At 39.9% G+C, this 141,988-nt stretch overlaps 9 protein-coding genes across 13 annotated transcripts; 4 read left to right on the top strand and 5 right to left on the bottom strand.

Annotated features, from left to right (window-relative positions):
* Positions 1 to 6,253: 6,253 nt before the first annotated feature.
* timeless (timeless circadian clock) lies at positions 6,254 to 18,211 on the bottom strand. The gene is made up of 30 exons (XM_074631992.1): positions 18,022 to 18,211; positions 16,717 to 16,828; positions 16,425 to 16,578; positions 16,158 to 16,272; positions 15,976 to 16,038; positions 15,412 to 15,513; positions 15,151 to 15,306; positions 14,937 to 15,070; positions 14,590 to 14,677; positions 14,317 to 14,493; positions 13,511 to 13,728; positions 13,321 to 13,424; positions 12,581 to 12,750; positions 12,363 to 12,488; positions 12,054 to 12,205; positions 11,867 to 11,964; positions 11,095 to 11,215; positions 10,797 to 10,998; positions 10,536 to 10,675; positions 10,279 to 10,358; positions 10,051 to 10,174; positions 9,875 to 9,957; positions 9,565 to 9,719; positions 9,144 to 9,369; positions 8,856 to 8,924; positions 8,572 to 8,690; positions 8,066 to 8,381; positions 7,463 to 7,514; positions 7,271 to 7,347; positions 6,254 to 6,852 (listed from the first exon to the last, which is right to left on the bottom strand). The coding sequence occupies exons 2-30, from the start codon at positions 16,796 to 16,798 to the stop codon at positions 6,722 to 6,724; spliced, it is 3,834 nt and encodes a 1,277-aa protein (XP_074488093.1). The 5' UTR covers positions 16,799 to 16,828; positions 18,022 to 18,211; the 3' UTR covers positions 6,254 to 6,721.
* A 944-nt stretch (positions 18,212 to 19,155) lies between these two features.
* On the bottom strand, positions 19,156 to 26,353 carry prph (peripherin). The gene is made up of 9 exons (XM_074631980.1): positions 25,716 to 26,353; positions 24,017 to 24,077; positions 23,328 to 23,423; positions 22,473 to 22,637; positions 22,257 to 22,382; positions 21,950 to 22,170; positions 21,455 to 21,507; positions 20,043 to 20,116; positions 19,156 to 19,943 (listed from the first exon to the last, which is right to left on the bottom strand). Exons 1-9 carry the CDS (start codon positions 26,261 to 26,263, stop codon positions 19,863 to 19,865), a joined length of 1,425 nt encoding a protein of 474 aa, XP_074488081.1. The 5' UTR covers positions 26,264 to 26,353; the 3' UTR covers positions 19,156 to 19,862.
* A 6,437-nt stretch (positions 26,354 to 32,790) lies between these two features.
* Positions 32,791 to 40,709, bottom strand: pmela (premelanosome protein a). Of its 4 annotated transcripts, none has more exons than XM_074631934.1 (13): positions 40,573 to 40,709; positions 39,324 to 39,419; positions 39,076 to 39,222; positions 38,497 to 38,631; positions 37,140 to 37,301; positions 36,744 to 37,028; positions 36,355 to 36,645; positions 35,641 to 35,907; positions 35,392 to 35,541; positions 35,166 to 35,268; positions 34,752 to 34,957; positions 34,573 to 34,663; positions 32,791 to 33,356 (listed from the first exon to the last, which is right to left on the bottom strand). In XM_074631934.1, exons 1-13 carry the CDS (start codon positions 40,631 to 40,633, stop codon positions 33,209 to 33,211), a joined length of 2,142 nt encoding a protein of 713 aa, XP_074488035.1. In that variant the 5' UTR covers positions 40,634 to 40,709; the 3' UTR covers positions 32,791 to 33,208. The 4 variants fall into 4 exon arrangements, with proteins under 4 accessions (XP_074488035.1, XP_074488043.1, XP_074488017.1 ...); XM_074631942.1 differs by having other exon boundaries at positions 35,641 to 35,796; XM_074631916.1 differs by having other exon boundaries at positions 35,641 to 36,645.
* Positions 40,710 to 46,686: 5,977 nt separating this feature from the next.
* Positions 46,687 to 54,278, top strand: cdk2 (cyclin dependent kinase 2). Its single transcript, XM_074631957.1, has 7 exons — positions 46,687 to 47,159; positions 49,739 to 49,816; positions 49,922 to 50,042; positions 50,159 to 50,329; positions 51,912 to 52,013; positions 52,143 to 52,346; positions 53,283 to 54,278. Exons 1-7 carry the CDS (start codon positions 47,044 to 47,046, stop codon positions 53,385 to 53,387), a joined length of 897 nt encoding a protein of 298 aa, XP_074488058.1. The 5' UTR covers positions 46,687 to 47,043; the 3' UTR covers positions 53,388 to 54,278.
* A 1,231-nt stretch (positions 54,279 to 55,509) lies between these two features.
* On the bottom strand, positions 55,510 to 61,522 carry olfml3b (olfactomedin-like 3b). Its single transcript, XM_074631969.1, has 3 exons — positions 61,327 to 61,522; positions 60,000 to 60,285; positions 55,510 to 58,787 (listed from the first exon to the last, which is right to left on the bottom strand). The coding sequence occupies exons 1-3, from the start codon at positions 61,423 to 61,425 to the stop codon at positions 58,003 to 58,005; spliced, it is 1,170 nt and encodes a 389-aa protein (XP_074488070.1). The 5' UTR covers positions 61,426 to 61,522; the 3' UTR covers positions 55,510 to 58,002.
* A 3,895-nt stretch (positions 61,523 to 65,417) lies between these two features.
* avil (advillin) lies at positions 65,418 to 76,141 on the top strand. Its single transcript, XM_074631871.1, has 20 exons — positions 65,418 to 65,707; positions 65,867 to 65,974; positions 66,164 to 66,238; positions 66,386 to 66,582; positions 66,662 to 66,770; positions 66,869 to 66,979; positions 68,334 to 68,539; positions 68,630 to 68,708; positions 68,937 to 69,035; positions 69,205 to 69,358; positions 69,478 to 69,578; positions 70,857 to 70,994; positions 71,142 to 71,300; positions 71,387 to 71,566; positions 72,917 to 73,074; positions 73,184 to 73,328; positions 73,470 to 73,658; positions 73,748 to 73,816; positions 74,804 to 74,914; positions 75,773 to 76,141. Exons 2-20 carry the CDS (start codon positions 65,915 to 65,917, stop codon positions 75,884 to 75,886), a joined length of 2,454 nt encoding a protein of 817 aa, XP_074487972.1. The 5' UTR covers positions 65,418 to 65,707; positions 65,867 to 65,914; the 3' UTR covers positions 75,887 to 76,141.
* A 1,021-nt stretch (positions 76,142 to 77,162) lies between these two features.
* LOC141765706 (uncharacterized) lies at positions 77,163 to 84,478 on the bottom strand. Its single transcript, XM_074631904.1, has 6 exons — positions 84,343 to 84,478; positions 83,953 to 84,027; positions 81,797 to 81,832; positions 81,392 to 81,553; positions 81,163 to 81,246; positions 77,163 to 80,116 (listed from the first exon to the last, which is right to left on the bottom strand). The coding sequence occupies exons 1-6, from the start codon at positions 84,439 to 84,441 to the stop codon at positions 79,598 to 79,600; spliced, it is 975 nt and encodes a 324-aa protein (XP_074488005.1). The 5' UTR covers positions 84,442 to 84,478; the 3' UTR covers positions 77,163 to 79,597.
* Positions 83,924 to 122,116, top strand: LOC141765695 (growth/differentiation factor 11-like). Of its 2 annotated transcripts, XM_074631883.1 has the most exons (6): positions 83,924 to 84,058; positions 84,640 to 84,752; positions 86,887 to 87,080; positions 89,991 to 90,522; positions 107,208 to 107,581; positions 118,718 to 122,116. In XM_074631883.1, exons 4-6 carry the CDS (start codon positions 90,108 to 90,110, stop codon positions 119,096 to 119,098), a joined length of 1,170 nt encoding a protein of 389 aa, XP_074487984.1. In that variant the 5' UTR covers positions 83,924 to 84,058; positions 84,640 to 84,752; positions 86,887 to 87,080; positions 89,991 to 90,107; the 3' UTR covers positions 119,099 to 122,116. The 2 variants fall into 2 exon arrangements, with proteins under 2 accessions (XP_074487984.1, XP_074487993.1); XM_074631892.1 differs by lacking the exon at positions 83,924 to 84,058 and having other exon boundaries at positions 118,721 to 122,116.
* A 17,403-nt stretch (positions 122,117 to 139,519) lies between these two features.
* gpr25 (G protein-coupled receptor 25) lies at positions 139,520 to 141,267 on the top strand. Its single transcript, XM_074651241.1, has one exon. The coding sequence runs from the start codon at positions 139,610 to 139,612 to the stop codon at positions 140,726 to 140,728; it is 1,119 nt and encodes a 372-aa protein (XP_074507342.1). The 5' UTR covers positions 139,520 to 139,609; the 3' UTR covers positions 140,729 to 141,267.
* Positions 141,268 to 141,988: the final 721 nt, after the last annotated feature.

Genomic DNA, 141,988 nt, shown 5'->3' with positions numbered 1-141,988 from the left:
AAACTCATTCAATTAAAGGGACTGTTTGTAAGAATCAGAAATGCTTGTTAACAGCGACACCTGTGGCCATGAAATCAACGAAAGTCAGCGTCGGGCTTGCGCTTGCTTGCTCTAAATACACTGTACATTCACTAGATATTCTCAGAGCTAAATTAACTCTTCTGCAGTGTGGAGGGAGCGCACATTCACGTCTAGAGGTGGAGCGAGCTGAGCGAGAACGCGCGCGCTGTCTGAGTGAAGGCGAGCAGGCAGAGGAGGAGAGGCAGCGGCCACACACGAACGCGCATATGCGAGCACGCATGTGTCCCGACCCGGTACATTTATACACTTAAAAAGTTACAAACAGTCCCTTTAACAGCGACACCTGTGGCTGTTAAGTCAACGAAAGTCAGCGGCCTGTTGCTCGCGCTTGTGCTCGCTCTACATAGACATGAACGAGCATTGCTCAAAACAGTGAGGGTACGTGTCCACAGGCTCCGTGCTTACCACGCTCCCCATTCATTGTCTATGCAAGCAACCGCGCAATGCATTCCGGTAGCGTGGCGTCGCGATTCTAGAGACTAGGGGTCACGACGCCCGCTCCTTATTTGTATAAAGTTGAGGTCCTGGCTACTTTATGCAAATCACGGGCGTCCGACGCGACTCGCCGCCTCTCGAAACTCCCGATAATCTTTTAAACTAAACGTTGTCGAGCCAAAATAAAGACAGATTCAGCAACTACATGGGTTATTTCTCGCATGAAATGTTTTCAGAAACACATTTCAGTGAACTATTTACGTGAAATAAGAGAAGAAAGTTTCCAAACGAGCCTCCATACTGGTTCCGGTTTGAAAGCTGGGAGCAGCAGCCAACGGCGGGAAAGCGTTCGTCCAATCAGGAGCCGAGTGCCTTGTTTCTAGGGACAGCACACCAAGCGTCCAATGTTGGGAAGCGTCGCGTCCCCTCGCGATAAAAAACGCCCCTGTGGACACGTACCATGAGGGTACGTGTCCACAGGCTCCGTGCTTTCCACGCTCCCCATTCATTGTCTATGTAAGCAGCCGCGCAATGCATTCTGGCGGCGTGGCTTCGCGATTCGAGAAACGGAGCGTCACGACGCCCGCTCCTCATTTGCATAAAGTTGAGGGCTCGTCTACTTTATGCAAATCACGGACGTCCAACGCGACTCACCGCCTCTCGAAACTCCCGAGAATCTTTTAAAATAAACGTTGTCGATCCAAAATAAAGACAGATTCAGCAACTGCACGGCTTATTTCCCGCCTCAAATGTTTTCAGAAACGCATTTCGGTGAACTATTTTCGTGAAATAAGAGAAGAAAGTTTCCAAACGAGCCTCCATACTGGTTCAGGTTTGAAAGCTGGGAGCAGCAGCCAACGGCGGGAAAGCGTTCGTCCAATCAGGTTGTGTCTAGTGACAGCCCACCAAGCGTCCAATGTTGGGAAGTGTCGCGTCCCCTCGCGATAAAAAACGCCCCTGTGGACACGTACCATGAGGCGACACACGTCAGCTAAAACCACTATATCACTCTATATTTCAGCTGCTTGGCAGTAATGTTAGCTGACCAGACGAAGGTCTCTCCATGAATCAATGCTGATCCTAGTGTTGGCTTTTCCTGCTTCAGCCTCCCGACCGTGGTCGGAGGGAACGGGAGACGCCGACGTTTTGGTCGGAGACGATAACGTTTCTCGCTGCGGAGCCCCGTCACTTCACAAGACACGAAAAACATCTGTTGGTGTGGAGGAGCTGCAGCATTTATTCCTGCACAAACGTCCACTGTATATTTACTAGATATTCTCAGAGCTACAAAGTCTTCTGCAGTGTGTTGTGTGATCACATGCACGTGAGAGTGGAGCGAGCTGAGTGAAGTTAGACAGGCAGAGGAGCCGAGACTCCGGCCCTGGAGACCAACGCTACGGTCTCCCCCGCGTCCTCCGACCACGGCCATCACAGTTTAACAGATGGGCTTCACTAGATATAACTGCGGTTTTGGTGCTTCCGTGTAGTTTGTGTTGGAGTCTGAGTATGAACAGCGTAGCCACATGCGAGCACGCATATGCGAGCACGCATGGGACACCGACCCGGTTGATTTATACGTGTAAGAAGTTACAAACAGTCCCTTTAACTGAGGTTACTTTGATTTTTTTTGTGCTCAGTTTGACATAAAATAAATAATAATGAATTAATAGTATTGTGTATTTGTGTTTTTATAAAAACTTCCATACACAAAACAAATACAAAAATAAGTTTGTGGGTAGTGAAATATTTGCAGATCATGGTACATATTTGTGAATTGTCTGTGGATTACAACTATTATCTACAGATCTGCTGCGGTACCAATCGGACAAAATTCTGTAAACAAACAGGAGGAAAGTTACGAATGTGATGTGGCCCATAAATCCACAGGAAGCGATCTGCAAATGCGGAAATATCATTCCACGTGTAGAAATAGATGCACAAATGTGTAGATATCACTTTACATGTAAACCTTAAAATACGTATTTACAGAGTAAGTTATGTTTATTTGCAAATCGGCCTTGTATTTTTGTGGATGTGACTTTACACAACACAAATACAAAAATACGTTTGTGGGTAGTGAAATATTTGCAGATCATGGTACATATTTGTGAATGTCTTCTGTGGATTACAACTAATAAAGTTCAATAAAAACTTCCATATAATAGCAGTCATAGCACCAAATGTTGTACCTGTTAACCTTGTGTTTGTGTTGTTTGTAAACGGCACTTAAAAAAACACAATGGAGGAAGTTTCCCTCCGAGGCAATCCCCCCCCCCCCTCTCTCTCTATCTCCGCTCCATCTAGTGTCGTCAGTTGGGCTGTTGGAGCCCGGAGGGTGAGGAGGGGCGAGCGCGAGGGGCCATAGCAACAGATGAGGCCCTATAGCTTCAATGACCTATACCTGAGCCCCTGTAATAAACTCATTCAATTAACAAAGATGATTTTTTTGTGCTCAGTTTGACATAGAAGAAATAATAATAACGAACTATAGTATATATAATAGAACTAATTATAAATAATAATTTGCGCATATAGGAAAAGATAACAAATAGTCAATATGATTAAGTTAAATATGTAAGTAATGAATTGGTATTGTGATTAAGTTATATTACAAGTAATGAATTGGTATTCTGGATTGATAACAAATTAATATTTTGATAAGGATAAATATATCAGTAATTAATTTATATTTCTGTATGACACAGATTAAAGGTAATAATTATAGTTAGAATAATTTTTTCAATATTATATTTATTGTTTTTTGTTCATTTTGAAACAACAGAACAAGCATTCACAAACGTCCCCAATAATAACATTCTCGGTACAAAGAAACTTAACAAACCTAATATTAATATAAAATAAGCCAGTATAGATACAGGAAAAACATATTATATACAAAAAATAAATATATAAGTAAAACGAATATACACAAGTAAAATAAAATAAAAATATAAGTAAAATTTTTAACAATAAAATAAAATAAAATCTATTTATATATACATATATACTGTATACATATATACATACATACACATATAAGCACACACAGTATATACACATACAAAGCACATATACATATAATCAATTAAAAAAAATCAGTGTGCAATTCAGTCATCATCCTATTCTACCCTGAATTCTAACCTGCTTTATAATATAAAAGACATGAAAATCTCACTTTTTACAATATGGGACCTTCAAAAAAATCTAGCCAGTGACCTTGGCCAATCACAGGTCATTTCAGAGAGAGAGAGCGTTACTATTGGCTGTGCTCCGGCTGGTGGGCGGTGCTTGGTATTTCCTCAGCTGATCTTAACATGGCTGCCAGGTCACAAACTTTCTCATTTTACAGCTAAACAGTACACTACAAGATGCTTCTGAAAACATTTGAGGCGAGAAATAGGCATTACAGTAACAGAATGTTAATTTATATTTGATCGGCGCTGCCTAGTTTGACTGTTTGATCGGAGTTTGCGAGTGATTGACAGCTGCTCAGAGACGGCACTCCAAAGGATATGACCTCTGACCTGGCAGAGTATCTAAACCAGAATCCATTTATTAACAAGTTATTAAAAATTACAACTAAAGAGTGATTCAATTCAAGTCACTTTATTTCACCAGGATAATCCACTCACTATCAATACTGCTTTCCAGGGAGTCTTGGATATACACATATTAAAAACACAGAATTAAAACTCATTATCAATTTATTGACACTTGTAACTGACCTCTTAACGTTTGCTATTGGCGTATTAGTAAGTGAGAAACCTGTAACCCTTAGGCTATTTGTCATAAAGTCTGCAGTTATAGGTAATTACTCTCATTGTACTCGAATAATGACTAGACTAATGAGAGATGTTCTACAGCCTGACAACCCAGAAGTTGTCCTAATTAATGGCTTATAACTGATTCATAATGCAACAGTAATTTTTATAAATACCATTAATATAAAAAAAAGTCAAAACCCTTTTTAAAGGGTGTAATTTTCAGAAAGTGGTACTGACACGTATTATATATTACAGGCTATTATCTCTTTCTCTTCTCCTTTTTGTCTCCATAGTTACACTGAGGAGGGTTGGAAATCTGCTGTGTTTAGAGAGCAACAACTGGTGACATAGGACCCTGAGGAATGGATTGTGTGGGTACATTCAGAGGGAATGAGCTACAGCTGTGAGTGCTGAGACTCTTGGAGCAATTCATTTGCACCACAGGGTCGACCGGAGGAGGTGGTGGTTGTTGTGTGTGTGTGCCGGGGGGTCTTATTTATTTATTTATAGTCACAACCGTAGACTGCACGGCCACCACACTGACAGTTCTACATCCACACCCACGGGTGTTCATTGTTTACCATGTTCACATTCTACATACTGGGATCATTTTTTGATCTGTTCAGGCAGGTTTGACTCAACGGAGTCATAAACATTACAGATTATTACTTTGACATGTAGGTTCCACGGAGACATTTCCGATATGCCTATTACCTGACACAGATATTAGTAAGGTAAAGGCTACATGCTTGTTGTTGTGTTGAGACATGAAAATCTGTTCAATCTGGTTCTGGGGAAACTAAATGATGCAACAAACAAATCAGGTAGTTTTTCCTCCACACCCACACCTGAAATGACAAGTACATTTCCCTAAACTAGATTTTGTCCCCAGGTGACTTACAGCAGGAGAACCACTACAAAGACCATCTACAACTTTAACAGGATTAATGACCCATTTCTGGATAAGCAGTGACATTAGTTCTGTCTGTGGCTGAGTTTCTGTGAGGTTTAGATATGTTTGAAATACATTTTTCTTATGCATATTTTCAACCCAGGTGAATATATTTGAAGTGGTAAAACCTAAACATTTAATTTCAACTCAACTCACACTCAAGGGTGATTTTTTTAGCTTTTAAAATGAAAAGCCAGGTCTTCTTTTTCACTAACAAAAGCATGGTTTTGATTTACTGAAAGTTTGCATGATTTAATGACTGTATGATGCATCTGTTGCCAACATTTTAGGCAATACAGCCTCCAGGCTTTTATGTTCTAGTTGCAAAACAATGAGTCATCCCTGTATATTCAATATACACACTGCCAGAGCCTGGTTTAGGTTAACACATGGAGACATATTGGGACAAGTCTCAATTCAGAGGAAGCGATGGTTTCATGAACTACACCCACCCACCATTGTGCTCACGTGCTTAACTCACAGCAGTGTCTGTGGATTGTCAGGTCTGCTTGTGCTTCAGTTGGATGGGGGCAGAGCAGATGCTGCGACAGGAAGTTACTAACATGGTCCAGATGTGGGGACGAAAGACCACCTCCGACACAGCTGCAAAACGTGGACGACTACGGGGGCAGCGACAGCACACATATACAATCCCTGTGTTGACGAAAGCTCAGTCAAAAGACATTTTGTTCATGTCATCTTTGAAGAAGTATAAGACAAATATGGACAGACTGAGATTTTAATCTGTCACCATTTTCACTGACCCTGTCCTCACTCTCTACAGAGATACAATACTAATTCAAGTTTAGTTCAAAAACTACATTTTAAAAGGGATTTATAATATATTCAAGGCCTCAAATTAGGAGTTGTGCATTCAGGTATTCAAATAATTCTTTATTCACAAATAGTTCAACATTTAAGTGCCCTCTAGTGTTTAAAATGATGCAGTGCACCAAAGTGACAACAAAAGCTGCCAGTGAGCCACTATTTTGAAAACAGTGATTTTTTTTATTATTATTAATAATAAGTAAGAATGATTTTTACTCTGAAATACAAAAGTTAACATTGGAAATGACCAAAAGGTAGAAATGCAAGATGCAATTTTATCAAAACAATAAGTCAATTAGCTTTCAAATCAAACATAAATGAGTTATAAACAAAATCCTGTGATGCAAATCTGTAAGATGTCCATGCTGACAACGCTAAGACAAAGAGAACAAAATAGAAGACCAGCAGAACTTATTTACCATAACTACATAAAGGCACTAATCAAGCTTCCCAAACAGATGACAAAATGAAATTGCTTAATAGGATCTATGTATCCACAGGGGCCGGTCTAAGGGCCTGTTTCTTTGCTACTCCATTAATAGTGTTTCCGCTCTCTGGACTGCAGACCTCCAGAGGGCTGTATGGTATCCACTTCTGAGCAAAGTGAGAGCCTTTTATGTCTCCCCTGTCAGCAGTTTTTACAGTCCATTAAAGAAAGCCACTAATCCTCATCGTCCTCTTCATCAATTAAGACCAACTTCCGTCTACGCTTCACAGGAGCAGAGATATCCTCCCTGTCTGAATCTGCATCACCGTTGGTTTCCATATCCATTGCAGTGGTGGAGTCGTCTTCTGTAAAGACAGTCATGTGTGAGACAAAATGCTGCATGATTAAACATCCCTATTATCGAAGGCTCGTTACTGGTCCAGGACTGCTGTAGCACAGATGTTAAAGGTGCAGTGTGTGGGATTTGGCGGCATCTAGAAGAGGACCCGCTCCTTATGTAGATATAAACGCCCTATTCTAAGGTAACGAAAACACGCTTCTTATGTTCAGGTGATTATACACTAAAGAAAACATACTTATTAATATCATATTCCATTTCTGCCAATAGATCCCCCTAATTGTTACACACTGTTCCTTTAAGTTTAGCATGGAATGAGGAGTGACAACATACTATTAACCTTTAGTTTTACAAGTTTTCTGGTTGGGTGCCCAGACTTATCACTAACACACAATAACGCATTAAAACACTAAACAGTAAAATACCATTGTCCTCATCATCGTCCAACACTCTGCTTCTTTTAGTTGAGCTCTTCTTCTTCTTCTTCTTCTTCTTCTGGGACCTGGTGTGGACAGGAATAGATTAAGAATTAAGTAGTGTTTAGAAATAAAAATAGACATTTCTCAGCTGTGGTTTGGCTTAAGTGATTAACAAAAAAACACAGGGCGATGCCTCACCTCTCAAGTGTGCTGTCTGTATCCTCAGTAGGAGTGAAATCTGACACCGGAGCTAAAAACAACAACAAAAAAGTTGCATAATTTGAGCAAAGTCATCTCAATCCTTGACTCATTTTTGACTAGAAGTAGATTTAAGCAAACAGATTTCAACTGGTATAAAATGCTGCAGGGTCTCCCCGGTATTAACCGGCCTTGCAGTGGCTTCACATCTCGCTTCAAAGGCATCTAAACTATTTTTTTAAACCAGCATACCAAAGGAATCTTATTGTTGTTGTGATTCTAATTTGCCTTTTTTAACCTTGGTGTGTTGCTGATTTTTTAATGTTTGACATTGTGAGATGCAAAACAAGGGTGAAAGGATCTTTACAATCATATTGATGCTCCTCCAGTTCCAGGCTAAAACAACACTTAATTGTGAGAACTTTGCCATTGCAGAGGATTTCTGTTATATTCTCAAGATATTGAAACATGAAATACTACATTCTTGGCTGGTAGATTAGCCAAAGCAGGCTATTCTAATAGCTGGGTAACTTAACATTTACCCAAGTGACAGAGCTGTAATTAACTGCTGTCACCTGAGACATCTGAAGCTCCCACACATACCTGTACGCTCTGAGGTGTGGTGTTTCTTCTTGCGTGTGAGCAGCAGAGCTCTCAGAGCCTGAGCTCTCTGTTCACCTGAGACCTCCTCCTCCTCCTTCTCCTCCTCCTTCTCCTTCTCCTTCTCCTTCTCCTTCTCCTTCTCCTCCTCCTCCTCCTCCTCCTCCTCCTTCTCCTTCTCCTGGGATTCTCCGGTTGGATTCCTGGAGGCAACTGGCTCCTCGCCAACTTCAGGTTCTTCCTCTCTTGGACTGAGAGCTGCAGCTGCACTTCGGAGCTCAGATACACTGATCTTTTCTGGGATCCTCCAAAAGGTCTCCTGGTTACAGAACAGTAAAAAAAAAACTCAAATTAATGAAGATGTATCAGCTGTATAGTATTTTACCACCAGGTGTTTAAACTCCAACACGGTCTCAAATAAAAAACGACAAAGAGCAGATCAAATGGCTATAAATAGAATGAGGTGAAATGACTGGTTTGGTGGTGAAATATCTCACAAAAAAACACACCTGTTCATTTGCAGGTGCTCGAATTCCCAGTTTACGCAACAGCTTCCGGAAGCTCTTGTTGTCCATGGCGTCTTCATTTGCCTCCGTCAGAGGAACGAGTGGCACAGGCTGGGAGAAACCTTATGAATGGAGCACAACAATTTCATCAACAGACCAAACAGCACTAATTACATCATGTTTTCACATAGACTGTAGCCCAAACCACTTAAAAATTAAAACTTAAAAACACTTAAAAATGAACATGCAAAATGTTTGGATACGTTTTTTTGGACAGTTGCACTTACCATCTTCTTCACGGTCCTCTGCGGTTTTGTTTAGACGCTTCTGTAGCCATAACAAGGGTCCAGACATGCCTGTTATAAAAACAACAGCATGAAACATTTCCTAACAATACATAATGGAAGATTATTTTGTTCTTGTAGTCTTAAAGATATAGCAGATACACACATCTGTGACTCTGATATTACTTAAAAAATCACATTTAATCCATATATTATCCAATATATATTTTGCATTTTACCATCGGCCAATCTCCACCCAGCTAAAGAAAGCACAAAGGGCCTCTGTCTCACCTTCCTGTTGTAGAGCATACACCATGTTGCCTACATCAGGTCTCCTCTCCGCTGTGGAGTGCAGGCTTTGGCTCCTCCTTCCTCCATTTTGTGATGTTTCCCTTTCTTGCTCTTCATCTTCCTCATCGTCTTCAGACTCACCCTCTTCCTCCTCATCTTCATCATCTCTGTCACCAGGATCCTCTGGGGACCCTTGTGTTAGTCCGTCTAGGAACTCATCTTCAGTCTGTGGCAGAGAGTGTAGAAGTGTAGAAACATCATTTCTTAAACTATAACTTATCATACGTGTTTTATGTTTTATGATACACATTTATATTTTTGTATTACACGCATAATTGTCTTCATTTCCCAATTCTTAATCCGGTCCATAGAGTTATTGTCAAAGATAATTGTGTAATGAAGTTATCTATAATAACTTTACCATTCCTTTTCCAGAGCTCTTCCCTGGAGCGCTGCGACTCCTCTTTTTATAAAGTTCTCGCCGCTCAGACACCAGGCCCATACTGAGCAGCTTGTCCACCACACGTGCACGGGACCGCTTGGCTGTGAGCTTCTTCAGGATATTACCCAGCACGTCTGTGAAAATACAGTTTTGTCACCACTCAAAAGCATTAAGTATTCCTGAGACTGCTGTTGTAAAAGTAGTGGAGCTGAGGACAGAGGTACACTGAAAGGCTAATTCATCTTCCTCTAATGCACTACACACACAATGATGACATGGTGTCCAGTACCATCAGAGTCTTTGTACTCCTCGTGGAGCATCTGCAGCTCCTCCTCCTGCTCTTCAGTCCAAAGAACAATCTGGGTACCTTTCCTTTTGGAAGACAAAAACAAAATTGCAGCTTATATTCTGCAAAATATTCCTCACTACATTGACAGTAATACTCATTCAGTCTGGAGTACATACTTCTGTTTCTTCAGTGCTTTAGTATTTTCCACCAGACCCATATGCACCAGCTGCAATACCACGTGGCGCCGAGTGCGGGTGTTGTTACTGAGCAACGGCAGCAGAGTCTCCACTATATCTGGCACTAAACACAAGATCAAACAGTCAATGAATGAATTCTAGATCCAAGTATGAAGTGTGCAAATACATCTTGTAACTTATAATACAACAAACAAAAAGAAAGCAGACCTTCAGAATGACGGTGCTCCTCATAAAGGTTGCGCAACTCCTCTTCCTCCTCTTCAGTCCACGTTGGTTTCGTTCCCTCTCTGAGATATTTAGAGATGCAATATTTCAAATAACAGAACTGTACTATTTTGTAATAAATGCAAATGCCACGTTTTAATAAATGTCTTACACATGTGGATCTTTTACCTGTAACCTAGCAACAATAAAGTCAGCTTAACATGACACACAATGGCAGACAAGCAAAAACAAGCACCAACCCGTCTTGGCTGTAGCCTTCAGTCATCTCACGTACAGCTCCCACGTTTTTCCAGAACAGCAGCTCAACGTATGCCTTGTTGTTTTGTGCCGCCAGCGAAAAGAAACGGTTCAGCACAAACTTGGCAAAGGTCACCAGTTCCTGTGAAGGAGAGAATAAGAGTCAGGTCCTGTGTGTCTAATCTACACTTGACCTTATATCACAAATAGGTTGCTTGACAACGCTGAAGAATGTGTTTTTCTCTCTCATGTCATCACTGTACCTTGTAAGCAGCTGCAGCGGGGTCGCTCAGGATCTTGTTGAAAAGGTTGAAGACTGATAGCTGGAAAATCTGGGCGTCCATTTTGAGGTCGACAGCCAAGCGGTGCAGCATTCGAGCGATGCAGTGGTTTGTGTGAGGTGTGTTTTTTGAGTATGTTTTTAATAAGAGGAGGTACGGACGCACAATACTGGGGTTGGAAAACCTGTGAGGGGTGAGAGAAGGGTCACATGACACATTAGGAAGGTCACAACAGTACTATTTGGTGGCAGGTTACTGTTACTGTAACGGTTTTCCTCACCTCTTGATAAAGTCAAGAAGGTTGAACTCTTTTTCGGAAATCTGGACAGACTCCATCTCTTCCTCTTCCAACTCTGCTGCATCGTCCTCCTCCTCGGCTGCAGGCTCGGGAGGAGATGACCCTGAAATTAAAAGGCAAGGTTTGAATCCTAGACTGTATATAAGAAGTGGACGTAGTCACCGTGATGTCACCTATTGGTTTCAGGACTGCCGTCTTAGATTTTTGCAACCAGTGACACAAGAGGGTGGAGCCAAGTACAACCAAACACAGAATAAGACATTTTTAGGCGACCAAAATGTTAAAATTAACTTTCATGAACTGAAAAAACACTGTGAAAGGGTTAAAGTTGTAAGACAAAACAGACAACTCCCAGACCGAACAACACCGTGGTAGTGACTTGTCAATCACAAGGTAGCCACGCCCTAAAGCATCCCCTGCTTTATGGTCTATTTGACTCTAAATGGGACAATAATTTACTAAATGAACATCATGCTGTATTGAAGAAGACTTGAAACTAGTGATTGAGACCATAAACTCATGTTTACAATGTTTACTGAGGTAATAAATCAAGTGAGAAGTAGGCTCATTTTCTCATAGACTTCTTTTTGCAACCAGAGGAGTCGCCCCCTGCTGGCTGTTAGAAAGAATGCAAGTTTAAGGCACTTCAGCATTGGCTTCACTTTTCAGACCAAGGAGCTGCCCACTGGCTTGAATGCAGCATAGATGCTGTGATACAAAGGGGTCACGTACATATACATTTTTAAAAACTTACTTGGCAGGTTGGCATGCAGGATCTGCTTAAGGAGTTCCAGTTCCTCCTCAGGATCCACATCAGCTGAACCGAACACATCTCCCTCTGGCCACACCTCTCTGAGAATGCCAGGAAGATGATGAACACTTAAATAATTAAACATGTGTGATTAGTTTGAGGGGTCGACGGCGTGTTGCGTCTCACTGACCTTGCAGCGCGCAGCAGTCCCAGCGCTTCTGGTCCCAGTCGAACCAGCAGGGCGTCCTGCACCCGCACCATGGCCTCAGTCCTTTGCTCCTCAAGTGGAGTTTCAGATGTGGCATCAAATGGCACGATGCTTTCAGTTAAAGACTCTGACAACTGCACACAGAAGACAGAAAAGTATTCAGTGTTTGGTCTTTTTCACTGTGGACCAGAAAAAGACTTCAGTTCAATTTTAGCCTTTCAGTTCATTGATGTTGGACTGATGTGTTTTGGGAGCTCTCTGCTTCCCCTAGAGGTTGATTCTCACACTGACCTGAAACCCTGAAGCCTTCAGCTCTTCCTCCACAACCTTCCAGGTCTCTTCCAGAGCCTCTGGACTAGTTTCTGCAGCCGAGGGCTTTTTTCCACCTCGAGACTTTTTCCGCCTCACCTTCTTTTTCTGCAGAGTTAACAGAGCTGGATATTCATGTTCTAAGCAGGTACTAATAGCAAGAATTTACACACACACTACACACAAGCACAAGAACTTACCTGAACCATCAAGCTTCTGCGACCTTTGCAGAAGCGCTCTAACATGCGCAAGAAAAGATGCGTTGACTCCACCAAGTCTTTGAGGTAGGAGCGAGGCTGTCTGGTTTCATCATACTTCCTCAGCAGGGTCAGGAAAATCTCCCTGTACTCCATCAGGTAAAATATGTTGCCTAGAAAGTGATGTCAAATAGATGAGGCAAGTAGGACTACAATTACATGCAAACCCTTTTTCATGTGGAGTATCCATATTAGGGATGGGACAATATAGGATGTTATCCTGGATAAAATTAGATCCTGAATAAGCTGTCCAGCTTGCTATCATAGTGGAGAAGTTAAAAAATAGAGCCTGAATTAAAAAAAAGGAAAAATGTAAAAAAGAACAAACTTGCACAATGTTACTATTTTTTCATTTTTATCTATCCTTTATTTATGCAGGGGGACCTTATGATTTATGATTGCCTCAAGTAAAGATTGTTTGATTGATTGTTTTTCAATATGAAGGATGTTCACTAACAAAAGATGTGTCCTATCTATGATGCAAAAAAAAGTTTCTTATCTAAATGCAAGGTAAAGTGATTCCACTATGTTTAAGTGCCATTTTAAGAGTTTCTAAGCATATTTTTGATAGTGCAAAGTTATGTTCCATTTGAGCTTAATTACCCACAAAAAAGTCAATAATTCAAATCTTATAAGTGAAAAAAGTACTCTATCTGTTTGAACAAGAGCTGTTAGCATCTTACTTTTAATAACGCTGGAACTCTGACGGATGCTTTCATCCTGTGAGCGGTCCATCTCGTTCACAGTCAGCAGCAGCTCCTGATAAGCCTTTAGTGCCAGATGCATCCTTGAAAAGAACAAGTGATGTCAGTCTGGGACCAACACGCAGATTTTACATATTCCTGTTAACCTGCTTCCTAATGATCATCTTACCTGCGTGACCAGGATGTGGCCTCTTTTTTGTCAGTGAGCAACATCTCATAGTAGTTGGTGATGTTGCGCTCAATGTAATGGAAGGCCCGGATGGACATGGTCTCAGAAACTAAGTCTGCACGGAAACCGTTGCCACGGTTGAAGGCCATGAAGAAGCTGAGCGCCCAGAGGTAGTACGTCTCATCATGTTGCTGAGTTTGCTCTCGAATTAAACTTTCCTGTAGAGGAGACAAGGAAATACAAAGTGTTGAGAGTATTGTACTCACAACGTACCAGCCTTGTGAAATGTTTACAAAATTGGTCCACAAATGTACACAGCAACTTAAAGATTTAATTATGAGTCACCTATTGCACAGAAACGCAATATACTTTTATAAAAGGTATTATAATTGTAACTCTTTCAGTCCTATTTTCCATTTGTATTCTATAGAGTTGTCAAAAATATCATAGGAGAAAAATAAATATCGATACTGAATATTTGAAACGGTTTCAATTCTCATTTTCTGCAGTATCGATACACGGGTACCAGCTGAGCTTTCTGCTCTCTTCTCCCCGACAGCGGGTTGACACACACACACACACACACCGCTATTCATCTTTTAATAAAAATCAAAAAATGTATGCCCTCAATGTTGTGTTAATATTTTCCCGTGCAGCATGGGAAATATCGAATAGCAATATTTTTCTATATTTTTCAAAGTTAGAATTCTAGTATCGTGACAACACTAGTATACTACTAAACAAGACAGAAAAAGGGTCTTTGAGTCTATGCTACAAAATAAGTCATTAACGTTACAACAGCTGACCTTGACAAGGTACATGAGGCGATTGTAGCAGTTCTCCAAGAAGTCCACACAAAACTCTCGCAGGAAGAGTCGAACATTTAAGGCTGAGCGGCGTTTGTCCTTACACTCCCGAGCCTGTCGATTCCTCTTGGGAACTCGTCTCACTGCTTTGCCCGTGTCATGAGTATAGTTTTTGAACTAAAAACAGAAAAAACAGAGATTCACATTTAAATGATTTTTGCAAGCGTCACTATGCCAGGATTGTTTGGTATCACAGATGAGTTCACTACTCACATCATGAACATGTCTGTGATAAATCACATTTTTGTCCCCGATCGACTTGAGGCCTTGAACAACATAGGACCCTCCGAAGCGAGAGTGTCTGAAAAAATAACATTGACACACACACATAAAGACAAATTCAATAAAACATACCTTTATTTTTCAAACTCCAGCACTAAACAAGCCATATACTGTACATATTGGGACATAAACAAAAGCTTTATGTAAATAACATGCAGGAGTTCTATGATGTGTTTCAGGCCAATATGTAAAATAAAACACATTTTGGCTCTGGAATAAAGAATGCGGTGTACTGTATATAAATATATATATATGACTGTATATGAGCTTGATTGTACCTGGGTCCTCTTTGTAATGTGCGGGAGCGTTTTGCAGCGTGCTCCTTCTGTCTCAGCGCCTCCAGCTCCTGAGAGTCTCTGTGCTTCTCTTCTGTTGAACGAGCCTGACCGGCGCTCACCAAAGCGTCCGGCGTCTGTGAGGAAAGAAGAAGAGCTCAAACACGGAACAGCTGGAAACCTACATGTGTGCCTCCAAGGGGTTCTACCGTCTAACCTGGTCTCTGAACATGAGGGAGATTATTTCCAACACGTGCAGACTCCACTGCTGCTCACTCTGGGCCGACGCCAGGAACTTGATCAGGTCGTCGAAACCGCTCATGTGAATGGCCCACAGCAGCCGGTCATGGATGCTGGCATCATCGTCCACTTTCTACAGGAGGGACAGAAGATGTACAGGTGAGATGAAGGGTAAAGTCAAGACAAATTTAGCTCTGTCTCTTATATGATCACATCGATATTCATGTTAAATTCAGACCTGCTCTTCACAGGGGTCCGCAGGTACATGAAGCACATTTCTGACCAGCAGCAGGATCCTCTCTATCAGCAGGTTGTCCTCCTCCTGTCTCTGCTCCCAGTCCTGAAAGAGAAGGAGGTGAGTCAGGATCAAGCTTAGAATAGTTTTGAATTTTAGTCTATATTTTATTTTAGTTTTGACTTTTCAGTTTCATTTTAGCTTAGTTTACAGAGTGCATTTGCTTGTTTTAGTTTATTTTCAGTTTTTCAGAAACATTTAGTTTTCATTTTTATTTATTTTGTTTTTTTTAATCTTTTACTAGTTTGTTACCCAGGCAATATTGTTTCAGTTTAGTTTCAGTTTTTCTTAAAGGATATTGTTTTTATTTAGTTTCAGTTTACTAACAATATTTTTCACTGCTAATTTTTGTTTTAGTTTCAGTTTTATTTTACTATAATAACTCTAGTTGGGACGGACCGGAAGAAACACTTGGGTAAACAGACACATTTGACTGATGTAACAGGTGAAGTGAAAATAATGTTTTTTGTTGTCGTGTTTTTTTCTTTCAATCAGTGAAACACTCACCAGTTGTAGAAGCGTGTATAATGTCTCACTTAAAATGCCAAACACCGCTTCACTGGCAAATGCCTGAAAACAAAAGCAGGACACAAAAGTACTCACTATTATACAATACAGTAGATTTGAAAAATAAATTACAGTTATCAGTTATGGCACAACTTATTATTGTTATACTGAGATCACAATACCTCTTTACAGGCTTGTAAATGAGACGTCACTTGCAAAAAGTGATGTCTAAACACTGGGTCATCAGGGACTTTACCAAAGCAGAGCATGGCAGGCTGAGTGAGGTTGACCATGAGCCTGGGAAAAAACAGAGTAGAGTCATATGAGCAACTGTCACTACATCTAATGACAATATCTTTAATAAACAAATTGATTATTTGTCCCCTCATATCATAGTCACAAGCATACATTTCTAGTCCAAGAGAAACGTTTCCTGTTAGGGTTTATACCTGATGCAGGCATCAAATAAGGCCTTGTCTTGTGCATGCTGGATGATAATGGGTAGAAGGTCATTCTGTACAATCTGGCCGGCACCCAGCTGCTGGCGGACGTCACGGGTGTCATCTTCATGGCGTAAATACCTGATCAAGTCTTTCACACTCTCTGCAACACAAAGACAGAACAAATAGAGGAGGACAGGTGTTTTTCCTGTTCTTAATCCAAAACCAATATGCCCCCCTTCCTTCTGATGATGCAGGGAATGTATATGAATATGTATAACATTTAAAAAAAAACTCTCACCTAAGCAATCAGCTTCCCTGTGATAGGTGTCTCCCTCCAGATAGCCGAGAGCACTGCACGTTGCCAAAAGCTCGCAATTCATCTTCAATCAGTCCATACACCATCAGACAACCTAAAAAGGCGAAGGTTCAGTCTAATCAGCCACACAACACATCAAGATCAACAGAGCACCTCAAGTAGCTGTGTTTACTATGAACTTCAGATTGTGTGGGTTATTCTTTCGAACCAGATCTATCCAATCATGCATTGCCTGGTTAACCTGCTTCTGTAACACAATCATTTCCCAACTTGGGATCAATAAAGTACATCTATCTAAATCTATCTATCTATCTATACTTTATTTACACGGCACCTTTCATACTGCATATGGCATGTAGGCTACATTTAGAAGCAGTTAAAGGTCCCATATTATGCTCATTTTCAGGTTCATACTTGTATTTTGTGTTTCTACTTGAACATGTTTACATGCTGTAATGTTAAAAAAAAAACTTTATTTTCCTCATACTGTCAGCCTGAATATACCTGTATTTACCCTCTGTCTGAAACGCTCCATTTTAGCGCATTTGTACGGAATTGCTAAATAATTGCGTTGCTAGGCAACAGTTTGGGTCTATGTGTACTTCCTGTCAGCTGATGTTATTCACATGCACTGCAACCAGGAATAAACTGGGACACATTTAGAATGTTTACATTTAAAACTGTGTAAAGGGTCTAAATATTGTATATTTGTGACATCACGAATGGGCAGAAATCCTGACAGCTTGTTTCAAATGCAGAGTTTCTGAATACGGGCTGTGTGTATTTCCCCGTGGATTGAGTGTTTCGATACTTTCACAGTATTTATATAGAACTTAAGCCTGCTTTATAATAAAGAAACATGAAAATCTCACTTTTTTATAATATGGGACCTTTAAAGCATCTTGACCTGGCTCATCTGACACTTTGTGGAGGGGATATCACACTTGGTTTGCTTTTTGCTTATTAACTGATTTACTTTGTGAAGTTTGATAACTTTTATGTGGGCTTTTGGTGTAATTCTACAGCTTACCAACACTTTTATAAAATGTTCACTGTAATGTTAACTTACACCCACTGAAACCAGACTAACTAGGAGACTAACGTTACCATAAAGTTGTCTGTTATTGTATAGTACACTGTGGGTTTGTGTTAGCCACTGTGTCTAGCTAGCTTGATCCAAACATTGCTAATGTTATGTAGCAGTTCGCTTCAGTTCACAGCAGTCTGACTGAGTAATAACCTCTTAAATCCTGGTTCAGAGATAAAAAACAACACGGGTTCATTTACCAGATTCGTTCAATCGCTGTTCCTCGACAGTATCCGTGTTCAGCAGCTAGTGGTGTATAAAGTGTGTAAAGTTAAGAGCTTTTCCATCAGTTAGTTGTAACGCTGGTTTCAGTCTGCTGCTGTCTCTAGGAGACCGACAAGTCTCCCGCCAAGACAGCGATAGGAAACTCAGGAAGCGGATGTAGAATGTCGTCATCACAGACGCATATTTTGCCCCGAGTTCAGTATTTCAGGCAGCGCCTTTCCAGGTTTACAAAAAACAACAAACTCCAAACTAACCAAAAATCAACGAATTGGTGGTGTCAGCTTGAGCAAAGAAGGTAAGAGTAGGACCCGAGCGATGATTGACGTTTAGGTGTGATAGAATATGAGAATTTTGTGGAATATACTTGCAGTATATTATATATACAGTATATATATATACAATATACTTCACCCTTGGGTTTAAAGTGGCAGTAGGCACAATATTTTTGGCATCTTTGGGCAAAAATTCCATAATAACCTTTCAGCATATTGTAATTCAAGTGTTCTGAGGGATAACTAGACTTCCTCCTCATGGCTCTGTTTTCAGCCTTTAAAAAATCTTGCCACAGGAGACTTTGACCAATCACAGGTCATTTCAGAAAGAGAGCGTTTCTATTGGCTGTGCTCCGGCTGGTGGGCGGTGCTTGGTATTTCCTCAACTGATCTCAACATGACTGCAGGGGCAAACATTTTATGTGAGAAACAGGCATTAGAGTAACAGAATATTGATTCATATTTGATCAGCGCTGCCTAGTTTGACCGTTTGATCAGAGTTTGTGAGTGATTGACAGCTGCTCAGAGACGGCAGGCTCCAGCTCGGCTCTGATTGGTCGTTTTTCTCCGGTCTGTGAAATCTTGCAGATGCCATTAGGAGCACCGGAAGACTCAGAGGCACATGATTTTTTTTCAGATTACCTGTCTCATGCACTACTGTCAGGATATAGTGACCATTTTATAAAAAAAACAACTTTTTAAATCATATTTGCTCCATTTCTACCCACTGCTGCTTTAAAAGTGCTTCCTAATTTTTTTTCTATGGAACAAAACACTGCTTATAGAAAAGAGGAAATTAGTTCATTCATAATGAGTTATGTGGACAGACAAGACAGATTTGCTCCAATTAAGTTTATTTGCACTTACATATTCATTCATCATTAGTGCCAGATACACACAGCGTTGCAAAGCACATTCAGCAAAAGTCTTTTCAGTTGGTGACTTGTCATATTTTCAGCGTCAACATTTCCTGTGTTACATGTTTATTAATAATCCATGTCTTTGGAGATTTTATTGGTTTGCACTATAAGATGATAGCAAAGCTTCTAAAACAAATGCAAATAGGTTAATTTATTCTCAGCCTGTCTTTCAAGGTGGGTTGACAAAAGGGCGGCAGTGTCTGAAGTTTTGTTATTAAGTCATATCTACGACTCAAACTACTACAATCCTCCATTTAATCTTTCTATTTCAGCCTGTACTTTAATACTCTGCTACAAACGTGTGGTCGTCTAAGGATTCCACGGGATTGCACTGTAAATCAAGGCCTCAAGTGGTAGGTTAATAAAGTGGCTTTGCTAAGCCGTACAGATGACACAAGTGTTTAGCAAAAGTTGGGTGGCTTAAATAGCACCAAAGTGACACTGTCGATTCATTCATTCTATACTGAGAGACTCTCTGCTAGACGATTTAACACATACTGTAACTAGCGGGGAATGCGGACTACATAGATCAGAGTTTGAGGTTTCTTTCTATTTTTTCCTTCTTTTTATGCATTTTTTTTCTCTCGTGGCTCTGGACTTCACATTTTCTAATCATTTCTTTTTTTACTCGTCGTTGTCGTCGTCGTCGTCCTTGCCGGTGCGGACTGGCTCTCTCTCCTTCTCCCTCTTGGATTCCTTCACCACCTGATAGAAAAGAAACAGATTCGTTCAAATTCATTTTCATACGGTATGAGTAACTTTATCAATATATCAAGCCTGTTATTTTTGTATAAATCGTTGTACCTCTCCGTCTCTAGTCTCAACGGTCTTGATCACCACAGTCCTCTTGCTCATGCTTGCTGGAGCGTGTTCAAAGTCTGTCAAAAGTCAGATTAAAGTGCTGTTGAGATTTTTACATACAGAAACATTTTCATTCACAAAATAGAAGTTTTGCTTTTCTGAATGCACTTTTTATAAGATTCACTTCAAAGGTGAATTATCAGGAGTTGTTATTGATCCGTGATAAGCTGTATAGAACAGCAAATGGACAGAAGTTGGAGCATTCGGGGCTCGGATCGGCATGAAACTCTCCTGATTGACTCGATAGTACAAAAGATCATAAACTGCCTCAGAAAATATATGAAAAAAATCAAAGGTAAACTACAAGCTTGTCTACCTTAATCTATGACTCCCGAAGTTCATTTCATGAAATAACATCCAATCACAGATATTTAAATTCAGTTACATGAGCTGCTAAAGGGTGGAAGTTCAAGATAATGCTGTTGAGAAAATTGACAATACAATTTGGCAGCTTAAATCAATTTACTTTTGGATTCTGGGTCTGTGTTTTGTCCCAAATTGCATGGACAACACGTTTTGAATTTGCTACACCTTCGCTCCTCTGACTTGCTTCTTCTCCATAGCAACGGCGGCTGCGGCTCATGGGTATTTTAGTATTTAGAGCCAGCCCCCACACTAAACTGACAGAAAAGTTAAAATACTAGAAATTAAAGGAACAGTGTGTAGGATCTGGCGGTATCTAGCAGCGAGGTTGCAGATTACAACTTCTGCCATGTGCCAAGCGTGTAGGATTGCTACGGTGGCTGACGCCAAAACGCGAAAGGCCCTCAGAGCCATGTTGCTGTAAGAGTAGAGTGAGTAGTGTGTGTGTGTGTGTCTGGGGAAGTGATTGGTAAAGCAAGAGAGCGGCGGCAACAGGAGCGAGTAACGTTGACTCCGGCCCAAGCAGGAAAAGTTAACAGAGTTTGGTTTGTCCGTTCTGGGCTACTGTAGAAACATGGCGGTGCAACATGGCGGACTCCGTGGAGAGGGGATCCACTCGATAACGGTTTATTCTAAGCGAACGAAACACAACAATTCTTATTATCATGTGATTATACACTAAAGAAAACATACTTATTAATATTATATTCCATTTCTGCCAATAGATCCCCCTAAATGTTACACACTGGTCCTTTAAGGATTTAACATAAACCTACAGGTTTGTTACGTTATCCAGGAGAGTACTGCATTTCTATGTTAAGTAATATTGAGGATATTGCTTAAAGAACATTTTGAAATGGGAATACAGAATGAGGAAATCCTCCTCCAGAACCAGTGGCTCGTCCCACTTCACAATGCTATAACTGGCAGGTAAAAAGGCATTCCCATTACTTTAATCATGTTATACTTTATTTTGAATAAAGAGAGCTTACCTCGATCGCCATGGTGATTGCTCATGCCCATACTGAGCATGGGAACATTAATCCTAAACAGGGAATATAAATGTTGGTTGTTATAAACTAATCTGTAATGAAAAGTAATTTGCTTTACATGAGGTTAGACTTGCATAAATACTTACTTGCTTACTCTGAGGTTTGTAAAACAGTAACATTTTTGAATGTCAGATGAAAACTTCAACATCCAGAAAGTGATTTATAATACAAGATAATTCACAATAGGTGTACTATTAGCAATGTATATGTACCTGTCTTGCATGTTTTTATTTCATTTGTGAGAAAACTGGGTTATCTGGAGGACTCTAGCATCAGCGCCCCATGAAAAGTGTTTATGATTGAGTTTAGGTCCTTTTAGCTGTGAGGCAACAAACATTCAACATGCCAATCTTGCTTCTAATCAAGAGAGGAATCTACAGCAATTAAAATAAAAAATCATGTAAAAAACCTGAGACACAGTATGTTTGTTCTCACCTGCTCTCCTCCCCCTCCAGCAGTTTACGGTAAGTAGCAATCTCAATGTCCAGAGCCATCTTGACATTGAGGAGGTCTTGGTACTCCCTAAGGTGGCGAGCCATTTCGTCCTTCAGGTGGCGGATTTCATCCTCCAGTCTGCCCACGTTGTCCTGGTAGCTGCCGATCTCAATGCCAAACTGGTCCTCCATTTCACGCATCTGCCTCAGCAGAGCTTCATTCTGAAAAAACACAGCAGAGGGTGTAATGCATATAATGATAGATTATAGATCAATACAGACAAATGATGGATGATGTTTGGCCCCACCGTGTTCTTCATGGCATCAACTTCACAGTTGAGAGACTGAATCTGCCTCCTGGACTCGTTGGCCTCCTGCTTGGCCTGCCTCAGAGAGTCAGTGTTGCGCTTTGCGGACTCAGTCAAATCATTAAACTGCAGGAGCAAAAGATGAAGCACACAATAATCAATAATTATGTTCTTTTGTATGTTCCTGTGTGACTCTCAGTGTGCCTGTCTGCCTACCTTGGACTTGTGCCAGTCCTCAGACTCCTGCATGTTCTTCGAAGCAATGGTCTCATACTGGGCCCTGATGTCCCTCAGAGCACTAGTGAGGTCAGGCCTGGCGGTGCTCTCCACCTCCATCTTCAGCTGCTGGGTCTGGACACTCACTTGTACGTCCTGAATTTCCTGATAATACAAGATATGGACAAAATACTGTCAGAAACACAAAACTGTTATATCAAGAGCTTGTCAACAATTAAAAAACAAACCGTTCTTCCATTGAAGGTGTAAGGAGCCAGTTTAGCCCTGTTTACCTAGCCATCGGTATCCTCCAAGGTTCAGTTCTTTTCTACACAAAGATCTCTTGTTGACTCACTTAACACTGCATTTCATCCAACTTCTATGCAGATGACACTCAAATGATCGTTTATTTTCCTCATTCTGAATCTCAGTGACTGCTGGCCTTGCAGTTATTGCTGCCTGTTTTCGCAGACAAGCTCTCGGAACAAATTTAGATCGGATTTAGCCAGACTTCAACTGCAGTTTAAAGTCCCACATTTTCAAAACGTATCTGAATTGAAACCTTTTTTGTGTTTATGCTCTAAATATAACATGTTGCTTAGTTTTTTTAGTGGCAGTGGTATCCACCCACTCATTTGTTTAACCTAAACAAAAGAGTAGAAGCTTGTTAGTTCAGCGCATACAATTACTCTGCAGCATCTCTGGCGCTTGTGCTGTGCCGTATGTGCATGTAAAAGTTGACGATACCATTATAGGTCTCTAGAAAACATACTATGATAAGTAACTTTGGTAAGAAAGAACCTTTTCATTTGCACAAGCATAATGGAAAAGCACAGACAAGGTAGCATCACTTACTTCATCATGGAGCTTCTTAAGGAATTCAATCTCATCCATCAGAGACTCGATCTTCCTCTCCAGCTCCAGACGGGACAATGTGGCATCATCCACATCCTAATATTTATATGAGACAAACATAACTGCGATGTCATCCATTGAACTGAAACATCTCATCATTATAAACATACTTTTAAAAAAAATTAAATTACAGTACCCATCAGATTACATTTCAATATGCAAAACTTATTAGTGTATGTTATAAATTATATATTTATATAAAACGAGTGATCTATTTTGATGCTTTAAATGTCATCACAAGTTTCCTTTAGTGCGTAGAGATATTTTCAGTTATGATGTGCTACATTTCTATACAGAAATGCTTAAAAATGTAAACTCCAGGTTATAATTCAAGTTTTTTTTAAGAATAAAAAACAATTAAACTAAAGACAAAAAGAGTCATACCAGCAGTATGCATCACTTGGAGCCTTAAGGGGAATAATATTTCAATAAAAAAGTGCCTAGCAAAAAAGTCTCCCCCGTCCTGTGCAGCAGTTCTAGATCAATGATGCTTTAGAAATCTGCCCTGTCATATTACTGTGGAACTATTGTGGAAGTGTTGGAGGTGGAGCAAAGCTGTGACCTGTTATCTGAGCCTGAGGACACTGTAATCAATAAGGTAATCAGGGTCCAGTGAGCTGAGCGTTTACCTTGCGGAAAGCAACCAGGTTACCTTCAGCATCTGCCCTCTTCTGGGCTTCTTCCTCCAACCTAGAGGACAAAAGAGAAGAGAGAAAAAATATTTAATGTACGGATTTCCTTCAGGCTCCAAGAATGAGTCAAATTTGTCCAAGAGCATCCTTTCTGTCTTTGGGGTTGCTCCGGGGCATCAGCTGGCAAAAAGCTTTCTGGATCAATTTGTTAATTCACTGTCCTGTAAAAAGGGGTTGGGGGTGCGCCCAGTGGGACCAGCAGCTGCTCCTTTCTGCTAATGGGGTTTCTCTACAGTTCAATAAGGTCATCTGCGCACACTCAATAAGGTTATGTAATATGTACACTTACTAACCATCTCTTTTGAAGACTTTAAATGGTCATTTTAATATTGTCTAGTGTGCAGTGACTGCGTAGTACAGATAATTTGAGTGACATTTAAAGGGCAGCTATAGAAAATCAGCATAATGTGCGATATGCTTTAGCAAAGTGAGACAAAAATGTCATTTGATGCTCCTTCAAAAGGAACTAAATGAAATGAAAAAATGTCATAATGCAAACTCAATTACAATCCCTGAGTCACCGTGATGATGAGTCATCACAAAGTATATCACGTATTAATACATGCATTTTCTCATTCTCTGACTGATGGGCTCCATCTGTCCTGTACTGGACATAAAGTAGATTAGTGGGGAAAGCATTACATGTAGTGGGCCCTGCTCCCTCATCTTTAATTCATGTGGTGTTACAGGGGTCCTTTTGTCCTAATGGGGTCTCTGGCAGCGTCCCATCAGCACAGAGGGACACTGAAAACACACCTAATGGAGTCATTGAGTCACATTGATTTTTCCAGACGCTATTCTCACCACGCCTGACATCCAACCTCTCTTCCTCTGGTACCATTTCCTCTCTCTCTCTCTCCCCTCCCCACTCCTCAGCTGGCCCCACCCTGAGTCTGGTCCATCCATCCATCCATCCATCCATCCATCCATCCATCCATCCATCCCCCATCCTTCTCTCATCTCAATGTGTGCATACATTATTGTGTGTCCATTATCACCAACCACTTCCTTATCTAATTTGGCATCAAGTACTCTGTCAAAGTTTTCTTTGGGTCACTTTGCTGTCATGTACTGTTGTTGTTTTTTGTTGAATCCTGCCTCAGTAAACATGTTCACTCATACATAGAATCGATCTCATGCGCATGATGCAGTGCAGCGTCCTGCATCATGCTGCCGCTCTGTGCTGTCCGGTCATGTGCCACGCCCTACACCACCATCATTACAAACGCCCAGGGACTCCCCACCTTCTCTGTGCTTAAAGTGGACCGTGGGCAGTAAATTACAACAGTGTCAATGAATGAGGTGATGGTGACACAGTAGCCCACACCCATGGCTCAACGTATATATAAATATATGAAGGAAGAGAGGTTGACCTTTGACTTTGTTGGGATATAATGGTTTGTTAGAACAAGATGCAACTTTCTCTGCAGCCACATGCTCTCTAATGGTTTTGTTATTTGCTCGAGGTAAGGCCAAATCTAATGACCCGTCACCCAAAATGTCTTACATTACCATCCATGCACAAACTATCTATCTTTCTATCGATCTATCAATCTATCTGTCTATCTATATATCGATCTATCTATCTCAATTCTTCATGCATCATACTTTTCTTTCTCATCATGTTGGTACCAACCTCTGCCTGAGCTGGACCACGTCATCACCCAGGTTGTCCCTCTCCAGAAGGTACTGGTCCCTCTCCTTTCCGGTGTCGTCCAGTTGGCGGCGCAGGTCCCTCACCTCCTCCTGGAAGAGGTCGGAGGCGCGGTTGGGCTGACCGTGCTGCTGCTGGCCCTTGAACTGGTTGAGTTCCTGCTGCAGTGCACCATTCTGCGTCTCCAGGTAGCGCACCTTCTCGATGAAGCTGGCGAAGCGGTCGTTGAGCTCCTGCAGCTCGGCCTTCTCGTTGCTGCGGGTGGTTAGGAACTCCTGGTTGATGGCTTCGGACAGGGTGAAGTCCACCTTGTCGTAGGAGAGGCGAGGGGCCTGAGCGCCGGGGCGAGAACGCTGTTGTTGGTAGGTGGTGGAGCGGGATGCAACCGCTGGAGACATTGAACGCATGTAGCGCCCCCCAGAACTGGGCATGCGGGAGGACACGTTGGAGTAAGAGGACATGGGGATGGGGTGAGGGCTCCCAAAGGTGCGCCTGTAGGAAGTTGAGGTATGCATTGAAGAGTGGCTCATGGTTAGTCTTGTTCGGTTCTCTCTGGCGCTGAGGACAGAAGAAGAGCTGGAGGCTTTGAGATGCTCGTGATGCAACAGGACATCAGACTGAAGAGTGCCGGCGTGTTTTATATACACGGGCTGGTCTATCCCATCATCCTTACGCCTCCTCCCTCATTTCTCCTCACCCCACCCACATGAACCCTTCCCTGCTCAATGGCTCATCAGCATACAAGCTTTGGCCACTCCCTACCCTTCAGAGAGAGACCCTGCTTCTCTCTGTCTTACTCTGTCTCGACAGCTCCACCCTTTTAACAGAGCGTTGGCAGGACGCCAGAATGGCTTCCACATTACTGCTCTGATATCTAAAGATGTCTCCTCATGCCCACCCCTCCTCGCCTCTCTGATTCATGCCCTCGTTGACACTTGTTCACTGGTGCTTGCTCAGTCAGTCTTGTTTCATGATATGATTCCACTCTGACTTGTAATGTTTTTAACTTTACTATCAAATGTGTGTGTCAGGGATTCTGTTACCTGCTTCTCAGTAAGAAACTGTGAAATTGAAGCCTAAATTGAATCACGTGGACACATTGATTTAATTCTTTTCCCCCCTCCATCTGTCTCCCTTCCTCTTTCCTCTTTGTCTCTCTCTCCTTTTACAGTAATGGAACACTTTATTGATATTCGGGGCGTCTGGGGCAGCGCCATGACTCCGCAGTTATTTTATCCTTTTCAAATGCACTACATCCAGTAATCACTGTTAGTAGGGCGAGAGTTGTCAAATAACTTTGTTGTCTGTATTTCCGATGAACAATGGATTTTTGGCATATAGAGTCTGAATGACAGGTCAGAGAATAGTGACAGTTGTTATACAACAGTCCCGGTTACCCAGCAAGAAATAGAGTGCTGCAGGAATGACTCCTAAAACCTGGAAATGAGTTTGCATTTTAGCGCTTCCTGTTCTCTCGTCTGGAGGTCAATGGGTTTTTTGAATGTGTTTTAGTTAGATGCCTGAAATAAGGTCTGTAGTAAACACAAGCTGAAGAGATTTTAACGTTTTGTTTCTTTAATAAAATACATCAGTAAATATCCCACTTGTGAATTTTGAAGCTTTTACGTGTCTTAAAAAAGCGGTTGCTGACAAAGTGGTTAAATGAGACTTCTAAACGTCATCACGTCGACTCGTCCGCCTTTACAGCCTCGTTGTGTATACTCGCACTCATGTGACCGTGGTCTATTTTGTTTATAGCCGTATAACGTAAGCTTTTTACTTCTGGCGATTGCATTTACGTTTCAAAAATCATAAAAGTCGTGTCGTTTGTGGAGATTATGTTACGGAACGAATGTGTAAGTATCATAAACGTTTGTTTGCCACAGAGTTTATTTTCTGCAATAATTCAAAACCCAATGGAAAAATCCCCATTGGCTTTTTGTCAAGGGAACCAGGGCGATGCTAACTTTCTGGTTGGTCTACAAAAATACGTCATCTGTTATGAAATGTTTTATTGTTTTGAGTCCGATATAACTTTGAAAGCAATCATTTAATTAGCCAACACTTAATAATGATGCTCTTTTAGCTATTCAGTCACTATTCCCAATATCAAATTTAGGCCTAATAGCACCTTTAACTCAGAAAATAATGTATTTTACTCTTGACATATGATGTTATAATTTATCTTTATCAGTGACAAAAGTGCTATAAAACCATCAATAGTAATTTAGTTAGTTTCTTTCTCTGTAGAGATGTGTGAGTCATATTTGCAAAGCTGACAACAAAGTGCAATGACTAAGCTTTACTATAAAGTTATGATATGTGGTCATACATTTTAACATCAACCACTGAGGCTGACATTAAACCTCATAACTCAGGACGGCATGGCAAAGCATGCAGCAAGATCCATAAACACTATTCCACTTGTTTTTACATTCAGGTATGTACAACAGCTTCAAATATTGGGTAAAGATGTAACAGTGTCGGTGAGGCAGCACCTTCAAATCTTTCTGCAGACCATGTGTGTCTGTAGTCATTTTAATTGAGGACTGCAGACAGGCTACCACTCTCATAGAGTTGACGTAATTCTGAGCATGCTCTGTGGCGACTGGGTGTGGCACCCTTTGTGTCCCCTGTGATGCTTAGTAAACATTTAATCCATTTATGCTCTCTTATATCTAATATAATACACAACCAAATATAACATATTGTGCTGTATTTGTTTCTCTTTCAAACATGCGTACACACACTATTACACATCAACCAGCAGCCTTTATTTTAACACTTTTTCTGATTAAATTTGTGTCTCCTCTTCCCGATGGAGCATCTGGAGCTCACTGTAGTAAACGTATAGCTATCTCTTCTTCAGTCTGTCATTCACAAACACACACTTATGCACTTGATTTTCCTCCCTCTAGTTCTGCAGGGCTGCTACTGCCGAGGTCTGGCTCCCTGTGTAATAAATGGCCCATGCTAGTCTTAGCTGTGTAATCTAATCAACCTGCTTTATGGTCAGTAGCTCTCTCCTCTCGCTCCCTCCCCCACTGTCTCACCCTCTCTGCTCACAGCACATCTCACTTTCTATTCTTTCCCTAGATCCTGCTCCAATCTGTCCATAATGTCAAGGTTTCTTATAATGTACGGCACACATATACACACATGCATAAACATACAGTTGAATGCTTTTGTAGTGGATTATATCAGTAATTCTAACCATCAGCCAGATGTATACCATTGGCGATTGATCCTTCTGCTTCTCGGATTATTCCCGAAGGAATCAACATATTGTGTTGTAATTTCATTTTAGGGGAATGGGATTCATCCTATGTTCGTGATGTCTTGGGTGTGGTCTCTGATAAGAAATCTAATCAAACGTGTGTCCTATACAGCAGTGAGAACAGCACAGAGCACCACTGCACTGAAAACTGAGCTTACAGCAACATTAACAGCTGTCATAAAAAAAATGCTGACTTTGGTGACTCATAGTGTTAATATCCCAACCCTATTGCTCGACAAGAACATCCATATTGAACAAGTTTGCAAAACTGGATTACATTCAAAGACAATGTTTTTTTATTATTATTATTAATTTTCACGTCTAAAGTCAAATTTGCTTTTGACTATCTACGCATGTCAGGTATAGTAAAGGTTACGGAAAGATGGTGTCAGTTACTGCAAATAAACTATGGTTACGGTATGAATGCACTTGGGCTGCATATTCATTTAAGAATATAAACAGATTTCTACCGTGACGACTTGGAGTGCAAGTTGCCAATTGCAGCTTTTGCTATTCCAGAACAATAGAGTGTAAATATTTAATACTGTTTTGCATAAAAAATCCATCAACTAAAATTGAAAACTGCAGAGTTTTATATATAAAATCCAAACAGTCAAGACTGATAATGTTTCACTTGCAAGATGTATTTTATGCTTCAAATCAAATCTGAAAATCTTAAAATTGCGTTGCATTTTCTACCAGCTGAATTGAAAATGAATCACTATTTTAATTGTTTTAATAAAGGTGTTAAATCATGGCGAGAGAACCAACATTGTTCTCACACCTAATACCCCTGTAGAAACACCTCTATTTTGTATCTTGTGGAAGTGTTTTCTTTTCTTTTGCTATTTTAACTTTTTCTTTAAAAAAAAAAAAAAAGCCTCCTGTGGACCGGTGTCGTAAATTAGCGTTTCACTACAAACACTAAACAATGCACCTTGTCCTTGTGCATAAATGTATATGTTACAATTCTAATACTACTGTGTTGTCCATGTTAAATAAAGTAAACTAAACTAAACTAAATTAAACTAAATTGACACTTTTAGTTTAGGATGTTAAAATCAATACGTGTAAATACGTAAAAATATGCGATTAATCGCCGCAATTAATCATGGACAATCATGCGATTAATCATGATTAAATATTTTAATCCATTGACAGCCTTAGTTAATATACTATATATGCTGATTGTGTGCTGCAACAAGATTTATTGCTGTGGCAGGTTTCTGCAGTGTAGAGGACAGATGAAGGAAACTGTGTCCCTTTTAACATCAGTTGCCATGCAGGGAGTGGTGAGCAATAAAGAATCGTTCAAATTAATCAGAGCTGTGTAGCTGCTTGTGTGACTCCATCTCCAGGTTCACTGTCCAGAGAGGGCTCAGGACTTGTAAAAATCTGGCCTGCTCAGCTGGAAAAGAGAAACCAATTCCTGCAGGTTGGTGACAGTTCAGCCAGTTTGACTGGGACGAGTCATGAGGATGCTGTGACCTATTAAAAGCTGCAGGCCTGGTAAGATCCGGGAGAGCTGTCAGGTCCAAGATAGATATCATTATGTGAAAAAATGATGGCCTATTGGCTGCACTGCATGTCCGTAGCCAACGGAGATGGCTGAACAACACTTTGTACATGTGACCAAGAGACATGTTAACGGTGGAGCATGATTAACGGCCGAGTTTGTGTAATTACTGTAATGGAGCACTGCAGTGTTACGCAAGTCTGTTGGAAGGATATTCATTTGGAATATTTATGTATGTAAGTAAAGAGAGAGATGCATTAGTGAAACCACACCAATACAAGTTTCCTCCTGATATCCCAAATAGTTTTGTTGAGAAAGATGAACAATATGAATCTGTTTTATCTCATATATTATGGCCCACATATTCCCACTCCAATAATACAATAAACTAAATCGTAAATTCAGTAACAACAGACATTAAGACATAATGCAACAGCCTTCACTTTCTTCACACCTTTACGTCACGTTATTAAGAGCCATCTTTTCCTTTGCTTCCCTATCACTCCACATCTATGTTTACGCTGAGTAGGCCATGTCACATAGCTTCTTCCATTAAAGATTTTGCTGCATTGACGTCAGCCTTTTTCTCCTGCACTGCAGTGTGTCATATGATGTGCATGCTACGATCAGCAGCTCTTTGTCAACTCGATGCATGAAGGTAGCCTGCAACATATTAAATCACTTTAATTGAGCTGGGAGCGGCATGTGATGGTAGTAGTTTTGAATGCACTCAGCTGCAGTGTTCCTTTAACCACACAAACCACACGGCTCCACCTAAATGGAGACCAAATACATGTGAAACATGTCTATGACATGCATGTACATATTTTATTAAGTGGTTTGCGGCAGTCAAAATAAGGCGTCTTTTGTTGTTTTTCATTATGTATAGGACAGAATTGGTCTAGAATCTGATCTGTGACTGAATGTAAATTATATATTCTATTTTATTTATTTATGATTTTTTTAAATGTTAAGTCGTTGTAATCGATTAGCCCTGATGGGTGTTAAGAGGTAGATGATCTTCAGGGTTTATAATGTAGTTAAACCTGCATTCGTTGATTTTTTTGGCCACTTAAGGGCAACGCAACAATACGTCACCTTATAAAGTGAATATAGCAAATGTGTTAGCAACAGTTGCCTATTTACACATTGAGCAGATAGGGAGTAACATCAGCCATCTGATGAATCCAATAGTAACTCTTCTTTTAGTTCAGCTTTGGTCTCCACCAACGCCTGTGGGAAATATATGGTTCTTTATATCTGTGCAGGTAGTGTACAGTTGGTGTATCAGAGCTGTTTTGTTTGTTTCGTCTGAAAAACAACTCTAATGAGAGAGTTGAGAATGAAACAAAACAGTGAAGTAGCAGCAGTGGGATGATAATAAAATTCAGTGCATGGCCCTTTCTTATTACATATTTGATCCATTGTTAATTTAAAATAATTGATTAGAGCTTTAATAACAAAAAGAAGATTCATAAAATAATAAAATCCACACATCCATCCATTAACTGTAACCGCATATCCTTTTCAGATAATACAAAATACTATATATAATCTTTATTAACAGATTCTGCATTCACATCTAGAATCTGTAGGCAATGGGACAAGATTTTGGTACCGGAGGCGTTCTGGTTTCTGTTTGTAGTCCGAGTAGTATTGACCAATCACGTTCAAGCAGGCTTTGGTTGAATGCAGGTAAACAGTCCGTGTGAGGAGAAAAAGAGGCAGAACTCATTGGCCGAAAATGCAATCTGGGAACCCATCGGCTATCGTCTGACGAAGATTTAGCTTTTTATTGGTTTAAAATTAGCTTGTAAACTTGCTACTTGTGAAACAATCCAGGCATACGTCATCTCTCAACTCCAACTCCAGTCTCGCCTCTCAAGTTGCTAATCGGACTGTAAACAATGAGCACCGCAAGGTAAAGGAAGTCTTAGCCTGGTTATCCGCTGGCTACACCAGAACCCCAGAAATACAGCCCCTCGTCCCCAGAGGCTTATCTGTCATCAGGCCGATAGCCGATGTGTGTCAAGATTGATAAATATAGAAATCAAACGTTTTGTACCACTGACTCGATTAATCATTTTCTTATTGTTCCTGCCGTAGTGTTATCTTGACCGATTTGATAAATTTACTAAATGTTGCCGTACGTGATGATCAGATTGAAAATTACTGTCTTCGGCTCTTACACTGTTCAGGACATAAAACCCCATGAATATCACATGCAAATGAAAACAAAATAAATGGGGAAAGCAATCACAAGGTTGTGATAAAGTTCCACTTTATTCAATCACAACAACGTTCTGTGATGTGATTTAAATTACGTTGTAAAGAAATTTAACTGAAATGTGTTAACATTGATTTTTCCAATTGGTTTACGATAAGTAGGCCACAAATAGGAGAATAAGTTCTGGCTTCTATAAACTATCAGTGGCAATTAATACAAAATACTGTAGGTCAAAATAAATATCACTTTCCTCTACATTCTTATGACATTTCTTTATTCCACAGTCGACTTCTTTCTTCTACACATGTTGTACACCGGGTTGGTTCACTTAACTTGGTTCTGGTTTAACACATTGACCGGGAGTTACAATATCAATATAGTTAGAGTATTATGTGTATAAAGTCAACATTTTAACGGATGTTGTAGATGATAGGTGCATGAGCTGATGATGATATTCACACAATCCTCCCCTGAAGCAGTGGACGACTCTCTCCTGGTGACTGTCGGCTCAACAAGTTCCACAACAACAAAGGCACCGATGTTACCGCCGAGCTGCCATTACTGTCACCGTCTTCTCTTAGTGGCTGATACTGCTTGAACCGCCTGTTTAGAAACATGACACAGGTGAGACAGGTGAGGATGAGAATTCACTAATGACAACTGAATATGTGGTTTCCCACACTGAAACGTATGAGTTTATATGGCATGAAATAAAGACCGAAATGCCAAAAAAGACGGAAGATGGTTCCTTGAGATTTGGTACAGACATTCATGTTCCTCTCAGCTGTAATCACATTGCTGATTCCATCATCAGGACAAAATATGTGTCCAATACTTTGGTTTAAAACCTGCAAAAGTAATACTAGGTATAACTTTTTGTCATGTGCTTATTGTTAACATTATCTCAAAGCACTATTGCACAGACTCGGAAGAGGAAGCTGTCTGTTTGGGCGTTCCACAGGGATCGATCCCTGGACCTCTTACTCTTCTAATACTGTATACATAAATTATAAGTGGCTGATGATTCAGTTTTGCTGATCACTTTGAGATTTTTGGTTTCGACAAGTGAAATTCACACATTAAAATGGGGTCAAAATATGTCAGTTTCGATGGTGAGGATAAGAGTAACGGAAAAAGGTCTCACACAATAAAACCAACATAAACAATGTACCTTAATTACAGTATCTTTGTTTGCAACTTATGTTTCATTAAAGGAAACATGTAACATTTCAGGGGATATATGAATATAATATTCATAACTATGTTTTCATTAGTGGATAATCACCTGAAACTAAGAATTGTGTTTTTGTTAACTTAGAATGAGCCCTTCATATCTACATAGGGAGCGGGTCCTCTTAATGGAGTCCGCCATGTTTCTACAGTAGCCCAGAACGGACAAACCAAACACTAGCTCTAGAGAGAACCTTTCACATTTTTACATTACCTGAAGGCCACCATAGTTCTCGGACACAAATATGCAATAACGTGAGCCGTAGAGCGCAAAAACCGTGGCACCGCCAGCTGCCGTCTGACTTCTGTTGCTCCTAAAGTAGTGTTATTATGGTAAAGATGGCCTCTGAGCAAGAAGAACAGCATTACCACGGTTTTGCACTCGGCGGCTCACGTTACCGCAGTATTAAAAAAGGGAGGAGTGAGCAGAGAGGTACTTAGTTGGTTGCAATCTACAACCACACCACTAGATGCCGCCAAATCCTACACACTGCGTCTTTCAGAAAAACTAGGTGTTATAGTTTTTATTTTTCTGTCAATTTGGCGCCAAATTAAATTCATAAATTAAATTCATAAATTAGGTACTAACCTGTACATCAAACCAATACAACAGACGACACAGGCGAGAACCATAACCCCCAGGACTGTGGCTGCAGTTCCTGCTGGGGAACCACCGGAGGCTGAAATTGAAGCACATCATACAAATGAGAGAATAATCTATAGATCAGAGTACGTTAGTGGTTATTAATTCATTTTCCTTCTACCCACCTACTGTTACACTGACTCTAGCACTTGCAACAGCAAAACTGACATCATTGGTCAAGGAGACATTGATGCAAAATACTCCGGAGTCATTGAAGAACTGGCGAAGGATCATTTGACAGTCGGGAGAGGGTGTAGCTATACCACAGATGGTTTCCATCGGAGTGATACAGTCAGCATCCGAAATGACTGTGCAGACCTCACTGGGCAGACTGAAGGAAGATAGTAAAGATGCAGAGACATAGTTACAACGTCGTTACATAGGTGGATATTTTATTTTCATAAATGTGTCTCTTGTGCTAAACATATCACAATTTCTATGTAGGCTAACTAAAGGATCATTGTTGTATTATTCATAAAGACCATTAGTCCAAATCAATACACAGTCTCTATATTGAGATGATGAAAGTTACTGCTCACCTTCCCTGACAAGTAATGGTGACGTCCACAGCATTCTGATCCAACGCAGTCGTCAATGCTACAACGTTGGACATCTGTACAATCTCTACACTTTCAATACCCTCTGTAGGGTTGAAAGAGGTAAAAGAGAGATTTTAACACTATTAAATCAAACTGTTTCTTTTAAAGCAGAATATCATCTGTTGTAGTTTAAACTGCCACGGTTACAAAAACTGTATTGACTTACGGACGACATCTACAGCGGTGGCGACGGAGCCGTAACGGTAGACCATGCAGTCAGCAGTCAGCTCTGGTGCTTGTCTTTTAGCCAAAACGAGGGCAACCTGTGCTGGTTCTGCTTCCACCTCTGCTTGAACTTCACCTTCGGCTGCAACGGCTGGAAAAATGAGAGACATTTTGTCATAATTAAACTTTTGTTACAAGAGCCATCGTTTTACTTTGTGTGTACTTACTTTAGTTCACAGTAAACACTCACCTGCAGGAGCTGCAGTAGCTGCAACTTCATTCTCAGTTGCCTGTACTTCAGCCTCGGCATCATCAGCTGGTGCTGCCTCTTCTACAGCTGTGGTCTCAGTGGCAGCAGGGGCTACAACGTTATCAGCAGGGGCTTCTGTCTCAGCTTGGACAACCTCTGTGGCAGCATCAACAGCAGCAGCGACATCATCAACAGCAGCAGCAGCATCGACATCTGCAGCAGCAGTATCAGCAGCCACAAGGTCAGCTTCTTGCTCTACAGCTACTTCTGCAGCAGGAGCAACAGTGACAGCACCAACAACTTCAACTGCAGCTTCTTCTCCCTCTGCAACAGGTGCAACTGAAGCAGCAGCATCAATCACAGGCGCATTTTCTTCAGTTGCATCAGTAACCACTGCGGTTTCGTCAGCAGCAGCATCAGCATCTGCAGCCACAGCATCAGCATCTGTAGCATCTGCAGCAGCAGCATCAGCATCTGCAGCAGCAGCATCAGCATCTGTAGCATCAGCATCTGTAACATCAGCATCTGTAGCGTCAGCATCTGCAGCAGCAGCATCTGTAGCATCAGCATCAGCATCAGCATCAGCAGCAGCAGCATCTGTAGTAGCAGCAGCAGCAGCATCAGCATCTGCAGCAGCAGCATCTATAGCAGCAGCATCAGCATCTGCCGGCTCTTCAGCTGCAGGTGCAACAGGGGCAGCAGTGGCCACCTCACCTGCTGCTGCATCTGCATCCTGGGCAGCAACATCTGCTTCTGCAGCAGGGACAGCAGTGTCTGCGGGAACAACAGCTGCGTCGACTACTGCAGGCGCTACTGACGCAACCTCTACTGCCTCTGTGTCTGTATCAACGACTGCCTCTCCATCTTCAGCTTCAGCTGGCTGCACAGAAGCAGGAACGTCCAGAGCAATCGCATCTCCTCCCTCGGCTGGTGCTGCTGGGACAGCTGCAGGGGTGGAGGCCATCACAACTACTGCTGGAGCAACAGAGGCATCAATAGGAACAACTGAAAGAAAAGTTTAAAACAACTGAGCAAAACTTAGTTCAGATTTCTTATAGGAGAATGTCTAAAAGATAAAAAGGAATAATAGTTTAAAATCTCACCAGCAGTGGGGTTTTCACAGCCGTTGGGGATGCTCGCCATCAGGACCACCTGAGGTTTGAAGGACCCGACTGCGAGGTACGTGTGTGTGACGGTGAGCTCTCTGGAGATCAGAGTACCAGTGCTGTCACCGAAGTCCCAGCTGAAGCTGACGTCGGCGCTGTTGAGATACTGGCTGGGATCGTGGACCTTGACGCTGAAAGCAATAGCTCGGTTCTGGATGAAGTTCTGGTCGTCCTGATTTACGTCATTGACTTGGGCGAGTGATATGGCGAAGGGAACCTGGTCTGATGACGGAGTAAAAGATGTAGAGCTGTTATGACGAGGTTTGTTAAAGAAATAACAGTATAGGAGAATAATTTTCCTCAAGTTCGGTTAGAAATGGTTTGATAGGTCACCTGTGATGGTGAAGACCGTGGAGGCGTAGCCAAGAGGGATGAACTTGTCTTTGCCCCGGCAGTGATAGATGACAAGCTCCATGTTGTGGGATCCCAGGGGGACGTTGTCTGTACCGATAGTGAGGGAGGAGGACGGCCCATCTGCCACCTGCCAGTAACGCCCTTGAATAGAGCAACATTGTGATTATTTAGAGTGGTCTGGTAATCACAGCAAAATGAATTGAATTCACACATTTTGGAGACACTCCAGGTGTTACTTTCATCATATAGGACATGAGATGCTATTGTAATGGTAATAAAGTAAAAAAAAAAAAAAAAAAAAAAAAAAGGCCTGTCTTTAATTAAGACTGGGGTGTCTCCAAATTTGGTGAAATTTAGCACATGTTGGCTTCTTCTTAGCTGGTTGTGTGCTCTGCTATTGAATGACTGAACAATGTTAAATTCATGACTTATTTACTAAAACAGGTAAGCCTGACGATCTAAAATATAAAAAAAATACTGTACTAATTAAACTTCTTGCAGATAGTACACATTATTCAAAGAATAAGTTAAAGGTCTTATTGATAATATTTTTATGTCGAGGAATGTTTAAAAAAAAAATAAAAAATCCGCAGATCTTTTAGAAAGGTGCCGAATAAAAGAATGTCTTTTCCTGAAAAAAATATTAAGATTGCGAATTAATCATTTTAAAAATTTTGGCGGGTCAAAAATGTATGTTTTGTTTATCTCTGTGGAAGATATCTGACGTTTGGTTCCCACATCTAACAAGGCTTGTGAGCCAATAATATAACAACGCTTGTATCTCGTGGTATCTCTTGGTCGTTAGGTAGTGTAGAAAAAACGGATAAATGGCTGAGACTGACGGTAAGTGCCTGGCAACGACTTGTTGTGAAGTGAATGCAGTGGAACGAGAAAGGGAGAATGTGACATCTAGTGGCTGAATGTTGTCAAATTATATTAATAGCAACTTTAACAAAAATATTTTTTCTTGAGTTAACAGCAAAAATAAAAACCCGTATTTTCTAGCAAGTCTTCAGATAGCTTTCCAGATAAAGGTGATGACAAATATAAAATGTCAGAGATTAGCACAAACTTGTTTCCTAAAAAAGGCTTTGTTTGTTTGTGATGCGGCCTGGGGCAAATATTAAACTCTAACTTCACTGCCTGGAGGAGAAACTTCCCCTGTGCTCTTTTACAGCCCCTTTATGGTCTGTTCTTTGTCTTTGGAGATTTTACGTGTTAATGTAATGTAGTCATAGCTGCATTTGGGAGATTTGGATGTCCCACTGCAGCATTAATTACAGCTGAGGAGCAGAATATATGTTTTTAACAGATTAAATAAATTAAATATCTTTACCCCATGCCTTCCACACAAACACGTAGTGGGGTTTCTTGTTCTGGCTCCGGCTGAACGGTGTACCGTCGGGGAAAACTCCGGTCGACTGGGTGTCCTGGTCAGGATACACAGCCTGACCCTCCTGGTACTGTTGTCCTGGAAAAGAACACGGCCATAGATTATACATACATCAATAGCAATAACAGACATCTGACCATTTAAACTATATCAATATGAGGCAACACTGGTAAAATAAAGAGTAAATTGTCTTTTGTCCTATCATAATAAAACTTTATTGTCAGTGGTTTAACTGGTAATTCACAGAATAATTCTTTTTCATTATAATCTATATATTATTTAATGAAAAAATACTATTTTTACCAATTTCTTGACATGGAAAGTCTAAAAACAATCACATTTCTTTAGAAAACTTCATGTCTTTTCATGACATTAAGATCATTTTGTTGTCAAATCTGTAATAAAATGATCAGCTTTCCGCTTGTGGTTTTGAGCATGAATGAAAACAGCAAAAGTAATGACATCACAATAGGTTGCATTGTAACCTGTAGTACCTGCAGCCCTCAATCAGAGTTTTCTTACCATTGATGGTGCAGTTTTGCGCCCAGACCACCTGCCCATCAGAGAGCGTTGTCTGGTTTGGAGGGAAGTTTAGATTGATATTGAAGGTTGCTTTCGCTCCAGTCAGTGTGGGTGCATCGTTTTTCAGATCAAAAGTTACTTCACCACCTGGAAAAAAAAAGATTACACACAATTTAACATATTTAGATTAACTGGCAGACATATTTTAAAACATTTCTGTTTTGTGAAATAATGAAATGAGTCCTCACCAAACCAGCAGTTCCTGAATCTCACGTCTCCATCTTTCCACACCGGATACATCCGTTGGTTCCATGAGCGGTAACGTGTGAACTGACTTCTTGGCTCTGGAAGAAATATATCACAAACTCTTTCAGGGAAATACAGCTATTGATCTTGCAACTCATGTTATTCTCTCGAGCACTGCATCAACAACCAACACAATCGATAAGAAAATAGATTTTTAAAAAGCTTTGTTCCATAGCTGCAATAACTTTGTCAGTGTTGTTAATATGATGTTTATATATTGTTTGTGTCAGATTAATGCCATACTATTTATAGTATTATATATGGTATATTTAATAATACCATTAAGTGCCTCAGTAGAGTTAAAGTTGTGTAGTCTTTCTAAAAGAGGCACAATTTATGTGTAAGATAATCAAGCAGGTTGTGAACATAATGATAGAGATGGTTATATAAACGAGAGCAGGTCCATGTTTTCAGTGCTGAGGAGAGGTGAGGTGTGTCGGGGTTCTTGGCGGCGGGAGTCACACGACCTGCAATCCCCCTCAATCCCTTTCATGTGACTATCAGCTGAGCAGCAGCATCAGTAATCCCAGTGAGAGGAATGAGGGATACCAGACAACTGGCTCGCTGGGTTTCTTTTTTTTTTTTCTCAGCTTGTGATGTGTGAGTGTGTGGAAATGTTTTTACATGAAATACTCTCACAATAGCATGACAAATGATTTTGAAAGTGTACCATATAGCACACACCTTGGAACATATTTATATAGTCATGAATACAAATTGTCATAAGAAACAGTGTAAAATTGGCATGTAAAAGTTTGTACATCCTCCCTCTCTGCAACAGAGGGCGGAGTGTTTTAGCATGAAATAAGCGTGAAATGACATATTAGTCTATTTGCTGTTCAATTTGGAGTCCAAACAAAGAAACACAAACATAAGTGTGTAATTGGTGGGAAAGCAGAAATGTGTTGATTTGCATTAGTTACAGAAAATGATAATTAATCATTTTCCATGTTAAACTGTGTTGGTATAAAGTCACACACAGCATATCTATCTTAAATAGACTTTCAAACTTTGTTTTTCTTTAACAAAAGAGAAGATTGTGCTAATTTCACTTTATCCCTATGCTGTTTCTGTTGCTTTAGATATTTTGTAAGACTGTCAAATGAGTTAGAAAAGTTTATTATAGTTGCACTGTGGAAAAAACTTCCACAAAATATTTGAATTCTCTGATGGAAAAACAAATGTACTCACTTATGGCAGTGGCAAATGTAAAAGCCAAGACCAGCAGCCCCAGTACTCCAGCAGTTTTCATCCTGTACTTGTTCGTGTGTTTCCTCTCTCTGAGCCCTGATCCTCACCCTGCAGTCCTCAACCCCAAAACAAACCCCACAGAGACTTAGGAAACGTCCTCTCCCTCTCTTTAAGACGGCCTCGGACCTGAATTACCATAAAGTTTCTTCTCACCTCTGACATCATTGGGAGTCTCAAAAAGGCACCACCCCCTCATAAGAACCGACATGAGTATAGTGTTTGGATTGATATTGTTGTGTTTTACAAGAACTGAAGTGTTCTCTCACAGTTTTCGACATTATCATCTTTTTCAGTAAATCTTATATTCTCATCTGAGCTAAAATGTTTGTACTACATGTTTGTTTTTACCTGTGAACCTCATTTTAGCCAAATTTCAATTTCTGGTCATAAATTTATTGTCAACTATTTAAATTAATCGGCAACTATTTTGATAATCGATTAATCGATTTGATTCCAGCTTCTTAAATGTGAATATTTTCTGGTTTCTTTACACCTCTATGACAGTAAGCTGAATATCTTCCAATATAGATTCCAGGTTATTGTGTTAGATCAAAGTCTCCATTGTCACTCAGTGAATCATTCCTGATCTACTCAAACAACAGTAAAGACAAACAAGATATTTGAGTACGTCAAATTGGACTTTGGGAAACACTGATCAACATTTTTCACCATTTTCTGACATTTTATAGACCAAACAACTAATCGATTAATCGAGAAAATAATCAACAGATTAATGGACTCGACAGCTCAGGAACTTGTAACTTAATGCAAAAAAAAACTCCAAAAGACCACATAAATAATTCAAATGAACACGAAGTAGCAGACTTCCCTCAAGCAGGACAATATTTTCTGAGTACATAATTGGAAAATGAATGGATGCTTTCTGCACAGTGTGAATGAAAATGTTGTAAGAGCTGCGTGCTTCAGGATGGAGAGAGCTGGTGAGAAACTGTGTGCAGAGCTCGAGTCATGCCTGTGTCTGACGTGTGACCTTAGAGCTATGTGTGCACAGGCGTCACAAGAGGAGTATGTGGGTGGCAAATCAATAGCATCCTTTTATTTCCTCGGCCATTCCTCCGCATCCTGCTGTCCACCTCGGGCTGCTGCAGCTCAAGAATCTGTGCTCGCAGCGACGCAGCAGACTCACAGCAGACACAACCATGCTCAGTTTATGAGACACAATCCAAAGTTTAATTCAGACGAAGAGAAAACAGGAATGAGCTGGTTGATTCTGGAAGTGATTAAAACACTAAACGTACATTTTCACATTCACATTCATGAATATAAATGCTTTGTATCAATCTCTTGCTTGTTTATACTACAAATATTTAGCCAAATGAAGCATTTTCAAGTAACAAAAGGTAAATGGCATCACTAAATCCTGAAACAAGATATCATTGACACATCACAGTTTAATTATTTATGTTATTCTGATTGCCTGCATGGTTCATGTTGTAAAAGCTGGAAAATAGAAAAGCAACATTTGTAATGTAATGAAGAAAAAAAATCAGCAATCCACCTTTCAACTCCTCTAAAATAAACCAGAGTGAAGAGCTGTATATTTGTCAGAAAAGGACATGTTTATTCTTCATTACGGCAGCATAATATGAAAGTTGCTACAAAAGAGGCTGGCTTTAGTATTGTTGGTCAGGAAGTTCACTGTAATACTATATTTATAAGTTAATATCCAGATTTCCATTAACATCTACCTCTGTAAATTTGACCTTTGTACCTTTGTAAATGTTTAAATTATAATTTAAGTTAACTAGTTCTATTATTAAAATTTCATTGTACCTGAGTATAATAACAATAAAGATCATTCTGATTTTTCTTCAGTCATTTTAAAAATCTGGATTATAAAAATTACTGAAGAAAAATAACATATTTTTCTTGAAGTATATAAGAAACATAAATTTATAAAAGGTGAGGAAAATATTTTTTTTAAAAGTGGATGGGCTCATAATAGCTTTTAACATTTAATCACCTTTTATTTATTTATTTGTTTATTTTTTTTGTTTGTTTTGCACAAATTAAGAATACACAAACATAACAAAAAAATAATAATAATTAACAGTGCAGGAAGAGACAAAGAACCCACTGGGCTTATTTGAAGCCTCCACTTAAATGGTGTTAAAATTTCCCAATGTTATAGAGAACACAAGATTAATATACAGAAATAGTATGACTGTAGTGAAATAGTGTAGACAAACAATAAGAACAAGATGTATACGTATAATAACAAGAAATATATCAAAAAAGACAAGAAATGTGTGTGATAAGCGAATGTGCGTGCGTATGCGTGTATATGTGTCTGCGTACGTGTGTGTATGTATGTTTGTGTTTTATTTCTCATTTTCATAATAATAGTTTTTCATTTTATTTCCCTTTGGACTTGTTTTATTCCTGTAACTATATTTTGCGTGTTAAATTTAATAATATAATTAAATTAAATAGAGAATAGATTATTATATAATTATGTTTTACTGAGAAAAGGGGCATATATTCATACAACGAACAAACAGCTTCACTGTAGAGTCATTATGGGCTCTATTGTTGGTGGTTTTCCCACTGATGTTGTCTCATGGCTGCTCAGGCTGCACTACATGTGACCCCTCATGTGCTAACAGCGCAGAGTTCAGGAGGAAATAAATCCTTCCCACAGAGCACCTGACTTAACATACCACAAATAGTCGACCATTAGCTTCTTTCCTCATTAGTCTCCGTTGTATCGTATCTTAATAACATTGTCCCTGAGGTTTGGGGGGATTTCTAGAATTAACAGAGAATTTATTTTGTATTTCAGACTGAAAATTATCAAAAATCTGTCAATTTTACAACTGCTTTCTTTCTAGGAATATTCTTTAATGTATTCAACAATGTGTTGCACAGACTGGTTGCATTAGATTGCAATTTTTTTGGTGGTTTTCTTCACAGTGAGCCAAAATTAAATGATTTGCCATTATAAGATAAGGGAATTATCACAATAATTAGCTACTGTTAAGACAAACTGTTAAGTTTGGATGCCTTAAAAATCACACAAAAACACAGAGCTTGTCCTTCACCTGCAGTCACACACACTGACAAGCTTTCCCTTTTCAAACTCACAGAAAATAGGGATTGTGTTTTATTATTGGTCAAAAGCCAGATCAATAAGACCATCTGGTCTGTGAAATTTCAGTCTAAAATGAGACCAGACGGGCTAATTAGTTCATGGATGCAGTGAGCATAGTGGCCATTCAGTGCATTCACAGGGCTTAAACAAAACTCCCTCATTTTTGTCAGTGATGCTAATTCTTTATCTTGCCTCATTGCCACGAACACTATAGCACTCAAAATGGGACAAAAGAGTTGCCTAAATAAAACACTTCTGCAAACACAAAGAAAACTTTCAGTCACAGGCGACATGACTTTCACCAGGATGCATTTCTGATGTTATAAATCCTCTAAAAGGTTTCCTGTTGCCCGATTAACAATGTCCACACAGATTATTCCAAGTCTGTGAGTAACCAACACTTTTGGACGTATATACTCGCAGCCAAAAAGAATAGTGACAGGCGGCACTTTCAGAAACAACTCTGTAAAGTAGGGCTGTCATTCGATTAAAAATTGTTATCGTGATTAATCGCATGATTGTCCATAGTTAATTGTGATTAATTGCACTTTTTTTTTGTCCAAAATGTACCTATAAGGGAGATTTATCAAGTATTTAATACTTTTATCAACATGGGAGTGGGCAAATATGCGTGCTTTATGCAAATGTATGTATAACAATGACAAATATTGTCCAGAAACCCTCACAGGTACTGCATTTAGCATAAAAAATATGCTCAAATAAATAACATGGCAAACTGCAACCCAACAGGCAACAACAGCTGTCAGTGTGTCAGTGTGCTGACTTGACTATGACTTGCCCCAAACTGCATGTGATTATCATAAAGTGGGCATGTCTGTAAAGGGGAGACTCATGGGTACCCATAGAAACCATTTTCCTTCATGAGGTCAGAGGTCAAGGGACCCCTTTGAAAATATCCATGCCAATTTTCCTCGCCAAAATTTTGCGTTAGTTTGTAGTGTTATTTAGCCTCCCTCGCAACAAGCTACTATGACATGGTTGGTACCAATGGATTCGTTAGGTTTTGTAGTTTCATATGATGCCAGAATTCACTCTGGCTTTAAAACTTTGACAGCCCTATTATAAATGAAACAAAATTAGACAACATTTTTCGAAGAAACCAACATGGAGGTTGGGTGGACGCACATCAAGCCTCTGGGCTTCGATCATGTGCAGCGCTGGCATTTGTGCTTCTAACAGAGGCTGTTTCTTTGTACAGTAACAGATGACATCCAAGGCCTCATGACCAACACTGCTCCATATTTCAGTTAATATAGTATAGGCCTTTTTCACAGCATACAGTTTGACTTGTCATAATGCACAGGTGTTAACATTAATGAAGTCTCATCTATTCCAGTAAACCATGACAGGATGACAGTGAGCCAACATGCACAGTACCAGGACCCTGAAACTGAAGCAGATAAATGGAATTCAGTCATCAATAAATTTAGTATTTACATCTGTTTTTCCTACTGTGACATGTCCGCTTGATTCTGACTCTGCTGTACATTGCCCAGGGGGTTTCATAAGGGGGTCCAGCAGCTCCGGGGTCCCGTTACGGGTTAATCCGGCACGTGAAGGCACACAAGGAGGGCGCGCATGATCGGAGGGGAACATGTGAGGTGAAGCTAAAGTGGAAAAGACCTTCTTCACAGGGCTCATTTTTAAGTGTTAGTTGTTGCAACATGTTGTAAAAGGCTAATTGTTGGAACAGAGACATCATGGATGTTATTGGTTCCTCCAGTGCTTTCCCTGCTATGACAAGCCAAAATGTCTGCTGTCAAAAAGCTCAATGCTCTGGTTTGTTTAGGAATAATAAAGTGTTTTTTTTCAGCTTCTACAGAGGGGCATGATAGAAATATCTCTAAACCAGTGAGGCACAGCTCCACTTACTGCCACTAGAGGGAGATCCTGTACTTCTCCTTCATTCTGTCCTTTTGAGTACACTGTGAAACATTTACAGGACTTTTTGGGATACTTTTCAATATTGGATAACTTATAATGATCAAAGTATTACAATTCTAACATTTGAGAATATAAAGTTTGGTCTCTAACTTTTGGTTATGCAAAAATAAACAAAACTGCTTGTCTACCCTAGCCTATATATATTTTGGAAAACAGCTTGACTATAAAAGTGTCCAAATGTGTGACCATGTGATGTATGAAGCTGAATAATCCCCTTTTTGTCATTTTGTATACTATCTTGCTATTTTATTGTATTTTTCTTGTATTTAATTTTGTATCAACATGTAAAAAGCATTGATTTATTTACTTTTGTTTTTTAGAAACCCAAAAGCTGTGTGGCTGACAGTTGTTCTTCTCTTTAAAAATATATTTAAAATACATTTTTATTTGTAACATATAATTTTTTTTTTCTTTCTATAAAGCCACTGTTGTTCTGTTCTGTAAAATATATTTATTTTATTATTATATTATTATTATAATTATCATAATAACAATAATAACAATAATAATAATAATAATGATATTATTATTATTATTATTATTATTATTTAAATTGTATTTTTAGTATGGCACAAGAAATTTGTACTTTTGTTCATTTATTTCAACAAAATCCATCAGACAACATATTCTCTTTCTTTGCTACCACTTCCGTTCCCTGACGTTGATTACGTAAAACGTCACCGTCGCGTCATCATGTTACGTGTGACGTTTGTTTGTTGTATGTTTGTTTCTCATCCCGGTACAACAAGACTCCATCTCCTGACGTGCACCAACTGACATTAAAAACAAGGATTAAAACTCAACTAACAGTAAAAAAAAAAAACCTATTTAACGTATTTGACGGCACCTGTGTCTTTCACAACGATTCCCATAAAAATGAAGACATTTCTGAGGAGTCAAATCGAAAAAAACTTGTGAAACACCGCCCGCGGCTACATCAGTACGGTGTGTGTTGAACACAAAAACGAACGCTCCCCGATGTAACGCGGGAAACGCTACTGTGTCGGTTGGTTCAGTGTTGTTTCAGAAGAGCAACCCGCCACGCTAATCCACATACTTACGGATACTATCAGTATCACACCAACAAATGACCTCATCCTAAAGCCTTTAGCTTGTTTCGCTCTGTTTTGAGGTAGTTAACCGTCGACAGGACTGCAGTCTGTGGTGTAACCGGACCGTTTGAACCCAGAGGAGCCGTTAGTAGCCGTTAGTTATATGACGGTTTGTCTCTGTAGCAACCGAGCTGCTGTTAGCTCTCACACACAAAGAGAGGAGAGTGAAGCTAACTGACTAAACAGCCAGCACACCTGCTCTCCTCTACTGCTTTGTAAACAATGGATACGTTTCAGAAGGTGGAGAAGATAGGAGAAGGGACGTATGGAGTAGTTTATAAAGCCAAGAACAAAGTCACCGGAGAAACTGTTGCTCTCAAGAAGATCCGGTTAGACACGTAAGTTAAACGGAAGAGTTGATGGTTATCATCATTAAGCTAATGTTACTGGAGCTAACTAGTTATCATCATCAGGCTAATGTTACTGGAGCTAACTAGTTATCATCATCAGGCTAATGTTACTGGAGCTAACTAGTTATCATCATTATGCTGATGTTACTGGAGCTAACTAGTTATCATCATCAGGCTAATGTTACTGGAGCTAACTAGTTATCATCAGGCTAATGTTACTGGAGCTAACTAGTTATCATCAGGCTAATGTTACTGGAGCTAACTAGTTATCATCAGGCTAATGTTACTGGAGCTAACTAGTTATCATCAGGCTAATGTTACTGGAGCTAACTAGTTATCATCAGGCTAACGTTACTGGAGCTAACTAGTTATCATCAGGCTAATGTTACTGGAGCTAACTAGTTATCATCAGGCTAATGTTACTGGAGCTAACTAGTTATCATCAGGCTAATGTTACTGGAGCTAACTAGTTATCATCAGGCTAATGTTACTGGAGCTAACTAGTTATCATCAGGCTAATGTTACTGGAGCTAACTAGTTATCATCATCAGGCTAACGTTACTGGAGCTAACTAGTTATCATCATCAGGCTAACGTTACTGGAGCTAACTAGTTATCATCAGGCTAATGTTACTGGAGCTAACTAGTTATCATCATCAGGCTAATGTTACTGGAGCTAACTAGTTATCATCATCATGCTAACGTTACTGGAGCTAACTAGTTATCATCATCATGCTAACGTTACTGGAGCTAACTAGTTATCATCATCATGCTAACGTTACTGGAGCTAACTGTTGCTCTACTTTGCTTCTAATGTGATGAAACTGCTTTATACTCACCATTCAGGGTGTGACAGACGATATATCTGCTAGAGGGCTTCCTCCCATCACTCTTCGTGTTTGACGTATAAAACTAAACATATCACAGTAAAAGTGTTTCTCAACCACCAGCCTTTAAACTGTAACTACATTTACTGCTCATATAATTCCCTACACATTTCCTTCAACCCTATAACTTGGTATAATACCAAAATATGAGTGTATATGACAAAAGAGTGGTACCCAAGGCAAGGCAGCTTTATTTGTATAGCACTTTTCACAGGGCAATTCAAGCTGCTTTACTTAACATTCAAGAACATTGTGACAAAGTGCAAAATAACTATAAGACATAATTAAAACAGTTATAAAAAACATTAAAGATTAGAAAATAAAAACAAAAAAAAATAAAAGCTAGGATAGAAGCTGAAATAGAGTATAACACACAAGAGTAAAAGCTCTAGTGCAGTATAAGATCATTATTTGGTTTAATAAAAGGCAGCAGCAAACAGGAAAGTTTAAGCTTTGATTAGAAAGAACTGAGAGTTGTAGCGGTCCTGCAGGTTTCTGGGAGCTTGTTCCAAATATTTGGTGCATAAAAACTGAACGCTGCTTCTGCATGTTTAGTTCTGACTCTGGGGACACTAAGCAGACCTGATCCAGATGAACCTGAGAGGTCTGGAAGGTTCATAACATAGCAGAAGATCAGAAATGTATTTTGGCCCCTATACTCACCCATCAGGGCGTGACAGACGACATCTGCTACAGGGCATCCTCCCATCACTCTCAGTGTTTGAGGTATAAAACTAAACATATCACAGTAAAAGTGTTTCTCAACCTCTAGCCTTTAAACTTTAACTACGTTTACTGTTCATATAATTCCCTACACATTCACTTCAACCGTTTAACTTGGTATAATACCAAAATATGAGTGTTTATTATAGTGTATAGATAGATAGATAGATAGATAGATAGATAGTAACTTTATTGATCCTGAGGGAAATTCAAGTTTCCAGCATCACAGTTCCATAATGCAAAACATGTTAGTAAAAAGGCAGTAAAGAAGTTAGTAGTACAAAGTACAAAAAAATACACCAGATATAAAAATACGGAGATGAAGAAAACTGTTAAAACTGAACATAGTGCAGGGTAACAGCTGTGATACAGGACTATTAAGAAAAGGGAATATAGTGCAGAAGAGACTGTTAAAAATGAATATAGTGCAGGATAACTCAAGTAGCTTAGTCTATGAAAGTGCACTGTGTGCATTATTATCTGTCCTGCAGACCGTCCTCCTTTGTCGTCGTCGCTTCAGTAGGTGAATCAGTGACTCACTGATGTGTTTTCTGACCTTTGTGTCAGACTACAGAAAGCAAAAGTAATGCTGTGCTTATCTTTTGTTAGCTGGTATGTTAGCTGGCAGTGATATATTTCTAGGACTGTATGCAGTGCCCAGAACAGATAAACCCTTTCCTGCTTGGGCAATAATGTTACTTTTTCCCATCGCCGCCGCTTTCTCTCTCTTGCTTCACCACTCACTTCCCACGTACACACACACACACACACACTCTACGCACTGGCTCTGCTCCAAATGACCTACGCTACTCTTACAACAACCTGCTCTAGAGAGGGCCATTCGCATTTTAGTGTCGGCCACCAAAGTTCTCCTATATACTTGGCACACGAGAGAGGCTTCAGTTACCACCAGATCCTATACACTGCTCCTTTTTAATTTACCATGTATGTCATTCAGGGAAACAGAGGGCGTACCAAGCACTGCCATCCGAGAGATTTCCCTTCTCAAAGAACTCAGTCACCCAAACATTGTCAAGTAAGTGCCTAATGTTACAGCTTTTAGCTAAATGCTGCTCGCAAGATTCTTGTGTTACTTATTTCTGTCCGTTTTTAAGCCTACCTGCCTGTTAACATGTTTCAGGTTGCGGGATGTCATCCACACCGAGAACAAGCTCTACCTTGTTTTTGAGTTCCTTCATCAGGATCTAAAGAAGTTCATGGACTCCTTCACAGTCGGTGGTATGCCACTGCCTCTGGTTAAGGTAAATCTCAGCTAGATTTGCAAAACAGATCTGTCTCGATCTCTTCAAGACATCAACAGTAAACGGACGCTAGATTTACCTTGGTGTATAATTTCTTTTGTGTGTTTGTTTTTTAGAGTTATCTCTTCCAGCTACTGCAAGGCCTGGCCTTCTGCCACTCTCACAGGGTTCTTCATCGAGACCTGAAGCCCCAGAACCTCCTCATCAACGCCCAGGGGGAGATCAAGCTTGCTGACTTTGGCCTGGCAAGAGCCTTCGGGGTGCCCGTTCGCACTTACACACACGAGGTAACGTGTACAGCTACCCTGTTCATGTCAACAGGCTTCTTCAGAAAAAATATTTACAGTGGAAACTGCTTATAGTGATCACGTCTGTCCGGGTCAGATTGATCCCTATAAGCAGATGATTATTAGAACCGAATTTTTGTTGTTGTGCATTATTTCTCATGCAGATTACCATCTAATTGACATTTATATATTTATTACTTGAATACAGAGTAATGAAACGGAACGCTTCGCTATTTTCTTGATCGCTGCTAATTATTCTGCTTTTTCCCTCACTGAGTGTGAGACATTGCCGATTGTGGCCAGCTCTGCAGCACGAGCATGCATGCATGCAGAACGGCGCCCCTTTGTCGGGACTCCTCGCTCGCCCAACCGGTAGCGGCATGGAGAGAGACGGGCGCCGATCTGCATGTGTGCTACAGAGCCGGATAAGGATAGGAAAAGTTCACGCTTGACGAGGGCTGCTTCAACCACAAGTGCTTTCCCCACATTAGTTTTTCATTCAGAGGAAATTACTTTCCTTTCCCATCATATATCAGTGTGCACGCAGCACAGGTATCCAACCGGAAAGCAGACGGTCCACGAGGCAAAATATCAAGGGAGTAAAGTAAAAAACAAAATAAAAATTAAATTAGAAAAGACACAGAATGAGCACTGTTAGCGGACTACTTGATTACTATAAGTGAATTATTTAAAGGGACTGTTTGTAAGAATCAGAAATTGGTTGTAAAAGCGACACCTGTGGCCGCTAAGTCAACGAAAGTCAGCGTCCTGTTGCTCGCCCTCGGCCGTGTGTACGCGCTACCTGAATGTGAGCGAGCATCCGTCAAAACAGTGAGGCGACACACGTCAGCTAAAACCACAATATCACTCTATATTTCACCTGCTTGGCAGTAATGTTAGCTGACCAGACAAAAGTCTCTCCATGAATCAGTGCTGATCCTAGTGTTGGCTTTTCCTGCCTCAGCCTCCCGACCGTGGCTGGAGGGCGAGCTGAGCAAGCGAGAACGAGCGCGCTGTGTGAGTGAAGGCAAGCAGGCAGCGGAGCAGAGAACCGCAGAAACTCCGGCCCTGGAGACCAAAGCTACGGTCTCCTCCGCGTCCTCCGACGGCGACCAACACTGTTTTGCAAGTCGGGCTTCACTAGACATAACTTTGCGGTTTTGGTGCTTCCATGTAGTTTGTGTTGGAGTCTGAGTCTGAACATGGGACACCGACCCGGATTGATTTATACACGTAAGAAGTTACAAACAGTCCCTTTAAACAGTGTTTATATAGGAGTGATTCTGTCCCAAGCTTTTTGATCCATATGAGCAGTTAATTGCTGTAATCATGATTATTGTAAGCAGTTTCCACTGTATATGGTTTAAAGTACATATTCATTACCATGCCCAGCAGCAAAAGTGCATTGGGGACTCTGGTATAGTCAACAGAAGAAACATCTCACGATACTCAAGTTTTTTGGTTTTATTTCCCAGGCTGCATGTCACTAAACAAAGCATTTTTGTTGATATTTATTTTGGTTAATTTCTTCCTGAGAAATTATGTTTTCCTAAATAGAACATTCTTCTGTGGTATTTTTCAGGTGGTAACACTTTGGTACAGAGCGCCAGAAATCCTCCTGGGCTGTAAATACTACTCCACAGCTGTCGACATCTGGAGTCTGGGGTGCATCTTTGCTGAAATGGTAATTTGCGCTCCGTTTAATTTTTTACAATAAGCTTCACTGTGAATGAATGAATCCCGCACATCATGCACAATGGATCAAACGTAACATACAATCGACCGACTCACCTCACTCTCCACTGTCTTACAGCTCACCAGGAGGGCCTTATTCCCTGGCGACTCGGAGATCGATCAGTTATTCCGAATCTTCCGCACCTTGGGAACACCCGATGAGACCGTCTGGCCAGGAGTCACGTCAATGCCGGACTACAAACCATCTTTCCCCAAGTGGGCCCGGCAGGATCTATCCAAAGTGGTGCCGGTTCTTGATGAGGATGGAAGAGAGCTGCTTGGAGTGAGAACATTTGTCATTCATTCATAGATTAATTTAGCATTAATTACTTCTGTGAAGGACGTTGGTCTCAGTTGTGTGTTAGTCAGATCAAAAGATGATGAGATATATGTTAAAATTGGTGAAAATGATCAAAGAACATGAACTACTGCACTTAAATGCATCAAAATTAGGCACACATGTCCCTGGATAGTCTGTCACTAACTGTTAAAAAATTTGATGAAGATCCGGATTAAACAATTTTATAATTTTTTTATGGCCTAATATCACAAATCAAAAATTTGCCTCAGGGGGCTTTACAATCTGTAGAGTTGTGCTTGTTGTTATAATCGCTATGCAGACATCATCAGGTAACCGTAAAGTTTCTCGTTTATACACTTTACTCTCAGGTGTGTGAATTGACCTGGATATGAAGCATTCACAGCGCAAAAAAAATAATATAACGTCGGTGTCTAAAGAGATAAGACAGAGCCCTCTCCTCTCGTAAAAATAAATAAATAAATTTCAGCAACGGCGGTCATATTTTTGCAGCGGCGCTGCTGCTGCTTACATTTAGGAGAAAAACTGTTTTCAGTCATTTTTCAAGCAGAAATGCAGCTTCTTCAACGTGAGTATTGATGTTTTTCCATGTCATATATGATAGTAAGTAGTATGATAGTTTGTTGCTTGAATAAAACAAGCAATCTGGATGCATGACTGCTGAGACTGCCGATGAGAATAACGTTGTAAAAATCATTCCCTCTAATATTGCAATTGCAATATCAGTCAAAAAAATCGCAATCAGATATTTTCTCAAAATCGTGCAGCCCTAATTTTATAGACTAAAATGATAAATTGATTAGTCGAGAAAATAAATGGCAAATTAATTAAAATAATTATTAGTTGTAGCCTACTTTATAGACTCATTGTTTGACTGTTTTTCCTTTTTCTTCCTTGCAGGAAATGCTGAATTATGATCCAAACAAAAGGTTATCTGCCAAAAACGCCCTTGTACATCGATACTTCCGCGACGTCACCATGCCAATTCCTCATCTGAGACTCTGAGTCAAGCAAAATCTCAGTCCATTTTAATGCCAACAACGTGTAAGCAATAAGGACCTCCTCGCCTCGCCTCATATCCGTGACTGGAATGGACAGAAAAAGTGGACACTACAGGATATGTTGGATCCTTTAATGGATATCTGTTAATACTTAAAACCAGCTTTCTAGACGATAAACGTCCCGAGAGTTTTGCAGTTTTTTCAGCCATGTTATAATAGTTACGAACTGTAATTTTCTATATCATTATTTTGCATATTTGTGTGCAACTGCCATTATTGATGTTAATGTTATTTGGGACGGTCCTCTGAGTGTAGGTCAGGGAGACTCGTTCTAGTTATCTGCCATTATTTCCCAAAAAGGTTGGCTTTAGGATGTCCAAATTCAAATAGTCAAGTACTTAGAATTAAATATGATTGAATAAGTTTGTGGGATAGTGCAAATAAACAAATGTCATGCTTTGTAAGACTGAGCAGCAGCTGAATGGGAGATGTGATTGACGGTTGTCACACAACAAACATCGTCAGCTGATGTAAAACAGTTGGAGCTAAAAGAACATGAGAGGACATTCGTGTTCTTTTAGGTTGATTTTCTTGCAGTTAAATTCTTTAAATTTGGGTCTAAAGTATCTTGAAGTGATTTTATAACAGCATCTTTGGTTGTTTAACGCACAGAGATGTTTATTGGTTGTTCAGCTGGCAGGATTCACTCGCCAAACAGAAGTTCTCAGCTTTGTGCATACAGTTGTGATATACAGATCCCCGTTGTAATTCAGATTTTACAGAATTGAATGTGCCGTTGCATCTTTCTTACTCTAGATTTTATTCAAACTTAAGGAACTGTTTTTATGGATATTGTTTATTTACAGTTTGAAAAAAATAAACTTGTTTAAACAACTGTTGCTATTTGTTCGTTTGAGGATCATCGCGGTTCATTTGAAGAGTCTGTCACAGTTTGAATGAATGAATGAATGATGTTTTCTTCAGTTCTGGAGCCAAGTGAAACAATTATGCCAAATGGTGTGAGAATCAAATACCAGAGTCAAATGCTGTCTCGCATTGTTAAATCAAATTACTGTTACACCTCATTAATCTTCAGCTGGACGAACACACAGGCCCACTTCTGCAGTTGGCATCTCGTCAGACACATTAATGAGGTTTTGTTCAGTTTTTAACATACATGGTGCAAGTTTTCTGACTCTCGGACCCGTTAATGTTTTTATATTATGAAATGGCAGTGATGATGTAGTAAAAATGTAATATGTCTTAATTTTTAGTCAAATTGTGTAGAGAAATACATGACAGTTTACTGATTAAAATCAGTGCTTGAAATGGGCCTGTACTCACCAGTACTACTTCTGACTTTTGTCCACATGAGTACCCTTACTTCTTATTGTGCACCGTCACCTCCTGGTGAGTCTAAGTGTGCACCCCTAAACTGCGTCTGTGTAAACAAAAAGCTAGCTTAATGCGGCGCTGAAAATGCCTTTGGTATTCCTTAACATTATCCAATTTCATCTGTAGGCCAACAGATATATTTTAAGTTGGTTTTATTGTAGCATATATGTAATTTGCAATATTATATTTGTGTACAATTTTATTTGTGGCTACATTTATGTACAAACTACGTAAATGTATGTCGTAGGCCTAATGTATGTAATGAAATGCATACAAAAATACATTTTGAAGTGGGATATATTATCGAGATATACGTACAGTATAAATATAAATGTATCCAGGACAGACGCGATGATGTCATGCAACTGCTGAATTAGGGTACTGGCCTTTTTCGGTCCAATTCAGGTACTGATTAAAATTATAGGAAGTATAGGAAAAGTATGACAAAAGCGATGTTTTAATTGTTTTCAAGACAAAAATGTTCAAGTATGTATTAAGATTAGATGATGAACTGGTGGTCTGAGGAAAAATCACATCCAAAAAGAAGTTTTAAATATAAAGTCAGGGTTTAAAAATTGTTTTAGATATTTAACACACTCATTTCAGAGTTTGAGATCTGCTCTTTCAGCTCTGTATGTCAGGACTTCTCATACATCTTAGAAAGTAAATTACCCTGAAAAAAGTGGCACAAAACATTAATTGTTTGCTCCAATGAAATACAACCAACAGACTTCCAACTAAATAAGTTTTTATTAGTCACGCCGTATTTAGACGTCATGTCAGTCAATGCAGTTCACCTTCAAGAAACAAGAAAAGATGTACAGTAACAGAAACGCAGAAAATCACAGAGAAAGTAATGCATTGCTTTCTGCCACAGTGTCTTTTTTGATGCGACCACTGGGGGGCGCCAACGTCTAAAATGTTTAAATCTTACACATAGTGGCTTTAATATATTTGTATCTGCACATCCTGTACATAGAAGACGACAGACTTCTTGTGTTAACATAGTAGTTTGCCATTTATCTTCATAATGAACAATAATTAGAGGCACAAATAGGAATAGATTTAGAAATTAATAAACAGTTACATTATACTGTATGAGGCATAATTAAAATAGTGGTACTTTGTAATTTTGGTGATTTCATTTAGTAAAAGGTTTGAAACACTTCTATTTCTTAGGCAAGTGCATATAGGAGAGGGACGAGTAGACGCCCGCACCCTAACTTGCAATAATACATTTATTTGCAACGTTTCATCAGGCAAAACGTTGCAAATAAATGTATTTATTGCTAGTTAGACGGTGTGTGGGAGCCTGTTTGCAACTTTAACACAAAATACGTATGTGCTCAACTTGTGGGAAAAATTCACATAATGCATAAACAGAGAAATATAACAGCACTAGCCAGCTAGCTGTTTCTCACACGTATCCTAATATCCCAATTATATTTATATATTTATTAATTTATTTATATTTATTGAAGCTCTGAAGGTTTCCCGCCACAACATTGTTGAACTGCAAACTACATTAACTAGAAATGTTTACAGACTGATGAATTAATAAAGCTGCTAAATGAAATTTGAGGCATAACTAAAGAAATGTTTATTTCTAATGTTATCTTCTGAACCAAGCATTGCCTTTTACATGATATGAGAAATATTATATACTGACTAGTTCAGCAACACTGAAGCCTGTGTTTAGATTGAATCGTTATAGATGCAACACGTACTGTTATCTTTGTTTTTGATTCCCCACAATGCAATGGGGTGAATGACTGCAGGAGGGCACACATGACCGGAGGGAAAACAAACTAAGGTTGAATTAAACTGAACAACAAACAAATGTGCTTTTATGCACTCAGCAATGCTACCAAGATTTATATTATCAAAATGTATTCAGACAGCAAAATGACATGTAAAGCTGAAAAAGATGGACAGACTGTGACAGTGAGGTTAAAGTGAATCGTCTGGTTAATTATACTAATTTAATGTGTTCTATATTTGCAGTATGAACAAAAAGAAACAAGTGCTTGGCTGATTTAACACATAAGATCACAAGTATGTGCAGTAAGTTGACGCGACAGTAGACACAGATGTGACTGAGAAGTGCAGTGCGGTCTGATTAGAAATAAGTATTCGGCAGCGATGACAAACTGCGCCTCAGATAAAGAAATCACATGATACTTTTCAAAGTGTGGAAATTTGTTCACATATAAAAGTGTGAAACACAGATATAGCTCTATAATCCAGCACCTTTTAACCTTTTTAGGCTTTTGGAGATTCAGTCTCAAAGCCATACCGGTGTTATTGAATGTTTAGCCGATTTACTACAAATCATGAATAATTCACCTCACTGCTGACGGTTTGGCCTCCATGCTGGAGTGTTTTAGACTTTTGAATCTATTTTTCCTACCCTCCGTTGTTGTCCATTCATTTCCCTATGGTATGAAAATCAAGTTGCAGACTCTTGAGACTTGCTTGACTTGTTGTCACAATGCACACATTTTTAGAAAATGTTCTATAATTGTTGAATTTTCAAATGAGTCAGGACTTAAAACTGTTATACGTCACAATAATGAAACGTTGTTTAATACATGTTGTTGTTATCTTAGAATGAGTCCTTCATATCTACATAGGGAGCAGGTCCTCTTCACGGAGTGAAGATGCTCATGCTCCGCCGTCTTTCTACAGTAGCCCAGAACGGACAAACCAAACACCGGCTCTAGAGAGAGACTTTCACGTTTTTACGTTACCTGAAGGCCACCGTAGTTCTCTGACACGTTTGTGAAACTGACAACTGAGGTTGCAGAGTGCAAAACCATGGTACTTTCAGCTGCCGTCTGATTTCCGATGCTCTTAAAGTAGTGTTATCATGCTAAGGATCGCCTCTGAGCGAGGCGAACGGTGTTACCACGGTTTTGCACTCTGCGGCTCACGTTACCGCAGTCTTGGACAAGGAGGAGTGAGCGGAGGGGTACTCAGTTGGTTGCAATCTGCAACCACACCACTACATGCCGCTAAATTGCTGTACCTTAAGTAAGTTTCAAGATTGATTTTTATACCGTACGGAAACCGGTGGCACGTTCAGAAATCTGAAATTCTACATCATGCATTAACAATGGTCAGCAGTAATATAAACTACACATGATTTCTAGTTAAAACACCGGTAGGTACTTTAAGGGGGTATGTTTTTGTGGAAGTTGTGGGTGGATGGTTTTTTATTTAGCTCAAATTTCTAGTTTCTTTTTCATGATGAGCTTGTACAGGATCTGGTAGCCATCATCCCATGCGTAGAGCAGCTGCTCCTGTGGGTTGTACTTTACACTGGAGTGAGCTCCGTAACGCTTTGGAAAGTAAACCAGTGGCGCGTCGTCGTTGGTCACCATACCGTTGACGTCAAACACACACTGGACACGTGAGCGGCCGGGCTGCTTGGTGTTGTACACCACATACAAAGTGCTACAGATGACGAAAGCCGCCTCTGCGTTCTCTCTCGGACAGTTTGTGTCCCACATTTGCTCCATGTCCAGCGAGTTGACGTCCATCTTTGCCAGAGAGATGTACCTCTCGTTCTGTCGCGTGGCATAAATGGCCCACAGGCCCTCCTCGTCCACAGCCAGGTCCATCACCGTCTCGGGGGTCAGGCCGTACACTGGGACGTGGTCCTGCACTGGGAACACTACGCTGTCTGTCACGGAGCTGTTCTTCATGTCATATTTAACCACCGTTATCTCTTCAACCTGATTTATATAATACACGTGATTGTTGTACACAACGTGTCCCGTTCCCCTCCAGGCAGACGGCAGCTTCACGTTCTTGGACAGAGACAGGCCCAGTGAGCGGGCGAAGTCTTGCACGGAGGCAAACTCATGGATGGTGTCTTCATCTGTCCCGTTAAAGATGTAGATCTTCCCAGAGCCCCTGCTGGTGTCTCTGGTCCACATGCCCTTTGGCCCTCCGACTCGCTTCAAGATCTTCATGGCTTTTATGCTGGAGATCATGTCGCTGCAGTCTGAAGAGGAGAGAGCGACAGGCTTTTCATGACAGGTGACATTTTGTTATCATTTAAATATATCAGGACTGTCTTTAATGGCATAGCTCCACATTTTAGGAAATGTGTTCATTTGCTTTCTCGTCAAAAATTAGAAAAGATGATCAATGCTTGTTCACCATGTTGTTCACATGCTAAACAGGAAGTGGCCAGCACCTAAAACCACAACTTGTTGTTTTTAGACTTGGTTATGTAACTTGTTAATTAGCTTTAGAGGTGCTTGCAGGCAAATGTTGCTACCTTTGAACAGAGCCAAGCTGTTTCCTGCCCTGTTTCCAGTCTTTATGCTAACCGGCTGCTGATTCCAGCCTTTTATTTTAACGCACACACATGACAGTGATATCGATCTTCTTATCTAACTCTCGGCAAGAAAGTGAATAAACGTATTTCCCCAAATGTTAAACTATTTGTTTAAGTCATTTGGGACGAGATCAAGTCAAGTCCTTGAGGACGAATCCAAGTCAGGTGACTGATAATTGAGGGTGGTATTTCAGTGTTTAGTAAACAGCACACACAGGCTTTTAGTTTTGAATGATGTGTCTAATTCAGATAACCGTGTGTAGTTATTTGCAAAAAAGTGTTTTAGAATTTCAAAGTACTGTAAAGCCGACAATGGTTTAGCGTACCTGGTCAATAGATGAGGCTACCTGAGTTAGAGGTTTCAGCAATTGTGCCACAAGTTCCAGTTTTTGTGTCTTGGCAATTGCAAAAAACTTTACGGTAGGTACGTATTGGACATGGTTAGAAAATGTGTTTTCTGTTTTGCTACGTTTTGCACTTCAGGGCCACCGTACCTCACACAGGAGATAGAAAACACTTTTTGTCTTTTGATAATAAACCATGTTATTCTCAGAAACAAGTTAATCAGTCTAAATATGAACAAGCCAAAGTGGAAAAAGGCTTTTGTGAAGTCATTGACTCACCAGTGGAGTATTTGTGTGGCTATTTAAGACAAATGAATGCACTTTAAGTAGTTGATAAGTGATTTATCATTCCTATATAAATGTTCTATGCTTTTAAATTTGATTTGATGGTTACAGCATTGAGGACTTGCTTGCTTTTCTCCATTTCATTTTATTGTAAATTGAATACTTTGGGTTTTAGTTATCAGTCAGATTAGGTTAGAACTAAGTATTACGTCTTACAGTCCTATAGTGCACTTTAATATCTCACCCGATAGTTTTGAATACTTGGCCTTCTGCTTCTCCTCCACCAGCGTCACCTGCTGCTCTATCAGCTTGTCGTCCACGTCCACACACGGCTGAGCTCCGTTCTGAGTCTCCAGGTAGTCCAGCTCACGTTCGACCCGGTCCACCCTCGTTCCCACGCCGTCCAGATTCATCCTCAGTGCCTCTTTCTCTTTATCCAGGTTCTCCAGCTGGGAAACCATCTGTTGCTTCAGCTCCCGCAGCTCGGAGGCGTAGCGGGCGGTCTGTTCGTGCCACAGAGAGATCCGGTCCTGTTTTAAAAGAAGGTAACAAAGATATCTGAATTTTCACACAAGCTGAGGTGGTTTCATTCTTACCTGTTTGTATTTTTAGTAATGTGAGCAATACATAATGCTTGTTTTGTGGGAACTGTAAATGCACATCTAGAAAGCTCTCAGAAGGCCATAATTTTATGTTCTTTTCAGGCTCAGTAAACAGACTGGAACCAAAGGGCATAATAAGTAGGAAACTCATCCTTCAAACAACCAGGTTCAACCCACACGTGGCAAGTTTCCACCCGGCTCAAATGTCTTTTTAGCAAAAACACTAAATCCTACCAGCTTGCTCTCTGTAGCAGACCCTGACCTCTGACCTCATGGTGGAGGAGGAAAAAGAAACACTACATTACAGAGAAATATACAGAAACTGAGGGACGTGGATGAATAATATAAAGAGGGAGTTTTGTTTCATGACCTTAGACCTGATATGAAAGAGTAGAACATGTTTTATATTTAATCTTTTCATACAAAAAGTACCACGATATTAAAATAGAATAACTGAATGACACAATCCCCATAGAGAGCTATTACTGGGCCCTTGCGGTAAGTTTGAAACAGTAAAAGAGATTATTTGCATCCATCCCCAAAATAAGCTCCCACAGAGGCAGGAAAATTCTCTGAAAGATGTTTAATCTGGCATGTGTGGTTATAATTATCATCATCATGATACAGTAAATGCCATTTTGGGAAACCAATATAGCACAACTCATATAATTTTAGCATTTTTCTATAACAAACTGCAGTTTTTTATGCATTGTGTCATTGATCATATATATGAGATCATATATGCAAATCTGGACTAAACTTTTAAACTACATTTTTATCTCCGTCTCTGAACCCAGACAAGAAGCTCATTCTACCTACATACATTTCAGAGAGCTGTAGGTATTTTCCAGCATTTTCCTCAGGATTTGCCCACATCTGCATTCCATTGCCTTTGCCCTGTCCCTGGAAGTTTCCTCTCAGAGGGACTCTGGGGCGCAGGGCTCGGCAGGAAGGTAAAGAGAGTCTTACCTCAATAGCGAGCAGCCTCCGCTCCAAGTAGTCAATCAGTGCTTGGTGCTGAGCGGTGGCAAAGCAGGCCAAAGTAGCAAAGACAACAAGTCCTCTCATTTTGTGTCTCTTTAGCTCCTGTAAAATTTGGACTGGACTTGTGAGAGAGTGAGTGTGGAGGAGCCAGCAGATTCCCAGAGGTGGGCTGGAATGTTTTAGTAAGCTGTCTGGGAGGAGCCAACCACATCTGGTGAAGATGGAGGCACACAGTCCCTAAGAGAGAGAAGACACTGGTTTTTATTTTTATTTCAGCTTTTACCTGAATGACAAACAGAAAAAAACAACAAAATATGTATATATAGTCTGATGTTTAAATGTATGTATGGCTTTGAGGGGGTAGGACCTTTTTTACTCAAAACACAGGACCTTAATGTGGCGCAGGACCACGTTACGTAGGAGGAGGAAGCGTAATGTGAGTGGGAGTCAGTGAGGCACTGTACTCCTGAGTTAAAGGGAACAACATGGACTGTGCATTTTAATCAACTACATTAGAATCTAACAACACAATAATGGACAATTCTCTGTAACACAATATGAACTACTCTAACAGAGGAGTTTCTTAGATCCAAACAGGTATCTTTATTTTTTTTACGGTTGAATGTTAGTAGACATCTAATGTGCCCCATTTTGACGGGACATGAAAAATTAATGCAGACCGATCCAGAGGTTTAGATTAGAGTAGATTAGATAAACTAAAGATAAACTAAATGATTAAGTTTGATAAACTAACTTGAAAAGGGAAACTAGTTCGGTTGCCACAAGTCACAAGAGACACAAGTCAGAAAGGTCACATCTGACAACATAAAAGACACTCTGCCACACAATATTATTCTTCCATCAGGATATGATTGTTTTCTTTCTTTTATCTTTTTCTTTTTAATTTCTTTTTTTTTTAACCTCACAAAAAGAGAAAAATTTGAAGAAAACACTTGGACTAAAAATGAAAAAAATAAATAAATAAATAACGAGATAAAATATAATTAATAGGATCCCTTCAGTAATTTTCAGATAATTAGGTTGACAGAACCGATACATGATATTAGTGTTGCTCAGGAGATCACCAATTTGTTTGATACAATCGATAATTTAACAACTAAAGTCCAACCATAAGTCAAACACGACCATCATCTCAAGAAACAGTTGTATCATGAAAGGCGCTATATAAATCCAATTTATTATTATTATTATTATTCAAAATGTTTACCGCTCTGGGTACAAAAGAGCTTCTAAATCATTCTGTGGAGCATCTTAGCATCCTTAACTAGTGACTCAGCACATGTTTTAGAGCCACTAAATACACTAAACAGGGGATGACCTTCAAACTGAAGAATGGTTTGATGTTTTGAGCAGTCATGTAAACCTCAACTGTAATGGACAGAGTGGTGGACTGGAACAATAAACTGGAAAATAATCTATTACTAATCAAAATAATATGTGAAACACACGTAAGAAGTTTCATTCATCAGTGAAGTATTCTTTGATCATGTTACAGCTGTGTCGTCTCTGTCTTCCAGCTGTCCCTGTGCACAGCTAGAGTTGTAATACTGGACGGATGTCCGTATAACAGAAACAGTAGTTAGTTTGGTGACTGGTGAATTACTGAGGAAATAGGAAATAGTGTCTCTGGTCTCACTTGTAATTATACTGTATATATATAATCACCTCTTTTTCAAAACAGTTCGCTTCACTGTGTTTTTCTAGTTAACTCTGAGTCTGTGTTCTGTGCTATAATTAATAGCATAATCCTCTTCCTGTCCTTTAATGTTTTACAGGTTTGTGATTCATTTCATTTTGGCTGTTTTGAACTACAAGATATAATATCCGGTAGAGACACATTTGTGGAGGACAGACTTAATGAAGTTTTGCTGTAACTAGTGCAGTCAGTCTCTCAGTCATACTCCCTCTTGTATGATTTTATGTAAATTGCACTGTGTGCATCTGAAGTGGTAAATCGATTTTGCAAATCAAAACAGTATTATTTTTATTCCGTGCAAACTATGATGCAATAGTTTTGCATTTTCAGCAGCACTGCAGTATGTCTCCCTACACACGGTCCACACGGAGATCAGCAAAATCAGTAATGAAAGCAATGCATGGATGAGTGTCAAGTGCGCTGCGGAGTTGTTGAAGGTGCAAAACCAAAAGGCAACGATGCAGGGTGGATGTCAGCTGTAGCAAGCTTTAATATTACAGTTCTAAAACTATAGTTACTTATATATTTAAAAGAAAACGTGGCAGAGATTACATTCATAGTTGATAATATATTCAAAGATTATATTTTAGAAATATTCAAGACTCTTGGCAAAATGCATGCCTTGGATAGCTTTGTTTGATCCATCTTAAAGAGTCAATCCACAGGTATATACAACCCATTCTCATTGCCAAGGCACAAGGTACCCTTCAGCGCCGGTAGAAGACGCACCGGGCTTTCCATTAACTACAATCTAAACCTATCCACGTCATCAGTAAACACTCAGAGAAAGTCCTGTGGTGACGTGGTTTAAAGAGTGAAAGCGACACATTGGGTGGTTGGGAGGGGAGGTGGATGGGTCCAACAAATACAGGGCTTTTATCCAGGAGACCACTGTTCATTTTCAAGTTTCACTTTCACTTTACAATCAGCTGTTCGTTGTTGTCCCGTGTTCACAACATCAAGTCACATTTTCACTATAAAAACGTAGAAATTTCAAGCCCAACCATGTTGTTTTTCCTAAACCTAACTAAGGGGTTTTGTTGCCTAATCCTAAACAAATGTTTTTGCTTGATTCATAACATTAAGCACGTGTTTACTGCAACCAAAAAGTGATGCCGAGGGGTCTGACAAAGCGTCAGTATGAGACAAGTTGGGATAAAAAAAATATATTTATATATTTAAACATAGAATAAGAGAAAATCCCTGCGTTGCTACGTAGAGAATTTAAGATTTGCCAAACCATGTACAATAACATTTTTGCATAATTCCACAGAATTATCCATACATCAAAAATGACCAATACCAAACCAATAGCACTCCATTGTGCAGTGTCGTAACTCATTTGTAAATATGCCAGTGGCTTTCAGGCCATCTCAGCTTCATACACAGGAATGACAGGATGATGGTGCTATTTACTGCTGCTACAACTAAAGGTCTGTTGTATTGGTCATTATTTACAATATGGACATACTAATTCATGGTATCGTGAGGCACGTTTATGACTCTCATTTATCCCACTTTGTACCGTCATTGCTTCAAGGTTTGTTTGTATAAGGATGTGCTTATTTGAATATACGTCTTTTTTATTATTCATTTAGTCATTCTATTTTTAAAAAGTACATATACAGGCAAACAAGCAACAACCTACAACCTGGAAAGATATGAGTAAAAACACGATAACGTGATTATTAAATGACACATGGTTAAAAGGTGATTAGTAGGCTATGTAACAAACCAATTTGTGTGAGTGTGTGTAGGTGAAAATGTTTCTGGGTAGTGACTATGGATTAGAATCTAATCCATCATTAGATGATAACAGAGAAAACATTGTCTTGTGTTACATGCATGCAATTAAGTAACTGACAGAGAATTAGGTATTACGTAATGTACAGAGAAAAGAGATTCCTAATATTTGGCAAATCACTCAATGGTTATGAAAATGTATTCAGAAGCAGACGAAGCATTCACCTCATAAATCATAATACATCTTCTCCCTACATGATGACATCAGCCATTCTGTCCCCGGTGTCACTCGATATCAGATCAGAACCAAATGTTGTGGTATCATCCACCCCTGATAATGTATTTGTGTTGGGGAAGGATAGAGCTATCTAAACAGGAGTTTCAAAGCTGGCGTCCGGTCTCTATTTTAAAAGAGTATTTAGTATTCTGCAGATAGTACTACTAATAATAATATAAACAGATAATCACTGTTATTTTTATGCATACCAGTAACTATAATAATTAATGTGTTATAATATAGGCTACCATTCTTGTGAAAGCTTATAAGTTATTATTTATATACAGTCTTTCTACCCATAGCTGTGCACATATATCCATATACGGTGTGAATGTGGTGGTACGGGGCCGAGTGGGCTGTAAACTGAATGGACAAGAGGGAAGTGATCAGTGTTACTGTGTGTGTTTGTGCATTTGAATATGACTCAATCCTTTTTTTTCAGCACATTTGCCTACAGGATTTTGTGTCTTCCTCAGTGATTGGGCAGAAGTCCGTGAGAGGTCCTGAAACATGCAAACACAGGCAAATGATGTAGGGGCCGTGAGGGGAAGAGGATTGCTATCAGATAGAAGATCAGCTGTTTGCACATCATACAAGCTCGCAGGGAAGTCATCAAACAACAATACAAGGTATGCTCTGTTAGATAATATATAAATCATGAGATTTGATCATGTACATTTGCAAGGAAAACCTTTTAAAATAATGTCAACATTTGTGTTGTTGTACTGAAGGAAATTGTATTTAATGTACCAAAAAATGAGTGATTTCACAATTATCTCCTCTTCCAGAGAAAGAAAACAAAGCAACAAAAGTGTACGAGAGTGCATCCTAACAACATGGAGTACACGTTCAGAGCAGTAACCCACAGCTCTGGGATTATAATCTGGAGAATTGAGGTAATTTGATTTTACAGTAGTTGCTGCAATAGCGACTGTAGACTGAAGTTTTCACAAATCAGCTGTTTTGGTTTCATGGTAGAAGAAACATCTGCTTTTCCCGGAGTAAATGACTTCAACAGCAGTGATGATGTGGGAAATACTGGTTATTAAACGTGACGTAGATTCTTTTTTTTCTCTGTGCAACAGAAATTGGAGCTGGTTCAAATCCCTGAAAAATCTTATGGAAACTTTTATGAGGGTGACTGCTACATACTTCTGTCTGTAAGTCTGAGAAAGTGACTAATGGTGGTTTCGGTTGCTTGTTTGTAAAGTAAAGCCAAATGTTATATTTGTTTTTGTATAATGAAGCAGAAACAAATGCAGATAAATGTCTCTACACCACCCCATACATTCACTGTTTCTCCACAGACTCAGAAGGTAAGCAGCTCTCTGTGTTATGACATCCACTACTGGATCGGCTCTCAGTCCTCTCAGGATGAACAGGGTGCAGCTGCTGTTTACACCATACAGCTCGATGAGTTTCTGGGCTCCACTCCGGTCCAGCACCGCGAGGTCCAGAACCACGAGTCTGATTGCTTCAGGGGCTACTTCAAACAAGGAGTAATGTGAGTGAAAAATGCTGGTACAATACAATCATTTTAATATAAAATAAACCATAAAAATCACCATCATGTTTTTGTTTAGCTGTAAGAAAGGTGGAGTTGCATCAGGCATGAGGCACACTGAAACCAACTCCTATGATGTGAAGAGACTGCTTCACGTCAAAGGGAAGAAGAGAGTGATTGCAAACGAGGTGGGCAACGCTTCACAGTGGTTACATAACTTTATTATTATTATTATTATTATGGGTTATCATGTAGAGAAAATGCTTTGTGCTTTAATTTGATTCAGGTGGAGATGAGCTGGAAGAGCTTCAACCTTGGAGATGTGTTTTTGTTGGACATTGGCAAGACCATCGTTCAGTGGAACGGACCCAAGTGTAACAAACAGGAAAAGCTCAAAGTAAGATGTTTGTATCTTATTTATCTTACTTTATTCATGTGGAAACACTTAAACATACTTGAGTAGAAAACTAGAAAAACTTCAATAATACAGGATATGTGATAGGATGACAGAAAACCAGCTTTCCAGTGAATACATTTGTATTTCCCAGTGTTCAATAATAACACAACAATAACTCTACCTTTTTTTTTACTATCTCAATTGTCTGATAAAGATGTTTTATGATCATGTGAATTAAGAAGTGACATGGACGGACATGTACATGATATACATTTGAGGCGCAGACCCTGAAATAAGTCTACTTTCCGAGCTGCCCTCACCAGATCTAAATATCATCATTAAACCTCTGTGGAAAACTGTGGGAGTGTGCTCATGTCGAAGCTCATTTCCTACTTCCTGCAAAAAGGCTGGAGGCTCTGAATGATTCATTATCCCACCGACTGCACACAGTTCAGAACTATGTAACAGCAGTGCAGTGAGGACTGAAACTTTCAGCTCATTGATATTCATATTTTAGATGTTTGCATTTTTTTTGTCGATAAGACTACAAAGATTACATGTCTTATCATAATAATGGGATTTCTAACAAACCAACATTGAAAATCCACAATTAAAAGTAGATAACATTAGTATTTGGTCAATGTAGATATAACTTTTATATCTAACTTGATTTAGGGTACACTGATCAGCAATGAGATTGTCACTACATTGATATCTCACTTTTAAAGGTGTGTAACATTTTGCGGGATCTATTAGAAGAAATGAAATATATTATTCATAACTATGTTATCATTAGTGTGTAATCACCTGAAACTGAATAATCATTGTGTTTTCGTTAGCTTAGAATCAACCCTTCATATCTACATAGGGAGAGGGTCCTCTTCACAGAGTCCACCATGTTTCTACAGTAGCCTAGAACAGACAAACCAAACACTGGCTCTAGAGAGAGCCTTTCACGTTTTTACGTTACCTGAAGACCACGTAGTTCTCCAGCACGCTTGTGAAACCACGGAAATGTGAACCGTAGAGTGCAAAACCGTGGTACAGCCAGCCGCCGCCTGACTTTCATTGCTCCTAAAGTAGTGTTATTATGGTAAGGATGGCCTCTGAGCGAGGCGAACGTCGTCACCACAGTTTTGCAATCGGCGGCTCACGTTACCGCAGTCTTGGAATTGGAGGAGTGAGCAGAGAGGTGCAACCTCACCTCTAGATGCCCCCAAATCCTACACACTGTACCTTTAAAATAGACTTTACATTTAGTTTTGCTTTTCTTTAATATCAGGTAGTGGATTTAGTTTCATGTCTGAGCTTTTTAGATTTTGTAATTTGTCTGTGTTGTACTTCTGCTTCTCAGGGTATGTTGCTGGCTAAAGACATCCGAGACAGAGAGAGAGGAGGTCGGGCAGAGATCCGAGTGATCGAGGGGGACGCAGAGAGCAACTCTCCTCATAATATGGAGATCCTGAATGGTGTTCTGGGAAATAGAAGCTCCAAGCTGACGGACGGACCTCCAGACGAAACTGCTGACCAGGAACAGAAGGCGAAACTCACACTTTACCAGTGAGCTGCTCCCTGGCCGTGACATCCAGTGTTTCATGTCCAGTTAAAGTGGTGTTTGCTTCTTCTTATTCGTTTGTGCCTTTATTTCAGTGTGACAGATGCTGATGGTCAGATGAAGGTAACAGAAGTTGCTACCAGACCACTGGTTCAAGATCTCCTCAACCATGAAGTGAGTTGGTGCAATATTGTCCAAATAAAGGATGCATACGCTTTATATTATGACCACTCCAAGATGGGTGCCAATGCCACTATAAAACTTGGTATGGTTGTCCGTCTAGTGTGACATTTCACCATTACTGTACACTGCTGTTTGGACTCAAACAAATAGTAAACAATTATTTACTTATGTAAGAAATGATTTAGTCATGTAATGAATTTAATGTAATTATCTGTTTAGGACTGCTACTTCCTGGATCAGGGAGGGACGAAGGTCTTCGTATGGAAGGGGAAGAAAGCAAACAAAGCTGAGAGACAGGCTGCTATGGCCAGAGCTTTGGTGAGTGACTCTAAGACATGTGTCCTTAGCTTGTGCTTGATTGCTCTTGCTTGTGTATTTACACTCGGTGTATTAGGTACACCTATAGCTAAAACTAATGCAGTCTAATGCAACTGTCCTGTAATAAATTCTAGCTAAGTGTATGTTTTTGTCTGATTGGCTGTTATAGGAGTTCATCAAAGCAAAAAACTACCCCATCACTACAAATGTGGAGACAGTGAATGACGGGGCGGAGTCAGCTCTCTTCAAGCAGCTGTTCCAGAGGTGGACTGTAAAGGACCAGACTCAAGGTCTGGGCAAAGTGAATACAAGAGGGAAAGTGGGTATGTGTGTTCTTAAAGTCACAAAAACACAACAAGCACAGACCAAAAGTACCTATTGCTTCTGATAAAAATAAAAAAAAACTCAATTGGTTTTGTTTTGTAACCATATTTTGCTTTAGCTCATATCACACAGGAAAAGTTTGATGCCTCTCTGATGCACGTGATGCCAGCTGTCGCTGCACAGGAGCGAATGGTGGACAATGGCTCAGGTCAAGTGGAGGTATCTGTGACAATTTAATCTGAATTTACTGTGAGGAGGATCAGTCTATCATCTACTGTATCAACAGGTCCAAAAACTAATGACTCTATACTGTCAGCTTCAGCAGTAGGCCTACATTGAGATCAATGCTGACAAGGTGTGCTACAATAATATATAGCTAATAATGCCAGCGTGCTAACCATAGACTGTATAAACATGGACGACGCGTGCACTTCCTCCCACTGTACAGAAGTGAAGCCAAAATATCCCGGGTACGGGAGCTGCCATCTTGAGATTTTTACATCATTTGGAGCCAGAGTCTGCGAAGAAATGATCGGGCGGTGGAGCCGCGGTATCAAGGTCACCCGCCCGAACCAATCACGAGCCGAGCACGGCTGCAGCTTGTCAGCGAGAGAGAATCACAGCTGTCAATCATGACGTCTCACCCCCTTTTTATAACATCAAATAACTAATTAAAACCAAACTTATCAGAAAAATTAACACTTAAACACACATCAGCGTGATGAGAACTACCTAAAATGACAGAAACCATCTTTTGGGAAAAATGTATTTGATGTGTACTTTGACTTTTTAGTTTGGCCCATGTCTCATCCGCTAACTTAGAGGGGCGGGCCTTATACTGCAGCCAGCCACCAGGGGGCGAGCCAGATGTTTTGGCTTCACTTTTGGGAGCTGTCATGATGTCCATCTTTATATACACTCTGTGGTGCAAACATGTTAAATGTAGGAATGTTACACTAACATGTTAAACGTGATTATATTAACATTCAGCTCAAAGTGCTACTAAGCATAGGAACAGTTAAAGATGACAAACAGAGCTGCATTACCAACTGGGCAAAGTGGGTCGTCCTGGGGGCCCAGAGGGTCCTGGTTGTCTGTGTGGCAATTTTCTTTAGAAATTTGATTAATTCCAACTCTGTTTGGTAATATGCACCATCAAGATGCTTTTTCACAGCAGATATTTTGACTTGTCATAGCAAGAAAAGCAGCATGCGTTACTAATAACATTAACAATGTCTCTGTTCTGTTCAGTTAAGCCATGACAGTTGTGCGACAGTGAGCTTTGATTTACTATTTACGCCTGTGTTTTTCATACTGTGACGTGTCAAATGTCTCCTGTGAAAAAGGCACTTGGCTTTGTATTTCTTACAAACATTTTTTTCTAATGTGTAATGATCATTGCAGCCTCATAGGGGCACTAGTTTACCTACACTGCACACGATAAATGTGTATAATATAAAAAGTGTTTGACTCAGTTTAACTCTTCGATGTTCCCAGGTGTGGAGGATTGAGAATCTGGAGCTTGTCCCTGTGGACCCTGAATGGTACGGATACTTCTATGGAGGAGACTGCTACCTGATCCTCTACACTTACTTGGTTAACAACAAGAAGTGTTACCTGCTCTATATATGGCAGGTGAGGATTTGCTTTAACACCCAGTGTCTTACATAATAATAATAATTCACAATCATACACTGAAGTCTGTCTGAAACCCTGCTTTGGCATTTTCTTATTATCACTGCAATATATGATGAAAATACTTATTACCACTTATTATTTCAGGGGCGTCACGCGACACAGGATGAAGTGGCAGCCTCAGCGTTTCAGGCTGTGGACCTGGATCAGAAGTACGGTGATGAGCCAGTTCAAGTGAGAACAACAATGGGCAAAGAACCAAGACACTTCATGGCGATGTTCAAGGGTAAAATGGTCATCTTTGAGGTACGACTGCATTAATAGTAATTTGAAAACATTCTGGTGTGTACAGTTTTTACACCGGTATAGAATATGTCTTTTTTTTCTGTTAGGGGGGCACATCTAGAAAAGGGTCCTCTGACCCAGAGCCACCGATAAGGTTGTTCCAGGTCCACGGTTGTGACCCATCCAACACAAAAGCCATTGAGGTTCCTGCGCTGGCCACCTCTCTGAACTCCAATGATGTGTTTTTACTAAAGAGCCAATCAGGAATCTATCTGTGGTGTGGAAAGGTAAGAAAGTTGGGGTTAAAATCAGATAGATACACTGATAATACACTGAACTACAGCAGCAGGGTTACAATAGAATACAATAGCTATGATATGATACTTTTTATAGCACTTTTTGTGGTTTCTTGTATGTTAATTATTTTTGTATGTATGTTCACATTTGTGTTTCTGCTGTTACATTTTATATGGAAAAGAAATATGAGCAACAGGTCTGAAAATGTCATGGTAATTAGTAACCTATTTGAAATTTCTTTGGAATTACTGCCAAATTACCCCAATATTTACCTCAAAATGTATTAAAAATATACTTTATTCTAAACATTATTTAATAATTATATGCTAAAATAGAATATAATCGTTAAAATAGGGCCCGCAGGCTTTAGAAGCGGCTGCTCTTCATCGGAGGTGAAAAACCAAAACTAATAGAAGACACTTCTGATCAGACACAAATCTCACCATTGTGTGACTTACTGTCTACACAAATGTAACCTGGTAGTTAATGTAATAATTCAGGGAGTATTTTTAAAGAAATTTCAAATAAGTTATTTGCTAATTATCACCTAATTACCATGAAATTTGCGGACTTGTAAAATGAAGTGTTACCGAAATATGTAGAAACCTACATCCAGAAATGTTTGTATAGGCCTACTTTTTGACCAGGAGTGTTTTCATGTTTTGGACGAAGCCCCTAGTCCAATGAAGTGAAATCTTTAAGTACCAGTGAGTAACATTTAGGGGGATCTATTGGCAGAAATGGAATATAATATTAATATGTTTTCTTTAGTGTACAATCACCTGAGAATAAGAATCCTTGTGTTTTTATTACCTTAGAATGAGCCGTTTATATCTACATATGGAGCAGGTCCTCTTCACGGAGCCGGCCGCCATGTTTCTACAGTAGCCTTGAAAGGACAAACAAAACTCTGGCTCTAGATAGGGCCATTCGCGTTTTTGCGTCCGCCACTGTAGTTCTCCTACTCGCTTGACACACGGGAGAAATTCAGTTGGTTACAATCTACAGCCTCACCGCTAGATGCCGCCAGATCCGATGTTGTGGCAACAGTTTGGAGAAGGCCCTCGTGCACAAAACCAGAAAGGAGGTCCTGAACTAGAACACAGACTGTGAGCTGTGCTGCGCTCTTGTGGTTGAATGGGAGCAAATCCCTGCAACCAGGTTCAAAAATTGTTGGAAAGTCTTCCCAGAATAATGGAGACCATTAAAGCAGCATGTTAATACCCACGCTTTTGAATGAGATGTTCTACAATAACACATAGGGTGTAATGTTTGGGTTTTCCACATATGTTTTGGCCTTATAGTGTAGTAGTTTACTGTAACTGACTTTTTGTTACCAGGGATCAAGTGGAGACGAGAGAGCCATGGCTAAGGAGGTGAGCTCTGTGATTGACAGGAACTCACAGCGAGGCTCTGAGGAGATTGTGGCAGAGGGTCAGGAGCCCATTGAATTCTGGGAGTTGCTCGGAGGGAAAGCTCCCTATGCTAGTGACAAGAGGTGACACAAAGACAATACTCATATATTTCAAATGGGCTGCGTGAGTGTTGCAGTGAAGGTGACACGCTTGTCTTCCACTATTTTGCACGTCACACATTGTTGGTTACAGATTACAGCAGACGGTTTCAGACCACCAGCCGCGCCTGTTTGAATGCTCCAATAAGACGGGCCGTTTCATTGTGACCGAGGTGACTCAGTTCACGCAGGACGACCTCAATGAGGACGATGTCATGCTGCTGGACACATGGGACCAGGTATGTTTGCAATGAAGAAAACTGACCTCTTTATTTAGTGTCGATGGTATGTTAGCACCATCAATTTTAAAGCTGAATGTAATCTCAGCCCCAGCATACCTGAATTTTCTTAAATGTGCCTTTTCTCATCATCGGTCTCAGGTGTTTCTGTGGATCGGTAAAGAGACCAATGAGGTAGAGCGCAAAGAATCAGTGGTGACCAGTCAGGAGTACCTTCGCACCCACCCGGGCGCCAGAGACCCAGACACCCCCATCGTCTTGATCAAACAGGGATTTGAGCCACCCACCTTCACTGGGTGGTTCACAGCCTGGGACCCCTCCAAATGGAGTGTGAGTGTTTTTTTTAGCTGAAATGAAACATCAACATGTTCATAGATGAGTAAAAAAAAAATATACGCTGACAAACATCTTTCTTTTAGGGAGGAAAGAGCTACGAGGAGTTGAAGAAGGAGTTGGGAGATGAAGCAGCACCTGTTAATGTTACAGTTGTATGTAAAGTCTTATTTCTTTTTCAAGCTTTTTTAGCAACAGAAATTATTTGTCTGATACAATTTTTACCAAAATGTTACCAATATTCTTCATGCACAGTACATTTAGGAAGTTTCTGTGTTAGTGTTTAAGGTAAAAAGGATGTATAATAATTAGATTTAGATTCATCTTTGCAAACATCCAGTCTTACCTCAAGCAGGTCCAGTGTGTAACATTACAGGGGATCTATTAGCAGAAATGGAATATAAAATTCATAACTATGTTTTCATTAGTGGATAATCACCTGAAACTAAGAATCTTTGTGTTTTTGTTAGCTTAGAATGAGCCCTTCATATCTACATAGGGAGCAGGTCCTCTACACGGAGTCCACCATGTTTCTACAGTAGCCCAGAACGGACAAACCAAACACTGGCTCTAGAGAGAGCCTTTTACGTTTTTGCGTTACCTGAAGGCCACCGTAGTTTTCTGTCACCCTTGTGAAACTGCAGTAACGTGAGCCGCAGAGTGCAAATCCGTGGTACCGCCAGCCGCCATCTGACTTCCGTTGCTCCTAAAGTAGTGTTATTATGGTAAGGATGACCTCTGAGAGAGGCGAACGGCGTTACCACCGTTTTTCACTCTGCGGCTCACGTTACCGCAGTCTTGGAGAGGGAGGAGTGAGCGGAGGGGTTCTCAGTTGGTTGCAATCTGCAACCTCAGCACTAGATGCCACTAATTCCTACACACTGGTCCTTTAAGAGGAGAACTAGGGCCATTACAATTACATGAAAGAATTGAAGAAGAATTTTTTAACATATTTATTTTTGGCAAGCCAACTTTGAATATTTATAGGAGTTATGACAAAAAGTCTAGGACGGGAGTTAAAAACTTGCATTAACTAAGTACTCTATCTACCTCCCGCCATCCGATTCAATGGCACAACAGGAAGTGATGATGAAGATACAAAGATTAATAATCTTATCCTGAACCTTAATGTGACTTTCTAGGGGCAGGAGTCTGTTGGAATTGAGAAAAACTTTCAGTCTTTTCCACCTGACGACCTGGTCAACAAGCTCAAAAGCGACCTGCCTGAAGGCGTTGATCCATCCCAGAAAGAGGTAGATGTGTGTGTCTGATGAAGTTAAAGTTCCCAATACTGTACTATCAGCAAGCCACCATGTTTGTGCACTTTGCCATTGGAACACGTCTAATGTATCTTCTGCGTAATCCAATCAATCATGGCAGAAATAAAACCTTGATGGAGAGCTAGACATTATTTTATAAAGCAACGGTAATATTCAACATTTGTTGTCACAACAAGGTTTAGTTTTTTGTTATTTTATAGAGCGAAACATACCCCATATTAACAGAAAGTGATATATGCCTGATAGAAAAGAGCACATTCTCAAAATATCGATAATACAAAACTTAAGCTTTATTTGGAACTTTTAAACACTTTTACTTTGAAATACGTATTGACAAACAAAAAATTAAAGTAAGCAATTTTCTCCAAATGCCACCCACAGAGGAAATTCTTAATTTCATAATGCTTTTTTATTTTATTTTTATGGCTTAATATTTTAGGAAAAAGAGGAATTTCTGTAAAAGGAAAGCTAAATTTAAATTCAAGAAAATATATATGAATCAGTCCTTTATTATTTGAAACTTCAATCTCCATATATGCTGGATTATAAACTGTCTGTAGAGAAATTTCACATTTTTTGTTACGTTTAGCTGATTTGCTGTCTCCATTTTCCTTTTCCATATTTGATTCAGTTATTATCATTCAGGATCTACTCGTCGATTAGCAGTAATTAGTCCCTGATTTGTTCCCTGTTCAATCATTGTTGAACCACTCGACATTTTGTGCACCTTGTTGTGAGGTGTAACCACGATGCTTTGCTGCTATATATGTATTAGTGATACATTGTTAATCATTTGTTTTCACTAACTAAAATTTGGGAACTGCTTTTCAGAAACACCTGTCTGACTCTGACTTCATCGACATATTTGGGATCACCAAAGACGACTTTGCCAGCATGCCGCAGTGGAAACAGCTGAACATGAAGAAAGAAAAGGGGATGTTTTGAAATAATCTCCGCCTCCACTACAATTACTGACTTTCCACTGTAGCTCAGTCTGATTTTGGAGTAAATTTGAATTATGTGTCTTTTCTTAATGATTTTATTGTAATTAATTTGTTCCAAATCACTGTAACACAAGTCTTGAATACTTGATTCTTTTAAAAGCTGTGTTGATGTTGTACAATCGACACTGTTTAATTAATTGTTTGTGATATTATTTGAAATCCCAGCATGAAAAAATATAAACTGCATTGATTATTGGGCTGTGTGTGTTTTTGTGGCATGGCTTGCCTCTACTGAAATAACACATCTTAGACATAACGAGACATCGCATTAATCCTGTGAGGAAGAATTTCAGTCCTGATGAAACGGCTTCATATGATAAAAGACAACAACAAAAAACAGACCTAAAGTAAATAGGTAGATATGTAAAATCTGTGTAATTTATCAAAGATTTATGTTTTCTTGTATTATTATCTCCGCCAGGAGATAATGAGATCGGACGTGTGTGTGTGAGTGAGTACGCATCTCTGTGTCTGTCCACGGCTAATCTCGCATACTGCTGCACCAAACTGCATCCTATTTTTGGTGCTCATTTATGGCTGCATGCTCAAGGACCTCTTATGGTTGTAGTGACTCAAATGTTCTCAAAACACCTTTTATTACCAGTTTGATACGGCCATTGATTGACTGCTGACTCTTCACTATATTCTTAGCCGCCGATAGGGGCCACGAGTGATCTCACAGCTGAGTGCATCGCCGCCACTAAGGCGCTGCTCTGCAGCCAGAGACAGTTATTACAAGTGGTATTCATTTAATCAAACATCACAGTGGTCACATCAGACAAACCAGGCGGAAATCTGCACCTTTCTAATTAACTCTGAGCTCCCTCCTGAACACCAAACTAAATGTAAGGAGGCTCAGATTTCCCCTTTAAATAGAGTTCTACTTTGCCATCTGTTGGACAAATATGTAATAACATGTCAGGCAAAATTACTTCAGGGAACAAAACGAAAAAACTTCTTAAAAGTTCCTGCAAGTATCTGCAGGAGTACACAGAGTGCAGTGCTATTTCTGGTGGATTTCTCTGCTGTTAGCATTTTAAATTTGAAAGGAAGAGATTATTAATCTAAAATCTCATCTACTAACTGTAGGAAACTAGAACCAGATGTCAGGTCTTTTCACCATTGGTTTCAGATATTTAGTTTGCTGCTTATGATGGCGATTCCTTTATCATGTCATGAATATTTTAAATATAAGTCAAAACAAAGACCAATCAGCATCAGCATTATTCACTGTTTTTATTTTGATATGTCTGGAATGTATTTCCCCGTTACAAGTATAAATGTAATTTACTGTTTACATCTGGACATTTAATACAAAGCTCAGGACAAGTAAAAAAAAATCTTGACCCATAAAACGCATCAAATTACAGTAAGAACATTTTTTTGCATTGTTGTGGAAAATGAAACACAAAACACATTTGATTACTTGATAAATTGTCAAAAAGAAGTCACTGCTGTGTGCTCAAAATGCTAAATGATTGAAGTTTAAAAATTATATTTGATCAGTTTTTAAGTTGGAGTAATGCAACTTAACTGATTCATCACAACAAACCAAATCAACAGGAATATAAAATGAATTGTTGATGACAATATTAACAACCAAATGATTGTGGATGTTCCCGTAGAAACGTCTGACCGGCATTGGTTGCAAATGACCTGATTGCACAAGACGTGACTACAGCACTACAGTAACAATAACCTCCCATCAGCTCATTTTATGGAAAGAAACAGCAATGTAATCTCTTCTTTGTGCATTATGGCAGCCAACACAACAGATAATCAAGTACTAGCATGTGAACCAGCTTTATGTTGAAACAGAACTGTGATAAAAAATAATACAAAAGACAAATGAGTGAATGCAAACATTAACATTTGAGCGGCCTTAACCCCATAAAATGATCTGCAGCTAAATGCAGCAATTTTCAAATTCCCATACATTTAATATTGCTGCTTTTCTTTCTTGTGTAACAGAATTAAATATCAAAATTGTGATTTTCATTTAAAAAAATGTTAGTGTCATGATTTTTTTCCCATCAAAACTGAAATTATTTAATTTTGCTTAGGATCTTAAAAACAGGAAATGACAGAATGATACATTACTTGCAAACAAAATTAAAATCCCTTCAAAACACCAATTGTCGCAGTAAATACCTTCGATCAAAGTATTATTTAATATATGTGTACTGCGTGCAAAAGTACTAATAAATGACAGATGAATCATGTGCTGATTGTAAATCAATATACATTCTTAGGTGCTCATGCAAACTATCACAAATGAGGTGAAAGGGTCTATTCTTGCTTCAAGCATTGAAGAAATGTAACATTGTAAAAAATTGCGATTAAATACAAAATGTTTACAGCAATCAGAGACATCCAAAGAGACTAATTTCAGCAAGTTTTACTGTGCAAACATACAGTTTTACCACGCAGGCAGAGAATACAGCCTGCGGCAGGTCAGCTGATCACTTCTTGCTGACATGTTTGGTTGTTGAAGGAATGTTGTTTCTAATGATATCGGACACATTTATGCCACAATACAAGAACTTTAAAAAGTGCAAATGCAGCCAAATCAATTTCCCTAAATTAAACATAAAAAACAGGAGAAAGGGAGCTATATGAAAGATAAAAAAATAAATCTTGTAAAGATCAGCAAGGCAGCAAATAGAATGGCATTTTCCCTTACTTCAAAAAATCAATATCTTATAAACCTTCAAATATCTGCCTTTCATTACCTGTAAGTGATCTACATAGCTTCCAAAAATCAATGTCAAACATGTCCTAAACTTTCTTTACAGTGAGCTCTACAGCCGGGGACAGCCACACTAAATATCTTTAAATGCAGCTCTGACATGTTCAGACTGACTCTCTAAATTCAAGACTTTCTAATGTGACTGGAGCCAAAACATCAACCGTGTTTGTCCAGGTACTGTATGTATAGAGCTCACTGTCTTTTGTCTACAGGTAAATCCTGGCAGCTGTTAGTATACAAACAAGAGGTAAATGGACAAAGCAGCATGGACTATTTTCCATGTCTATCCATGTATTACAAAAAAGAACTGAAGACAGATATTACAAAGAAATTGTTGGCAAATAATATTAAGTAGTCATTAGTGGAATTCCAGCTAGTAACGATCTGGATCCTGAGTTTCTTTGTTGTGACTTTAAAGCTGAAACTTACAATTCTACTACAGTGTATTACAACTAAAGCTGCAACCAACCATTATTTCATTATCAATTAAGCTGCAGATTAATCGATTAATCATTTAGTTAGAAAATGTCAAAAAGTAGTGAAAAATTATCATTACAATCCCTCAGAACCTAAAGCGATGCCTTCAAATTCCCACCAGCGGTCCAAATCCCAAAGATGTTTCTTTGACTAAATATAGGACAAAGAAAAGCAGCGAATCCTCACATTTAAGAAGCTGAAACCAGCAATTGTTTGGCATGTTTTTGAAAAACGGCTGAAACGATTAATCGATTCTCAAAATAGTTGCAGATCAATTTTCTTAAGATTGACTACTTGTTGTTGGCCTCAAAGGTTTCTAAGAACATAAATATCAGATGTGGGTAAACCGTAAATCAAAAAAAGCTGTTGAATTACACCAGGTGATCAATAATCTTTGACCTTTTGCCCAGTAGTAGATAAAACAGATTAAGACACGACACAAGCATCAGGGCTTTTTGGGTCTTGGGTCTCCCCGTTACTGACCAGGCCGTTGTTAGTAGAACTTTTCTCTGAATCATGAGGCAGCTCCAAAGTGTCCGCTTCCCCCGGAAACTTCTTGTCCTGCTCTGGAGTGTCAGCAGACGCATCCTCGTAGGCACTTATGCTGTCTGAGTCTTGCCCATCCGGGGAAGAATCTCGTCCATCCACAACACTGTTTTCGCAAGGCCTCTGCAGGACCCCGTCTTCAGAGAACGGGTTGTCCACTGCCAGAGAGGGCAACGGCTTACTGACTATCTTCCGCAGCTTCATCAGGAGGTTTGCTTCATCCTCCGCCTCGTCACTCTGTCTCACCCCCTCCGACGCTCTGCCGCTGCTTTCACTGCTGCGAGGGTCACACAGCGACAAGCCTTTCATCAATTCCTTTGCATCATTTTTCATTTGGTGTCCTTGTCTCGTTACCTCGTCCACACCCTGTGTGTTCACTGGGGGGGTGTTATTCCTCTCCTGCAAAGAGAAATCAAATTGTCCGTGAGTAAATGAAAGTAAAAGTGTCCTTTCAGATCAAACAAAAATATAGTTGCATTTGCTATTTTGTTATTATTTTATCTAAATTTGCCTGTCAATTTCATGCCATTCCGACCAATATGGAAGCAAAGAAAAGCCATGAAAAATGTAATTTTATGAGTAACTGAATACATGATGAATAACAAACATCACTGAATTTATAATATTGAAATATTTGTTTGGTTTACGCCAATCAAACTTCCAGAAAGTCAAATGTTTTTGACTTGACATAATTTTTAGATTAACTTCAAATGACCAGCTTAATTTGAGCAAACTGAATGTAGTTTTTTTTTTTTTTTTTAATATTGGATACTTGGTTTTTAAAATAAAAAAAAGAAAATAACAATACTTGAAATTAACTTCTGGAAATTTCAAACCATATAAATTCAGGTAGATGGTACTATTTCAATGCTATAAATTCAGTGGTATTTACATTTTAATAACTAGTATTCATGTGATGTTAAATTTCACAATTAGGTATTGAAGTGCTTATGAACTTGCTTCCATATACCAGTGATGACCTGGCTCTGTCGAGCTAAACTTTTTCTGTATGGCAAGATTTATGGATTGCTTTGGGTTTGTCTCACAAAATAATATCAGACATTATTTTCTGTGGGAATAAGTCATCGTACTAACATCTCATTTCAAGGTATATGACATTTGTTTAAGCTCACATTTAAGCTCACATTTAGACTTTTTCCAGGAAACAGCTGTTCCATGAAGAACTGAGTGCAACATTATAGTACATACTGTACTGCCATAGCTGGTGATATAGTTACTATTCAGTATAAGTGGGCAGAGAGAGTTTATGACTAACTTGGATATTCAGGGGAAAACTAAACATGCACCATCTCCATTATTCATGTTGAATAAGAAGCAATCACGCTCCTGACAAACTGTTACATAACAGGAGACTTTACATCTTTATACATTAATTCAAAAACCTTGTGTCTCTCTAATGTTTGTAATGTTAATTGTCACATTACCTCTTTTAATCTCTCCACTTCTTTCATCAGAGAGCTGACCGTGCTCTCCAGTTTCCTCTTGGCATCCCTCTCTCGTTGCAACTCCTACAAACGCAGAGAAAAACAGCTTGTTAAGAGTCATACGTTGTTACAAGGAACAAAAACAAACCTCTCATTAGAGAGGACGAAGACTAAAAGACGTCTATATATTACTGAATGGTTTAAGTGTTTTGAATTTAAGTGGACGTACCAAACTAGCCTGTCCAGCTTCCCTCTGTGTCTCAGCCAGCAGCTCCTCTACACCCTCCAGCGTGTCCTGCAGGACGTCCACCTGGAACAACAGAGTCTCTCGCTCGACCTCCAGCCCACGCAGCTCCTGCACCACCTCGTCATAGCTGGCCTGCAGCTCTATCTACACCACAAACACAGTTACCAATCAGTGTGGGCAACTATATAGGAGCACGTGCCAGTCAGTGGGTGGACAAGTGTTTAGTAAGCTCTCAGAGGATTCAGTGGGAGGCCTCATCTGGGAACACGACAAACCCTCCATATGTAGAGGAATATGCAGCATCACTGCAGTGATCTATTAGACCGGACAGAACGGTGAACAAGACTTTAAATGGTAATAATTATAATAACAATAAGAAATACTCACCATCTCTGGGAGTCCCATGTAGAGGTCCTGCTCAGACTGCAGAAAGGAAAAGGAACTTTGAATAAATAGCTCATTTGTAAATAATGCTTGAATCTTTTAATTAAGTTAAATGAAGACAATCCTGTTCTAAAAGACCATCTTATTCCTATCTTTGCTCCTCTCGCTTACACAAAATAACTATGACATGACTTGTTCAACAAATTACAAGCAAATTATAGCATTACAAATTACCATAAAGTCAATTCACAAGTTAAATCAATGTTCAAATATGTGTTGTGAAATATCACTTCATATACATTTTCGAAATTCTTTACTTTAAAGTAAATTCTTTACTTTATTGTAAATATCTGAAGTTATGTGTCCTTATTTTTGCTGTTTCAATTAATGTTAGTAGTTTGTTTCTGTTACCGGGATGCTGGATGCTTTACTTCTATTGATGGTGTCATGGACAACAGCGCTTAGTTTGACTTATTAGGCCTTTTTCCACTGAAGAAGTTTTTACATGTCACAGTAGGAAAAAGACAACTGTAAATAATAAAAATGAGCAGATCTTTTATTGTTCATTGCAAACCTTCAAAATAGGGTGTTGCACCAAATTCTGTGACCCAATTAGGAGTTCCAGCTATATTGCAACTGCAAACATACCTTATCACACACTTTGTTTAGATAGCAGCTGTTACCGAAGAATGCTGCCTCAATGGTATTTAGGTGAGGTCAAACCTTAATAGTTGTGGTAACAGAAACTGTAATGTCAACCCTTTGATTTTATTCTCATGTAGCTCACTCGCTAGTTTCACACAATCTGATAAGTCATTTGGTTTGGTACACCGTAATCGCAGGTATCAACATTTTTAACCAGTAACAACGGCTGGCTATTAGTTCTTTATTTGTGCATGTAATAAAATAAAACAAAAGAGAAGAGATATACAATAACAAACAGGGAAATGTACAGGTGGGTTGAAATAAAATCCCTGAGGGCTTGTAAAAGGAACACACCTAACATTGAAATTACAGCTGTATGCTTGCCACCCTATTTCTTAAACAGACATAAATATTTTTTAAATATCTAAAAGAAAGAAAGAAATACAAAGAAACACTAAAGATAAAACTATAGCTGTCAGTTGAATGTAAAGGAGTAAAAAGTACTATATTTCCCTCTGAAATGTAGTGGAATAGAAGCATACAGTATCATAAAATGGAAATACTCACTACACAAGTACCTCAAAACTGTACTTGTGCATAGTACTTTAGTACATTTTGTACCTAGTTACTTTCTAATACTGCTTATGTATTATCATTACTTTTTTTTTATTGTTTGTTTATCTACTTATGTTGAGGGGAGGTCCGTTGTATAAGCCTGTGTGACCTCTCCTGTCACATTTCTTTTTTTTCCATTATCTGGATTTTATGACGTCTTAAAGGTCCCATATTGTAAAAAGTGAGATTTTCGAGTCTTTTATATTATAAAGCAAGTTTGAGTGCTATATAAATACTGTTAAACTATCAAAACACACGAGGGACATAAACCGGTTACAGCCAGGACCATTGAAATATTTGATTGGCTAGAGAGATCAATACAGGTGTGTTGATTTTCTCTGTCCACTCCCGGCTGATGCATTTTTATATCTGGTTCCTACCTGACTGTCACTGGTTCCTACCTGATTGTCACTGGTTCCTACCTGACTGTCACTGGTTCCTACCTGACTGTCACTGGTTCCTACCTGACTGTCACTGGTTCCTACATGACTGTCACTGGTTCCTACATGACGGTCACTGGTTCCTACCTGACTATCACTGGTTCCTACCTGATGGTCACTGGTTACTACCTGACGGTTACTGGTTCCTACATGACGGTCACTGGTTACTACCTGACTATCACTGGTTCCTACCTGACTATCACTGGTTCCTACCTGATGGTCACTGGTTCCTACCTGACAGTCACTGGCTCCTACCATGGATGTATTAGGTTCCTACCATGGATGCATTAGGTTCCTACCATGGATGCATTAGGTTCCTACCATGGATGCATTAGCATTAGGTTCCTACCATGGATGCATTAGGTTCCTACCATGGATGCATTAGGTTCCTACCATGGAGGCATTAGGTTCCTACCATGGAGGCATTAGGTTCCTACCATGGAGGCATTAGGTTCCTACCTGACTGTCACTCCTCCTCTTCAGGGTTCCTGCTCGGCTGTCGCTTCGTGTCAGACGCCTGGATGAACTCTCGGTCTGAGGACGGAGACAAAAACCACACCTCAAGGTAGGTGAGAGAGCCTCGAGAGAGCCTATAGCATCACATAGAGATAGACAGAAACACAACAAGCTAGCTAACTAATAATGAGGAAGTGAAGCTACCGTTACAACAGGCCTGATAAAAACGAACCGTTTGAGCCGTTGGTCAGTCATAACGGTTAACAAGATGGCCGAGATTCAAACTGACTACTTTTCGAACGTTAAATGTTTAAAAAAAGTCCTTAACGGCAACACAGCCGTTAACGTTAGCTCTAACAGTCAGTTCATGACGCCGTGTTTTGCTCCACTCACCTCCTTTATGATGCTGCGGAGCGACTCATCCTCGCTCAGTCCCCGAGATAACGTCCGTTTCTTTGGCGAACCATTGCTATCCAGCGTGACTGAATGCATTTTTGTCTTATATATCAAGTTTTGGTTTATGTAAGATAGACACCTCCGCGATCTCCGGGTGAAGAGGAGTTGAGTTTTGTTTTCCTACGCAGCAGAGAGACTGAACTGTGCCGACGCCCAGGCCGTGATCTCTCTACGGAGAGCCGCGGGGAACAAACCGTCAAACACCGCCCTCTCTCTCTCTCTCCGCCCACACAGGAGCCAAAGATCAACATGTTGAAACTGTGGGCAAAAAGATGTTTGTTTTAAGGCTCAGATAAGCAACCATAGGGCACGTCAAGTCCTGAAATTCATCGGACAAGTATTTTCAGGTGAGCTTGATAATTTAGCTAAATGTCTATTTTGTGAAAACATTTAAGGTCCCATATTATGCTCATTTTCAGTTTTTTTGTTTCTAATAGAACATGTTTACATGCTGTAATGTTAAAAAAAAACTTTATTTCCCTCATACTGTCTGTCTAAATATACCTGTATTCACCCTCTGTCTGAAACGCTCCGTTTTAGTGCATTTCAACGGAATTGCGTTGCTAGGCAACAGTTTGGGTCCATGTTTACTTCCTGTCAGCTGATGGTATTTACATACACTGCAACAAGGCCTATGGAAAAGAGGCTGGGTCACGCATCATATCCTCAGGGTACAACAAAATCTGGTCTGCCCTCGCCGAAATTGAGCCAATCGCAACGCACGACCGCAGTTTCAGTTACACTGCGCATGCTTTAGACCCCATACCCCAAGACCCATGTCCGCCCGTGACCCAGCCTCCTTTCCATAGGCCTTGACTGCAACCAGGAAATAAACTGGGACACATTTAGAATGTTTACGTTTAAAACTGTGAAATGGTCTAAATATTGTATATTTGTGACATCACAAATGGACAGAAACCATAGCGGCTTGTTTCAAACGCACAATTTCTGAATACGGGCTGTGTGTATTTCTCCGTATATTGAGCGTTTTGATACTTTCATAGTATTTATATAGCACTTGAAACTGCTTTATGATATGAAAGACATGGAAATTTCACTTTTTACAATATGGGACCTTTAAGTAATTAGGGAACTTTAGGGGAAGAGGGCTACAATAAGTAGCTTGACCTACCCACCACACTTAGCCTATATTATCATATTAGATAACACAATGTAGTCTGATATATGATAAATGGGTACTGTAGATAGACAGAGGAAAAAAGGTTCATGTTGATGAATAGATACTGTAAATTTGTATGTTGTCTGTATGTTTGTATGAATTGACAAAAGGAGGGTTGGACCAGGGTAGGTTAACCCTGGTCCAACCCTGGTCATTGGTATGAAAAGGGTATTACAAATAGACTACAGTAAAAAAAATCTTTGTCTGCCAATCCCCGTGCAAAATTAGTGTCATCATCACAAAAGAAAATTGTACAGCCAAGCACAGATCAAACCCACAACACTTTTGCCCAAATCCCAAAGATGCCAAAAGCTGAAGATAAGATAATGAGAACTTTATTCATCCAGAGGGAAATTGTTTTGCAACAGTTGCCGTGCAGGAGGAAATAATGCAAATATAAGGTACAAAATTAAGGGCAAGAAAATGTCTTTAAAATTATGCACATGATATCTAGAGTTTCTCTATTTGATGTAATGATGAAAACAGTAAAAATGAGTCATGTGGAGTTTGTATTTCACTCAGTTTCAGCATCATATAGATTCAGAGAAGAGTTAAGCAGAGAGAAAATATACAGAATGTGATGCGGTCAGTGGGACATTTTAACATTAAGCAACGATATTTGAAAGCACCTATAATTCCATTGTCAACAATGCAAATGATCTTCTTTAAACATGATATAATAATTGATTGATCCACAATGTATGCTACGTTATCTCAACCATATCCTTTTTTTATTTCAATGGGGTAATTTAAAGTTCAACATGATTGTGGTCAGATCAGGTAACACAACTGAGCACTCTGTTATGTACTATATGTCTGTCACTCCTCAGTCTTATTTTACATTCAATTAATCTATCAAATTTCACTTTTCTTACTTTATTCATTAATAGATTATGACTGATTTATGAGTGGTACCATACCACCACTCTGACCACTGGCTCATGGACCTTTTATCACAGCAGATATTTTGACTTGTCATAAAAGCATGGGTATTAATAACATTAACGGTGGCTCCGTTCTGTTTGAGGTAAGTCGTGACAGTGTGACAGTGAGCCAGCGTGCACAATACCAGGAATACCCTGAAACCTAAGCAACTGAATGGAATTAAGCCATCATTATTTATTATTTATTTACACCTGTTCTTTACTGTGATATGTCAAAATACCTTCTGTGGGGAAAAGCCTATTGAATGAGGTGGTTCACGGTGGATAAACTGATTTAAGAGCTGTCAGTTTGATTGAGTTCATTCATGTGAAGGAGCCTAGTTGAACCTGCTTTACATCTTTCTACTTGTTCCATAGCATCATCATCATCATCATCACACTCTGAGTTTCTTGATAATCATCAGCGGACAAAAGCTCAGCATCAGAAGGTTGGAATGACGGTCAAAAAGTCCAGCAGCTCCTGAAGCCTTGATCTCAGACCAAAAAATGAGGCTTCCTTTCTGGCAAGAAGGTCTTAATGCTGCAGATGTTTATGTGCAGATGAGACTGTGGTGAGTATTTGATCCCATATTCGTACATACAAGCACATATAAACAACAGAACTGTTTTTGCATCTGTTCAGCAGACAGTATTTGATGCTAAGCATCAATGCAAATCCAAAAGTCCTACCTTGAATACACAAAACCTGAGCATAAAGTATATGTATTTTCATGGCGTGGACCAGGTGCTCTGGGATGTGCTCTGGATGACATTAGTGAAGGGAAAGCTAGTCTGTATTACCAACCCCTGGATTTTCTACCTTTTCTACCTGCTCTCTTTCAAGCATCACTTTTTGTCCACTCAGTGTTGCATAAAGCAATAGTTCAGCATTTTAGGAAATAAACATGTTCACTCTCTTGGTAAGAGTTAGATGAGAAGATCGATACCACACTTCTCCCGTAAAAATGTGTCGATCTTCTCATTCTCATTTCAGCACATTTCCCAAACTGTCAAACTAAATTATTCATTCAAAGTGGTTGGTGCTGCTTACACTGGCTTCTAGGAATAACAACTACCTTGCTAAAAATGGTTATTTCTTGTGTGTGATATGCAACTTAAAAGACATACTGTATTTATTTCCACCCGTTGCTGCAAAGGTAATTCAAATAGTTTTTTTTTTTCTCAAAGCAGATCAGTCTTAGTGTACAGTTGTGATGTAAGATATTCACATTTCACTTGTCATCTGGACACTTGTCATCTGGACACTTGTTATCATGTATCTGAAAGGTAGTGGTGGAAGACATACTCATATAAGCAGCAATACCATAAATACTCTGTTACAAGTAAAACTCCTGCAATCAATTATTATATTATTGGATTATAATTATTGATGCATTAATGTATACATCACTTATATGTACACTTGTAATAGAGTAGAAAAAATACAAGTATCTCAAAATTGTATTAGAGTACCGTAGAGTAAATGTACTTAGTGACTTTCCTCCACTGCTGAAAGGGTAGTGTGAGCTTCAGTACTCAGGTTTAGGTTTGGTGCGTTACATGGAGGTTGTTACTCTAATGAGTTGTTGTGTTGGTCAATCAATGTTACGTTGTGACCCTTAATATCAATGATTCACATTCCATCTGCATTTATAAACATAAAAACCTACAAATACACCAAAGCATGGGCATGAAACTGCTGTTTTTGACTCCAATTTGTTAGCGACTCACTAGTTAATGGTTTTGATCTATTTAGTTTAGAAAAGGCAGGTAAACCTTGTCACTCAAACTATATTTGATTCTTGAAGACATTTCAGGTCAGCAGTGAAGTGATGTTTAATTGTTGCTTGATAACACTGCTTCCTTGGGTTGAGAGATGAAGCTGCCAATTTAAGACTTTTTTTAACCGGGAGAAGGAAAGAAGGGAAATGTAAACAAACAACAGCAAAAGTGTTTAATGTCTGAGAAGCTCCAGTCCTAGTCTAGTCCTATCAGTATTTGAACAATGAAGAGTTCATACTGCTACCAAACTAAATGAGCTCATGACTAGAGGGTCTTGTTTTACAATGAACCACAATCTGACCACAACAAGCAGTGAAAGAGGCAGCACACATGAACTGAAACATGATCTGTTCTGCAGCTGTAGTTTTCCTCCAGCAGATGACACTATTGGGTCAGTGATGGTTCACTGAGAGCAGGCGACTCTTTGCTCTGTGAAGAAGTACAATTTGTACATAAAGAAATCCGCTCCAGAAATATCACAACTTTTATTAAGCAGATATGAATACAGCATCTCTCCGTGGTTTGTAGTCGGGCTACATATTGATCTGATATGCCATTTTGACATACTGTGGGTTTATAGATCAAATGTGACTCACAGAAATTTAAAATTTAAATTATATAATCCATAGTAATTCATCGGAAAACTATTAAAAAATGTGTGACACTTTCTCAAGGCTTATAGCCTACAACTACACTGATTAGTGCAAATGAAATTACATTATAAAGTCCATATACATATTGTAATAACAGAGTATGCAGACCTGCTGCTACTGCATGACTTCAATCTGTTAATACAGGCTATTAAACATATATCTCTATTATTTACATAGGATGCAGCCTTATTAAAACCCACGTTTGTGCATTTCAGAGAAATAAAAGTCCAGTTATTACTTTACTGGTTTACACAGATACTTTGACGCTCAGTTAAGAGAGCCCTGCATTGTGCAAACTCTCTGGTGCAACTTCTAAATAATCTGCATCTAAACATCTGGTACATGAAGATTCTTCATCATTGAGTTTCTTGTTTAAATGCACAGTAAATATTTAGGAGATATAATGTGGAGAATTCGAGTGGACTCCATGAAGCTTTTTTTTTATTATTATATAATGAACCATTTATAACAACGTGCGCAATGAGCCATAGTATGTCATCATCATCATCATCATCACCATAATAACCTAATTGGGCAATATCTCTAATGTGAGAGCTTGTTTGTGCACTGTAAAAACATTTATCCTCTCATAACAGTACCTCGCACCCTCCCTTCGCTCTGTCCCTCTTGACTTGGTGACAGACCTAAAAGCCTTTTGTTGCAATCTTAGCCAATGGAGACGGATTACGACACCGGGCAGCTGAGATATATAAAGAGCCCCTTTTTGACCGCACTTGCACATTTTTCAGTGACACTTCTGCACATTCACACACACACACACACACACACCTCCATGGACTAAAATTGTATACTGAAGAACCCCCCAAAACAACCATTATATACTACACGTGAGCGAGGCTATGCATGCATCAGACAAGATCATTTGTTCACTTTGAACCGAGACACACTTGGAACGTACTTTTTTTTCTTTTCTTTTGACAATTTATTGCAAAAATCTTCTGCTGCAGCTGCAAAAAAACAACAACAACAACTTCGGGGTGATCGTATTGGATTAGATGCATGTCACTGATTCCTTGCCTTTTGTAGGATAAGGCAAGCAGCGGTGCACATCCAGAGAGAGAGGGGATATAAAGCGAGGATAACAGAAAAGGAACAGAAACAGAAACAGAAAAAAGTTGCATAGCCTGGTGTCCACGCGTCGTCATGCCGAGGTACAACTTCTTGCTGTGCTTGATGGTGCTCATCTCCCTGGGACAGTCAGGGAGCGACGAGCCCAATCTGCTGCTGCCTCCTGCCAGCGAGACGCCCACGGATGCCGGGCTGTCTCTGCTGGACGAGGACGCCGGCTCTCACGAGTGCTCCGCCTGCGTTTGGAGGGAGCAGAGCAAAGTGCTGAGGCTGGAGACCATCAAGTCCCAGATCCTGAGCAAGCTGCGGCTGAAGCATGCGCCCAACATCAGCCGGGAGGTGGTCAATCAGCTGCTGCCCAAGGCGCCTCCTCTCCAGCAGCTCCTGGACCACCACGACTTCCAGGGAGACGCGTCGTCCCAGGACGAGTTCATGGAGGAGGATGAGTACCACGCCACCACGGAGTCTGTGATCACCATGGCCTCTGAGCGTGAGTAATATATAGTTAACAAAAACCACAACAATATTGTCTCCAAATGCGTCATGCGCGTAATTGTGGAGCAGATTGTGTCCTAGTGGCTCAGGCCTCTGCACAGTGGACATAGTGGAGTCACTGCTGGTGCTCATTCAAGTCAGTGACCTAACCTACTTTTTTTTAGATTGGGGGTCCAATCTGTGTGTGTGTGAAGTGTGATAATGTTAGACAAATGGGTCAGCTGCTGCATGGCCACGGCTGTCAAAATAGGGGATTACGCGTGAAGCTGATAAATCAATAATCAGCAGCATATAAAGAGCTTCGTCACTCTGAAACAAGACAGCTCCAATATGGCCTTGATGAACTTTTTGTTTTCATGATTCAAGATTTAAGATGTTTATTGTCACGCCTGTTGTACAGGTATACAAACGTGTGAAATACTTTTTTGTGCTGGGAAGCTCCATTAAAAATAATAAATGATATTACATTTGAGATTAAAATTACATTTACATTACAATTATAAAGAGGAAATACTTAGTACAAGGGCATATTAAGAACATATATATTAAGAACATATACAGTATAAGATATATTTTTGTGTGAGAAGGTGTCGAGTGAATTATCTATTTAAAAGTCTGATGGCCTGGGGGGAAAAAACTGATAATGATGATGGTGGTGATGATGATGATGGAGGGCTAAGTGCTGTTGGAGCAGCAGCAGTCTAATATTTAGCTCCTCAGTCCACCTGCTGTCATGCTCAAACTTTCAGATGTATCGCATGACAGACCAGTGTGAATGTCAAGTGCATTATTAATGATAATGCAGCATTTGTCTCACTTCATCCTTTAATATCTTCTTTTTGCATAAAAGGCCCTAAATTGTGGAGTTATGATGACGTCACGACCAGGCCCCCTCTGATTATTATTATTGCCCTCCTCTAACAATTTGCTCGCCCTTTTTATAATTTCCCATAAATCCACAGATAAACCTGCAGGCAAACCCCTTGGAGACATTTTATAAAATTACTGTTGAACCCTGGCAGCTGTGCTCTATATCGGTCTTTTATAGGAGGCTCTACCGGTTTCCCTGCTGTTCATCGCAGTGAGAAAAAGTGTGTCCAAAAAGCTGCTATTGTTCCCCTCATGCAGCGGCCCCCACTCGGCCGCACTTGCCTTTTAAATGCGAAGTTTATGGGCGCAGCTCTTTTTTTTTTTTTCACCACGAGTACACAAAGACAGAGAATCACTTAGGGTCGAGGGGAGTGTGTGACCTTTTTCCTGGCGAATCGAGGGGTTCAACAACATTTACACACGTAATATATTCTGCACAAGGCGGATAAAACACACTCCAAATAATCAGTTTTTTTTCACTCCACTGACTGAACAAAGATACGCCTGTGTGCAGGAAGGAGGCTTTGGCCTCATGTGTTTTCTGACCCTATTAATTCCTCATTATAATATCTATCTGTCTATAGTTGGTATAGTATTAGGTATATTTTCACATCTTGTAGTTTAATAACACTTTTCCTTTTTCACCTGTCCTGACAGTCCCACCTGTCTCTGTGATTACAGCAAATCAACCTTCACTTGACATAACTGCATGCTCAAATGTCATCTGAATTTTATCTCCATTATCGTTCCTATTCCACCATTCTTTATCTGAGCTTTTAACTGTTTATTTTTTTTATCTACCACTTGCAAAAAAATCTCTGTAAACCTCATAATTGTTTCATCTGAGAGTTGTTTTTTGCTCGATGCAGTTCAGTTCATCCTAATGGAGAACGGTGCTGATGTCTCACATCTCAGGTGAATTGAGGAGGCATAATGAAGCATTTGAGTTGTCATTTGTCAACCGTTTGCTTTATGTGGCAGCTATTTATAGGACACTTCCACAAAAGAATCAGCGGGTTAGTGCTTCAAGCTGTAATGCTGATCCTTGTTTTATCTATCTATCTATCTATCTATCTATCTATCTATCTATCTATCTATCTATCTATCTATCTATAAATATATATATATATATATTACATATAGGATGTATGTGATGCATGCTGACAATGAAGATCTTCTATAATAACTTGCAGTTATCTCTCTGATGTGCAGATCAATCCTACATTGGATTTATTTCCTCTCCTGTAAAAACAGACAAGATACACGCTGAACACACTCATCTGCTCATTACAAGTGAAATCAACAATATCCTCACAGTATATTTTTGATTCTTTTTCCGGCAAAGTGATTTGACACCTCCTCAAGCCCAGTAAAAGGGGCATTACGCATGACGCTGGCTAATTGCATATTTCTACCGGCCTCATGCCAGCCAGAGGAGCTAATGACTGACATTACTGCTGTATCTGTCATGTTACAGCACTTCCTGTTCTGTTCTGTTTGCCTCATCTCTTTACGTCAGCTGCAGTTTTTATCATCTGCTCCTTCTCCCCATCGCTCCCCCTCCCTCCATCTCCCCCCCCCACCTTCCTCCCCGTTAGCCCCCTCTCTCCTTCCTCTTCTCTTTCTCCGGTACTCATGGAAGAGTTGAGAGAATGAGTGCATCTCTTTTTTGCCTGTGGCGCCTTAGTGATCCCACGGGATTAAAAGTGCCTTTTCTGTCTCTCTGATAGAAGGAGGACTTCAAACACTATTCCCTGCGCACCTCGAACCCAATCACCCTTTTCACGGTCGTGCACACTGCCTTTGATGGGCCATGTGGGTTCACACGGTACATACTGAACTGGACCTGTGCCAGAGTTGCTTCTTAGTATTCACTCAAGGTACGTGGGTGCCGCAGTGGGGGTTGAGAGGGTCCATGCTTCCTGGTCTCTAATTACTATGAAATTTCATGGAAAAGTACAGCTATTTATATCATAGTGCGGCACTAAATCATCTCCCTCTCCATACAGTGCGTTGTGTAGGTAACCACTCCACTCGCTGTTCATGCATAAAAAAATGAGTCAGTTCGGAGCAGTTTATCATGGTCATTTTCTAGCGCAGCATCGAGAACGATTTCTATTAACAAATCTGTTTGCGTTAACACATGAGCTGTTTGTACATGTTGATTTGTGTGTGTAATTGTGCGTGCACAAGTGTGTATTTTGGAGTTCAGTTTTGGCCGAGGTAGGGTGAGGATTTGACCCCACTAGTCTCCCATTTGTCACCTGTCCAAGACGTTTAGACCAGACCTTCCTCTCCCATCAGTGACCCTCTCCTCCGGTCTTTCTCTCTGTCTCTGTATAAATGTTTTGATGCTGCTTAACCGCACACTATTCAACTATTCCATTAAATACTCCAGTAATATTAAATACTGCAAACTAAATTATTCTACCAGAGCACATCAGGAAAACTATTCAAAGAGAAGTGCCCCCTCTGTGGACTAAGAATACTCATCACTTAATTGAGGTGATTTGTGAGAAGCTCAATGTATTCTTTATCATCTTTGCCCTTGAGTAAACTTATTTTTCTGTGCTGTGACATTTTGAGAGGTTTCGAGTCATTTTGAGATTGTCCAGTAAGAGAGAATCCAGCAGAGAGCAGCACTTGCTTACCCTCCCTCTGAGACTTTATTCCATGTTTACATTTTTTCATTACAGTGTGTCCAAAACATAGGCAATCAGTGACTATCTGCAAGGAAAAACTTTACCTTTTTAAAGGAGTGAAAGCTGAGGTTTAGACATCAAGAAGATCACATTTGAAACATTTCTAATGACAACTCAGCTGTTCTTGAAACGTCTCACTTTGTTAAACTATTTTATACATACACATTTATCTTGTCCGTCATGATTGTGTGTAGGCTAACGTTAGGAAGTGCTATAGTGGTATTATTATGTAATCCTCTTAAAATGAGGCACATTCAGCTCAAGTACTGCAGGCTTACACAACTCTTGAGTTGAAAAATGAACATCTACACACATGTAATGTACAAATTTCCACATGTGCACACTTGTGTAGACACATGAGGATGCTCTCTCTCTCTCACACACACACACACACACTCACACAGTCACACACACACTCCAGAGAAAAGTTCTCCTATTGACAAAAAGGGTCACAGAGTTCACAGCTATGTGATATATTGGACGAGGAGACTATTAACCTCATCGGGTCTCTTTCTTTGGCAGCAAAGACGAACCGGTAGTAACTTGAACACTTATCCCCCACCACACACACACACACACACACACACATGCTCACACACACACTCATCCACTAACCACTCCCACACAAAAAACAAGTCTTTTATAGTGTTGACCCTATAAAAGGGTCATTTCCTGAAGGTGCAGGAACCATAAAAATTAAGAGGGAGAGCGCTAAAAGGACAGAGCAGCAGAAGCCGGACTGTCTTCAGCTCAGTGGCCAGTGTTTGCTGGAAGTTGATGACTATGTGAGGTTTTTATAGATTTATTTATTCCATGGAGGTATCAGTTTGACGATAACACCTGTTCTCCCTGTGTAGTTGCTGGCATCAGTTGAGGGAAAGATAAACTTTGGTGTTGAATTGTTTGGACACTGTGGGGCACGACCGGTTTGTTTAAAAAGAAGTAAAAACGTAAGAAAGAAAGGTCTGTAGAAATTGCACAACGTACTGTCAACTTTATGGCTAATAAAATTTCAAAGGGACCAAAGTCTATTAATACAGGGACAAAATTTCCCCAGGACCTCAGGAATCTCACTCCTTCCACCCTCCTTCCCCTATTCCCACGCTCCCGTGTACCAGTCCCTGCAGCCGGCCTTTTCTCTTGGCATTTGGGAATATGTTGCTTAGGAATTTAATGCATGCTTTACCAAAAATACAACACTGAGAAGTCGGGAGAACAGATGTTGTGACTGTATTAATGTCAGTTTAGAGGCATGGTAGTGCAAGAATATTTTTGGTCTTCTTGTAAATCTCTGCTTTTACTGCTTGTGAGCACTGGTGAGCTCCTCGTTGCTTCTTTAAAGGATTTCAAAGAGTGTGATCGAGAGTTAGGTGCATCGCGGCTCACGCTGCGGGTATGAAGGGGGGTGGGGGGGAGAAGGGAGGGAGTCCACAGGGAGCAACAAGCAGCCCAGTCCTATCCTAAAGGGACAGAAATCATGCAAGGGTTTTATAGGTACAATTAAAAAGACCTGAAACAGATGTTACGTTTCACTAATAAAGGAAATAATTACTTCACACCAGTAATTAAGCCCTGTGTAGGGACATGAGTGAGGAGGAGGAGGAGGAGGAGGAGTGAAAAGATAAAATGGAGATCATTGAGGGGATTATTGTTGATGGATGCATTCAGGCTCTGTGTGGTCGTGTGTGAGGAGCTGCTGAGGATCAGTTTATGGAAGAGTCCATTAAATCTAAGAGGCGTTTAAGCAAAGGAAATGCTGTATGGGCATAATGCTTGATCCCATGAGGGAGCCACTGTGTCGGATAGAAGCACAATTAACAGTGGATTACCTCATGATTACCTACATGAAAATTTAATTAGCCTCTTTTCTGCGGCAATGGAGAGTAGCTTCTCGCTGTATTTATCACCTGTGGTTGTATTTTTTCCTGCCGTACCCACAACACCGCAGGAAGTTCATTATGGAAAATGCACAGTCGAAGAGATTTCTTTAGGGACAAGAGCCAAGTTTGATTTATATAATGTACAATACAGCTCATAAAGGGAACAACGTTCACGTTGCTTAGAAAATCTCGAGGAAACAGTGTAGAAGGAAATGCCTCCTTGAGGCAGTGTTGGTCACACTGAACTAAACATTGTCTTTAGAGAAAACTCTTGGCCGAGACTCTGACAGATTTTTCATGGCTTGAGGGATTTTTTTCAGTAACTGAGTGCGCTCAAACAGAAAGACTGTCAGGGAGAAATATGGCACTTTTTTTTTTAGCTTGGACTGTGATGAAACTATCAATATGTATGTAATCATGTAGGGAAAGAGATTAAAGGACAATATTTTAAAAAGGCAATTCTGGCCTGCTGGTCCCTCAGTTTGAGAGTAGTGTCAGGTTGAGCTACAATACATTCATCAATACCGATCAGTCCCCTCCTTGTCATAGTGACATACATGTTTATGATTTCTTTTGCCGGATTAGATTCATTTTTTTGCAAGAGAGCAGGCTAGAAGTTCAGAAAAGTTTATTTAACCACGGTTCATACACGAGAAGACAAAAGAAATTGGAGACGAAAGGACATTGAAAACACCAATTGAATCAGAAAAAATAAAAACACAGACAAATAGAGATGAATACAGAATGAAAGTCTGGTATGGATAATGGTCTTATGGTGGTGAGCAAACTTGTTTTTAACCTGCATTGAGAGGTGAATTCCACAGTCTTATTTATTCTGGAAGTTTCTTCCAGCTACATGGAGCATAAAAACTAAGTGGTGCTTCTCCATGTTTAGTTTGGAGTGGGGACGTTTATCAGACTGCTGCTAGAGAGCATATGATGTTTGGAAAAGAGAGAATGATCACAGTTTTGTCTGTATCTGTATCATCTCATTATTGATTTGTTGAATACACAGATTACTGAGTCTAAACGAGCATTGCCACTGGGTGAGAGAGATAAATGTGGGTGTCATCTGCATAATTAGGACAGGTGTTTTTATTATTTTGCGTGTAAAGTATCAAAAGTCATGTACATGGTTTGCATGGGGCCACAATTATCACCTCAAGTCCCAGTTGTGCATTCCAGCAAACACAATTGGCTATGTTCACGATTGGGAAGCCAGTGAGGGATCATGTTCTTGTCAATGAATGCACTAATAACAAAGATCAATCTACTAGTCCTCTGCAATGAAGAAATAACATTTTATTACAGCCAATTAATCTCAGACATAAGATATACAATATTAAACATTTTGCATATTTTTGGTGGGAAGAATAGATTTCAGGACTTGATAGTAAATTAACGCATAGTTAAGGTAGTTTTGTTTGCAGTATAGTAATATGTCATAAAATGACAAAACGGTACCATTTCACAACCTACAGTATCTTAAAGTGGTGAGCAAACTAGTTTTTAACCTGCTTTGAGAGGTGAACTTCATTGTCTTGTACATTTTGGAAGCTTGTTCCAGCTAAATGGAGCATAACAACTAAGTGGTGCTTCTCCATGTTTAATTTGGAGTCTAGGGACATTTATCAGACTATCACAGAGGCATATGATGTTTTGAAAAGAGAGAATAATCAAAGTTTTGTCTGCATCATCTAATCACTAATTTGTTGAATACACAGGTTGCTGAATCTAAGGGAGCATTGCCACTGGGTGAGAGAGATAAATGTGGGTGTCATCTGCATAATTAGTACAGGTGTTTTTATTATTTTGCATGTAAAGTGTCAAAAGTAATGTACAATGTCAAGAACATGGGTGGCATGGGGACAAAATTATCACCTCAATTCCCTGAAGCAGTACTTCCAGGCCAGTCGTGCCTTCCAGCAACACAATAACCTGTGTTCCTGATTTGGAAGCCAGTGAGGGATCATGTTCTTGTCAATGAATGCACTAATGACAACATTTTATCATAGACAAATAATCTCAGACATAAGATATACACCTTAAAACATTTTGCATATTTTTGGAGGGAAGAATAGATTTCAGGACTTGATTGAAAAGGTGATTTTGCTTGCTGTATAGCAAATTGTCATATAATGACAAAAAGTGACACTTCACTACCTATCTATGGGATATCATATAGATTTGGATGTTAGTGCAGAGAATGTGTCTAATGCAATGCATTGTTACAGCAGCTCAATGCCATTGTTCAACATAACAACTATTCATATGCGTTTTCCTATGAATGTCCAGGAACACGTGATGCACGTGTCAATTTCTGCTTGTTACATGCATACAGTCTTTTCAAAATAAACTTCCGTCTTCATAGGAAGCAACTTGGTTAGGTTTCGGCAACAAAACTACTTGGTTAGGTTTAGTTAAAGATCGTGGTTTGAGTTAAAATAACTCCGGAAGTTGCATAACTTAATTACGGAAGTTACGTGACAAATAAATCAATGTTGACTTCTGGTTTCACAAGGGGTACGAACGCCGGTCTCCTGGGTGAAAGTGCGGTGTTTTTAGACCCACCCGTCCACCTCGACCTTCTCCCTACGTAGGGTCGATTACGTGGATTAAATACAAATTGATTTTGTGGGGTATATACGAATTATAATGCATTACTTTTTGTAAGTATAGCTATGAACTATGTATGAGAACAGCCTGCATTGTTGAATTATTTCCAATACAGATGTACTGTAATATAAATTAATGGAGCTTTTCTCAGATGACCAGTGGAGAATTGGACCTGGTTCCTGTTCTGGTTTCATTGCTGTGCATTAGTGTCAATCTGTGTTTTTCCTCATAAAATGTCACATTAACAATGAAGTTACAATTCTAAATTCTCGTTTAAATGTACAACTAGTGTAGCTGTGGATAAAGTGTGTGTGTGTGTTTTGCACAGATCATGCAAACAAATATTAGTGGCGATGTCTCACTAGAGAGAAACATGATCTCAGAGGTCAAACTTGAGTCTTTGTAACTACATCTCAGTGTTTATACAGTATGTGTTGTCGTAGGTCACTTGTAGCAGGTGTTAATGTAGAACAGTGTCCTCATACAGCGGTTTGTATGATACGTTACGAAAAGTTATTCCTCATTTTTCATGTGTTTTCCTACAAATGTCCAGCGACACGTGACGAATGTCCAGCAACAGGTTTAGGCAACAAAACTACTTTGTTACATTTAGGAAAAGATCGTGGTTTGGGTTAAAATAACTTCGGAAGTGCCATAACTTAAGTCTGGAAGTTACGTGACAAATAAATCAACGTTGACCTCGGGTTTCACACGGGGTACGAACACCTGTCTCCTGGGTGAATGTCTTGCTTTTCTTTCACTCTTTATACTCCCTGGTTCACAATTGCTTTTCGTAGGTATAGCTACAAACGGTGTATAATAACAGCCTGAGAAATTTGCTCCATCAAGTGAGACAACAAACACAACAACCAACAACAGAAGATCAGCAGTCATGCAGTTTAAATTATAATCCTTTTGCTGCAGGTTTTGCTGTTGCTGTCTGCAGAGATGAACAAACTAAGTTAACAACCAGTAATTTGTCTGTCTTATAGTGAATGTTGCTGTCACATGATATGAACTGAACTGCTTTAGTTTCTGTTACAGAGTAAACTTGTAGTCTTTCGTTGTTTTGTATTGTATGTTGCTGCAGAGTTTGTATGTTGGGTTAGCTGTGCTTGTTTCATTGAGCAATAGCAGATAGTAAAAGACCCAAACTGTTGATAAAATCATAGCTCCTTTAGGCCGACCAGGTTTCTGTCCTGCACAGTTTGGCAGTTTTACTGTTTTGCGTATTTCCTTGGTAACAGTAGTTTACAGTACATTGACTTGATGACCAGTGCAAGTTGATAATAGGTGTACGTTTTGTCTTCGGGTTATTCCATTTAAGATGTAACATGTTAACCAGTGAAATAACTCATCAAATGATTGAAGAAATATATAGCACATAATCACCATATTCAGTGACATATGATCAGCCTGCAAATCAAGAAATGATCATTGTTACATCTGTATGGGTTTTGCCTCTCAAGTGTTTATTCTATTCCTTCCGTTTTCCATCAGTCACCTCTGAGCTACGTCCCTCCTGAAACCTTCGCCCCGGGGGGCTTCAGCCATTTCTGAAACGATAATCTCTCAAGAGGGTCACTGCCAAATTGAATGCCAGACACACTTGGGTATACTAACACACCGTCAAGTTGTAGCTCAATTCTGTGTGTGGGAATGATGCCTGTCAACTTGGTGAAGATTAAGCAGAGCCAAATAAATGTCAAATCTATACTAATAACCATGATATAAACAACATTGAAGAGAATTTCCACTTCAGAGCTACATAATAACAAATTCAGAACTGCTACTTCTGCTTGGTATGAGTTAACAAAACTCTGCTCAGCTTCCAAATGGCAAAAATAAATGCTCATTTTAGTTTTATCCTTGTTGTCTTAGTTTAAAGACTTTCTCTGCACTTTTACAGACATGACATGAATTGGACCATAAGTGTGCATGATAGTAGAGCTGCACCAAGTAATCGATTTGTTTTAATCGGTTTGAGTCATTTTTAAATTAAAAAAAGTCAAAATTCCAGTTTCTTAAATGTGAATATTTTCTGGCTTTTTTACTCCTCTATGACAGTAAGCTGAATATATTTGAGTTGTGGACAAAACAAGACATTTGAGGACGTCATCTTGGGCTTTAAGAAACACTGATCGACAGTTTTCACCATTTTCTGACATTTTATAGACCAAACAACTAATCAATTAATGGAGAAAATAATCGACAGATTAACCGACAATGAAAATAATTGTTAGTTGCAGCCCTACAATATGGTCTTGAAATTAACTGTTAACTGTTGTCTTAAATTTTCATCTTGCAGTGGTGTTTCCTTTAAATACAGTACAAAAAATACTGAATTCATATTCATAATCTGACTGAATCCTGTCACCAGTCTAAAGCAGCAGCAGCACTAAAAACAGGGCTAGCAAATCAATCAAAAACATATTTCGGTCTGGTCTTGCCTACAAAATATGTAAAAAAAAAATTCAAAAAAAAGTTTGGATTTAACTTTCTGAAACCGAGCAGCAGAACGTTGTCCTGTGACGTTAACGTCTTGCATGTATGTGTGGATGCACACAAACACAAGCGGTGAGACCCCAGCATGCTTCCTGCTGTCCAGCTGTCCACCTTATTGCACTTCACTGCACGCTCGCTCTTTTCATCCTCCCTCCCCGTCCTGCTGGAGATGTCCCGCGGAAGTCCCCCTCATAATACAAACACATATAACCCCACACACTAAAAACAATGAGTCTGTTTGCTGAAGACAGTCAGTTTGGAGCTTGTGTGTGTCGTGTGTTTCCATAGTTGCATGTTTCCATGTGTGTGTGTGTTCACTGAGCTAGAACAGGGAGCATTAGGAGGTGTCTTTTGTTGCTCCTGGGGGGCTACTGTGCTCAGTCCTAATAGGAGTCTTGTGCCTGCCGTTGTCCCAGGGGAGGGCTTCTGAATGAGGGGGTCTAACTTCACACACACACCCCCCTCCTCTCCATCCCCAGCTCGAGCCAGGCCTCCCCCACCACCCTCTCCAGTCCCTTGGGACTGACCGGGAGACAAAGAGGGAGTGGGGCTGGGGTGGGATGGGATGTTTGAGGGGGTGCACTGTGGCCCCTGTCTTATTAGAAGGGTCGTGAACGTGTCACGATGATTAATATGCCGAGGTGCGTGGGGATACCCTAGAGTCACATTTATTCAACGTGAGGGCTCCCAAACACACACTCACCACAAAATGGCACATTTGCATTTCCCATTAAGAAAAGAAAATATAGATATATATGCAAATGAAACTCCTATCTAGGTTTATACCATTTTGCATTATCCATTTGGACATTAACAATAGATGACCATTTCTCTGCCCGCCTCATTTTATCTGCGGATTTTCACCTGATTGGTGCGTGTTATGCGGCACGTGTACACGTGTACATGACCGCCTTTCAAGAGTTTGGATAAAGAATGAACTCTAATGAATTTGTTTTTCAATACGAGATAGAGGTGTGAAGGTCATTTTTTAATTCAGAAGCATTTTGTATAGTTCATAAAATCCTGTCAAACTGACACCATTCACTGAAAACAAATTCATCATTTACTGTTTACTTTGCTGACAAAGAACATTAAATAGTTTTGTTATAAAAATATGAAACAGTTCTTGGTTTTCAAGTCTTCAACTAACATATTAAGCTTCTTATGTATTTGATCATATTATGATCATTGTGATTGCAGTAAAGTAGCATGAGGTTGCTAAAGTTGATAGCATGGGGAAGCGTGAGAAGTAGCACAGAAATCTTAAAGAAGTGTTCATCAAAAAAGTAGAAACCTTTGTGAACTCTTTTTTTCTTTATGTCTTGTGGAAATCAAAGATAGATAAATATCCATTTGACTAATTCAAAGTCTACCATTTTACCATACTGCCAGCATTAAAGCACCCTCACTGGTAACATGTGTTAACTATTCGTTATATAACTACACCTTAACGTCCCCTCTCCATCTGTTTTCAACTGGCTCAACATTACTGCATTTGATTATTAAAAGCATTTAACTTTGAAACAGGCTACGGTCATATTAAAATGGACAGATGGCATGGTGAATAAACCCTTATATACTATATGTCTCCCCCTAACATGCACGTATAGGAGGCTCTGGGCTAACTATGGGACACAGGTACCCAGGGAGCCCACCAGATGTTTGATAGGCTCACCTGCAGGCCTGCTGCGTGCCGGCAGTAAAATTCATGCGCTGCATATGCTGCAATTATACCACAGGGAAATAAGCTGCTGTAATAATGAAGTAGGCTGGGAACACGAGGAGGGAAAGCAAACAAGCCTGTTTCCTTTAGAAAAACACAGCCTCTGTCCATACTTCACTTCACTTGTTCTTTACTTTTTAAGTAAAATAAGTGTTATTACTGTATAGGGACTGTTTTCATCCTCAGACTGCCCGAGGAGAGAGGTGTCGTTGCTCCAGTAGGTGGTGCTGAATGCAAAATCAGAATTCATGTACTCACTGCAGGATTGAAATCAGAGTGCTAAAACACTGAAGTATAGCTGAGCAAATTGTTCAGGAAATTAAGCCATAAAAACAGTCCTGCAGTTGCAGTAAAATTATGAGCTCTTTAAGCAATAACATGTTATGGAGCAGCAGGAGCAACGTTAGTTCAGGCAGAGGCATTAAATGTCTTTACAAGCTAGCTTTGCTCGTTTTGCACAAGTGGAACGCTCTGCCAAGACGTGGGGTGTAATTAAGCTGCAGGCATTCATCCTCTTACTTGTGCACTTACAGGATCTATAAAGGCACAAATTGATTTCACCTATCAATGCACTCATTGTTTAACATGAGGTAGCTCATATGTTGTGCATGTGTGTTTAATAACCGGGGTCCTAACTGGATCACGGTGTATGGGCCCTGCTTCTCAGATTACTCCTTCTCAAGAAAGGGTCTCCGCTCGAGAACCAGTTCAGCCCTGCTGTGTTTGGTGGTTTGTTTTTTTCTTTTTTTTCTCCCAAGAACTCAACAAAAGCGATACAGACTGTTTGCAAAGGAGGAGCTGGTGTGTGTCGGTCCCCATCTGCAGCGATTAAAAACAACAAAAAGTAGTAATCACAAGTAAACCCCAAGCAAACTGCAGAATCATTCATTCCCAGTTTTGTGCTGATGAGCAAACACAACACCACCCACGTTAATTGCTGTGACCCCAGCAACCCACCAAAAAGGAACATTGACATATTGTTTGTCCAGCGTGAGACACTGTATAATTTACATTCGCTAATGACTGTCCCTGGAAATACAGGCTGAAGGACCACGTCTGTCCCCGGCTTGGCCCTTATTCAATGTTCGCCCTGGACTCTTCTAATGGATAGTCCATCTGTACGTCAGTGAATTCATATCCCTCAATGCATGCCCATAATTCAATTACAACACTTGTTTAGTGTAAAAAGAACAAAACAGCCTGGTGCAGTGTTCTCTCCTAGCCAATTGAGGTTTGATAAACAATTTACTATTGGCTGGAGAATCTCCACCCTAATCAAAACAAAAACAAACTGTGGCTGATGTCTCTGAGATTTTAGATGATTCTCTGGCTTAAAAAAAAGGGGCGTGTTGTGAGGAAAGACATATTACCATTGCCACGGGGTCGACCTTGACCTTCAAACTCAATCTGGCTATTAGGGCTGCCCCTCCCCAGCACCCCTGAGATGTAAAGAGGCTGACGGTTTTGACCCCTGATCCCATTTCTTAACTAGGCTGAGGTGCCAAATAACCTTTTGACCCAGGAAGGATTTGCAGGTTGCCTGAGCAACCTCAGATTTAGCAATGATTGACAGGTCCGAACTGTTTTTTTTATCCGCTTTTTTTAAAAGGAGGAACAACAACACTCCTCTGCAAGAAAAATGACAGAAAAAAACTGTATATTTGCAAAGAAATCTGGAGTTATAACGTGTCAAATATGCTCAGAGAAAATGGGCAGATTAGATATTCTATTGTACTCAGTTGGCACATTATTATGCCAGATAGATGCAGAATAAATTTCCCTTAATAAATGAACGCTTTACATGGAAATGAATGTATGAATGCAATGGATGGATGTCATTATATCAGATGGAGGTCTATGTAAATGAACCATGAGCAGATTTGACATGTGGTGCAAATCACAGAAACACCAGAGCCGAGGATCATGACAGGAATAAATCTGCCTATTTTAGGAGACGGCTTGTGTTCTTTGACATAACCCTTAATCCACAAATATATTTTCAACAAGGGCGAGCCTCTAAAAAAAACTTATTTTAATTTTGCTAGTTGTAATGTAGGGGTAGACCATTTCATTACGATTGACCCAGGGGAATCTAAGGTTACCATCTGGCCACTGGCCACCATTACTGATCCTTGTTTTAATATGCAAATAGATCTGTTTTTCCAACCTTGATGTAATCACAAATGTATCCTGACTGAACAACAGGAACCATGTGCACATGTGATAACGGACAGTCTTCATGCAGATGTGAATGAAATGAGCAGTCGGACAGAGAATGGCCGTCAGTTTACCAAAAAAAGAGCAGTGCTCAGATTCAGTTCAGGTATCCTGTCTTTCATGTTGGGACAGATACTGATTATCTTCTCTGGGTTAGGAGTGTACTTTTTTCTGTAAATGACATGGACTCAAACTCAAAATGAAGACAAATAAACTTGGGATTGTATCTAGAAAGCAACCAATTTCCCATATGTTGACAACAGCAGTGTATTACTGACCTGGAGTTACACAAAAATGTGCCAACATGTTATCACTTCTCAGTGACCTGCAGATCTGTGGTAGTCTCTGGCTTTAAGATCAGTGTGCAAAACACATGTACATATTTCTTGTCAAGGAGTCCAAAAAACTGCAACTGTGATTTCTGCCTGCCAAGGAATCACAACGATGTTCCCTGCTCCCTTTTAAAATGTCTGTTACATTAGGAAAAGTACAACGTCATCAGGTACGGATTAATTAAACAGACTCGGGTTGTGTTATAGAAGAAATTGTTATAAAACTGAAACATTTGACTTTTCCTAATCTCTATAAGTAGATGCTGCATTCACATGTAGAATCTGGAAGCAACGGTACAAGATTTAGGTATCAGAAGCTGGTTCTTGTTTTCGTTTGAAGTCCGAGTAGTATTGACCAATCACGTTTGAGCTTTTGGTTGAGTACAGATAAGAGGCGCGATGCACTGGCCGAAATGCAATCTTTGAACCCATCGGCTATCGTCTGACGATGATTTAGCTTTTCATTGGTTTAAAATTAGCTTGTAAACTAGCTACTTGTGAAACAATCCGGTCGTACGTGTCATCTCTCAACTCCAACTCAAGTTGCTATTCGGACTATAAACAATGAACTGCGCACAGAACAGGAAGGGCCCAGATATGTGCTGGCTACACCAGAACCCCAGAAATACAGCCCCGTGCCTCCAGAGGCTTATCCAGACCAATAGCCGATGGGTTCCGAGATAACAACACTCACTGTTAACTGTCTACTTTATTACATTAGGAAAAGTACGTTTCGTCAGGTACGGATGAAATAAACAGACTTGGGTTGTGTTACTGAAGAAACTGTGTTGAAATCGAAACATTGTACTTCTCCTAATATGATAAAGTAAAAAAAGCTGTGGGGAGGCCATGTAGTTTAAAGCGCATGGATTAAAGCACTAAGTAAACACAGAGGAGTTGGGTGTCTTGACCACTGTCTCTCGTTTCATGCAGAATATGGTATTTGTTAGTATCATTGAGGAAAAAGTTTGCACTTCAATAATAAAACTTTATTCTTTACCCTGTGACTTTATGGAAAATGTGCCCAAAAGTAAGAGCTACTGGTAGTTACTCATAAAGGTACTGCTGAGAGGTTTTGTGGACTCTTTGGGAGTAAATTCTCTTTTATCTTCAAAAGTCTTCGCTTGGCTCCATCAGAGATCCCTTTCAGTTATGTGGCCGAGTATGATTGTAGTTATTAACAATACATGAAGGAAGAGAGTCGTGGTTTGATCCTTTGGTGAAGGACTGAGAGCATGGATGCAGCTGTCTCTTTTTTATTTGTGCTGGTCAGCTTAATTATAGATTTCTGAACCCTTCAGTCGGGCCCAGGGTTGTTGTATTGTTTTGTGATTTGGGAACGCACATTGAGTTGATGAAAGTTTATGCAATTGCTGTTCCAAATACTGTTTTGGACTGGGGTTTTCTTCTGATGCACAGGTAGTGATGTATTTGGAGCCAACAATGCACAAACAGACAGAAAAGAGCAAAACCTGCAGAAAGTCTGGGAAAAACATTGTATCAGGAATGTTTATCACCAAAGATGGAGTCAAAATAAAAATGTGTATAAAATTAATTTTATCACACACGTTCAAGCGAAATGTATGTTGTGGTGAAAGGATTTTTAAAAAATGTTTTTAGGGGCATTTATATGCTTTTATTTGATAGTCAAAGTAGGAAGATGACAGGAAATGATGGGAGAGACAGAGATAGATGGGGAATGACATGCAACAAAGGTCCCTTGTTGGACTTGTATTGTTCAGTGCTATTTGAAGGATGATGATCTTGATAATATATGTATATATTATACTGGATATATAAGACATGTATAAATGTAAATGTCTTCTATTCCACAGCGGAGCCCCTGGTGCAGGTGAACGGGAAGCCGAGCTGCTGCTTCTTCAAATTCAGCCCCAAGCTGATGTTCACCAAGGTGCTGAAGGCCCAGCTGTGGGTGTACCTGCGACCGCTGCAGCAGACCTCCACGGTCTACCTGCAGATCCTCCGGCTGAAGCCCGTCACGGACCAGGGCAGCCGCCACATCCGCATCCGCTCCCTGAAGATAGAGCTCAACTCCAGGGTCGGCCACTGGCAAAGTATTGACTTTAAGCACGTTCTGCAGAACTGGTTCAAGCAGCCCCACACCAACTGGGGGATAGACATCAACGCCTTTGATGAGAGTGGCAATGACCTGGCAGTTACCTCGCTGCGACCCGGGGAGGAGGGGCTGGTAAGGACCCTCAGACCTGTCCATGGGGCAGGGGAAGAATCACTTCTCTTATAGCTCAGATTTACGCAAATGTATTATTTCAATCAAAGCACGGCAGCCAAAATCATGTTAGAGAAAAAAAACTTGATTCGAAGAGAAATGTGAATTTGTATTGATAACTGGACTAAAATAGACTTAAACAAATATTCATAGAGTAAAAGATTGATGACATCCTGCACGTCATTTCCCTTTCTCTCTCTCCACATTTTTTCTGTTAATCTCTACTGTCAATCCTTAAAATAGAAAAGATAGAGAGTTCAATATTTACATAAAATTGCTCGCAGTCACTATCTAGCAGTGGGCAACTCCGGATCTGAAAAGTGAAGCCAATGCAGAAGTGCCTTAAACTTGCATTCTTTTTAATAGCCAGCAGGGGGCGTCTCCTCTGGTTGCAAAAAGAAGTCTGATTGTATAGAAGTCTATGAGAAAATGAGCATACTTCTCACTTGATTTATTACCTCAGTAAACATTGTAAACATGAGTTTATGGTCTCAATCGCTAGTTTCAAGTCTTCTTCAATACAGCATGATGTTCATTTAGTAAATTATGGTCCCATTTAGAGTCAAATAGACCATAAAGCAGGGTATGCTTTAGGGCGTGGCTACCTTGGGATTGACGGATCGCTACCACGGCGTTGTCCGGTCTGGGAGTTGTCCGTGTTTTCATCTTACAACTACTTTAACCCTTTCACAGTGTTTTCAGTTCATGAAAGTTAATCATAACCTTTTTGTTCAACTAAAAATGTCTTACTCAGCATTATTCAGCGTTGTACCTAGCTCCGCCCTCTTGTGTCATTTCTGGTTGCAAAAGAAACAAGATTGCCAAAATGCTGAACTCGAGGCTTCAAAACGGCAGTCCATAAACCGATGGGTGTTGCCACGGTGACTACATCCATTTTTTATATAGGCCAACAGTCTATGCTATCTAGTGAGGATGCAACACAGGCTACTATACTGATGTATAAAACTTCAAGTTAGTTATCAGATTTGATGTTGTCCTACAACATTTGTCTTGCATCTTTTAGACTTTATATTTGTTTCAGAGTAGATTTTGAAAAGTTCCCAACCACTGTTTAGTAAAAGTGCGCTGCTGTGTTTTAGATTTCTGAATATTGTTTCCTATCTTCCTGGCAGCCACCGTTAATATAATTCAAATTATCAAAATCTTGATAATACTTGATAAGACTTCAGACTTGCTTGTCAATGAAAGCATCACAGTTTAAGTCATAAGCAGATCCTAAAACGTGTTCTACATCACCACACACAACCTTTACTTTACAAAGGTTGAAGCAGAAATTGTTTTCCCAGTAAAGGATTGTTCATCTTAAGCAAGTGTTAAGCATCTGTAAGTTGTTTCTCACATTACAGTGAAATTAATGAAAACCAGTGGCTGCACAGAAGAATGTCAACAAATTCTCAGTGGATGAGATATGTACATCATGTAGCATCAATCTGCATTATAAATACTAAAAACATAGCAAATACTACGATGAAGTGTTGACATTAATAGTAATAGTGGTAATTCAGTGTACACCATACTTACATCAAAATCCATGTTTTGAGCCTCGGTCAAAGCATACAGAACCTACACTTCTGTAAAAGCACAAATGGTTTCAAACAAACCTGCAGCCGACACGTTTTTGTAAAGCTGCATTCATTCCAACGGCCTGAATCACAAAGTCACGCTGTTGAGAGAACAGCTTCCCTCTGACTTATGTCACAGGTTCACCTCAAACACAAACAAACATTTGTTGTGTTAGTTAAAGACACTGATTGTAAATCTCCACACAGAAAGAGGTGATTTGAAGCCTACAGGCATGAAACAGCAGGGATCTGTTGAAGGCTGGACATTTCCATTACCTCTGGGCATATACTGTATGTGCAAGAGTTTTTTGAAGGCTGTTTACATGTACAAACACAGGAAGAGCTGTATTATGTGTCAGAAATCGTATGCATATTACCAAATGGTGGAATTGGGGGAAAAAAAAGACTACACACAACTTAAAATGGGGAGTTTATTGAAGCATCATGTATTTATGACCCTAAATACCACCACCACTGCACTCTATTTGAACATGTCAGCCATGACCACTCTATATTTAGTTCAGTCCAGAGAAAACACAGCTGCTTTGTTTGGATCAGCTTTCACCATTCTCATATTCTTCATATTTGCATTTTAGAAAACCTAAATTGAATGTGCATCTTCTGTGTACACACAACCATTTTCCATTTTTCTGTCCATGTGGTGGTGACAACTGAAATTGTTCTTGCACAGACAATTATATTAAAGGCAGGCTCGGTGATTGTGAGAAACCAGCAAGAGTGCACTAGATTTAAAAAAATTATCCAACCAAAAAACCCAGCCTAGTGTTGCCAACTCTTTTCTAATGAAAGTAGCTAGCAGCACTAGCTCCAAAAGTCCCTAAATCAAGCGAGAAAGTCGCCAAGTTGGCAACACTGGCCCTGTTCAGACCTGGCATTAACCTGCCTCCTGAGTGATCGGATCACAAGTGGACAGCTTTAAGTACGTCTGTTCACATCTGGCATTAGAATGCGTTTCCACATGCGTCTTGAGTGACCACTTGTGATCCGATCTCACTTCCCCGCTCTATTTGCAAATAAACACGTAGTAAACACACGGCTAATACAGCAGATGTTGACGTAATATCACATGAATATCAGTAGTAATATCATACATATTCGTGAATTTGGGTTCATATTTTTACATCAAAATAAAACGTCATTGTACCGGCGGTCCCCTGGGACCTCCGTGCCGCCGGCATCGCCGCCTTTATAATTGAATTAACATTTTAGCACTTCCGGTTCTCTCGTCTGGAAGTCAATGGGTTTTTTAATGGGTTTTTAGTTAGATGTCTGAAGTCAGGTCTGTGGTTAACACAAGCTCACGAGATTTTAATGTTTTGTTCTACGACGTAAAATACATCAATAAATATCCCACTCGTGAATTTTGAAGCCTTAATGTGTCTTAAAAAAGGCGGTTGCTAACAATTAGCTAAATGAGACTATTAAACGTCATCACGCCGACTCATCCGCCTTTACAGCCTCGTTGTATATACTTGTGTTCATGTGACCGTGGTGTAGTTTGTTTATAGCCTAACGTTAGCTTTTTACTTCTGGCGATTGACTTTCCACCTCAAAAATCATAAAAGTCGTGTTCATTTGTGGAGACTATCTTGCTGAACAAAATGTGTAAGTATCATAAACGTGTGTTTGCCACAGAGCTTATTTTCAACATAAATTTCTGGAAAATCCCATTGACTTTGTGTTCTGGGAACTCAGTGTGATGCTAACTTTCTGGTTGGCCTACAAAAATACGTCATCCCTGCAGCACTCTTTTGTTGTTGGGATGTAGTGAGAATTTCAACTAATATAACAAAATGTTTCTCAAATCTTTACCAAACCTACCTTTAAAGATTGTACTCTTTGCGAAATGTGAATGGATTGTCAACTAATGTTCCTCTGATTAGTTTGAGCATTCCTTTAAAGATTTTCACATCAACCATTTAGTCTCATGTTGAAAGGATGCTCCTGGGCCTCAAACCATGAGAACAGGATCTTTGCTTGTTTGTTTAGGTTTTTATATGAATGTACTGTGTTTATGTCTAATGTAATGGATGGGCTTGCACTGTTGAGTTCAAACTTCTTAAAGCAAAACCATCCGTGAATCATTAATCTAGTTAGAAATCCCAGAGTTACTGCGACTGACAGTTACATACAACAACTACGTGGAATTATGTAGGCCACTCATCCCAGTTAAGCAACACCAAATATTTACTAAGTGGTCATTTGGGTCAGATCTTCACAACACATATCAGAGGGCAGCTCTGGTGTCTTGGCCAATAAATCTCTGCCTTCTGAGCACACAGCAGTGTGCGATATTATTCTTGAAGGAAAAAAAGGGAAAAGATCAAAAACACAGGCTAGCGTACCAAAATAAAACAAAACACAACAAGCAGAGAAAGAGTCAAACTCTGCTTCTCCCTTATCCTCTGGGTCTTTTTTCTACAACAAAAGCCCTAAAGGCCAGGCTGACATGGTCTCACCCCAACGGCCTTTCAGCTTATTTCCTCTTTTGAATGCGTCACAAAAAACTGTGCTGGAGCCCAGCTGGAATCACTGTGGGGAGAGGAAGGCTTTGTAAAACAAACATGATGGAGTAAAATATTTGATCCGCTTGCTTTGCCCAAAGGTCAAGTTTATGGTAGCCTGCAGATGACCTCCCGGGTCATGGTTCAAACCAAGTATACAGAGTCAGCCATCGACGTTAGAAAAAGATCTATCAATGCTCTTTGAATCGCAGCTCAAATGGCACATTGTGTTCCTACATTAAAAATTAAAAATTAATTCATATGTTTTTGTGAAATATCAGATTAGTAGGTTTTGATTTTTAAGCAGTTTTAAAGCTGAAGTAGGCGAGATTGGAGCAAATATGATTAAAAAAAGTTATTTTTATAAAACGGTCGCTATATCGTGACAGTAGTACATGAAACAGGTAACCTGAAAAAAATCATGTGCCTCTGTGTCCTCCGGTGTCTTCCGGTGTCTTCCGGTGTCCTCCGGTGTCCTCCGGTGTCCTCCGGTGTCCTCCGGTGCTCCTAACAGCATCTGCGGGATTTCACAGACCAGAGGAAAACAAGCAGAAGTCTAGTTTTCTCTCAGAACACTTGAATTACAATATGCTGAAAGGTTATTATGGAATTTTTGCCCAATGATGCCAAAAATATACAGCCTACTGCCACTTTAAATCTTTCTCCACATCACTTTCGGCTCCTTTGGGGTCGTCCATGTTTTACTCTGGAGAGCTGCCATTAGCAACTGTTAGCAATGGTAAGCTAAATCAGAGACTACCTATTTTTTTCATATAAAATGAGGTGTTGGTAGAACTCAGATTTATTCCAGTGGAAAAAACTAGACCTGACTGAGGGAATTGAATATTGAAAATGTTGGGGCTAAGACGCTTAGTGTATCAACCTAAAATGTAGAAATTGATAAAAAAAAATCCTTGAATTCTCTTCAGTAAGAAAAGCACCAGTGAAACAAATATTGTTAATGATGGGTCAGGTCCATCAAGTGTCCCAATAAGCCATTGAGCATAATACCAGAGCTCTGGAACCAGCACACCTAAATGTAACGTGTTTGCTTGTTATCAATTACACCTACTGATTTTCCTATGACTTACCAAAATGTGTCATGGTTACTAATCAGACAACCCAATATCACGCCAAAACGTGTAATAGACCCGCTTATCCACCAGAGGATAGCGTGTCAATGTCACATTTTGTCTTGCAGTGTCGTAAATATTGCAGAGTTGTATGAAGGTGCAGTAGGCTACCAGCAGGGGGCAACAAAACCACTCACTTAGGTTTAGGCAACAAAACCACTTTGCCTTAACACGTACAGAAACAGCGTAACTTATATACAGAAAACACATCACAAACATCACAAATGTCACTAACATAACTTACAATACAAAACACCAGTCTCAAACAGCGGTCCCCTGGTTTAAATCGTGTGTTTGTTGGACACATCTAGTTCCCCTCCCGCCCACCATAAGCAGTCTTTCTCTGTCTTTTTAGTCTACATCACTAGTTGTGTGGCATATCTAAGTAGGATGCATTTACATTGCAGTCAGTACAGATTGCATGGCGTACAAATGCCACACCAGAGGCAAGAACAACGTTCTTATCGCACGCTTTTATTATCGTGCCATTCTTAGGCCTCTTCCTGCGACCGGGCTGAATCAGATCATATTCTCGCTTTACAAACCATTCCGCTGTGGAGATGACTAGAGGGTTTTTACTGTGGCTTTTCCCAACTGTGACAAGTCAAAGTGTCTTTTTGTGAAAAAGGCTTATTGGCCTGCTGTTGTAATTATTTATAGTGGATCATCAGTTTGTGTTGCAGAAATGATTCATTTTGTACCTGGACTACATTTGAATTACTGGTGTGATTAGCCATGAATTATTTCTACACATGTTGAGAAGAAGGTCACAACACACGACAGCTACTTGACAGGTTGAAAGTAGGGATGTGCACTCCAAGCAAAAATACTATTCGAAAATCACTGGGAATTAGTCGATTATTATTCGAATAATAATAATAATCCCCCCCCCCCCCCCCAAAACACAGACACACACACCCGCAGCAGCTGCTCTGCGGGGAGAGACAGACACGGGGGGGGAAACGACATGTAGCGTCGGCACATTTTCCCATCTAACGTTTTGGATTAAGAGTTTTTTTCAACCATATTGTGTGAACAGTGGAATAGGCCGGAGTAAAGCCAAACCAAGACGGTTTTAGTGAGTTTTATTTTATTTTATTTTGTTTCTGCAAGTTTCTGCCGGGTTTGAATGATGACATGCTCTGCTGCTGGAACAGCTGATTCTACTTGGGGTGCAGTGCCGCTTGCACGCGGACACGACATCGGGGTGCACTCGCGGCGGTGCGGGGGGTCTGCCCGGGGAGGGTGGTCCGGTGCCAATGGGCCTGGCCCGCCATTCGCAACCTTAAACCAAGTGCGGCGCCTCCGGGTACCCAACTCTCCTTCAGAGGGAGCACGGGGGTTTGCGCAAGCGGCACACACACAAAGAGCCGAACTGAACATGCCACACACGTTTTACCGGTAGTAACGTTACTACCGGGCAGCGCCTGCAATGGTTAATACAAGGGAAATATATTTCTTTTAAGATGGGATCGAATAGTCACATAAACTATTCGATTTTTTATAACTTAACGAGTATTCGAAAAATTTTAAATCATGACCCATCCCTAGTTGAAAGGAGAAGATTCAGTTTTTTTATATTTTGACTAACTCCTCTGTTGGCATCAACATTTGGTTTTCATCTTTGGGATATCTTCTTAGTGTCTAGCCTACTTCATTTAAAAAAAGCCACAGAATGTGAAAAGCCTTAAATATTGCATGTAAAATATCACGTCAGCATCAGTCAGGATATTAGTATCGCTCCAACAAAGACAAGGTCATTGTTTAAAAACATACAAAATGGTCAAAAGCATTTTATTCTTTCAGTGTAACTACCACATGAAATAGCATTTAATCAGATTTACATACATTTTTATTTAGTAAAATGTCTCTCTTTTGTCTATCCTGAAATCACAGCATTAGAATATTATGTGCTGAACACTTTAATTCACTTAGACAAAGTTTTATCTGTACTTTGGCATCTTTAGTCAATTCTTAGAAGTGCTTAACGCTGACCTACTGAAGTATCAGAAGACGTTTTTAGCTTGTAGTCCAATTTCTGTGTTTGTAAGTTAGCTGACACATGGATTGAATGCAAAATATGTGCAGTTGTAAAGTGGTGGCAGTGTTTGTGCAAAAGCAAATTCTATATGCAGTCCTCCTCAGTTGCATAAATGTTTGGTCCATAAGACCTTTGTGACCTTTGTTTGTCCTCATCAGTCTGACAAACATATTATTTAGACATTTTGAATTGAAACAGCAGGAAAAGCACAGGTGGATCTAACTTCATTAACAATGGCAATGAGCCATCATGCATAATAGCAGAGCCCTAGAACTGGTCAAACTAAATGGGATGCAGACATTATTTATGTATTAATTTTTTTTAAGAATCCTCCTCACGCTGGATCACTATTCATTTTATTAGAAATGTTTCAATCCTCAAACCTTCATAAAGCAAAATGTATATGCTACAATATGTCAATATGTATTCTGGGAAAAAAGATATTCAGTCTTTTCTGTTAGGGCCAAAATTAAACACATGAATATGACAGGATGAAAAAAGAAATGGTGTAAATTATAATCTCTTCTCTGTATATAAATTGTAGCTATATACAGATTACACTGATACCCTAAAAAGTTAAATCCAAGTGCTGTAAATAATCTTGCATCTACAGTGTAAGAAATGAATGGAATATTTCCCAATTTTTGTGGAAATACACGAGAGAAGATCGATACAGCTCTCAAGTTTGGGCATTAAATATGTAGCTAAAGCTGGGAGGCCATCAGCTTAGCATTAGCATAAATATTGGAAACAGTTAGCCCGGCTCTACTGAAAAATTTGCCTACCAGCACCTTTAAAGCTGTTTCGTTTAATCCGTGCACAAACAGAACTGTAAAGACGACACTTTGAGGTTCTAAGGAGACTTGAATGCTGTAACAATTTCTTGGCAAATAACTGCTGGGAGCTGTAACTTCCCAGAGTCTTGTTGTTGTCGTGAGGTTGCCAGGCAACCAGCAGAGACACAGAAGGGCTGGATGGACGAATAAACTGTTCATCAAGAAATAGTTACAGTATGAAACTCCCCCTTAAAACACAATTTGTCATTTTACTCTTCAGTTTGTCCACAGATTAAAACAATAAGACACATGTTTATTGGTGAGTTTTAGTTGGCGTTGGTGGGCGTTAGGCGTGTCAATTGGCGATAACCGTGATATTTAAAAATTTTATATTGATATCATGTTATCATGTCATCCCTCCAATGAATCTCCCCTCAAATGAATCGCCACCTTAACGTGGCGGAGGGTTTTGTGTGTCCCAGTGACCCTGGGAGCTGTGTTGTCGGGGATATTAGCTCCCGGTAGGGTCTCCCAAGGCAAAGTGGTCCCAGGAGAGGGGCCAGACCAAGAGCGATTCACAGACCCTTTATGAATCGGACTAAAAAGAGTTGTGGAACCTCGCCCTGAAAAGGAAAACCGGGGCCTCCTTTTGGAGCCAGACCTGGGAGTGGAGCTGGTGGCCGGCCTTGGCACTTGGGGCCTGGCCGGGAACAGCCAGAAAGATCAACTTGGAGACACCACCCTGTGGGCCAACCACCCGCAGGGATAGGTATTGTGGTCGGGTGCAGTGTGAGCTAGGCGGCAGGCAAAGGCAGGGATCTAGGCGTGCTGATCCCCGGCATCGCAGACTGGCTCTAGGTATCAACTAGATATAGTTGGGCTCACCTCCACGCATAGCTCTGGTTCTGGAACCAAGCTCCTGGAGAGGGGCTGGACTCTCGCCTTTTCCGGAGTTGCCCAGGGTGAGAGGCGGATGTGGAGCCCCCGGCTGAGCGCTGCTGTGTTGGAGTTCTCCCCGGAGAACGAGAGGGTCGCCTCTATGTGACTACGAGTCGCTGGGAAGAAGTCTGACTGTTGTTTGTGTTTATGCACCAAACTGCAGCTCGGAATACCCGGCCTTCTTGGAGTCTCTGGGTGGTGTCTTGGAAAGGGCGCCGACTAGGGACTCCACACTTCTGCTAGGGGATTTCAACGCTCACGTCGATGGATGAATGATGGATGATGGAGAAACCTGGAGGGGGGTGTTTGTGAGGAATGGCCTGCCTGATCTGAACCCGAGTGGTGCTTTGTTGTTGGAGTTCTGTGCTGGTCATGGATTGGTCATTACAAACACCACGTTCAAGCATAGGGCGGTTCATAAGTGTACCAGATAGCGGGGGAGGCTGGCAGACAGACCTGGAAAACTTAAACGTGTAGTTAAGGTAAACTGGGAACGTCTGGCTGAGGCCCTTGTTTGTGAGGTCTTCAACTCCCACCTCCAGAAGAATTTGTATCGCTTCCCGGGGGAGGCTGGCAGCAGACAGGTACCGGTTGGCCAGAAAGGCTGTAGCTGCGGCGGTCGCCAAAGCAAAAACCCGGGTGTGGGAGGAGTTCAGGGAAACCATGGAGAAGGACTTTCGGTTGGCCTCAAGGGAGTTCTGGCAAACCGTTTGACGACTCAGAAAGGGAAAGCAGGGCTCGGCTCAGGCTGTGTTCAGCAGGGGAGGAGAACTGTGGACCCAGACTGGGGTTATCGCCGAGCGGTGGAAAGAGCACTTTGAGGAACTTCCGAACCCGACCAACACGTCCTCCATAGAGGAGGCAGAGTTTGAAGACTCAGGGGAAGGCTTATCCATATCCTTGGCAGAGGTCGCTGAGGTAGTCAAAAAGCTCCTCAGCGGTGAGGTGCCAGGAGTGGATGAGATTCGCCCTGAGGTGCTAAAGGCTCTGGACTTTGTGGGGCTGTCTGTCTTGGCTGACATGCCTCTTCAGTGTCACATGGAGGTCAGGGAGTGTGCCTGTGGAATAGCAGACCAGGGTGGTGGTTCCCCTTTTTTAAAAAGAGGGACTGGAGGGTGTGCTCCAACTATCGGGGTATCACACTGCTCAGCCTCCCCAGGAAAGTTTATTCTAGGTTGCTGGAAAGGAGGCTTCGACCGATTGTCCAACCTCAGATCCAGGAGGAACAATGCAGTTTCCGTCCTGGCCGTGGAACAGTGGACCAACTCTTTACCCTTACGGGGTACCAGGGTCGTTGTTATGAGCCATCCGGTCCTTGTATAACCAAAGTGAGAGCTGTGTCTGTATACTCGGCACAAAGTCAAACATGTTTCTGGTGGGTGTTGGCCTCCGCCAGGGTTGTCCCTCACCGATCCTGTTTGTGATTTTCATGGACAGGATCTCAAGACGCAGCCGGGGGGAGGAGGGTGCCTTGATTGGGGACCTCAGAATTGCATCCATTGATGTGGTTCTGTTGGCTTCATCAGACCACGACCTTCAGCACACGCTGGGGCGGTTTGCAGCCAAGTATGAAGTTGTCGAGATAAGAGTCAGTACCTCCAAGTCTGACGACATGGTTCTCTGCTGGAAAACGGTGGATTGCGCCCTCCAGGTTTGGGAGTGAGTCACTGCCCCAAGCGAGGGAGGTTAAGTATCTCAGGGTCTTGTTCATGAGTGAGGGTAAAATGAAGCAAGAGATGGACAGGCGGTTTGGTGCGGCGTCAGTGAAAATGTGATATTGTGACAGCCAAGTGGGCTTATTTTTAAACTTTGGAAAGAGCAAGACTAGTCCTCCTGCTTGCAGTCTCTATGCTAAGATAAGCTAATAACCTCCTGGCTGATCCTTAGTCAATGCACAGATATGAGAGGTTCCGGTCTTCTCATCTAAAACTCTGCCTTTTTAGACATTAAGTGACATTAAACAGTGATGTCATAAACTGTAGATGTTTTGTTCTTTTTGTTAAATATTTGTATTTTCCTTAAGTGATATTTAAGTCATGTTGTTGTTCTCTTATAACCACCTATTTCTCTCTGTCTTGCCTCTCCTCCCCCTGATTCCAGCAGCCATTCCTGGAAGTGAAAGTCCTTGAGACGACCAAACGCTCTCGGAGAAATCTCGGCCTGGACTGCGATGAGCACTCCACCGAGTCTCGCTGCTGTCGCTACCCTCTGACTGTGGATTTCGAGGCGTTCGGCTGGGATTGGATCATTGCCCCCAAACGCTACAAAGCCAACTATTGCTCCGGCCAGTGCGAGTACATGTTTATGCAGAAATACCCGCACACCCACCTGGTGCAGCACGCCAACCCCAGAGGCTCTGCAGGGCCATGCTGTACCCCGACCAAGATGTCCCCCATTAACATGCTCTACTTCAATGACAAGCAGCAGATCATTCACGGCAAAATCCCCGGGATGGTGGTGGATAGATGTGGCTGCTCTTAGGCTGCAGGGGAGACGCACACTTGTGTACAGCCACCATCGCATCAAACCACCCAAAACCCTTACGGAGCTCTCCCCTGGCACCAGAACCAACTCCATGGCACCAGATTTCACTTTTGCTCAGCCACAAAATCATCCCACTGGGTTTCCATTTTTTCCAGTAATTAAATTGATTCTAACTGTAAAAAAAAAGTTATAAATGAAACATGAATCAAAAAAAGGACTGAGTGATGGAAATACAGTACATTATGAATGATTTAAAGAGGTTGTCCTTGTGGAGCAGCTTCAGAAAACGGTAAATGAAACAAAACTATGTTATAGAGTATGTGTTAGTTTTGTGGGTTTATAAAGTTTTTTGTTTTTTTAATGGCATCTTTGTGAAATGTCCAGGTTAGTGGATTGAGATGACAGGAGACATAAGCATTTACAATATTTTTAAAGCAATTTCAGTTCAAAGGTGAGTTTGGAAATACTTAATTTCACAGATACGCTAACTTACGGGTGAGATTTGAAACACAAAAATGTTTGCAAGGGGGCATGATCAGAATTATTTTGCAATCCATCACTTTAACAAAAAAAAGAACTAAATCCATGCTAATGTGAGGAGGGTTTACTGTTAGAAATACTCTTAGTATAAATCCAAAATCTTGTTTACAGATGTTTAGAGATGTGCTCTAGAGATGTAAAGTGTTGAGGAGATCCAAAACCAAACCTATACCCTCTATTAATGTATAACACCCCAGTGTGACTTTCCCGAGTATCTACGAAAACCTTTCACAGTTACTTTGATCTTTTTTTATTTGTAGTCTTGTAAAACTCAAAAAGGAAAAGGGAAAGAGGAGGTTATACTATTTTAACTCTGTCTTTCAAAGCGGATAAATAAAGCCAGTATAGCTATTTCTGCCATTCTGCAAAAGTAGATAAGACATATTTAGGTTTCACTTTCACACTGAAGTCTAAAACTTAAGTACTGTAATGTAGATGCACTCTGAAGTCATTCGGCACCGCCTGGGAGAGGAGGAGGAGGAGGAGCAGGATCCTGCAGGATGACGAGAACACATTTCCTTTCTTCTGCGTGACAAAAGGAAAATACACTTTAACACCTTCAACTTTTGCATTAAATGTTTAAAACAGAGAAGTAAATGCACTGTTTCATAACTTGAAGAGGCCTGGGACTGAGCATTAATAACAAACAGAAAGCAAACCCTGAAATAAAACACACAATCTCAAATGTTCACCCTGCTGCAAATTATTGAGCTGAAAAAAGCACAAAACAGGATTACAGTAATATGACTAGAAGTTTACATACTCATACTTACAGCAGTGTTCCCATCTGTATTTAAAAATACACTTACATTTAGAAAGAGCAGTAGCTTCATTAGCTCATTCACATTTTTTCAATACTATTTTCAGAAAAGAAGTAATTATAAATCACAACAAACACAAATCAAGAGAATGTAACGCAACTACTGACTTTAGTTTAGAGAACATATTTGATTGCGTTTTGAAATGCCCCCATCCACCTCCACCTCAACTGCATCGTCATGATCATAAAATATTGTTAGTGCTTGAACACAGTAGATTAGTGACGCTTGAAGTCTGTCTTTGTCTCCTGGATGTCAAAGCAAAGATATCCTTTTGTTGTAAACGAAAGCACTATGCTGTTGGATAAAGGAAGAGCCTTCTGACATTATATATAAATGATATATGTATATATTAAAAAAAGGGGTACAAAAACCTTTTTTGGGGCACTCTACCTTACCAACAATAAATTTTGCACTATGGGACGTTCATGGCGTGAGGAGGTAAAGTGTTGTTTGTGTTTTACCAAGCACAAGAGAGCTTGTACAGTATAGGATTAAAAAAAAAAAGAAACTATTCAAGCTTCTGGTGATAAACCATGAACTAGAGAGGTTATCACTTCTTTTTGATACCATCACGCTTTCCTGACTTTTGTCTGAAGCGGGGGCCTGTCCATACACTCACACACTTATATCCAATCTGGAACCTGGACGTACTGTACCAGCGGCCTGAAAGGCCTCCTTGCCCACTTTGGGTGATAAGTCATATATGTATAAGTGTCTGGATCAATGAAAATAGAATGCTTTAACTGGAAATGGCCCGCCCACCAACTTTAATCTGTTACCATGTTAGAGAGACTGCGTCCTTTTGACTTAAACAATGTGTCGACTGTCTTGCATAGACATGTTTTTGCCTTTGTGTGTATTTTAAGTGAAAGCACCCATGTAAGAATGGGAGGAGTATCCAGGGATTGTTAGCCAAAGTAGAGGATGACATGTTGTGTGCTGTAACTTTTGTGATCGCAGGAATATGCTAGAACATTTCAAAGGGAGGAAAAAGCTGGTTTAGGGGCAGTGGTTGGAAATAATTCAACTGGTCAATTGTCTATTTATTAATATTAATTACAATGCATTTCAAAGTCTGTCTACCTCACTTTAGCCTCCTAAAAACCTTGCTTTTTTTTTTTTTTTTTTTTTTAAATTTGTCATCGATTAATCTGTGCAAACGTAACCTATAAGAACCCCCCCCCCCACCACCCCCCAAAAAATGTAGATGAAAACCACAGGGTCCCCTTGCTCTCAGGTTCAGATTGAGTTATTGACGGAGTGACTGATGGTAGCGGCTCTGGTAATGTGTGGTCAAAAGAAATAATTAGCTGTGCCCACATCTATGGCTTGTTGAGAAGTTGCATTTTGAATTTTAGTGTTTGTATACTGGTATGTGTGAGAGTGTTTTCATATAAATATATGAGAGTAAGAAATGTAAATACCTACCCAAATGTTGACATTTATGATGTTTTGGACAGGTTCGCCGCTTCTAATGTTTTTCTCACTTTCCCCCTTCATTCCTCCGTTCTTTGTGTAGTTTTTAAAAAAAAATCACTCCAACTTTGTAGTTTAATGGTTGTGCATATGAATAACTGTTCAATTGTTATTTTTGCCTTTTGTTGTTTATTTACTGTCATTTTTCTTTTGTACAATAAATCATTTATTTAGCTTATGGGATTTGTTGTTTATTTCTGAAAGCTCTGATAAATTCCCGTTTTCGCGTCGGCCACCGTAGTTCTTCTCGCTCGGCACCCGGGAGAAGTTTCAGTTGGTTGCAATCTGCAACCTCACCACTAGATGATGCCAAATCATACACACTGGACCTTTAAGCTGTAGTGGTGCAACCTGATTTCACAAATCTAGTTTTACCCTAGCAAGTAGTTCGCTACTGAGATTTTATGCACAAATTAAGTAATGAATTTACGAATAGCTGGGGCAACCCAGTCGAGTTACACCTGGCAGTTACTGGGTGTAAATATTTTTGCAACGTTTTCTTTAAGAACCACTTTGTGCGGTTGAATACATTTTAATTTAGTGATGCTTAAATCTCCACTTAGTAAACACTTACGTTTTAACTAGGCTAAGTCAGGTAAGTGTGCTAAGTTGTCCTCAAAGTAGTCAAATTTAAAGATATAGAGTCACTGGAATTAGTTTACCAAATCGTTTTTAATTGGAGAGTGTAAACTCCCGGCAGGTTGCTCTCACACCTTGAGAAGTGCACACACACACACACACACTTGGTTAAGCCACCAGTGGCATCCTGATTCTTGGAAAACAGTAACGGGCAGCAGAGGTGGCAGGGAGGAGATTCACCATCACCGTCACCATCGAGGCTAATTGGTGAAAGAGAGCGTTCAGAGGACAAAGGTTTAGTCTTGGGGTTCGGGTTGCCATTATTTGGATGTCATATAAGATCCAGCCTGACCCAATTAATATGCCACCTGATAGGAGGGCCTCTCATCAACCTAATTTAGAGAATCAATAGGGGACAAATGAGAGTGAGAACGAAGCTCTTTACGGATGCAAACAGACAAAGACCACCCAGTACAAGCTCGAGGAGACTGATGCCAGCAATGACATAAACCTTTTGACAAATCCTCACTTGACATAAACAAACATTCACACAGTCCCCTGCCCCTCAAGTGCATCAATGTGCCGTACACATCATCAGTCATACATAGACAAGGGAGGACATTGATGGATGTTTTTATTGTTTTGGCACATAAGGAATAGTTGTACGAGCTGGACGTGAAGTGTTAGAGGCTGAATGCTGCACCCAAAGCTTTAAGACTACTAACATGATGAACTCTGACCCAGCTCCATTAAATAAAGACTGGACTATGCCACGGAGGCAAAACAAAGTACAGTACAATGGGAATATTGAACATGTTACAAAGCCCTCAAGAGAAGCCGGTGGGGGCTGGGAGGATTTGGGAGGAGCTTTATGGCAATTATAGCCATAAAGTTAAGAAAGAAGGTGAATTGGGGGCAGCTCTCAATAGCTTAAATTGCTGGACACAGTCATCAGTAACACCTTTTTGTCTGGCTCAGTGACTGGCCGGTGTTTATAGAGAGGGGAACTGTTCAGGGAAGATCACACGCACTGTTATGGGATGAAAGAATCTCACATGACAATAAAATAAACAACGAAGACACAAGAGCTGAGTCTCGATGAGTCAAAATCATCAACAAGGAATAGTAGTGGACTTAAGTGTGTGGTTGATTATTATTATTACTGCTCATTGAATTTGTGTTGTACCTCAAAATAATGAGAAATAATGTGTTTATTTCACCTTCTCGAAGTGCGTATAAAATCATATTTTGGGGTAATAAATACAACATAAACATTACATTTTGTAAGTTATTTCTGAAAACAGTATCTCACTTGTTTCATCATGGATATATTGACTCATATACAGTCTCTTAGTCATACATCTTGACTTGTCATTCTGATCTACCAAAGTTGTCATTCTGATCTCCCAACAAATATGTTGAAGCTCTACTTTATTTAACTGATACCTTGACTACCTTTTCTGTTATGCGTTAGTATATTTTTAATTAATTTAGCCTGCCATCTTCATATTTTGAATCAGTTGTTTTGTCATATACTTTTTGCATCTTGTGTCACAGAAAGCATCGACGTAAATCATCCTTGTTACATCACTGTTATTAGAAGCATCTTTAGCACCAGTAGTAGGCTTTTGTTAATTTTAATAGAACTGAATGCTATTATTAGTTGTATTCTACTAAATGATATTATTATTGGTATTAACTCGAGTAGCGAGTCACAGCGTGCTGTGTAGAAATAAATGAGCTATGTCTATTCCACTAAAAATGATTTAAATTTGACTGTGACCTCTGGGAGAGAAATTGGAAGAAAAAATCTCATTCATGTTGATCAACTTTATTTTAATTCACATCTGGTGGAACTTGCAGTCATTAAATCAGTTTAGGTCCAGTTCACCGCAGTGGTTCAGTGTCTCTGTGAATGACAGCTGTCACTCTTTTGTGTTCCCAGCGCACCATCTGGTTTGAAGCTGGCTCTGCAGTAGATGGTAGTGAGGTGCCGTTCGGTGGGCCTGGCTGAAGGCTGCAGGGGCATGTCGCTGCACCATCCCACAGACCTGAGAGTATACCTGGGGACAGGATGACCACCCTATACCCTGGAGGATTTCCTTTCTAACAGTCAGGTACAAAAAAGGAAGCGACAAAGGTCTTAATTATACTCACATTTGTTCATCCTTTTGGTGTTTCACAATTTCTATGCAGTTAATTCTGATGAATGCAACCATATGAAAGATTCAACAGTATTTAAACCTGTGTCTTCGTCATGATAGATGGACAATAGTGCTGGATACACAAATTCATTTCAAAATAATGCTGAGACAGGTTTATTGATTGAAATTGAATCTAAATTGAATCAGAAAATAATTCAAAGGAATTGAGTTTTTCCATATGACATGAAGGAAAAGTGAGAAATTGTTTTAAAAACATAAATAGAATTACATGATTGTAAAGAAAAAGTAAAGAAAAAACAACAGCATTTGATATTAACTAAATCATTTCTTAACACAAACACTGAAAATGATCACATTTCTGAATCAGTTTTTAAAAAATGTCAAAGATTTCTCACAATCTCTTGTAGCTTTCAGTTTCTTTTCCTCAAGAGAGAGGAAAGCATTTAAAAGTGGCTAGAATGATCTTATTTATTATCAATATGTAAAGTAGATACATAATCTTAAGATATTACAAGTTTTATAATGTATTGAATGTAAAACTCACAGAGGTCAAAGGACATCAAGTTGAAATAAGGACAAAATCAGACCACAGAAGTTTGAGAGGAAGATGCATCAATGAGCAAAACCTAAATCTTTCATGCAGGAGTGTGTAATGTGTTCACACAGGTACACCATCCTAATGATGACTGAAAACATGAAACACCAGCTTCCCCTCTGCCAATAATACACAGCAATCTGCACATTCCTCCCACTTATTTTGAATGCTCCTCACAGCAGTGCGTGTGATTACTTGAAAGTCAGCCGGACATCTCTCTTTTGGCAACAACAGGAATCAGCCCGAGAGCGAAAAACAAAACCTTTTGTCCCACGCTGTCGTCCTGCAGTCCTGGTAATAATCCTAAATCTGCCTCGTTTTTAGGAACAACATCTTCAATCTGTAGCACGACTATAACTGCACATTAAAGCACAGAAATATCACATGCAGTGCTGTTAATATTAGATATATTATTATGGGCGGGGAAAAAAGGGGAAAACACAAAAGAAACAAACAAAACAAAAACATCAGGATGCTCATTTTTCTATAATATGAACTGTGAAGTATTGACAAAGCTGTTGGTTCCTCACTTGAGTTGTCTCAGATAAAATTCATTGGGATGATATAATATATTTTTTTAAAAAAAGGTAAGGTTATACGAGGACACAGCTGCACTCCCTCTGTGATGTGGTAGGGCTGGATACACAAAAATATTCCAGGTCACTGATCAAACCTCCAAAAACACAACCCTCGATCAAGTCCGCCTTCACCCCCCTTTACACACATCCGTATCCCATGTGCAAGAGAATTATAAAGCACATAAATAGGAACAGTTTTATGTGTGTTTTGTGATTAATACACTGGTTCTTCATGTCCCACAGGCAAACTCACATATTATTATACTTTTTTTTGCTTTATATCAGGGCTGGGCGATATGGCCAAAATCTTCTATCACGCTATAGGTCACTTCATATCTCAATAACCATAAATATCAGCATGATGTAACATGTTTTCTGGTAATTCAATAAATAAATAGTCTATAATATGAAATAACCACATGTTAAAGTCAAATTGTTGTAAACTCCTGTATGAATTAAATACTTGACAATTGAACAGTATTTTCTCATTTTAAGAACCTGAGTGCAAAATGAACGCAACAGTTTAAAGTGAAATATAGAGAAAAAAATAAATAAGTACAGGCCTAGGCTATATCACGATAGGAACAATATAGAAAAATATATACAATAGACATTTTTATATTGTTTTGACGATGTGTATCGTCATATTGCCCAGCGATACCTTAGATACATGCACATGAATTAATTGCTCTTTGTTGCAGTTATTTATATTTTCTAATTTGGTGGACGTTGAAGATGAATTGCTGGGATGAAAATTTAAACTTTTCATGTAGCATTGATGTATTTATGTTTATGCAGAAATCTTTTACATTCATTATTTTAAAGTCTATCTTTTTTTTCAATACATGTAAAGCTTTTTTGAAATTAAGCATATTACTCGTGCCATAAGAATAAATTTGCATTTTAATGTCAGCAGTGAGCTGACCCTAAAAGTTCACATTATGAGGATGAAGTGAGGATGAGTGAGTGAAAAAGCTTTAAAAAGAAGAAATGAAAGATGGATGCTCTGTTGCTCATAAATACATTTTGTTCTGTTTCGAAAAGCCTTGCGAGATTGTAATCCCAGCGTTGCAGATTTTTGGGGGTTTGATGCAACACGGCAGCAAAAACAGCAATAACGAGTTGCCAAAATATAGAAGTCGGGGCAGAGATGCTGTCGGTTACAGTGCTGGCCAATAAAAAAGGGGTTGTGGATTTCTTTGAGGCCTGAGCAGTCAGTGAAAGGCACTGTGGGGTCTCCATAGTTCACATGGCAAACTCTCAAACACCCACGGGGGGGTTGCCCTCCCTCCCTCCCCTGTCATGCCTTAACTGAGGCTAGTGTTGACACAGTGCTGGCCAATCTAATTTTGATTGTCAGGAGCAAGGAATGGTGATCCTCCCCCCGCCCCCCTGAGATCATCAAGTTCATTTCTCTGGCTGCATAGGGATTTTTTTCCTTTCGCCCCCCCCCCCCACCCACACCCCCACACCCACCCACCCCGCCACCTCCCTCTCCATCTCCCCATCTCCCCACCACTAGAACAATATTCAGCCGTTCCTGGGCCTCTCAGAGTGAGCTCACTGGAGTTAATCTCTCAGGCCTCTCTCCTCTCTATTGCTGCCTCTCTCTCACTCGCACTCTCTCCCTCTCTTTCTATTCAAAAAGCCATTCGAGAACAGCTTGAATTAGTGACAGTTATTATTCAGACTAATGAGTAAAATCTCAAAGGCAACAAAAGTGGACTGTGACATCGGCTATAACAGCATTCATAAATCATTCATTCTTGGCAAGAGGGGTTTATATTAATAAGTGGGCGACGAATATAATTTCTGCAACTTATTAAGATTTTAATTAATCGAACACAACGGCGGTGATGACGGCAGCAGATATCTGCGTGAAGTGTGAAGTATTTAGAGGGAAATCTGTGAAATGTCACGAAGCCTTCATTGTTTTCCCAGATCTGTACCATCAGAAAAGACAGATGGCCCTCTGCACCTTTGTTTGTGGGTGCGTGTGTGTGTGTATGTGTGTGTGTGTGTGTGTGTGTGTGTGTGTGTGTGTGTGTGTGTGTGTGTGTGTGTGCGTGTGTGTGTGTGTGTGTGTGTGCACATGTGTCTGCACGTCCGAGGGAGTGAGGAAGGTCAGGCTTATTGACAATATTATTTGATATTTGAATATAAAAAATATTTTTTTATATTTTCAAATGTCAATATTTACCCCCCAAATAAAACCCCATTGTCTTTACTTTTTGAATGATGACCATATCTGCAAATTAAGATTTATTCATTATTCATGCATACACTCATTTAGTTCAATGCTTTCCATAATTTTAGATTTAAGTATGCATGATGATGAGTTAATGCAATAAAGGGTCAATTAATGTCTTTTTGTGTGAAAGACAAAAAGGGGGGAAACTGCACAGTGACAAAGTGTGACATTTGGTGGAGGCCTCTCTGAGTCGGTGTAATCAAATTCAGACATTATAAGACAGACATTCATTTTGTCAATGAATTCCCAGCCAATGAGACGCAGTGACAGTCCAGCAGTGTGGGGCTTTGTGCTGTAATTGAAACTGAGATGTAATAACAGAGAAGAAATTAGGGGACAGAGGATCAGTTGACATGAATGGATCAGTCAAGCTACCTGAATAAAAGAATAATGGAGATGATCAATCATAATGCTTTGTAACCATTTGCATGGCATTATTTAAATGCTGTCATTTAAATAATTTCCATATCCATAAAACGTCTATGACACTTCAAGTAAACGTTAATTGATATTTGTCTTGTTTTACCACAATTATTCTCCTGAAATGTTGCACAAAGATAAAACTTTATAACTTGCAGGAACTTCCAATGCAGTACAACAAGTTGGCCAGATGGGGGCACTACAACTAAAGGTCAAAGTTTAAATTAGTCAAAAAACACTCTCTGCGTAAACCTGCATCCCTCTGCCATCAACTTATAAAGGTTAACCTTTTTTTAAATCAACAAAAAAAATAACAGATGTGATTTGTGGACTTCTGCTTCAGAGGAAATAGTCCGATCAAATATCCACAACAATTGTAGTTACAAATGTGCATTGACATGTCAACACTGATTGCTGCCGGAGTTTGTGTGCAGGAATACACCTTTTGGTATTGATCTACAAATTGTGTGAAGAAAATACATTTAATTAAAATCCATTATTTGGAGACAGATTAGTTTCTCTTTTAGCTTTTCAACATTCACAGTATATAAATTATTTCATAACTTTATAACCCAAATGTATAAATTCTTATATGAAACAATATTCAAACACTGAAAACGTTTAATTATTACAAATACAGGACATCAGGAAATCTGAAATTGTTGTTTGTGGTCGATTTCTAAGTTGAAAACTTTATTAAATACAATACTCTCTGTTGTACTGTTGTATTAAGAAACAACCAGAAACAGCTTGACAGAGCTTGTATAGAGAGAATACTGTAAGTACAAAAGAGAATAAATCGTTATTCTAAACAATCCAACTATCACTTCTAGTTTGACATAAATAATTATCAATTTAGCAAATTTATCAGACCGAAAACAAGCTATTTGTTTTAGTTTAATCTCTGTGAATATCACCCACCAATCATCAATTTGAAAATATAGCTTGACACAAATTTAAAATAATGCACACCAGAGGTAAGGAGGTATCTGATAAACATTACGCTTTTAAACTTTAAAACTCTCATTCCCTAAAATCAGTAAATACCAGTTTTGCACTTGAGCTGCAGAGCACCTCTGCAGCTTGTCAGAAGTAATCTTGACATTACAGAAAACAATTTCAAATCGAAAGATCAAAGGTGAAAGGTCGAAATTATTCTGTCAGGGGTGTTGGGTTCACTGAGGGGGAAAACTGACCAAACCAGATCCCCCGTCTTTAAAAAACAAACAAACAAAGATTCAGATACACATTTATATCTCTCAAAACCAATTACACGTGGCTCTTTTATAGTTAAAGAGATGCATGTTTAAATATAGAGACAGGGTGAAATTTAGAGAGGGGGTGGGGTGGGGTGTTCGGCGTATAGGTGCATGATTTGCAAGCTGTCAGATGACGGCCTCGTGGATGAAGAGCAGTAGGCCCCCAATCTCTGTCCGGTGCTCGGTGCTCCCCACCCCCTCGCTCAAACGCCCCTCCATACCCCATGGGAGGAGGTCTGTTGCGCTGCGGCCACACTAAATCAACATCGTCCTAATGAGGTGTCACACTTGACCCCCAGCAGCCTCAGCCCCTCACATGGGTGTCAGAGCCACAATGAGCGGCCCTCCATCTCCAGCGCCTGGCTGACACATTTTGATTCATGAGTGAGCCTGGGCCCTGTCAGGTCAAAATTACCCCTATCAAAATGCCACCATCAACACATTCATCAACCCTACCTCTGAATCCGCCCTTTTTTCGTTCTCTTCACAAAAAAAAAATCCAAAAATCAACAATACTTCGTTGCTTGTGCTCTGCATGCGCCCCTTTCTCTGACCCCCTAAAAGTACATTTGGACACAATGATACCTCTAAACACCTTACACACAAATGCATGTTCTCGCTGATGACCTGTTATTGTAGCGAGAAGTGATACGCCTGTCTGTCATTGGTCGGGGGTCCAGCCTTCTGCTCCTAATGGCTCTCTGAGCGATGAACTCTGTGTCCCCCAGGTGTTGGTAAGCCTGTCTTCTGACCTACTGACCCAAAACACTCTTAATGTGAACAGGTCCTCACAGCTAATAACCAACCTGAGAATGAAATCTGTGTGACCTGAGAGGGGCAGAGTGCTTACTCATAGCAGGAGGTGAGACACATTATCTTCACATTTGGTAGTGTAGGCGGTTCAATCAGCTCATCATGCACAAGATACCATGTGACAGGTAAAACTGTTACGATCGTGGTCAAAACACACATACAACTATTAAGATGAGGATTGAGTTCAGAGGGAACCTGACCGCTGGAAATCAACTAATTCTTTGTGACACAGCTGAGACTTTCACCTTCCCAGGACGAGATCATCTCCCGCCTAATCAACCCGGCCCAGCAGCAGCAGATGCTCTTCTCCATTCAAATGAGGATCAACGTCAACAACCGATCCCAGCCTGCTTTGTAGATCAATAATCAAAAAAGCGTTGTCACCGTCCTTCGTTACAGTTTGGTACAACGTTGTTGTTCGCTTTACAGGGACAAGCTATAACATGGTGGCCCCTCGCTGAGAAGATCATTTACTGTCAGCTGTCACTCAACTCTGCCCACCGAGGCAGCCATCTGCTCCAAAAAACGTTCCCCTGGGAGACGAGGGCAGTCCCGTATTCCCCGTCAACTGACTGGTCTGGTCTTCAGCCTCTACAAATGTCCATGATCTCATCATCATTATCATGCAAAATGAGGATGTCACTATTTATTACTTAAACTATCAACTATCTTCATGGAGCTTTGCCACAGTGTTATAATTCATTATGCACACTTTCATGGTCATCCATAAGGCAATATTGTGTCGGGTTAACAGACTCACACACTGTTTCACTTCTGCAACATACATAAAACAGTAAGAAATGTGTGTTCACAACACAAGACAAGGTAACAGTTATACTTATTATTAAATCCACAATGTGTCTCTAATGAAGCGTGGACGTTATGAATGGGTCATAAACTGGAGTTCATGCAAAGTGTTAATGAAAAGTAATAAAGCTGTAAGATGTTACGACCCAACACCTGTAACGTTAATGTAGCAAAGCAAATGCCTTCTGCGCCTCATTTGTGTCCAGATTTAAGTCGGTAATTGTAATGACATGAATGACTATTGGATGTTACAGTGTTTGAAACACAGAAAGTCTGGATCCGGGATACGTTGCATCAGTTTTAAGACATTAATGGTTGAATGTTTATGTGTGTTTTATGTGTGCATATGTCTGATGGTACCTGTTGCCAACTAATTTTCCAGCAAAAAGCGTGCATGAAAACACAGTTTCAAACAGTGTCCAACTTTTTTGCTGCAACCAGCAGCTCTATAGATCGCTCTGTCGGGTGGTCGGTCGGTCCACAAAAAAAACAAGGTCAAGTGTTTGTGAGGTTGTGTGCGTGTGTGTGTGTGTGTGTGAATGCATGAACGCGTGGATGCATGCACGTACATGATCGCACCTATTGCAAATTCATGCTTGTTTAAGTCATATATATTTGATTAGGATACTGTATGTGACTGGTGGCCAAAAATGCAGCATGCCTGCGCAAGCATGACACGGTGGTAGTGTGTTAGATAGTATGATTTTGGCGAACATGCATGTGTTTGGGAAGTACTGAGCATACGACTGGATAAATGAGACTTGGATTATACCGCACGAGTTGTGAGAGAGTTTATAAATAAATTTTTTTATATAGTTTTGCTGTTGTTAAACCCCCTCTTACTTCAATTCATCAAGGATTTACTCCGTTTACAGATTCACCGCAAAGGCATGTGAGAAAAGCAGTTTTTTCAAGAATTCAAGGTAACAAGCAGTGAGTAATATACAAATATAGATATACAAATGATCATTTTGTGGGTGAAGTATTCCTTTAAGAGGCCTGCAACAACTTCCTGTTCAATAGGTGCTGCAGAAGGCAAGACTTAATTTAAAAAAACAAAAAAGCTCCAAGGACGTTATTACTGCCACATAATCCTACAAGCATATAACAACATTTGCAGCTCTAAAACTTGAGATTTACATATATATGTATTTTTAATATATGCTGGACAGTGTCATATATATTCATTACAACCGTATGAATCACACAGTGCATTTTCAGTTCGTCTTCCATGTATAAGCTCCTGTTTCCTGGTCTTTCACACTCCTGCCACCAGCTGCCAGCAGTGCTTCAGCAATAATGATTTTCCTACTTAATGATTTAACCATTATAGTGTCCCTCAACACGAACCTGATCAGCCGCAGGGCCAACAGGCTTCTCCTGTCTTCTCTCAGAGCTGCTCATTAAGTTCTCAACAACAGATGAAACATGACTCTTCGCTGAGCCGTGTGTTTACTAAATGCTCTGACAGATAACATGCACGCGGGGAGACACAGTTTGACTGAAAGCTTACGGTTAATTATTTAAGTCTGTAGGTTAGTTTTCCATTTGCAAATAATGCATCAGATTCAAACAGAAATATAGGAAAATGTGATATAAGTTTGAAAACGCACAGGATAAAGACATTTTAAATTATACGGAAAACTAAAGGATTGAATATTTGTGGAGCTCCATTGTTTGAAAAACAGGAGGACTAATTGTATAGTATGTCAGTCAAACATTGTCTGTCTGGCTGAGCTCCACTGTGTCATCCTCTTAATCTTTGACCGCCTTCACTCCACCACTTCAGAGGCTAATGCCCTAAAAAAACAAGCTGATCAAACACACTTCAAACATTTCAAGCACGCTTTCAGTTCTGTAATGATGATCTTGTTTTGTTCAAAATTTTTGCACTGTTGCAAAAATGTTAAACATTAGCATCCTGTTTAGGCTTTTCATTTTTGCAATTATGCAACATTAAACATGTAATAATCCCGCATTATCTGCCAACATGTTGATGCCCGATTTGTAAAGGGTGTAGAGGGAATAATAAAGAGAAATAAAGAATAATAAGATATTAAATAAATAAATAAATAAAATAGAAACATCACATAAAAACAAGTGGGAATGTTCAGCCTGTGATAATGTGCAGCTTAAATATGAAAAACAACAAATAGAAGCACTCAAAATGTAAAAATGTCCACAAAAGGTCATATATTTTTTGCTATGACCATTGAATCTGTAAATATAACTTTATCACCATTTGGCTATTGCTGCTGTTTCTCATACAGTGTCCAAATCTAGGAAATATAAATTATACCTTTTGAGCCAACAACATTTGGTTAAGTGCTAAACCACTCCAGCATTCAGGACTAAAGTGGTTTTAGCTGCGTTTAAACTGTGATTCAATAATTCGAATAACATACACACGAACAGCTGAAGCACCACATACACATACAATCCTCTCTATCAGTGGCCACCTGACCAAAACGATTACCACCAGCACTACCTGTACTTCTTCTGTGACCACTGCAAACACATAGTTCACCCTAGCAACCACAGAAAATCACCAAAGCAACCATCCAAAAACCTTAAAGGTCCCATATTATGCTCATTTTCAGGTTCATACTTGTATTTTGTGTTTCTACTAGAACATGTTTACATGCTGTAATTTTAAAAACACTACTTCATTTTCTTCATGCTGACTGTCTGAATATACCTGTATTCACCCTCTGTCTGAAATGCTCCGTTTTAGTGCATTTAACGGAATTGCGTTGCTAGGCAACGGTGCGGGTCCATGTTTACTTCCTGTCAGCTGATGTTATTTACATACACTACAACAGAAATAAACTGGGACACATTTAGAATGTTTATGTTTAAAACCATGTAATGGTCTAAATATTGTAGATTTGTGACATCACAAATGAACAGAAATTGGCTTGTTTCAAACGCACAATTTCTGAATACGGGCTGTGTGTGTTTCTCCGTATATTGAGCGTTTTGATATTTTAACAGTATTTTTATAGCACTTAAACCTGCTTTATAATGTAAAGGACCTGAAAATCTCACTTTTTACAATATGGGACCTTTAACCCCCCCCCGACCCCCCAATCCCATCACACACCATAGTAACCACCTAGCAACACCCCAGCAACAACAATATCATAAGACTAGTTAGCGACCAAAAACAACCAACTAGCAAGCTCTTATACATCAGACCGGCCATATGTCATGCAGAGTAAACTCTCATGACCCCCTTTTGGGGGAAAACAATCCAGAGTCCCTTGTAGATGGCAACAGAAGAAATTGAAACATGTCTCCAAACTGCTACTTAAACAAACCGGTAATGGTAATTACACAAAGAGTTGCTGTGTAGTTATATAATAGAGGGGCTTTATGGCTCCAAGCTATACACCAGACCAGCACTGCGTCATTGCTGAGGCTGCGGGGTTCAGGCAAGATCACAAAATAATTATTAGACATGTGTTTAAACAAACGTTTGTTTTACAAGAGATGAAGGCCCACGAACTTGTCAAAATTACAGTCCAAACACACGTCAAATTGCATTGACATCTATGGGATCTTCGGTTTTCTAACCCCCAAAAGAGGACGCGGCCTTGACTTTTTGTGAAGTAACCATATGTGCTGGTCTGATGTATATTAGGTTTTTACTTTATAGTAAACACTACATTTACTGTCATTTTATTTGAGTGTCCAATTCAGAGTGCGTAACTCAATCCACTATATAATACCCTAACAAATTCAACAATAGAACAAAAAAAGTACTTTCTGCTAACAATCCCACAATGCAAAAATGATGATAAGAGTCCAAAAACTCAATTTACTGCCACTATTGAGTCAATAGGGAGTGAGTGATTTCGGACACAGCCTAAGTGACCACCTAGTGACACCCTAGCAACCACACCAAATATCTTAGCAACCACTTAACAGCCTCTACTAAAGTCCCGGCAACCACTTAGTAACATGTTAGCCACCACCTATACCAGATATCTTAATAACCATGTTTCAACACCTGGATATCTTCTTGACAATGTAATTAACCACCTAGCAAGTCAAAGCTTTTGAGTTTTATCCAACATTATATTTTTATTTACAGTGGTAGAGGAGGGCCAAACACATAACAATTGAGGCTCCATGACAGCTAGCATTTATAGTTATGCAAAGTGACAGAAAAAATACGTTATATTTACATTTAATTGGCTTTTTTTTTTTTTATTAAATGCGCAATCGGTGACCTATTCATTTTTATTCTGTAACTCCTTATTCCTGTACATATCTCTTATCATGTTGTATGGGCATTAAGGTGTTCACATTTAAAATGTATTGCATCATGTGGTTTGTATGTAATTGAAGGAGAAATCAGACATGTGGAGTAAGAGGAAAGTGGGTTAAAATTGTGAAGTTTCTCAACAAAAGGGAACAGTTAAAAGCCCCTCATCACTTAAAATGACACAGAATGGAGGACTGAGGCCGCGCAACCCTTTGTGTTGAAGGAACTTTTGATTTAGTTAAACAGCTAAAACAAGAACCTTTCACACTCAAACAATGGACTCCTTTTCTGAAACTTAGCACTCGACAAGTGAGGAGCAAATTGTACGTGTGTGTGTGTGTGGTGTGTGTGTATACGAGTGCGCACGTGTGTGCATGTGACCCCCCCTATGTCTAACAATCACCCTGACGCATACCACCCTTTCTCTCCTCAAATAAAAACAGAGTAAAAGGAAAAGAGAAATCATCCACTGTTGAAGTACTTTACGAGATCCTCCTCTCAACAGAAAAAGGACTAAGTATCCATGGGAATCTTAGCACGTTAGGGAGGCCTTTCTCCCTTCCTCTCATCCGCTCTCCCCCGCTGCACCCATGGACCAATGCAATTGTTTATTTTCTCCCATTGAGGCTGCTCCATTCACTGGCTCTCACATTTACTCTGCTCAATTGGAGTGAGACAGCACTTATTCGAGGAGAGGAATGTAGCGTTCCACTGACAGAGCAGCAAGAATGCAGAAGAAATAATTAAAACTTTTTAAAGGAGAAAAAAAAAGGTACAGCTGAGCATGAGGGAGAACGACGTCAAACCGAACAATGCGGGACTGACAGGATTTTCTGCCGTGATGAGTATATCCACACATCACCTTGACACTACAAAGTAAAAGGAGTGTTTGAATAACGCACAATGCCAGAAAGTGGAGCAGGGATCCTATAAGGAGGTCATTCATTCGCCGTGCTTTCTTAACTGAAACTCTCCCCGCAGAACAATGAAGCGTTCTCCGGCCTGTTGTAAGATGTGGCCTGTCCTCCAACCTCACTCCTCCCGGCCACTGCACAATAGCTGCAAGCTGGAAGTTCATTTCTCCAGAGGTCTATTCTGTCTTGAGGAGCTAGTCGTAATAACAGTGTCCTTCTCTGTCCTGTCAATCTCTTGTTATCTATCATCGGGTTGACTGACACGAGTACAGTATTTGGTAAAAGATGAGCTGCTGATGCACAATGCAGCGTCGAGCAGTTTCAGGTTGTCTCGTTTTGGTTTTTCGTGGTGGTTTTTACAGTACGTCCCCGGCAGCTGATTAAGAAAAAACTGCTAAATTTGTACTTCACATTATCAATAACATCATCTGCTGCCTCAGCACACAAGATATTCAAGCCACAGCATCTCTATTGTGCATGAAACATAGTTTTCTTGCCTTGAGTTGTCGGTCAAATCAAGTCAGTTTTAAGGCCCAAAGTCACAAATCATAAATTTGCCCCAAAGGGCTTTATAATCTGTGCAGCATGTTACCCTAATTTCAGATACAGTAAGAAAAAACTTAACAGGGAGAAAAGGAAGAAACCTCAGGAAAAGCAACACATGTTGTATGTACAGAATAAGCTAAAATAACAACAGTAAAATTACACTATGGAGGAACACAATGACCATATTAGGTAGACAAATAACCCCTGACTCATTATGCACAACGTGAAGCAGTACGCTATCTGATTATTGGCTACAATCACACTTTCTCTATACAATGATATACTGCTGAGACAATGCATTAGCCTCTACACAGAGTCAGTAATAAAGTGGATGTGTAAACAAACCAGTTCAAATCAAGAAACTGAAAGTGAGTAAATACAAGGACAGAGCAGTTTACATCCAGTCTGTTTCAATAATGTCCATGATCAGCTCTCATGTGGTCAATGACAAGTAAATGTTGCTGTTTTTAACATATTTTAAATATTTTTTTAAGTGAAAACAATTATTGCCGTGTGTACTTTTGTATTAAGTGTCCTGTTTGTTTAGTGATGTTCAGTCGCTGTGTTTGTTTTAATTGTGAGCTGCCATGAGATTAAAATTGGCTTTAAACTAACTCTGGTACAAAACAGCAAATGATATATGTTTATTTTGTACATGGACATACAGTATATAACATAAACTTTCATCAGTACAACCTTTTCATGATGAATGTACCTTTAATGAAGTCCGAATTTATTATATTATTGATCTACAATCTTTTAAATCCTAACACAAGAATGAATGAATCACTTTCTCAGTAAATACGGCAGCGTACAAGACTAAACAAATGCTAATGTTCGTGATACAAAAGTAAGGTGCTATAAGAACTGTCAGTGGACAGAGACTGAACATTACAGTATGTGTTGAATATATGGATACAAAGTTCTTCAAAAACTGTGATTTTGGATAGAGAAATAATGGATAGGTGGAGGAAATATAACTCTCATAACTCATAACTCTGCCTGCTCCGTCCCGTCTTGAACCGGAAGCATGTTTTCACTAATGAGATTCACAGTGAAGCAAAACATTTTCTTTTGCAGAAGATCAGTGACATTTTGCTCCAGAACCACAGTCAGCCTGCATTCAGGCAGGAGGTCAAGACTTCTAAAAACACAAGTAAATCTTACCTGCCCCCTACTGGCCACACACATCTAATACATTACGATTCAAGAAAAAGACTTTCTGTGGTGGATCATACACAGGATGTCTTCTTTATTTATAAGGCTAACCACTATTTGCCTAATCCTAACCTATACCCTAACCAGTGCCTGAATTGGACTAAAAAAGGTGCCGATGCCCTAATTCAACAGTTGCATGACATCATCATCGCACATGTCTTGGATATATTTATACAATATATCCTACTTCAAATGTATTTTTGTATGCATTTCATTACATATTAGGCCTACATACAACATAGATTTCTACAGTTTGCATATAAATATATACATTTATGTAGCTATTGATACAAATCTAATTGTACACAAATATAATATTGCATATATGCTAGATCTGTTGGCCTACAGATTAAATTGGATAATGAGAAGGTATGCCAAGGGTATTTTCAGCATTAAGTTAGCTATGTGTTTACATAGAGATGCAGTTACGCAGGTGTTTAGGGGTGCGCAATTAGACTCACCAGGGGGTGGCATTATGCAATAATAAGTAAGGGTACTCATGTGGACAAAAATCAGAAGTTCTGGTACTCAGTGCTGGTGAATACTGCCAATGTCCTAACCTTAACCTAAACCTAACCTTACCCTAACCTTAAACCAAGTCTTCACCCTTATAAATCAGCTATAATGATTTACATAATAAGGACTTGCATTTTGTCCCCAAAGGAAGGCGAGTCCCCACAATGTGACTGCGTAAACTGATTAATGTCCCCACACGTGAGTAATACATACACACGCACACACACACACACACACACACACACACACACACACACACACACTCACACTCACACACACACACACACACACACACACACACACACGTACACACACACACACACGGTATGTCTTGAGAAATATTTTAGTATTTAAATTATTTTGCAAAAGGGAATTTATGAGCAGGTCGAACAGCTGCAATTGTAAACTCATCTATAAACTTACAAGCTTTTATGAAGTTGTGTAAAAGATTGTATGGGTTCCCTTTGCCCTGCTGCGTATCATATCAGAGTTTCTTTTTGCTCATCGAGCTTCAAACTGTGACATTAAATCAAACATTCACATAAACCCCACAGTGAGAGGAGACTGAGAGGAAGTTATCACAGACAGTCAAAGGGATTCAGCTCTGACGGCTGAGAGGAACATAGGATCTATTTTTCTCTGTGGTTTTTTCTCAGGTATCAGCATGCTGACATGGTTAGACTAACCACCCTGCCACAATACAACAGCTGCACAGCAGAGCGTCTCTGTGATCTCTCAGGATGGATGTCTACACTGACTATCCTTATGATTACTACGATGACAATGAGAACTTTACTGACGACGGGTTATTTGACTTAAATGCCACAGTGGACTGCCCAGGCTCACACCTGCATGGCTCCAACATCTTCCTGCCCGTACTGTATTACCTCATATTTTTCACAGGCTTTCTGGGCAACCTCTTTGTGATCTTGGTGGTTGGCAGCAAAAGTAGGAGAGGTGGACGTCTGGTGGACACGTTTGTAGTCAACCTGGCCCTGGCTGACCTCGTCTTCGTCCTCACGCTGCCGCTGTGGGCCATCTCTGCCAGCCAGGGTGGCTACTGGGACTTTGGGCTGGCTGGGGACATGCTGTGTAAACTGAGCAGCTACATTATAGCCGTGAACCGCTTCTCCAACATCTTCTTTCTCACCTGCATGAGTGTGGATCGCTACCTGGCCGTGGTGAAGCTGATGGACTCCAGGTACCTGAGGAGCAGCAGGTGCATCCGTGCCACCTGTGCCGCAGTGTGGTTGAGCTCCCTGGTGCTCGGCATTCCGTCCCTGGTGTATCGCAGAGTGGAGCCATCCGGTGACGGACTCTCCTGCGTGGAAGACAACAACTCAACATTTTTTCTTGGCCTGAGCCTGACCATGGCGTTACTCACCTTTGTCCTCCCAGTGTTGATCATCGTGCTCTGCTATGGCACCATCGTGGTGCATCTCAACCGCCACTGTGCTTCAAATCCCCGGGCTGAAGCCCGCCGCAGACACTCCCTGAAGATGGTCCTCTCCATCATAGTGGCCTTCGTGGTGTCCTGGCTGCCCTTCAACATCTTCAAAGTCATCATCATCGGCTCGCAGCTCTCAGACGCTGATCTGAGTTGTGATGCTCAGTCGTGGCAAAGAAACGGCCTCATGATCTCGTGCTGCCTGGCCTTCCTCAACAGCTGTGTGAATCCTGCCATTTACTTTTTCCTGGACCATCACTTCAGACGACAGGCCGAGGTCCTGTGCATGACCTGCATAGGGAAGCCGAAGGCACTGCATAGTCACAACTCTTCAGCCTCAGTCACCAATGTTGGCACCTCAGAGAGCTTTGGGACAACTGGTGGGAGAACTCAGATGCAGATATGTGAGTAGGAGGAGAATGCATAACTCATTTCTTTCACTTTGAATGGAGAAAGGTTATTGATTTATTATTAATACTATGTGAAAACCTGTCATGCTCGTCTTTAAAGTGATAGATGGGCATAGTTTAAATGTTGAGTAAAACCAGATACACAGCCACAAAGAATTTTCAGTTGTACAATAATGGGATTTTCCTTTGTCATGTATTTCCTTTATTCTAATTTTCTACAAATATTGAACATGCTGTTTATACTGCTTATAGCGTACCATATAGTAGCATACAGTAGTGTTGATATATGAGTGAGTATCCACTGATATCTTTTGTTTGTATGAAAACCCTTAACATGTTTTGCTACATTAGTAGTGGAACTGTATCAATTTAGAGGTGAAAGAAAAAATTGTAACCTAACTGATAAGTTGCTTTTTTGTAATTTTTTTGTATGTATTGAAGGCAAGATTTCATTATGTTATTGTAAAATGTTTGGCACATGAATATTTTTTATGAAATGTATTTATATTGTTGTGATAAAAGTTGCATTTCAAAAATAAAAGCTGAAAAGAACAAACATTTGTATGTATTATTAACTGAGGACAACATGATGTTTTGTAGTTTTACTGGTGATTTCACTAAAATAAATTAATAAAATTGATAAATTATTATAATAAGATATTGAATCAAATGAGAAAAAAATCTACCAAAACACTGCAGAGTTTAGAAACATGATTTAATTGTATTATAATATAAGAGACATTTTTACCTCAAAGGTTTATAACAAGCATTTCCTTAATTAAAATACAGAAACCAAAGACTTGCAATAATAAATCACATCTGAGTTATTGCACAGACACAAAATGTGCCAATAGTTATGTTTCACTGCATTCATAAAATCCTGCTACAGACACAATATCTACCGTTAGTCTCCCATTAGAGCAGCAGCTCTAAATCATGACATGTGCAGCCAAGACAATTATGTTTTTAGCTAAAAGATCCAATTTGTATATTGAAATGATGTTACAAGAAGTTCAGGTAATTTTAGTCAATTCTAGGGAGATTTTGATTTTTAATTATTACTATTGTTTGCTATAAAGATGTTTGGAGCTTTGCACCATTATTAAATTCAATGTCGTCATTACCGCTCAGTTGTAGTTGCTTGAGACTGACGTTCCCGGGGCTCAAAGCAATTGAAATCATTTTCTATTTTGTCTATTTTTGAAGACAATTAGCTGTTAGGTTGTATTTGTGCAATTTCAAATAATACAATGCAAAGACTT

Source organism: Sebastes fasciatus, chromosome 1 (genome assembly GCF_043250625.1).
Source record: "Sebastes fasciatus isolate fSebFas1 chromosome 1, fSebFas1.pri, whole genome shotgun sequence".
In the NCBI taxonomy this organism is placed as follows: domain Eukaryota; kingdom Metazoa; phylum Chordata; class Actinopteri; order Perciformes; family Sebastidae; genus Sebastes; species Sebastes fasciatus.
This window is presented reverse-complemented; position numbering and strand designations above follow the sequence as displayed.

Coding starts and splice junctions, on each gene's coding strand:
- LOC141765706 (XM_074631904.1), bottom strand. CDS start 84,441: ATGCATTCAGTCACGCTGGATAGCAATGGTTCGCCAAAGAAACGGACG. Junction 84,028..84,342: donor TCCGCAGCATCATAAAGGAG/GTGAGTGGAGCA, acceptor CTCCGTCCTCAG/ACCGAGAGTTCATCCAGGCG. Junction 81,554..81,796: donor ACATGGGACTCCCAGAGATG/GTGAGTATTTCT, acceptor TTTGTGGTGTAG/ATAGAGCTGCAGGCCAGCTA.
- gpr25 (XM_074651241.1), top strand. CDS start 139,610: ATGGATGTCTACACTGACTATCCTTATGATTACTACGATGACAATGAG.
- LOC141765695 (XM_074631883.1), top strand. CDS start 90,108: ATGCCGAGGTACAACTTCTTGCTGTGCTTGATGGTGCTCATCTCCCTG. Junction 90,523..107,207: donor GATCACCATGGCCTCTGAGC/GTGAGTAATATA, acceptor TCTATTCCACAG/CGGAGCCCCTGGTGCAGGTG. Junction 107,582..118,717: donor GACCCGGGGAGGAGGGGCTG/GTAAGGACCCTC, acceptor CCCTGATTCCAG/CAGCCATTCCTGGAAGTGAA.
- olfml3b (XM_074631969.1), bottom strand. CDS start 61,425: ATGAGAGGACTTGTTGTCTTTGCTACTTTGGCCTGCTTTGCCACCGCT. Junction 60,286..61,326: donor GGAGGCTGCTCGCTATTGAG/GTAAGACTCTCT, acceptor CTTTTAAAACAG/GACCGGATCTCTCTGTGGCA. Junction 58,788..59,999: donor CAAGTATTCAAAACTATCGG/GTGAGATATTAA, acceptor TCTCCTCTTCAG/ACTGCAGCGACATGATCTCC.
- cdk2 (XM_074631957.1), top strand. CDS start 47,044: ATGGATACGTTTCAGAAGGTGGAGAAGATAGGAGAAGGGACGTATGGA. Junction 49,817..49,921: donor AGTCACCCAAACATTGTCAA/GTAAGTGCCTAA, acceptor AACATGTTTCAG/GTTGCGGGATGTCATCCACA. Junction 52,347..53,282: donor ATGGAAGAGAGCTGCTTGGA/GTGAGAACATTT, acceptor TCTTCCTTGCAG/GAAATGCTGAATTATGATCC.
- prph (XM_074631980.1), bottom strand. CDS start 26,263: ATGAGCCACTCTTCAATGCATACCTCAACTTCCTACAGGCGCACCTTT. Junction 20,117..21,454: donor CAATCACCATGGCGATCGAG/GTAAGCTCTCTT, acceptor GACTTTTGACAG/ACTTTGAACACGCTCCAGCA. Junction 19,944..20,042: donor TTGAGACTAGAGACGGAGAG/GTACAACGATTT, acceptor CTTTTCTATCAG/GTGGTGAAGGAATCCAAGAG.
- timeless (XM_074631992.1), bottom strand. CDS start 16,798: ATGAATTGCGAGCTTTTGGCAACGTGCAGTGCTCTCGGCTATCTGGAG. Junction 10,999..11,094: donor CTTCTTGACTTTATCAAGAG/GTGAGGAAAACC, acceptor CACCCCTCACAG/GTTTTCCAACCCCAGTATTG. Junction 9,370..9,564: donor AGAGCTCTGGAAAAGGAATG/GTAAAGTTATTA, acceptor TCTCTGCCACAG/ACTGAAGATGAGTTCCTAGA.
- pmela (XM_074631916.1), bottom strand. CDS start 40,633: ATGAAAACTGCTGGAGTACTGGGGCTGCTGGTCTTGGCTTTTACATTT. Junction 39,420..40,572: donor TACATTTGCCACTGCCATAA/GTGAGTACATTT, acceptor TATTTCTTCCAG/AGCCAAGAAGTCAGTTCACA. Junction 35,542..35,640: donor AGCTACTGCAGCTCCTGCAG/GTGAGTGTTTAC, acceptor TCATTTTTCCAG/CCGTTGCAGCCGAAGGTGAA.
- avil (XM_074631871.1), top strand. CDS start 65,915: ATGGAGTACACGTTCAGAGCAGTAACCCACAGCTCTGGGATTATAATC. Junction 68,709..68,936: donor AAGATCTCCTCAACCATGAA/GTGAGTTGGTGC, acceptor TTATCTGTTTAG/GACTGCTACTTCCTGGATCA. Junction 71,301..71,386: donor GTAAAATGGTCATCTTTGAG/GTACGACTGCAT, acceptor TTTTTCTGTTAG/GGGGGCACATCTAGAAAAGG.